Here is a 115,376-nt window from a genome sequence, read left to right as displayed (position 1 = left end):
GTCCTTGCTCGTCTTCTCCCACAAGAAGCTCTCGGACGCTGAAAGGTGAGGGCCAGCTAACATCAATGTCGACTAAAATAAATAAAATTCATCACTGAAATTGAATGCAACGGGCTAGTTGCATAGTTTTGAATTTCTTTTAATCATTTTCACAATATAAATCAACGAACCATCTTCACATACAAGACCATTTCAAATTCACCCTCATTTTCATACTACCCTATCTTCACATACAAAACCATGTCGAAGTGAAACAACCAAAACCAACAAAAACAAATTTGTATCAAAATGGTGCTAATGACATGTTTTAAAGCCTTCTGGACTTGCCTCCACCATCATCACCGGCGATGACGAGCTCAAATCCAATGGTCAATCTAGCACATCTCAATTCCCGCTCAACTACATGTCATCGCGATCGCCGATGCCCCACTATGTAAACTTGTTTTCGACTTTGTTTTATAATCATGTCATTTACAACCCCAACGACACTATAAACAACCCAAACAACCAATGTTTTGAAAACAAGACCGGACACTGAACCGGTTTTCCAATATTTTACTGGTCTGACCGGTCGGATCGATTGGACCGTGGTCAAACTGGATATTATATATTATATGTTATATATTATATATATTTATTAGAATTTATAATATTGTAATGCATACATAATAAAAGTTTGTTAAGTTTTATAAATTTGATTTCAGTAAATTGCTTTGATCTCACGTAGCACTTCATAATTTATATTTAATTTTTATTTGTTTGTGAACTAAAAATATCTCATCCGATACATTGGCTTTCTTTAAATGTCTATTAAATTATTTATTTCTTTTCCAAGACATTACTCCAATCCTCCAATCACTCTCAATTCTCATTCCCTTTTCACACCTCTATTTCTCACAAACAGTAAGAAAGGTTCCGCACATCCATCGTCTACCGTAATCTACCGCTCAGATCCACCGTAACTGCTTCGTTTCTACCTGCAATCTACCGTACTCTACCACTTAGATCCACCGTCTATAACAAGTTTTTCGGCCAGATCCCCCACCAGCAACAAGTTCCGGCCAGATCCGCTATCACAAACAAGTTCTCCGACGTCGTTAAGCTTTCAGACACTGACAAAAATAAGCTTTGGCTGTTGTTGACCTAGTTCACAACGGTTTGTTACCGGTCCGATTTAGTCCTAACCGCCCGGTTTCTCCGGTTCTTTGCGGTTCACTTTCTGCTATCAAACCGGGATCAATCTGACCGGAAATCTAAAAAATCTCGGTCCAATCGCGGTCAAACGGATCGGACCGGCCGGTTTGAAAACATTGCAAACAACCTTTTGTTTTTGCAAAAATTTCAATCACAAATATATCAACCACCACGAGCGATGAGTCCACCAATCAATCTCGAAGATGAAATGGACAATCATGGCACGAGAACTAGTGTCGCTTCCACCACTCCCGTAGACGAGAATGAAGTACAACCCTCAAAACGTTTGACAAAAAAAGGAAAGGAAGTGGCAGAAAAAAGGGGTTTGGAGCGAATGGAAAGTGTATTGTTGGCAAGGTGTTGAGTGCATGCTTATGAGGACGTCGTTAACGAGAATGGTCAAACGGAACAAGTGTTTTGAATAAAAATTGAAAAGATATTTAACAAGGCAACAAAAGAAGGTCCCAGTAACATAAGTTAACTTCATAAAAAATGAAACAAAATCAAAAAAGGGTGTAAGAATTTTGAGGGTGTGTTTTAATGGTTTAGCAAGGAAGGTCGTCAAAGCGGCGCCAACGAGAAGCATACTTTTGGTGACATTTGTCACCTATCACATAGGATGGTGAGGGTTGTGTGTAGGCGGTAAAGATGAGCAAAAAACGCGTAAACCCGAACCCGACCCGACCCGACTCGACTGAAGCTCAAACGAGCCTTAATGCCAAACTTCAATTACATGGTTGTTCCTCTCAATTACATATGCAAATTCATAAATCTCAAATTTCAACGACCAATTACATATCGCAAAATATTTAATAAGACAAAAAGTAATGCAAAAAAATTAATAGTAATACCAAACACTAACAAAAATGAAGACATGTAATCACATGTCTAATTGTCTATATCCAAAGGGTAATGATATGTCCACTTATAATAGACTCGTAATAATTCTCCTAATAACAAGATCATTACATGTGGCAATATGAAGAGATCAAATTATGAAAGAAAATTAGTGGATTATATTTGTCAATAAATTATGAGAGTTTATCATTTTCCATTACAAAAATGTATCACTCTTTCAGTTGTTAAGAAATTAATGGCAATATCACACGAGTCTTATTTGTCTATTTATTTATAATAACATGTGTCTATCACATTCACTTGTGTCTATCTTTCATAACACTTTGCAAACTCAATATTCATTTTTCCTAAAACATACAACTTAAAACTTATACTTTTAAAATTAATTTTATAAACACATTATCCACTCTTGACTATATTTCTCTAAAAATTATGTACGGGTTATATTTTTTGTGCACCTATGGGTGTATATCATAAGTTTACCAAAAGGTTTTGTAAAACTAGTAAGTCTGGTGAATGTCAGGCATTCTCAAATGAATCAAAAGTATAGTTCCAACACTGAAGTTCAAATATGTGGCATTTTTCCCCATCCTCCAACCACCATATTTAATTCAACTACTAATATTAATGTTTTATTTCAATGTCAACTACTCGAATTCAACTGAAGACATAAATGCATGCAGGCCAATAACTAAGGTATGTAGACCAACTACTCACATTTATTAAGTGGTCTTGTGTTTGTCGGACAACACTTTTGTATATGTAAAAGCCCGAGGCTGAAGGTTCTTGCATTACTTTTTTAATAATATATATCACATTCACTAAAAGTTATTTCTCATTCTAACAAATAGATAACTTTTTCTTCATTTCCTATCGGCAGCAGGTACACAAGAAAACACCATTATTTTATCACAAAAACCACAATGAACAAACTTTATCTGAGCTACCAATTACAAGAACACAATGTTCTCACATCCATTCTTCCTTTCTTTCTCCTGATCTACAACCATCAAAACAAACTAAAACAAGGGGAAGAACTTTATAAAACTCATCAACATAACCTTGTAGTCACATCTCATCATCCTCTAGTACTCAAAATTGAAACCCAACAACTTATTACACACTTATACGGGTTCTAGGAGCTTCAACCAGTTCGCACAGCCTCAAAACGCAAGACCAACGGCCTCCAAATATTACTTTCCGACCTTTAACGAAACATGGACGAGTTTCTAAGTCGTTACGACTCGGAATAAGTCACTTAATATCCTCTCTACAAGTCACATGCTTTTTCGATTCATCCATCGAGTTTCTTTGTTTTCAAATTATTATTTTTAGCGCCAGTCAACTCGGACGCATACGAATATAACAACTATAAACCTTAGCCCATCAAAACCCAACTTATTATGTATTGCTCCATTTCTTATATCAATTCCCATTAAACCCAACTTATTAACCATAGCCAATATACACCTAGGTGTTTTTGCATTTATTAGAAGTAAGGTTTATTAACCTGTTTCGAGTCACATAAACTTACAATGTTGAACGAGAAGTATATATTTTAATGATGTAATGGAAGGTCTAGAACGGTTAAACGTATGACATTGCGAAAGGCCCTTTATAGGATAAAGAAAGATAAGCTTATTACCGACATCTAATATCAATCACATTCAGCAGCTGGGCAAAGGTACCATTATTATTTAAGATGATTTTGTGTCGTCCTAGAAAAATAAAACTAAGTACTTTAATATAAAGAATTTTGGTTGTGCTTCATTCTAAGGAAGATATGGCTTATAGTTACTATTTTTCATTAGAGGTGAATACTAGTCAAAAAGGTTCAAGAGTAAATTATTGGATTTGAAAATATGTATGAATGTGTGTGATTAAGGAGTCATCATTAATTCTAAGTAAAAAAAATGATTAGTGGAGCACATGTAAAAGTAGGGTATTATCGATCGATGGTTAAGTAAAAGTTTTAAAAGTCTCTCACTTCAGCTCCACGAGTTTGCTTAAAACCAGTCGATTCCTAAGCCATTTGTTATAAAACTTTGGATTTTACAAGTGAATCTTACCATAAGTCTTAACAGTTGTAAATTAAAACACATTAAACAAATTTTATTTATTATATAACTAACTAAAACAAAATTAAGGTTTTTCTTAATTGATACGTGTTACATTTTTTAAGCTATATGTATTCTCTTTAATCTAAATAAATTGAAACGAGTATAAATTCCTAATTATATAAAATATTTTTTTTGGGATGGATACTAATCTTTATTTAGTTTATCGTGCATATATATAGTAGATACATTATACGGGCATTAAAACATGTTTTATACAAACATGAAAGATTTAACTAGACAAGATAGATTTTGTCAAAAGTATTGTAAGAGTATGTATGTCGTTTATCCTTAACAAAGTAGACATTTTATGAGGATCTTGTACGTTTTGTGTTACATATATAAAAGGATAATTTCTATAAGAAAAACTTACCAAGTCAGCGCATATTTGGATACACCAAGAAGTGCAAAAAGCCTCACCAGTGTAGATCTTATCATAAGACTAAACTTTACCCTTTCAATGAGGGTAGAGATATAAAGTTTTATGTTTCATCGATTGTAACCTATGAGCATCATTTTCAAATAATCCTCAAAAGACGGTATACCTTGTTCTTTTTTATTTTAATTGGCCCTTCTTTATACTTAAGGAAGCAACATTCATAATACTCTTCTAGATTGGTTTTCAGCTTGGTTATTATCAACTTACGCATCAATGGGTAGTGTTCTTGAGCTCTACGGATGAGCTTAATGCCCGGTGTCGACAAAATCCATCACCAACCAATTTTAATCCTTTTATACCCAAGTCTGCTTATCTTACACCATTTATTAAAGGGTTTATTCCGAAAAAAGTAACATATTTACACGAAATTCCTATTAAAGGTAACCTATTTTGTTTTCGTCTATTTAAAGGATCCTATTTTCAAAAAATTCATAATAAAGAGTATATCGTTAGTTTTTGACAGACGGAACTCGTTAAGTGTCACGTCACCGATGTCACGTCATCAGTTTTGATGACATGGCACTTGACTTTGACTGGCCTAAATTCGATATATATATCATGTCATCAAAACTGATGACGTGACATCGGTGACGTGACACTTAACGAGTTCCGTCTGTCAAAAACTAACGATATACCCTTTATTAGGAATTTTTTGAAAATAAGATCCTTTAAATAGACGAAAACAAGATAGGTTACCTTTAATAGGAATTTATGTAAATAGGTTACCTTTTTATGAAATTTTCCTTTTATTAAAAGTAAAAATTTAAGTTAATTGACTATTAATAGCTGGTGTTGGATAAATAAATTTGGCAATAGAATGACTAAAATGGTTTTTGGCGGAATTCGTCAAAGCCGGACATTAAGCTTGGAATCCTTGGAGCTCAAGAACACCATGCCTTAATGCGCATAAGCTGATCATAATCTATCTGATCCAGATGAGTATAATGAGCATTGCTTCTATAAGTGTAATAAGGGGCCAGTAAGGAGCAATGTATATTGTGAGAATTTTCTTTTAGGATTACTTAAGGTTGTTTCTTGGGTTACAACTGGAGAATACATATAGCTTTCAATGTCTACCATCATTGTAAGAGTAATTAAGTTTAGTCTTATGATAAATTCTACATTTCTACACCATATTGTGAGTAATGCTTTTTGCGATTCTCAATGCATCCGAGTTTGTGCTGAACTGGAAAGTTCTGTTTTTGTGAATTATCCAACTTGATTAGTTACGCATTTGAGATCATATATTGAATAAAATTGTCATTTTAGAGTTTCGGTCGCATTCTTTTGCTTCAATGTTGCTCTTCGTGAAATTCAAATACACGACATTAAACAGACATTCAGATGGGGAAAAAAACCGACTTGATGTTGAACATAAAGATTCTTGAACAAAATCAGTTTGTTCCTTCTCCATCTAGATAGCTTAAGCTAATGATTTTTACCATACGTTATTTTCTTATAAATACTATATTATAAAGCAAAAATTCTCTGTCGAAATTTATGTTTCTACATTTACTTCTCTAAAATGCCCCCTATATATTATATATTTACCTAAAATAACTATATTACCTTTTCTCGAGCTCTGCTCAAATCTCAACCAATCATTTTTTCACTCTCTCCTCCATAAATCATTTATTTCCCCAATTCATTCAAAATATTTTATCTCAAAAACCGTACATCGATAAATCATAAAAATTATATAGGTGTTCTTAAAATTTCATTCTCTTTCATTAGAGATGTCATTCGATATACTTTCGACGAATTTTTAAATCTAAGTGCGGAGCCCGTACGGCTAAGGCATTTGGCTATTACACTTTATGACCTATCACCTTTTATGACCTATCACATTTTATGACCTATCACCCCACCATCTTACCGCCGCAGCGTGCGGATACTTGCTCTCGTTTTCTTATAATTAGGCAAAAATGATTGAATGAAAGTGCATAAAGTTTCTAGTTTTCTACTTATAACAAGAAATAAAATGTGTATATATATATATATATATATATAGGAGAGATCCTGGAAGAAGGTGTCTTAAGGAGAGAAGGAAGAGAATCTATTATGAACCAATCAGAACGCGACATGTGTCAAAATGAAAAAAATGCGCGATAGCATTTTGGTAAATAAATCAAACTTTTCTGAAGTGATCAGCCTGGGTTCCGATCAGCTTTGGTCTGGGTCAGCTTGGGTTCTGATCAGCTTGGTTGGTCAACTTAGTCAACTTGGTCAACCTGGGTTCTGATCAGCTTGGGTCTGTGTCAGATTGGTTGGTCAACATAATCAGTTTGGTCAGCTTGAGTCTGGGTCAGGTTGGGGTCTGTTCATGTTGGGTTAGCTTGACAAAATTTACACATAATCTACACAAATGTAGATTATGGGTTTTGGGTCAGCTTGGGTTCTGGGTTGGGTCAGTTTGGGTCAGGTTTGGGTCAGCTTGGGTTCTGATTAGCTTGGTTGGTCAGCATAATCAGTTTGGTCAGATTGGGGTCAGGGTCTGATTGGGTCAGCTTGGGGTTCGGTCAGCTTGGGGTTGGTTTGGGTCAGCTTGGGGTCTGGGTCAGGTTGGGTCAGCTTAGGTTGGGTCAGGTTGACACAATCTACACAAATGTAAATTAATCTACACAAATGTAGATTACGGGTTTTAGGTCAGCTTGGGGTCAAGTTGGGGTCTGGTTCATGTTGGGTCAGATTGGGTCAGCTTGGTTAGCTTGGGTTGGGTCAGCTTGACACAATCTACACAAATGTAGATAATGGGTTTTGGATCAGCTTGGGGCTGGGTGGGGTCAGCTTAGGGTCTGGGTCAGGTTGGGTCAGCTTGGTTAGCTTGGGTTGGGTCAGCTTGACACAAAACTACACATAATCTACACAAATGTTGATCCCAAGTTGACCCAGATTCGAGGATGACCAAGCTGACCCATAACCCAGGCTGACCAATCTGACCCAACCAAGCTGACCAAGCTGACTAACCAAGTTGATCAGAACCCAAGCTGACCCAGAACCCAAACTGACCAACTAAGCTGACCAAGCTTACCCAACCAAGCTGACAAACCAAGCTAACCCAGACCCAGGCTGATCCAGAACCAGGCTAACAAAAGTTTGATTTATTTACAAAAATGCCACCGCGTTTTTTTTTTAAATCCACATGTCACGTTCTGATTGGTTAATAAGACCTTCTCTCCTTAAGACACTTTCTTATTTGATCTCTCTCCTTTATGTATATTAGCTGTATCTTTTAATGCATCTTTTGACTTTAGTAAATTAGGAGTCGATCATAGAATCTGATTCTTTTTAAAATGTTTCAAACACGTACATCTTGTTAACGTCGAGTTTCAACTCCATAGTCCTTAGTATATATAAAGGTAGCTTCAGAGTCGATACAATTACCAATTAGGCGTTGCAAGAATCTGATTCTACCTGCAACTTGATATGACATGGTTGTTTCGCCTTATGTTCTATTTTAACACAAGAACAATACCATTAGGTAGCTAGTGGAATACAATCCGAAGAACTCAATATAAAAACGAGTTAGAAGTGTGATCAGAATCGCGCTAGGATGTCTTTAGGAAAAACTGCCAAACCTTTTTTGACATTTTTGATTTCTTCTTCGCTTGCTTGCTTGCAACCAAAGCATTATTTCAATCATTTTATTTTATTCTATGATAAATAAAACGTCCCATTCGCCTATTAAATGGCCACAAATCTTCCAAACACTTTAGAAAAAACATCACATGGCGAAAAACCAATCTTCCCAAAACCCATCAAGAACTACTACTTCTTGTGAAAGGATACGTAAAGCTACATTTGGTAGATTTCGACGAGTAGCAGGGACCTCAACGCCTCGTGTTTCTCACGCCCAACCAATGGCTCTTCGGGGACCTCTTTTGTCTAACGAGATCCCAATAGAGTCTGGTCCTCCCCCAGAGGTAAAATCTGTTAGAAACGTTCGTTTTTCTTCAGAGAATGTCATGAAAAACGATAATGGTAAAAGTACCAAAGGGTTGGCTGATCAGAAGACTTTTGGTGAGTTAAGGTTCGATAGCTTTATTGATCGAACCAAGATCAAACTGAGTGCTCCTTCGAATGTTGGTGGTGTGAAAAACATCAATAGGCACGATACTTTTAATGAAAAGGTGTCGAATTTTATTAATCGTGCAAAGCTTAAGCTGAGAGCTACATCTAGCATGGGTGCTAATGGGAAATCCATATCATTTGAGCGAAATTATTAATGGATCGAAAGTGAAGACCACCATGACAAGAAGCTGAAGGAGCATAAGGTCAAGTAATTAATCAACTATGGCGGGTATATATATATATATATATGTTGCATATCATGGTTTGAAATTAATAATATGTGTTCTTTGATTTCATTTGAAGTACTATTATTTATTAATGTTCATGTGTGTTTGTAATACGTACATATATAAACTCTAATGACGTGTTGTAAGTTATAATGCCCGGCCAGCCTTAAAAAGAACAATTTTTAAAAGAAATTCCCAGACTCGCGAATTTATGAAACAGAGAAAATTACAGTTACATTTGTTGACCCGCGAAACGTACTTAAGATATATAGAACTTAAGTTAATTAATTCTTGATGATGTTAATTTATATATTTATTTAGAATTAATGTATGTACGTAGTTATTCTGCGCTCAAGCTATATATAGGGATCGGATGACAATATTATATATCTTGTGGTGTGTTTAATAAGGTTATCGATCTAAAGTACGGAAGTAGGAGAATTTGGTGTTACAGAAAGTGTTTTGATCTTCTTGAAGTCTTGGTAAATTCCTGAAGGTCTAGCCAAAAAACATTGAAAATTTGGGGCTTCACATGCATGTGTTCATGGTGTTAAAACTATAACACCACAATACAAACGACCCGTCTGAAGCATTTGTGTTATTTTGCCTTTTGATTCGCTTGATCACTTGCATGCATCTTAATTGTTGTATGCAGTAACAAACGTTTAGGCTTGAAGATATGTATGTAAAGCAATATTATACTCGTAATTAATATTTTAATTTCATAATGTATACACTCAATCAAGGTTGGAGAACTCGTGACTTAAGATTGGATCGGATCGGTGATCAGTATTCGAGTCAGGAGTTTTCAGAAACTCGAATCGAAATTGGGGAACCCGGATTGAGTTTTTATATGAAAAATATTATAACTGTTGAAATTATATGTAACAAATTTTAACTTATTAATAAATTGTTTAGAAACATTAAATAATACTACAAAGTTCAAACTTAATTATTTATAAAGGTAAATTTAAACCAATTTTTACGATTTAGTTAAAAGATGTATTTAAAAAAATTGACTAAAATTGAACCGATTTTTTTTTTTTTTAAATATTCATATTTCTTAAAATGCTTTTGAAATAAACACCTACTCTTTTTTCCAAAAAAGTTCATGTAAACTAGTTATGCCGAAAGGTGACCCTATAGACTAGTTATATATAGTCTCGATCCAAACATGAAATTGAACTATTAAAAGATAAGATGGATCGATGAAGTTTTCGACTGATAAAATAATGTGTGATTTTCAGAGCATTTTATATGATTTTGAATAATTATGGCCAGATAATCTTCACGTTAGAGAACAGTGGCTATTAAACAAGACTGCTATTAGTCGACCATATCAACAGTTTAAGTTCACGGCTTAGTTGGTAAATTTAATCACATTGCGCCTTTGCCAGTTTGCCCTAAGTTTAAATTACTCTAGATGGAGAGAAAATACAATAACATATTTGCCTATAAGACGACAAATTTATTGAAATCATGCTTGTATGATGTATCAGTGATCCCTTAAAAGACATGGCTGTCTATCATAGGTTTAATCCTAACTAAACTAAGCCCAGTATAAAAACATTTAGCTATGTCAGAACTTACAAATACTAATCACTAGAAGTCAAAGCCCATAACAGAAATAATGATCTATCACCAGGCTATGGCCCATGACTCAAGCCCTTCACTTTAAAAAAATTGTAGAATGTTAATTTCACACTTTGGGAGAACTTTGTAAGCTATTAAACCGTTTAGAGATGGCTTAAGAGTACTATAGTAATAAGTGATTGTTTTAGACCCCTAAAAATCTAGAGCACCACTATTTTGAATAATAGATTTAATGTTTGGACGCCCCCAAAACTAACCTTGTTTAAATCCTTCAAAAACCTTAAGCCGGTACTAATCTCGGTAAAAAAAGAAAAGCCTATTGTCTAATTTGATCTGAGTAGTAATTAACCACATTACTTAACTATCATTTTGCAACAAAATTAAATACAGCAAATTAATTAGAAAATAATAATAAAGAATATGAAGTATTAATATTAACATCGGGGATCATCATTACAATCCGTAATATATAATTTTTTTTAAGATCCGAAAAAATTTCTCAACATGATTGTGCGGAATTTTTATATATAATTGTCAGATCATATATATGTAAAAATTAATCATAAAACTATATTATGTCATATACGGATGTGTTTTGGGCTTTTGGCTGTTAGATGGCAAAGGTTTGACTTAATAAATAATAAATCAAAATTGTTTGAGGTGTCAACACTTTTGTGTTAAATATTAAATAATTTGATTGATTTCAAATTTCTGTAATAGTTTATGTGGGATGCAGATTCCCTCAAGTTGTTTTCAATTTGAGAGGTCAAGTTAGAAGGAATTATAGCCCTTGAATTATAATCAACGGCCAAAATTCAAAATTGATAATTTTGAATCTTGACCTTTTATTTTAATTTAATGGTTAAAATTTTTTCAATTTGACTTAAGTTGGTATCCTAACTTGAGAGAATCCCCTCTCATTTATGTGATAGAATGATTATACCATAAACAATGCCATAAGGATAAAAAATTAAAAACCTTGTAAATCAAACATATTATAAAAATGAAAAGGACAAAAGGCAAGATACTTCTTTAATGTAGGTCAGGGTGGTGTGATGGAGGGCACATAAGGGCATGAGGCTCGAAGTCAATGCTTTCTTTGGCGTACCAAAGGCCAAATACATACCATTATCTTATTATGTCAAAAGAAATGTTATTTACACATTTTTTTACATGATAGATATTGTCGGTGCGTTACGGCGATAAATGGTGGAGGTGATAGGTCAAGTCATAAAGTATGATAGACAAATATCTTAGCCGTACGTGCTTCACCCTCAGATTTAAAAATTCATCGAAATTATATCGAATGACATCTCTAATGAAAAAACATGAAATTTAAAAAACACTCATACAATTATTATAATTTATCGATATACGGTTTTTGAGATAAAAATTTTTGAATGAATTAGAGAAATAAAATGATTTATGGAAGAGAGATAAAAAATGAGTGATTGAGATTTGAGGAGAGACGGAACAATGAATGGTTGAGATTTAATGATATTATAGGGTATATTAGGTAGAGATGTATATATTAGCGAATAAAGAAAAGGGGTAATTTAGGTAGTTCAATTACTTAATTAAGATTTAAAGAAAATGGCAAAATGATTTATAAGATAGTACTCCGTATTAGATATAGAGTTTTACAAAATAATATGAGACAAATTTAGTTAATAAGTTTTATTGTTATATGACTAACATAACTTTCATTTTCTTTTTTATGTCTTTTGTAATGAATTATTATGGTTATTCCAATATATATAGTGTATAACAATATATTCATATCATATTATACTAGCAATAACCTATATATAATTTAATTGGGGTTAAATGAACAAATCTTAAACGGTGTCCCTTCATTGGGTGTATCCAATTCCTCGTAAGTAAGGGTCAATGGCAAGTCAAATAACCCTTTCCTCTATTAAGTGATGGTTTACCATTGTAGATGAGTAGATGACTAGATGCCCTTTCTTCAGGTGGTTAGGCTTCTATTCGATCTTCAACATTAAAATATAATTAATGGTATTAAATATCCAAGTCTACAAAATAAAACATTTGGATGTAAAATTTTGATTATATGTTTAATTTATCTACATTTTTCTAAAACATCCTTATAGTAGTAGTTTAAGCTTATTTTGTATGTACATTAATGATTAATCGCATTTTTATTACATTGTATTTGGGTTGTCATATACACTATACAACAATTATATCATTAAGACAATTATACATCTATGTAATACGTAATATAATTGTGTATATTGTATATGACAAATGTTTATTGCAAATTTATCATTACTTTTGTACTATACTCATTGTTTTTCTTCAAACTAGGATTCCAGTACAAGTTTATACTCTTTCGTTTGAAATAATAATTTAAGATATTATATTGTTAGAAAAAAGAAAGAAAAGAAAAGATATTTAAAGTTTTAAACTACATAAGATATTTAAAGTTTTAAACTACATAGTCAATCAAGTCTCGTATATATATGGATTAAAAAATAAAAAATAAAAAAACTATAGAATAAGTAAGGATTGCTACTTTGCTAGGACCACATAGCCTAGACTGCCTAGTGACTGCGTTAAAAACTCGACTAAAATAATTAAGCACAATATTAGCTTAAATCATCTCATGGTTTGTAATTAACAACAATATTCATTGTTTACAATTTTTTCTAGGAAAATGACTAATCCTTCTAACAAAATAGCCTAAAAATCCTCCTAATACTATAGGAGGATGACATGTGGTATCCACTAATTCTCTTTCCTAATCTTGTCCCCTGATTTTTCCAAATGTCATAATCCAATAGTTAGGAGGATTTTTAAGCTATTTTGTTAAAAAGATTAATCATTTCCTTTTTTCTAAACTAAATAAACGTTCACAATTCTATCTATGTAAATTTTAAATGCATGTTTATTATCAAGTTTATTACCAATGAAAAGCGATCTGTTTTGAATTACCCAACTCAACATACAAGGGTGACACCGTGACACCACTTAATGTAGATTACCTATATTGTCTTAAGGGTGACATCTATGTTTCGTAATAAAAAAATAGTTCCATGTTGAAAGTTACATAAAATGTCTAAATTATCATACATAAAAAAACTATCATCTTTTCATTTATAGTCATTCACATACACGCAAGTCTTTCTCAATATCTCATGCTCTCTTTTTCTTTCATTTGCACTAATGGTAACCGCTGCAATGCGCGGATACCATGCTAGTGTTTGTCTATAAAAATATCTTTTTATCTATACTCCTTTATAAAAGAAACTGATATTCCCCTTATAAACTTGTAAGAACCTGATATGTCTAATTTACCCTTTATCTTAATATATACTTATTTCCATTCTATACATTGTGATTAAAGTACTCTTACAAAAATTTCCGACTCTATCCCTCCCTCATACACAAACACATAACAAAAACTCTAACTCATAATTTCTCCCACCCCTCGCTTCACATCCCACCTCGAACGTTATCTATTTTTGCCGCTGCAACGCGCAGACATTCATTTAGTATTGAAAATGTGTGTTCACTTTAATAATTTGAGCAAATTGTTTGATTGATAATGCTGACCATCTTGTATACAATTTTGGGTTTTAATCCTAATAGCTAAATTCTATAGATATTCTATCGTGAAGTTTTAGCTCATCAAAATAGACAAGGGTTATAAAAATAAGTGTTTAATTCTATTAATCATTTAATCTATATCTATAATACATATAAAATCATCAAATCCTTTTTTAAAATTTCAATTTAGGAATTGAAGTACTTGAAATACTTCTTTTCTTTATTTATTAATTTAAACATCTGTACCTAATATACCTATAATATCGTTAATGAAATAATGTACAACATAATCTCTCAATCTTTAAAATAAGTACACTAGCTTCTTTAATATCAATTACTTTTAGATTCACAGTCATTGCCACCCCACCACTCGTCACCACCACTGCCGCCACCTGTCACTACCGCCGCCACTACCACCCCGCACCACTACTACCATCGTGGTCGCATTGTGCGGGCATATGGCTCATATTACAAAGCAAATAAGGTTTTCAATATTTAACATTCAACTTTTAACAATGTACACATGATAATGCATGATATACAATACATCTAAACCACATTACAACAATAAACTACACTATTTCCCCCGTCGCCGCCGCTGCCACCACCACCATCGCCGCCACCTCCACCACCGGATGAGTATCTATACTATATATTAAATAGGGTTTTCAGCTTTCAACATTCAACTTTCAACAATGTACACAAGTTAATCCATGTTGTATAATACATATAAACCACATTATATCAATAACCTAAACTCAGTGGCGGATCTAGGAAAGAAAATCACGTGTTCCAACATTACTTTAGCCACAAAAAAAAATCCCCATATTCAATAACGGGTCGAGTTTTTATAAAACATCATATATATTAAATCGAAATTCATTCACAAAACGAGTTCTTTCATAAAGTATCTATTAACAATTAAACGAAATTCTCATAAGATTCTCTAGTTCTACATTGTCATATCATTAACTCAACTTCAATTCCGACCATTATCTTAACTTCGAGGAAATGAGATTTTATTATTGTACGATTCTTACTATATGAAATTATGAATTGATTCATGATAAATATTGTTTGATTCCTCCTTCTTCCTACACCACTTTTCATTATTACAAAATTAGTTGTTAGGGTATTATCTATACTATCTAATAAAATAAACCACCTTTTTTTTCCTTAAACTTTCTTCCTTTAAAAACCAAAAATAATCTTCTCCTTTATTCACTAATTTAAACATTTCTATCTAATATACTATAACACCTTTTAATAAAATAATGTAAGGTATAGAACCCCTAACAATTAAAATAACTACAATACCACATTTAATATCAGTTACTTTTACATTCACCACCATCGTCGATCTCATCACCATCCCTGTTGTCGCCCCCACCACCGTCACCACCACCACCTCCGCCATCACTACCCCCACCGCCGCTGCATTGCCCGGTAATAAGTCTAGTTATTATACAATAGGGCTACTAAATTGTTTTTGATAAGTTTAGTGCTTTAAATATTAAAGATTTTAAATTAGATTTGCAATAAGAGTGACTAAACTCAACAAGCTTGGTAGTATGCTATTAGGCCTTTTTATATAGGAACCCACATCTTTCCTAATTCTTCCACTATTAATTAGCTTTTCTTTCTCCTAAAATATTCCAAGAACACCCCCTCCTTATAACCCCTTATTCTTTCTTTATTATTCCATTATTTTATTATTCATTTGTTTTTATTCAAAATAAAAAACAAATTAATTTAGAAACATTTTATGAATAGTATTAACATACACTATACATATTTAAACAATATATATATATATATATATATATATATATATATATATAGAAAAGTGAGTATCAGGCTGTTATGCACCCAGTTTGGGTGAAAAATCCCTCACATATATACCAATATTTTAATATTTTGAATAAATGTTTGCCCCCCATATGTTTTATGGTTAAAAAAAAGGTATTTGAGGGGTTTTTCATCCAACTTAGGTGTCTAACAGCCTCATATTCCCTTCCCGCATACATATATATATATATATAAATTGAGAGTACAAAAGTGAACTTTTAAAACTATAGCTATTATTTCGTAAACTAATAAAAGTTGGGGGGTTAAAATGAACTTTAATATTAACTTGTCTTTCTTCTTCATATATATATCTCCACCGGACCAGCACCATAAAAACCACCACACACAGAGCCACACACCACCGTATATATACCTCTTTTATTCAAAAAAAAAAAATGTTTTTTTATAGTTTAAAATCCAATTAAACGAACTTGAGGCTCACAAACAAGCAAAGACGGGCGTCTAAGTTTGAATTAAACCCCCGGACTCCGGCCTTGAATGTCGCTCCTGCTAATTGCGTCTTCGAGCTAAGATGCGTCGGACGCGGAGAAGAAGCGCATATAAGGAGAGGCCTTAATGAACCATTGGGATTAGAAGAAACACCTATGTGTATTTTTAGATTGTTTTTTTTTATAACTAAAAAATCTAGGAATATAAAAATATGGGTATCTAATCATAATTTATTTACTTCAAACTTTATAATTTACCTAAGTCCAAACTCTTGGATAACATGTGTCCAATCATAATTTTTCTATATTCTTACTAAAAAAAATTCCGATCTAACGTAGGTCCGTGGACTTAGTTTACTAGTAAGTAGAACCGCCCTTGCCTACACTACTCGCCGCCACCTCAATCACCGCACGCTATCAGTACCGCATCACACAAGTACCATTCTAGTATGAATAAAGAGGCCAGTTTATCAAGGTATACATTTTACCATAGTTGTTAAAGTCTTACGAGTCGAGTCAATTTACACTCAAAACGAGACGACTCACAGGGGGACTCTTTTTTCTCTTAACTCTTACGAGTCGCGGAGTGAATTTAGAACGAGTCAATACGAGTCGCAAACTTATGATTGCTTTAGTTTGATAATATGGTTATATATATATATTATATATATGGGAAAAGTGAGTATGAGGCTGTTATGCACCCAACTTGGGTGAAAAAACCCTCACATACTAATACTTTAATATTTTAAATAAATACATGGCCTCCCATGATTTTTACCTTTTAAAAAAAGGTATGTGAGGGGTTTTTCACCCAACTTGGGTGCCTAACAGCCTCATATTCCCTTCCCCCTATATATATATATATATATAAGGTAATACTCCGGTGAGAACAGTCTTAAAATAAGAACGGTGAGAACACTTAAAAAACATCATTTTGATGCATTAAAAGTCTGTAAAACTAACATAGTGCATAACTAATTATCATTATTTAAGTGTTTAACAACACATTGATCCGTCAAAATCGAAAAATTTATGTTTTTTTGTGGATGTATCATTTTGAAGAATATGCATCCAAGATGGATGCACAAAACAAAAAACATGATTTTTTTTTTATTTTGACAGGTCAATGTGTTGTTATACACTTAAATAATGATAATTAGTTATGCACTATGTTAGTTTTATGGACTTTTAATGCATCAAGATGATGTTTTTTAAGTGTTCTCACCGTTCTTATTTTAAGACTGTTCTTATTTGATTGTCCCCTATATATATATATATATATATATGGTAACACTCCGGTGAAAACACTTTTAAAATAAGAACAGTGAGAATACTTAAAAACATCATTTTGATGCATTAAAAGTCCATAAAACTAACATAGTGCATAACTAATTATCATTATTTAAGTGTTTCACAACACATTGATTCGTCAAAATTGAAAAAATCACGTTTTTTTGTTTTGTTCATCCATCTTGGATGCATATTCATCAAAATGATGCATCCAACAAAAAACATAATTTTTTTGATTTTGACGGATCTATGCGTTGTTAAACACTTAAATGATAATAATTAGTTATGCAATATGTCAGTTTTATGGACTTTTAATGCATCAAAATGTAGTTTTTAAATGTTATCATTTGTTCTCATTTGATAGCCACCCATATACATACATACATACATACATACATATATATATATCATATTTATATCATATTTATGGTTATATTATTTTGGATGTTATATATGTATTTTTTATTCATTTAGTACGAATTTGAAGATAAACTATAATTTTATGACTCAAAAATATCGAATATGTAATATTTTGGTAATGTATTACGTCAACTTATATTTTGTTTATAAATACGTCACATATATGTATATATATAATTATACAATATTATGTAGTATATAAAATTGTCCCAACTTTTACGAGTCGAATCACGTTTCGAGTTATGAATCAAAAATCATTTTTTTAACTCGAATTAAAAATTACGAGTAAACAACTATGGCTTTTACCAACAAAAAATTTATATTAAAAGGCCATTAGGGAAACACTACATGTTTGGTCAGCAATCAGCATGATGAATGAGTACACACTTCACAGAGAGTCCCTTTTGTTATGCGGTGGATGCTTTGTAGATTTATTTTTATATTATTAATCTTGTAATGTAATGAATCCCACTTTATAGGCATTGGACGAGCATGGGTAATGACATCGAACTACCAAGTGACCTCACCAGCTTCATTGAATAATGAAAAAACAATGAAGAATTGCATATATCCCCAAGGACCCCCAACTAAACTATCAAAATTACAAATGTCCTTAACCAAAATTTAAAATTACAAATATCCCCAATTTTATCTTTTGGTGCTAATTAGACAAATATACCCTTTAACTAATACTATATGTTTTTAAGTTTCTTCATTTTCTTTTCTTTATTTTTAAATAAAGCTATTCTCTTTTAATTCCATTTATCAATATGATAATTTGTTGGTTACTGATATTGATTTTAGAAAGCATTTTCTGATATTGTTAGAAGTTTTCAAGGAGAAAGATGAAAGGCTGGTAAGTCAAAAATGATTTTCAGACTTTTTGTAAAATTCGTTGAAGACATACTGTATGTGAAGTTTTCAAAAGGTTACAAAGGTCTTAATATAAATTTTACTTAATAAAATTAATATAAATGGATATATTTGTAAATTTAATTGATAAGATTGAAGATATTTGTAATTTTAAGTTTTGGTTGGGGATATTTGTAATTTTGATGGTATGATTGGGGATATATGCAATTTTCTTAACAAAAATATATTAAGAGGGGTTTAGCCTATTCAACAATGTCTCAATTGGGTTATATGATGTTAGCTTTAGGTATGGGGTCTTATCGCAGTGCTTTATTTAATTTGATTATTCATGCTTATTCTAAAGCATTATTGTTCTTAAGATCGGGATCCGTTATTCATTCAATGGAAACTCTTGTTGGGTATTGTCCAAAAAAAGTCAGAATATGGTGCTTATGGGAGGTTTAACAAAACATGTACCAATTACAAAAAAATCTCTTTTATTAGGTACATTTTCTCTTTGCATTATTCCACCTCTTGCTTGTTTTTGGTCCAAAGATGAAATTCTTAATGATAGTTGGTCGTATTCACCTATTTTGCAATAATAGCTTGGTCTATGACGGGATTAACGGCATGTCAAAAGTGGATTGAATTCCTCTTCAAATAAAATTTTAAATAAGTTATTAATAAAGTTGGAAAGATCTTTATTATAGCATATGTTTTTTGCATTTCATCCTTCACTTCGAACACTGTTATTGAAGGCCTACAAATGTTGGAAGATGAAGAAGGTTGTGATGAACACATTTTCTGATTATTTTTTTTGTTTGAAGTTGAAGTTTAAAATGAAAATGTTTTCATTAAAAACTAGATAATTGTTGTTTAAAATAAAAGAAAATATATATTTTTTTAAATTAGCCGTTGGGGCCCTCCAAGCTTCGGCGGTCCTCTTCACTCACACAAGCCACACAGGGTTCGAACACCCATTTCTTTCCCACACCGCAATTATGGGAACGGTGACAGTGTTCGCTTGAGGGGCCGCACCCACCATATGCACCAACAATTCATCCGATAACAGCCTCATCATTTATTTAGACTTTTTCACTCTTTTAGCTTATACACAAGATTTTTAAAAAATTAAGTATGAGGGGACAATTTTCTTTACATTCCTATCATTGACTATTTGTTTTTCAACACAAAATAAATACATGAGGTAACATGATAATAAACATGACAATTATTGGACTTAATTCATCTACTTCATCAATTCATTCCGAAAAACATATTGAAATTGTAAAACTTTTAATTTATGATATAGACATTTACGTAAAGTAATATATTTCTATTGCGAAAGAATCACGTGTATTTCGAATCGTCAGTAGCGAGTTAACTACTTCGCTTGAGGGTTATATTTTTGGATCTTTTCAAAAATGCAAAGATATCATGGATAAAAAATGGAGTTAAATGAAAGTTAAGGAATGAAAGTAAAAACTAAAATCAATTGAAATTAGAGTTTAGAGTATACAGTATAAGGGGTGGGTTAAATTAGGGACTCCTTATTTTAAGGACTGTCAGGGACTCGATCTAGACCGTCCATTTTTATCAGATCTAAGCACCACTGATTATCTCCGGCGACATCTTCGGCCATATTCATCTCCGGCGAGACTTACACATGTGTAAGTTGAATAAAAATTATGATTCGGGGCGGGTTTCGCCCTTAAGGATATTCATAAACCAAAGTTGGTGGGGGTGATAGGTCATTGAGGGTGATAGGTCATAGTGTGATAGGTCATAGAGGGTGATCGGTGATGGGTGATCTACCTAAAAATAATTCTACTTAAAACATGTGTAAGTTACTTACACATGTGTAAGTCTCGCCGGAGATGGTCGTCGTCGCCGGAGGATCATGGTGGTGGTCGGAGATGATCATGGTGGTGGTGGAGGTGGTCAAAGATGATGGTGGTGGTGGCCGAAGAAGAAGGTAGAAGGAGTCCCTAACAGTCCCTAAAATAAGAAGTCTCTAATTTAACTTTTCCCTATTGTATAAAACTTAAAGATGGAGGGGAAAAGTAAACATCATTTTAGAGGAGAAATTCGAAAGTACAAGTAAGGACCAAAGGTTACGTTTTGGGGAATATCGAATATTGGCATTCTATATTAATCTGAGCTCAAGAATATGGCAAGATGAGATTAAGTCGAATCAAGCTCAAGCTTGAGCTATTAATTAAGTTTTTTTTATAAGTCGATATCGAAATGCACGCATTGTAAAGTTTGCGACACTAATTGAGCTTATGATCACAGATCACCTGTTACAATTTTTCTTTTTATGTATAAAGATTATCATTCAAGAAAGATATTGAAACTATCAGTGATGGAGCTACATATAGGCCAAGAATATTAATGAGGACCATAAGGTAAAATGTCTAAAATATCCTTAATAATTATATTACACTATCAGTCCTTAATCTTTTAGAATATCTTCAATATCCATTTACATCAATTAATTTTACATTAATTATCTACATCACTCGATGCCGTCGCTACCACCAACCGTCGTCTCCCATAACTACACCATCGTCACCACGAACACCGTCGCATTGCGCGAGTACCGTGATAGTAGTATGTATAAATATTTATATTTATAATTTTACTTTTATGTAATACGAGTAGTGTATTTTCAAAGCTAATTGGCTACCTAATATACAGTACTTATAATGTCAATTTAAAGTTAGCAGTCTACTTTATATGTTTGTTAGCATTTTGTAAACTTGTCCAATGTCCATCATTCAAGACCTAAAATCTTAAATTCACCGTATGAAACCAAAGCAAGCTGAAAAATGATCCAGTTGAACTAAATGAGGACAAGGTCAAAAGTATCGAGGACTCAGCAAAAGTTGGTGCCTATAAATGTTTCCGTAAGATCATTATTATGTTTTGCGTCCGAAGTTCACGCAACTCGAAAGCAAAAAAAGCTACGATAATATCTGTGTTCGAGAATATATTCAAGATTGCTTATAGATCTAGGACAGATCTAAAGACGCTTCACTTGCTACTATATATGTTCGTCTTCTACCGACTACAACAACGATATTTCTATAATAAAGCTACAAAATAAGTGGTTAAAAATTCTCAAGATAACAAAATTGACAAACAATGAATTGGTAGACACTATTTTTTATATTCTTCAGTTCAAACGAATCCCTTATCTTGTGGTGGTACGTGTTAAAGCAAGAAACGCTTACCTAGGAGTAAAATTCCTTTTAAATTTTCGAGCACAAAAGGGCTGCTTTTGCCATTTTTAGCTTTCTAGACACAACGAATAACCTTTTATTTTACATTTTTTTTAATTTTTTTTAATAACATTTGAAGAAAGTTTAGATATCTAGTCACTTTAGCATATGGACTTATTCGAATATATAGTGCATATATATGCTAAAATTTGATATCAATGATTGAGTATATCATTCGTCTATATTTATTAACCTTGAAAGAAATATTAACACGTCGATATCAAAGTTACTATATTCAAAGTTACTATATTCGAATTTTATCTACATCCTTAGTTGCTTGGGGGGAAAATAGATCCATTTTATAGAATATAGATGGTCATATATGAATTTTGAGAGTTGCATCTATTTATTTCAATATTCTTGACAAGAATTAGCGCACTATATTTAAATATTGTAGACATAATGATGAGTATATACCGGATGTTTAGCACATACGATTTTTGAAGGAAAAATTGTTTACCGCTCGCTACTCGTTATTTCCGATCAAGTCAAAAAACGGATTAACAAAGAGGAATTAGTACGTGTTCATGGCATAGGGAAAAAAATGTATCTTTGACTTTGATGTACGGCCCACTTAAACAATCGTTTGGATGTAGGCTATCAACCAAGCTAGCTTCTTGTGGACAAATGATTAATCCTTAAAAGACCTAATACGTGTATAAATTGTTCGTGAAATGTTGGTAATAAATATGGGTAAATAGATATGGATTCTTGTTCAAGCTATCCGAGAAAATTCGATGCTTTGGATCTGATGTAGGGGAGGGCCAACCGATAATACTTAAGCCGTTACTTGGACCCTTTTTTCAAGTCATTTCAAGATTTTTTTTTTTTCTTAAAGGGCATTAAAATTATATTAAAACAACACTAGTAAAAATCTTACCAATACAAAAGAAAATCAATAACATGACCAAGATTTTTATTAGGTAAGATACGAACACGAGTCTTTTCTAACACTTTCAAAATATCTACGACTATATCATCTTAAAATCTAAAATTTATAATTTAAGCATCAATTTTGAAAGTGTAAATCATACGATTGGGAATGAGCGAAGTGCTACCCACGTTCTTGATACTTTTACCATTCATCTAACATTATTCACTACATAGGGTCATAGGGATATATAGATCGAGCCGCATGGCCCAAAACGATAGGCTAAAACCTACTAACCCAAAATATCTAACCATAAATTGGACCTAGAGCATAAGACATTGCTAAAAACATATACCGTGACCCTCATTACTCATTTACACCTCACGCTTATGTAAGCTAAATAAATACTTTGATATCATCGATCAGGCTGGAAATTATTTTATAAATTTAGAATAAAATATTTTTTAAAAAGAATTACTCTTATATCTACACTAAAAATTTACAAACTTAACAATACATATATATATATATATATATATATATATATATATATCTTAGTTTATTTACTTTTTTCATTTCTTATATGTGAATCATTGAATTGTGGTTTTATCTTACGTGGTTCATTTTTTTATGATTCGAAACACTGGTTCCCAATAGAAGCAACGAAATGTACTTTTAATTAAAAACCCAATTTCAAATAAGTTTTAAAGTTTATTACGTTATAAAAACAACTATACATGATAGGCAAATAATGTAATTAACTCTAAAAAGGTTTTTTTTTTTTTTTTCATTGTATTATCAACTAATAGCAAAACAAATTATTAACAAGAACGAGATTCTTATGTAAGCATATAAGCCTTTTTATATATCACTTTTTAGGCTACACATACATTTATCAAAAGTCGTAATATTTACAAGAAATGAAAAAGCATACCAGCAAGAATATCAACTCCTTTATGGAACATTCTTTATTGTTTGCAGACAATAATTTACGCATAATTTAGACTGCAAAGTTTATTAAATTTACTACAAGGAATAATTAGGGAATTGAAACGAATAAAATAAAAATCCAATATAAATATATTTTAAAAAAGTGAATTTTTAACTATGTAAAATAAGATGAAGAATAAAAAAGGTAAATAATTAATGCAAGAAAAAATAGGAATTGGAGTGAAGTTTTGCGAACCATAGTAGGTGGGTGGGGTCATAGTGATATATCATGGTTCCATATTTTCCGACGGTCCAGATGCTTAGACTGCCGCTGACCGGACCCACTGGCGCCTCCACTACATTCTCCCGTCAACTCCCTACCCGTTATCATCTTCATTGTTTTCTAGACGAAATTTATCTTTAGTGATATATGATTTTATCCTTCATGACATACAAAAACATAAAACCACATTGTAACATTTTAATGGGAGATTGATAAATCAAATTTCTTTAAAGAAATCTATGAAAAAAATTGATATCTTATCGAAGGATAGTTTGAGAATCATCTACTTTTTGAACAAAATTTTGTTTCATAAGTAATACAGTAGTTTCTTAAGAAGTTAAATAGTTAACAAATTAGTGAAGTGACAAAATTAAAAAAAATTAAAAAGTGATCAAATATAAGGTTTTAATAGACTTTTTGTCATTAGAAATGCTCTTATTATCTCCACAATTTTTTAAATTAAGAACGCATATAACTTTTTACTTTCTTTTCGATTTTAATTTTTACTTTTAAACTCATGAATCCTATTTTTTATCTTTTTCCTATAATGTCCATTCCTCCCTTTTCTAATAAAACTTAAATTAGTATTTGATTTGTAATGCTTTGAAAATTCAAGATGTTTGATCATTTGTAGTTCCAAAATACCCTTGAAATGTATACAAAACCTTTTCCATTATTAACTTCACGGCCGACTTCCATCCATCTCTTGTTCTCTCTTGCTTAAACATTGATGTGCCTAAAATAACCACTTTTGGAAGAACTGGTTTAAGAAAACCAAAATACGACCCAAAAAGAAACGGTTTGTTTTTTGAAATTCCACCGATTTGGTTTTCGATTCCTAAGATTAGTTTTCTTTGCGGTTTCATATTGGTTCGCTTTCGGTTTGTGGGGAAAACCGAGAAAAAACTGATCAACTTTGACCAAACCGGTTTCAAACCAGTTCGGATTTGGTCAAAATCAGGTTTTTATCGCGTTGACCAAACCAATTTGGGCCAAAACCAACTTTTGTTTTGCACGTTACATACTTACCTAGCTTTATTTAACTATTAACTATACATCATATTCATAGTAATATAATTCTGTTGTAAAAAATACGGGAGAAAGGTACTCGTGCATTGCGACGGTGATGGAAGTGATGGCGGGGTGGTGATGTAATGGCGGTGGCAGTGATGGGGTTATCTACTTGACGGGTTCCACCCTTAGTTGTATGGGCCCCGCCTTCGGATTTAAAAATTTATCAAAAGTATATCGAATGACCACTCTAATGAAAGATCATGAAATTTTAAGAACACCCATATATTTTTTTATAATTTATCGATGTATGTTTTTTGAGATAAATTTTTTTGAATGAATTAGAGAAATAAAATGATTATGGAAGAAAAAGAAAAAAAAATTGGTTGAGATTTGAATAGAGAGAAAAGGTATTATAGTTATTTTAGGTAAATATAGAATAAATTGGAAGGACATTTTAGAGAAGTAAATATTGAAACGTAAAATTTAGACAGGGAGTATTTACTTTATCATATAGTATATATAAAATTATATGAGTGATCCTATAACAATTAGATCATATATATGATAGGAACTTAAACATAATCTAAACACATCTCAGTTAAGTTTTGTTATCACTTTTCTTATTTAGAAACATATTAGTGTATATACGTAGAATGTGAACTAAATTTGTACTTTTAAACTCACTTAAAGTTGGATTTTGATAGAAACGACAATTTACTTGGTTGTAAATGAGAGATAACTCTACAATTAAGAGTGTTCGGGTGGCAGTAATCCCATATAGGTGACTCTCTTGAGAAGTTTGTTTGAGCAACCAGAAACAAAGCAGTGAATTTGTAAGTAAAATTAAAATATTTTATTTTGGTAAGGTTGAGTGTTATAAATGGTATCAGAGTAACCCTGGGATTCTTAGGGTGTGTGGGGCACTTACATAACTTGTGTTGAGGGGTGTCAAAATACAAATCGCTGACATATAAGGGGAACATCAGATATAAGTAACATCAATGGTCTCACAAAACACAACATGTTTTAGGCATATTAGATGTAGATAAGAGAACTCTACATGTAAGAGTTTTAGGTGGCAGCAATGTCATATGGGAGAACTTCATGGAAGGTTTCCGAAGCAACCATAAAAAAAGTCGTGAATACGTGAGCAAAACAGGTAATACTTTGTTAAGTGGGGCTTTATTCTGTTTAGAGTGTAAACTAATGAATATACCATTTTTCTCATCCTAATACCCTCATTTTGGAAGAAAAAATTTTTGGATTAAAAACCATACATTTTTACTTTCCGTTCCTTTATAAATATAATTTAACAATGTTTTTATATGTTTTTATTTCTTCATCTCTTTGCCTTTCTTATTAAAAAAAACTCAAGAATAAACTTTAAGGATAAGGTTCATGAATAACAATGTATTTTCAATTTTGTTCTAAGATAATTAATATGCATTGTAACATGACAATATCAATATAAATAATTTTAGGTCTTTTCGGTACACATAAATTAGAGAAGACGAGTGTTTCACTTATGTAATTTTTATAGAGTATTTGTCAGGATTTTTTTCAAACTTATTTCCGATTAACCAATACGTTTACTTCATGAGAGTTGATTTTACAATATTTTATGAAAATATCAAAATGTCTGAACACCGTCGATGTTGAACATTTTTGACAAGAACTTATCAGGAGATTTAACTTTAAATTTAAATAATAAGTTTTTGTTATGTTAAAAACTTTGTTTAGATGCAATAAAATTGAACTTTTATTCAAAAAAGAAAGCTCCAAAATAAAAAGTTACTTGAAGTAGTATTTCGAGAGTTTCTAGTTATTACGTCTTTCATAATTTTTGGTTAAAGCTTTTAAGATGCACTTTTTTTTTATTCATTTTACACTTTTAAGTTGCAATTACAGCTATTATAACAAACACCTCTCAAAAAATCCGAGTTATGGCTAATAGTTTTGTTTAAAAGCTACAACTTTTTATCTCCAACTAAATATTACAGCTACATGTTATTAGCTAAAAAGATGTCATTATTAAAGGTAGTTGAAGTCAATAGGTGACAGGAGAAGGTGAATGGTTAAGAGGTTTAGGTGAAAAGGATGAATGATATGAGAAAATGAATGTGTTCACTTATTGTCGTAGAGTCCATCTCTTTGTTTTATATTGTGTTGTTATATTTTGATCGGATATTGTTGTGTATTATGGGTATAATGAGTCATTATATATTATTATATATATATATTGTCGGTAGAGCAGAAAGAAAAAAATAAACTTAACTTTTGATCTAGGCCATTGATATTAATAAACGAAAAGATCTGAGTTTTTGAAATTAAAATTCAAGATATGGTAACTAATAAATAAACTAAAAGTCAAGTTTGACTATTTTAGATATGGTAACTCTTTTTATTTAATTTAATTTATATATTTTTTTAATTATAGTAACTATTTAATACTGAGCACATGGTAATTATTTTTAAAATGACTTGTATGTTTTAGCCATTAATCATGATAATTATATACTGTATGGTAATGGTAATTACTTTCAAATTACTTGCATATTTTATGCACGATCTAAACATTAACGTTTATTTGAGTAACTCCACCATTCAATTATTAGAACATCAAAGTTGATTATTAGAACATTAGATTTTAGGCTCGTATTTAATACATAAGGATTACGACATCATCAATATTAGATGTTAATTTATTATAGTTTAAAATTTAAATTATTATTTTTATTAATAAACATTGATCTATATATTAAAACTTTAAGTATCATAATGAAATATTTTTAAAAAATATACTCATCGAAATTGTTATATGTATCCAAACAACTATACTTTCCATATTAATAATGGTAAATATCCAAACATTTTCAAATTAAAAATGAGATTTCAAAAAACAAGTTACTTGAAGTAAACATTTTTTAAAAGACTTTTTTTTACTTGAATTAAACATAGTCTACAGATTCAAACATTTGAATTTTATTACTGTAACATGAAGCCAATTTTTTTAACATACCACAATGCTATTTAATTTGGAAATCATTATCTTATGTCATAAAAAGTAATACTATTTCAAATATAATGTCTAGATTTTTTTTTTGACCGTATGTTTTTGCTTTAATTTAGTTTTTAAAATTTTACTTTCCATATTTAATATTCTGTATTTTTACATTTTGCCTCTTTAATATATAAACACCAATAATTTTTTTTATTATATATATATAAATCCCACGACGTGCCGACGACATTGTGGTGGTGGCGCGACAACCAATGGTGGTGGTGGTTGCACCAGTGAGTAGTGCCGGTACTTTATTTGAAAGTAAGCGCATTATAAGGGGTAGTGTATGCATTTCAACAGTTAAGTGATAGGTATTATAAACATATAGGGAAAAAATAGTAATAGAGATATTTAAATTAATAAATAAAGATGAGTGGTAATTTAGAGAGCAAACATGTAACTTGAGGAAGGGGCAAAAATAGTTTATAAGAGAACATATATATATTACTCGGAATATAAAGAGAAGAAAAATGACGACACAAATCATCAAATCCATTTACATAAATCACTACATGTTATTTAAGTAAAGCAAAAATATGCCAAGACGTTGCAATTCCATATTGTTTGAGTTGGCGGGTGGCAAGTTGACAAATTAGAATTAACCAACCCATAGGCACCCCATATTATCATGGTGTTAAAAACTCAATGACGCGTTAAATAGGTTGGTTGATTTCGGGTCACATGGGTTGGTGAGTTGGCGTATTAAACAGGTTGATGAGTTGATAGGTTAACGGATTGATTTCAATTCAAATTAGTGTGTTGTCGGATCAAATAAATTGGCGGGTCGACTTATTAAAAAACATTATAAATTTATATATTTTCGGGTTAACGGGGTGACCTAATAACGCAAAACGTCAACCCGACCCCGACAAAAAAAAAACAAGTTGGCGGATTACCGAGTTGAGATGTTACGAAACTAACCCAGTTTTCCGTATTAGTTCGAGGCTTGGGTAACATATTAACACGCTGGCAAAAGTGACGTACTACAAGTAGCCACGTCAGCAATCGTGTCCCCACAGACGGACTTGCCAATTACGGTCATCACAAACCAAACCCTCGCTTTCATCAAATTTAATTTTGTTTTTTCCTTTAATTTTTCCAGCCACCTATATATATATATATATACACACCTTCCATCTACATACACATCGTCCCTGTATACATACATTTCTATACCTCATTATTTTCAAAATTTGAACTTCCGAATTGTAATCACCTAATTAACGATCAAAACGTCGTTTTATTGCAAACACAATTTCGAGGAATTCATCCATTTTCACGAAAGTAAGTGATCGACTAGTATGGCGCCGGCAGCCGGCGTAGCTGATCGATTACCGGCGGCGATGATGATGCCAGCAACGGTGATGTCAGATGCATACGCAAAAGACGCGATAATTTCATGGTTTCGCGGCGAATTCGCAGCCGCAAACGCGATAATTGATGCGTTATGTGGACATTTATCGGAAACAGAAAGCGGTAGGCGTGAATACGAAGCGGTTTTCGGCGAAATTCATCGGAGACGGATGAATTGGATTCCGATTCTTCAGATGCAAAAGTATTTTTCGATTGCGGATGTCACTTTGGAGCTTAAGAAAGTTTCAGAGGCTAAGAAAAAATTATCATTATGTGATGATCATAATATTGTTTGTAAGCCGGAGGTTATCGAACCTCCGGCTTTCGAGACGGAGAAGATCAGAGCTGTTGATTCAAATGGTGATGGAAATTCTTGTGTTGATGATAATATTTCCCCCAAGAGTAGTACTGTGGTAAATACTGCAGGTAACTAAATGCATGTTATTATAATATCTTTGTTTTCTTTCTTTTAACGTCGCCAAATAATTTTAAGATTATTACTTATGTAAATAATTTAACTTCAAATCTCTACCAAATAAGCTAACCCCATAAATAAATATATTAATAACTACACTTTTTTTCAAAAAACTTTAACGTTATTTTTCAACTTTGAATTATAAAATTAATATACAAAACAGTTATAAAACCCGTGATCAATCGGTTTGATTTAGTTTGAGGAACCTTTTTTTTTTTTTTTTAAAGTTATTTATTTGTTGGTAGTTAATATGTTATTTTAGTGCAGTTATAATTAAGGACTGAATTTTTTTTTGTGACAGTAGTATACGTATTAATTTGATTATTTGTTTATTATGTCAAATTGCGTAGAGTTGAAGATTTCCAGATCTCTGTTTTTATAATCATACAGTAGTATACGTATTAATTTTTTTTTATTTTTTTTATCTGTTCATAATTTCATATGATCATGTCTCTCCATTATGGACACTTTACAGAATTGATTTGGAACTTTTTTGAATTCAATAATTATACACAACAAAAATTCAACAGTCATTATATTTTTTAGCTAGGACCCTAATTATAATACTAATATATTATTTTGATACACATGTACATTTGTGTGGAATTCTTTTGATTTTTTAAAAGTATTTCCAAAGACTTTATTTAGAAAAAAAATTTAAAAAAAAAGAGTTTGGCTTCAAAGGAAATTTCCAACCTTTTTGTGTATTTGGAAGTCACTTTTTGTTTTTCTAGAAGGAGGTTTTGGGTTGGTGGCTTTTAACGGTCCCTTAAATTGGACTGAAATTATATGACTTTGAAAAATGAGAATTCTCATCTTCCTTCGTTGATATTCTCTTTTTGGAGCTTGAGATTATTGAATTATTATGAGTGTCAGTAAAAGCTAAAATTCAATTGTTTCTAGTCCCAAGGATGTTGGTATTCTCGAGGTGTCATTTCCACCAAAAGTGTCTTCTTTTCCAAAAGTAATACACAATATATATAGAGAAATAAAAACACGATAAAATTGAATATAAGTTAATACAAATATAAAAAAATTTATTTAAAGAAAATTGATAATAAACACTAGAGTTCACAGAATTATTGTCCATATCTACAAAATATTTCCGGTAAAACGAACATAACCTTCTAGTCTTGTTTTGTTTGTCGGGTTTTTTATTTAAAGAAAATTGATATAAACACTAGAGTTCACAAAAGCTAAAGGATACCATTCAATGGAAGCTAATTTGTTAAACATGAATGTTGTTTTTCTTAAGTGTAGGATACATTTGGTCATTGGATTCTAACAATTGGGGTGATGTGGATTCCTTCATATAGATCTGTTTGTTCACTTGTTGTGTCCTCCGTCCATTTCAATGGACCTAGCCAGCCAACTATCTAATTGTTTTTCCTTTTTCTCTTTGGTCATGCTAATTACAATAACTTTGGAGTAGGTTACAATAATCATGGAATCTTAAGTTGGCTTTTTTAACAAGATTCTAACACAAACTAGCTGTTAGCCGGTTACTACATTAACTTTCTAATTAAGTTATTAACTTTATAATTAAGTTAATGAAACAACCAGAACCAACCATTATAGTATGACTTCCCTATTGGCGATTTTTGTTTCGACTTCTACTACCCACATTTGCTAGATTTAAAAAATAAAATAAAAAAGGTTACTTGATATGTATTGTTAGGCGACTAATTCAATTTATCACAACTATTTCATCACGGATTTGCTAATAATACTTTTTTTTTAATGATAAATTTGAGTCTGACAGCATTGTCCTATCGCACTAGGATTTAGACTCAATACCTCTAAGTATCAAGCTCTCACAGGTACCAATCCATCTATTGATGGTTGGTATTACCACAAATTTGTTAAGTACGGTTAAACTCACAACCTTTTGGTTGATTAGTCAGCTCGATAAGTAATGGAGATGCAACTAGACTATTAAGGCGAACCAAGTAACTAGTGTTCGTTATGCATAAACCACGCAAAGAAACTATAAAAAGGGAAATGGACTAAAGGATAGAATCAATGATGCCCACTAAGACTTCGATGGATGTGGGATACATAGTGGAGAAAGAATATGGGACTAGGTATCCTATAGTAAGTTGCTACTACTATGTGTTAGTGCCATACTGTTATATTTGCTTTTATACCTTTGTCATATTATGTTAGTGGAATGGAGGTAATGCTTGGTGCTTGGAAATAGTGATATAGTGCCTATAAAGCCTTGTTTTTACTTGAAAAAGCTACAATGTTGTTTTAGAAGGGATAGAATAGAACGAACTAAATGGGTCATGGACCATAGTGGGGTCAAATTCTGCATTTTGGGCGGTTGGTGATTTTTTGGTTAGGTCCTGTATAGAATGTCAGAGTGGCATTTTGGTTTGTTGTCATAGAAATGATTGATAACTAATTATATTGTCAAACACTCAACGCTGGTGAAATTGTTTATCGACACATAAAAGTGAACTACTCTGCATTTGTACCATGTATTACTTTCAAAAAATCAGCAGTACTGACCTGACTTAAAAAAGAAGTTGTTTTTATCTTTTATACGAGTATAAGCTAAAAACACAATTAATAGGCAAACACTTAAAACGGTGTTTTGCCTAAAAAAAACTAAAGCTATGCACATCTTAACTATGCAACAATGCCTTCTTAATTAAAACGTTCTAATAAATGAAGAAGATACAATACTGGAAATGTAAATATGACTTGTTAGGGAACTACATTATTGATAAACTACGTATGGTTATGATAATGTTGTATGTTAATACTCTAATTATCGATCTGTGTTGTAATTTATTGTTAATATATTTGTCATGCCCGTTTGAACCGTAGGATCTCAGGAAGTCCATTCAGCGCCGGTAAGTGTTGAAGTAAGCTCAAACCAAGAAGATTGGGAGGCACGACGTGCTGAAATCAAAATGACGAAAGGGTTTGTGGCAAAGGAGTCTGTAAAAGGGCATATGGTAAGTCCTTTCTTCCACATTTGTTTATTTGTTCTTTAACACATGTTCAAATTGTTAGAGAAAATGATAAATCAATTTGTGACTGCAGGTGAATGTTGTTAGAGGCTTGAAGATGTATGAGGAGATACTCCAAACCACCGAGCTATCCAAGTTGACGGACTATGTAACTGAACTCCGAGTTGCTGGCCAAAATGGAGAACTCTCAGGTGGATCCTGTGATTCGTGATGCTTTTGTAGTTAACCCTGTTCTTTCCTTTTGGGGTTGAAGTTATTGAGATAGTAAGGGATTGAACAGGTTTGGCATAATTTTCATTTCAGTTAATTATAGCTTTGCAAGTATTTGTAGAACACAACGTTACTAATAGATGTTCATGACCTTATTAGACCATTTTTATAGATAGAAGGAAAAGGTTCTCAATATTACCATAGGGATTCTGCATTCTGCCATAACCTTTAGTTATATACAAATTCTTCATGTATATCGTAACCTCTTTGTAAATCTTGAAGATAATAGTACCGTTTAAGTTACGTGATTTTATAATCCTATTTCTTTGACGTGGATGATTAGGTGAGACATTTATCATGTACAACCAGCAGTCCAAAACGATCAAGAGAGAGCTTCTTCAATTTGGAGCTCCCATTTTTGGACAGATAAAAGATGAAGCTACAAATAAGCCCCAAGATAGTAAGCATTTACTGACACGAATCTTTTGAAAATGGTAATTTTGTAGATTTGATCAACATTTAACATCACGACTATGTTTTAAACTTTTACAGGCAAAATCGAGCCAATTCCTGCTCCTCTTGAAGCTGTCATTGACCTTCTAATTCAGTTTCACCTGATATCTGAAAACAGACGACCAAATAGCTGCATAATTAACTTCTTTGATGAGGTATATTATACTTTTGCGCTCCTTAATCAATTTTTCAATTGAGTTTGTGTTACTGAGCCTAAATCCGCTATGCAGGGAGAATTCTCACAGCCTTTCTTGAAGCCACCTCATCTAGAGCAACCTATTTCTACGCTTCTTCTATCTGAATCGACAATGGCTTTTGGACGTACTCTAGTTTGTGATAACGATGGAAACTACAAAGGACCACTGATGCTTTCTCTCAAAGAGGGGTTAGTCTAAATTCTTATAGAACAAGATGATCATTATATTCAAAAATATGACACTAATTGTTATTTAGTAATTATTATATTGCACCATTTGATGTTGATTTTTGAAACTCGACAGGTCACTCTTAGTGATGAGAGGAAACAGTGCTGACATGGCACGCCACGCCATGTGTCAATCTCCAACTAAACGAATCAGTGTCACGTTTTTCAAAGTCCGAATAGAAACCTACGACAAAAATCAATCCCCAAAAGATCCTATGAATGGAGCTATGACTCTATGGCAGCCCAATGTTCCAACCCCACTGATCACACCAAATGGAACACTAGACGGATACAACTCAATCCATGTTATACCAAAATGGGACTCAATCCGGGCCCCACAACTACTAATGCTAGCCCCAGTGCGCCCAATGGTGATGACTCCTAGAAGGTTGCCACGTGGTGGGACGGGTGTGTTCTTGCCATGGAACGGTGGGTCAAGAAAGCCCGCAAAACATCTACCTCCACGTGCTCAAAGAGGCCGTCTTCTTGCCCTTCCAGCCTCTAATGAACCACACAAAATGGACCGAACTCCTGATTCCGGCATTAGTGTTGCGTGAGAAGAAATGTGGCATGGTGAATGAGAGCTGTTTGTAGTTTGTGTTTCTGGTTGTTTGGATTTAACTTAGTGTACAACAAGGCATTGGCGATTGAAAAATGAGTTTTATTTTTATTATTACTTTATTTTTACTTACGGCTCAAGAGGGAAATTAAATAGGTTTTAGTGATGGTGATTAAACCACATCTGTTTTTCATTGTCAATCACCTTAGAGTTTTAGAGGCAACACTTAAAATCTTAAGTTAAAAAAGTGTGAATTGTTGTTATTGTTTGCCTTTACACAAGTTAACTTTGTTTTTCATTTCTTTTATCGATTTGTTTTACATCTTTATTAAGTTTACCTTCTCGTCACATAGATTTTTCTGTACTTGTCAAAGGGACTTGGCTTGAACTTTTATCGACTTTCTCAACACATATATACCATATTTATTTGTATCTATACTTAATTATAAAGCATTTGTTTCATTCAATTTTTCAACCTAATAACCCCAAAATACTTTTTTTTCCACTAATTTAAACATTTATATTTAAGATATATATAATACCCTTAATGAAAATTTTTTACAACATGCACCCCTCAACTTTTAAAAATAACTATAACACTCTTTTTTTACATCAGTCACTTTTACATTAATACCCACATTGCTACCACCACCAACCCTGCCACTACACCACCACCTGTTGCCACAACCACTGCTACCGTCGCCGCATCGTACGGACATTTGTATAGTGTGTATATATATATATATATATATATGAAAAAGGGAATATAAGGTTGTCTGATACCTAAGCTTAGGTGTGGAACCCCTCACATACTAATATTTTATTCTTTATTGTTTAATGAATAAATGTCTGGACCCCCATAATTTTAATGGTTTAAAAAATTAATATGTGAATGTCCGAAATATAAGCTTAGGTACCTAATAACCTTATATTCCCATCCCCATATATATATATTATATATAAGGAGGTTGGGTATTGTAAAACAAGTATTAAAGTAAAACAAATAAGACAAGATCTTGACCCTTAGATCATAGTTAAATTGATGCACGAAGATTCACGAATCAATTGATACACGATGATTTTCATGATGCACGGTGATATTCAGTGAAGAGAAACCTATTGTTTTATTTGTTTTACTTTAATACTTGTTTTATTTTACCTAAAACCTATATATAAGATGAGAAAAGTGAGTATGGGGCTGTTATGCACCCAACTTAGGTGAAAAACCTCTCACATACCAATATTTTAATATTTTGAATAAATGTTTGGCCCCCATGATTTTTATGGTTTAAAAAAAGGTATGTGAGAGGTTTTTCACCCAACTTAGTTGCCTAACAGCCTCATATTCCCTTCCCCATATAAGATATACTATACAAGTGCTCATACATAAATCAAGCTATTTGATCTAAAAATTGCCAAAGTCGAACTATGTCAAGCTCTAGAAATTTGAACGAATCTTACTTAATGTGTATTGTTTCAAATGAATGATCTTTCGGATGTGTGTATTCATTTTATTTATATTTCGGCTTCCGGTTAAATCCTTTTGAGCTAGATATTCCTTATTTACAAAATTTGCTGTTTAATTAACCTCTCCCGGAAAGGATTAATTGGACATTTGGACCCATCTAGATATAGGCTACATATATAGTAAGAATATTCGTTGCATATATATATGTTTGTTAAAATATGTGTTTAAATGTCCTTTAGATATGTGTCACACACTATGGGCCGGGTTTTCAAAGCATTAATAATGCTGACAATACCAACTTGTATACGCCACTTTTTTCAAATCATCTATTTGAAGTCTCATCACATTTTTGGGGAAATGACAACTATATGTTGAATAAGCATTCCACGTTGTTCTTCTTATGAAAATTAATCATATGTTGATTAAGCATTCCACGTTTTGTAATATAATTGAATTTTTTAAACTAATTTCTTACCAATTTTTTAGGTATTAGGACATCGAAATTACAACTCAATTGCGACAATTGCAACTCAGTTCTAGAATTCGCAACACAAGGACACAAAATTGCATCACTGATTTTCAAAATTCGCAACGCGACAAAGTTACACAGTTTTATTTTTTTATTTTTCATTTTGATCTGAAATCCGAACTCAATAAAGATAGTTATCTTAAGATTTTTATTTTTAAGTTAATTAAGGCGTTCATTTAATCTTTGTAGTTAATGTTCTTTTTGTTGTTTGTGTTCACGATCTTTAAAAACAAAAACTATAGTTGAGTTGCAATTTTGCGTTATCGCGTCACCCTTTCACTATTGCGTTGTGATTTCCGAAACTGTTTTGCAATTTCGTACTCTCGCGTCCTTGGTTATTTTTACCAACTCCAAAAAAGTTGGTTAAAATTGTGTATTCGTGTGTTTTTCTTTTGAACCGTACGTACTCTAGATTACGAGATGTAGACCATAAGCCGTTACAGGTAATTCATACGAGATGTAGACCATAAGCCGTTACCGGTAATTCAGGGAAAAAATTTACAGACTTGTCACTCCTAAAAGTCGAATCCAAAATCAATGAAAAAAACCAATGATGCATATGACAATTGAACAAGCTTCACTCGCTTATTCGTGTGTTAGAAAACATTTTTAGGGGTTATTTTCTCTTGATATTAATGGTTACATCCACATCACTATAAATGTTTTTTTTTTTCTAAACATCTAAATTGGGTACGGCACATGGAAGTTTCCCTTAGCAAGATGACGAAAAAAAGTAGACAAAGATTAAATTGGTAGGTCATTTCATGAATGAAAAGGGACATGAGTGGTTCAACTAAGTACCTTTTTCGTTCAAGTTAAAATGACTCACGTGTCACCAAATCACCTTTTGGTTTATAGTTTAATTACAAAATCTCTAAAAGCTATTGTTAATATGTTAATTTAATTGTGTTGGAAATAAAGAATAAGATTGGAAAGAAAATGGTAGTTCTGATTTTGGAAGAGAAATCGATATTTTCTTTTCGTGAAGATATATAACTATCAATTAACTTCAAGATATGTGTAACCGATATGAACTTTATAACTACCACATAACAATATTTGGATAAATGCCTTTAAGTGATTATTAGTTTTGCTTAGTTTGGATAGATTATTTGAATTTCTACATTTTCATTGATTTTGGTTGCTTCGTTTTGTAGTTGCATTAGTTTAGATTCGGCTTGTTGAGCATATTAATGTAATTTTAGCATCGGCGTAAGTTTATAGTCGTTTACATTAGAAGGGCCGTTTTAGTGTCATTGTAATTCATAGGAGTATTTAATAATAGAAGTTTGTTAAACATACCGTTTATTTATTTATCTTTTTGAACGGCAAATTTGGATCACTGACAGACCACTGGAGTATCATCGTGCCACCAGGGTACCACCCGATCATATCCCATTAAACAATATAATGCCAATACACCAATTCAGGAGGAAATTCGTTAAATATAAGAAAACCCCCTATATGAGTTTTGAACTTATGACCTTTAAGACTATGAATTAAGCAAAAGTAAAATGTTGTATATAATATATAATAATAATAATTTTTATGTACAGTAAGTTTCTATATGTAACAGGTTATTATATGTATAGGCGTATAGCTCTTAGAAATACCGATAGTAGAATCCTTAGTACTTTTACTACTTGTCAAATAAATTTATTAGGAAAGGACTTTTCAAATAATTAAATAAAATATAGTATTTTACATGATAAAAGTACATACATTGAATTATCAAATATTATACTGATGACGTAAAAGAAACAAAAACAAAACCCACAACCCCTGTAACGGGTCAAGAACTGTCTGTTACATACTCACATGGCATGAATGACGGGTATGTAATGTAATGTTTGTGTATCACGCCGGTAACAATGTGATCTAACACACCTTGGAAAACCACACAACATCCATTATTTATAAAATACATTTACATATAGTTTTTAAGTATACTAAAACAAGTATCAAAGGTAAACCAAATAAAACGATAAGTCATTATGCATCAATTAATATACATGTACTTTATGAATCTTCGTGAATCAATTTTATCATAATGTTAAAGTTTAAATTTTATCTTATTTGTTTCATCATAATACTTGTTTTATAAACCAACCCCTTTACATATATTTACATATATTCTTTTCTATCTATCTATTTATGATTTTATTCCCAGTTCTTGGTTAATGTTATGCTTGTTAATTTGAGGATTGAGTAGCAACTAGATAAATGTCGAAAAAGATATTTTTAAATAATTAAATAAGTACACATTGCATCTGAAAGAACAGTGCAACCAATTTGACAATGAAATCTTCTACATTTACATGTTTTGACAATGACCGCTTTTAGCAAGTCTCGGTTGGATTTTATCACCTGTAGTCCTGTAGATAGATTTACTATCAGACTAGAAAAAATAAAAATCTCTCGAGAAAGGCGTACAGTAATCATCTATTTTCATATACTAGTTTCTAAATATTGAATTGAGCATAATTAAAGGTCAAATAATCCAATATTTTTTTCCCTAATATGAATTTCTTCTTTCTATTATCAGGTAAATTAATCATTTGATATGAATTTCTTGTTTGCCCTTTTGTAAAAATTGACCAAGAAGTTTAAACCAGCACACATGTGCAAGAAGTGAAACAAAGCCATTTTTCTGGTTTGTACAGTTGTGAATAACCACAAGTTATCCAATGCCACGAGTATTGTCGCACAGAGATTGGAAATAAACTGTAGAACAATAAAGAGCCGATTACAAGCATGTTTGTATACATCGAGGTCAGCAATCACATTGCCACTAAATAAACCCCAACCTCAGGCCAAACAAATCATACATAAAAAAAAAATGTCATAACTTGAAGGAGCTTCTTCTCTAAATCATATTGCATTATTTGGCTAGAGATCCAGTCCAAGAACCCCAGACAAACTTCTGCCTTTAAAAAAAACAGAGGCCCAGACGAATATCCAGTATCCAGTACCTATCTTAAAAAGTCTGGCCATTATTCTGCCATCCAATTTAGCTTCTTCATGAATAAGTACCCATATGACTGCAGTCCGCGACCCCCCCCCCCCCCCCCCCCCCCCAAGGTCCTCACTGTTCGCTTCTTGAGTATTACCGGAATTGACTTGCTCCAGAACAGTGTACAACTAGCAGTATTAGCTAAACTGCATGTGAACCTTTAGTTCTTTAACTTCTCGAGAATCTTTGATGCAAAAAGACTTAAATTTTATAAGTATAGAATGAAAAGGTTAGGTTAATAGTTTGTACCCACAAGGAAATTATAAAGGTACATTGTTACGATCCTGTATTTCTGATCGAGTTAGAGGAGATTTAAGCATGAAACCAGTTTGACATTTCTGTGATTTTCTACCTTGACAACCTAATTTGATAAGATAGAAAAGAAGGCTCAACAGAGAGAACCCAACAATCTCATAAACACTAACGACTGACACTAAAATATCTAATCTCCGTCATTCAACTTCTGGTGCGTATATTTAAGAAACTGATATATAACTACTCCTACATAACCTCCTAAACAACAACATGATGATAGACATGCAATACTCTCACTTTTCTCCTAATGACAATAATAGGATAACACTCCCTATGTTAAAGCATTAGACTAATATTAATATAATAGCTAGATAAACTCCAGAATTGATCATTTTATTCCAGTAGGGCATACCATATACAAATGAACAAAAATAGATATTGCTTTCAACATAACATCTACCTTAATGATGTCTAAAAAGTAATTCAATTTCATAAATTGGCGTATATCTACTATCTAGGAAAGTGATAAACAATGCAACACCCCCGTGATTAAAGTATGCAATAAATATGGTATTCGTTTTTCATTTCATGAGTTCATGGCCTTACTTGGTAAGTCATATATCATTGAATGTATGTGTCTTGATTTAACAAACATGAACTTATGTGAAGAGTTATTGAGTTCTTAGCTTCTTCTACAAGATGTATAATGTATTGTTGTAACATTAACACTTATAGAATGACATCAATCGACATACTTTAGGAAAAATTGTATTCATTTACAGTATGGTGACATTTATTAATAGTTAATAAGGTGTAACAAATAGGCCTAAACTATCTTGACGGACTCATAATATTAAAATAGTAGCCAACAGAGTCGCGTAATACAAAATCATGTACTCACAATTGTAAAAAACATAATGCAAGTAAACTACTTAGCATAGTGGCAGCAAAGAAGAAACTTTAAACAAGAATTGATTGTAATTCGCATAAAAACGCCTGATTACTAAAATGACCGGTGATACATTTGACGGACAAAACTCAAAAGTAGAAACAATTACAACAAATCTATAACAGATAAACACAGCGCAGGACACCTTAAGTAATATAACATTTTGTTACCTATCACTTGGTACCTGCATTTTCAGGTTCGCCATCATCATCTTCAATATCCCAACTCAAATCCTCGTCGTCTGCAGCAGTACTCAACCGTTTACGTAACTCAACTTTGTCCGTAGTCTCACCATGAGAGACTTTCTTGTCATCATTATCCCCAAGATCTTCAATCTCATCCCACTCAAGATCCTCATCTTCCTGAAAAAAAGACCGGTCCGACTTAACCACAACTTTACTATCATCCACTTTATTATCAACCTTTTCATCCATATTCGAAACTTGTTCACCTTTCTCAGCACTAGTCACATTTCCACCACTCACATTCAACCCCTCCACATTACTATTCACCTCATTCCCCTCACCAACATTCTTCAAACTCTCACTTTTCAGTTTATCATCACGACTCTCCGTCTTTCCAACACTCTGCAAATCTTCGCCTCTCGATGTACTCAACTTCGCCTGACTACTTTGTTCTCCTTCCTCATCCACCTCGTCATCATCATCAACGTCCCAACTCAACTCCTCCTCATCATCAACCGACAACGACCTCTTCACCAACCTAGCTCGCACATCCTCTTGCATTCTAAGGTTATACACCTTATAAAAATACCTAAACCAAAACGTTCCATCGTCAACTTTATCCGGAACGACTCTCTCGTAAACTCCTCCGACTCCGCCCTTATCACTAACCAATCTCTCAATCTCATCTCTCATTTCTCCAACCACAAACCCTAACTTCCACTTTTTATATTCCTCTATATCCTCCGGCTCATCCAAATAAGTCCTCTCATCACTCCTTATCATACTCAATTGTACATCAAATCTACTATATCTATTTATATTATTTTTTTCATTATTTTTATAATTATATCTATCTCTATATCTATATCTATCGGAATCATCATCAGATGAAATAAGTAAAGCTTCCTTACCTTGCGAAATAATCTCCGACGTCGTTTTGATAACGGAAGTTCCGACGTCCGGCAGCTCCTTAACGGCGCGGCTAGCAACTTCACGGAACAAATCGGATTCCTTACGTAAACCGGATCCGAATTCCTTCAAATCTCGGCGGTAAGTTTCGAATACGGATTCGGATTTTGATGTTAATGTATTTACGATATCTCCGAAGCTCCATAAACCGCCGCCGGCGGTGGTGGTGGTGCTTCCGTCTTCCGATGAATTGACGTTTGAATTTGTATCGTCGTCGTCGTAATATTCTTCTTCTTCTTGTGTATCGGATTGTTGGTTATTGGATATGGATTCTGGATCATCCTCTGTTAGTATTGATCTGAAGAAATCCATAAAAGAACAAAAATTATTAATTAAATTGAATTGAATTGAATAGAATATTGATTTGAAATGAAATTATTTAGGATTTCTGAGGATATTATTTGTTCATAAGGTTACACCTGAGATGCAATATTAGTGTAAGCTGTTTTTTAAAATTCGGTTGGACTTTTGTTTTTGGATTTTTTTTTGCTAGATTAGGGTTATTAGTTAGCTCATTTAGGGGGACCTTTTTTTATCCCATGGCCCATGGTTTCAAATGTTTTGAGAAATCTTTTAAAACCGGACCGGATGTGAATCGGATTGATGTTCAACTGCTCCAACTGGTTGGATAAGACGCAACTTCTAAATTTTAATTTTAAGAAATTACAATTAATGTTTTGAAATTTTGAGAGATTCTCTTCAAATGTTTTGGTCACCGGTTCGAGTCTTGTTGCCACTTGAAAATCTTTTAATTAACCATTGAACAAGACCGGGCATAAAAAAAAAAAAAAAGAGACACCACCCCGGTTCCCAGTCCAAGTGGTTCAACCGACCAGTCCAGTCCACCTTTTGATAAGGGTGATGACTTTTCAACTGATAATTTTTATGCATACACTGAAGTTTTTACGAATACACTATTATGCCTTTAATTTCCATTTACTTACTCTCAAGTTTGACTAGAATAGCATCTAAAGTTAATAAGGCTATCTTCAAAAGGAGTGACTTTGGATGTCCTTGAATATCTTTTACTGTTGAAGTTTGTCCAAAACTAAAGATTATTTGAAGGATGTCCTTATTTGTACTTACCTAATATTTTTTTGTTTTTAGTTGGAAGTAAAATGATATGTATGAATATGTAAAAATGTTTGTGTGATTGGAGATAAAATTATATGATTTAAAGGATTTATAAAGATGTAGAAGAATTTGTAAAGATATGATATGACAGTTCAAAGACGTCTAAGGACGTCCTTAACATTGGAGATAGCCTAAGTGTATCCCTTCCATGGTCTCTCGTCTAACTACAAACTGATCACAGACCGACTCAGGACGAGTAATTATATCCCCATCATAAATGGAAAGGAAAAAAAATTATTGATGATTTTAAAGGTCTCGTAAACTTCCATTCATGGTGATAATGAGAAGGTATATAGAAGACCATCAACATATAATATTTTTGATTTGAATATATTTGCTCATATAAACCTACCTGTTGATCTTCATAATCTCAGTATTTTGTTATGTTAATTCCCATTGGATTGAAATCCAAGAGTTTGGAAAAGTTACAGATCCATGAATCTATATCTCGATCTATTAAAAAGAAAAGATAAATATGAAACTATTTGTTGAGGATGGGAATGTTGTTTCCTTCCTTCAATAGGGATACGAATTTCTTATTCAACCTCAAACAGAGATAAAACATTATCATATGATGACTGAGAATTTGAGATTGAAAATGTAAAAATATCTATGATACCTGCCTTCTGATAATAGTATGAAACTAGGGGATCACGCCATCCATTGAGCGACATCGGTTTGTACATGTTGTCACGGTTATCTATTTTTTTTAAAGGTTATTGTCACAATACTACAATCTTTTCAGTCATAAAAATGTTTTGTTATTGTTGTTGTGTACTTGTGTTAACTTAAAATTTTGACACGTTAAATATATTTATTTAAAAGAAATATTACAATGACATTCAAAAGCTTGTAATGTTAGTAGAAAAAAAAACACATGTTTTATTTAATTAAAAATCAGACTAACAAGCACCTGCGTAAAAAAAATAAAAAGGATTGCGACGTGATAAAAACCAAATAATAATACGGGGAAAATAAATGTAAAAGAACCATAAAAAACAATAATTTAATCTTGCTTAAAACTTTGTCATATTAAATACATAAATTATTTTTTAAAAGAATCTAAAACAAAGAAGAAAAAACAACCTTAAATAAAAGCCGTTTAAAAGTTTGACATATTAAATACCTACGATTGAAAAATAATTAGACTGACAAGCAGTTGCGTAAAAAAAACCAAAAAGGATTGCGACGTCGTAAAAACCGAACAATAATACGGGGTGAGGCGTAAAAAATAAAATGTAATAAAAAACCATAAAAAGCAATAAAATAATCTTGCTTAAAACTTTGTCATTTAAATACATAAATAAAAAACAAAGTAAAGAAAACCATTATAGAAAATATAGATGAGCCAAAAAAAAAAAAAATAAAATAAACGAAATCCAAATCAACCTTAAATATAAGCCGCTTAAAAGTTTGACATATTAAATATCTATGATTTATTTAGTTAAAAAAATAAGCGAGCATGTTGAAGTAGCTGATTTATTTAATTAAAAAAATAAATAGGCATACTGGATAAATTTTTCATGAATCTAAGTTTTAGTTATTAAAAAAATAAAATATCTAATCTTTATCAGTGTATATACATTCAGCTTCCCTCAAAATATCTTTGTTTTATTATCTTCCAACGTTGTTTTTTTGTAGTGTTTTATGACGACCTAAATTCGATTCCAACTTAGCTTGCCAACAATAATGATATTTCATATGTGTGTCTTTTCTCATGTAAGGGAATGCGTAGGAACATGTTTTTTATAAAGGAAAAAGTATGTAAGGTAGATTTAGAATTAGGATAGCTTTTCAGTGATAATAAATAAGTTTAAAATAAGAACAATAAGAATAGTTTTTGTCCATACAAAAAATTAAAGACTATAATCATTAAGATTATTTTTGAAATATTTAATGAAATCAATGTCAAAGATGTCTTTTTACATGTGTTTTAAAGGACAAAAAGGTAACTACAAAAGCATTTAAAAAAATTATAAAAAATAGGTACATATTTAACACGTTTTTGGCAGTTTAACAAAATAGTAGAGCACTAGAGCAGTTACTTTACACAAAGATTACATCCACGTTATAGAGGAGGAGTTGCACATCCAATATATAGAAAGGAATTTTGCATTCAATTTTACATTCAGTTACTTTATAAAGATTGCATCCACGTTAGAGAAGAGAAGTTGTGCATCCAATTTATAAAAATGAATTTTTGCATCCTAATAACGGTGATGTAGTCATCAGATATTTTGTATGTTTTCATGAGGCATGAGATATGCTTCGATCATATCAATCGCAATTAGATTTAAAGTCAACAACTTACATTCTTTAATATTATCTCGACACCCCATAAATAAATTATAAACTGTTGATGAATAATTGGATGTGCTAAAATCTGGAATTGTTATATAAAACGGTTAAATGAAATTTAGGAAACTATTTCAAATATAAAATTGAATTTGAAAATTCAATTAACCGATTAATCAATTAATTGTACTAAAATATATGTATTTTTTCAATTGTTTCTATTACTCTTTTTAATGATCGATGATTTTGAAGTGTCATGTTGGTTCTTACATGGTTTTTATTTTTAACTTGTTCTTATTGAGTGGTTTACCTTTAGAATTATACGAGTATGGTATCCACGCAATGCGGCGGCAGTAGTGGAGAAGACGGTCTGCTTTATTAGGGATTTTGGGTAGTTACGTAAAGAAAAAAAAACAAAAAAGTCCAAGGGAAAATAAGGTATTTTAAAAACAGAAATATTTAATAGGGGATGGATTTGCTTTATTAGGGGGTAGAAATAGAGATAAACATTTATACTTAACAAACATATACTACATCTTAATATTAATAATCACTAAAATTAATGCTTCTTCATTATACGAGTAATACGAATGTACTTCGTATGTATATGTATTAACACGATTTTAGACATGACACTGCATTTTTTTTAGTAAAATTTGGATTTAGCAACACATCAATGTAAAAGAGCTAAGTTAAATAAACAACTATATTTATATTAACCTCGTATTTTCGTGGTAATTTCCTACGAATATTAACTGTTAACTATTCAAGAATATAACCAAATTCAAGGAAAGTATCAGTTACGCCTCATAAAAAATTCTTAACCTATCAATGGCTAAGATTTATCCTCATCATACAAGCAAACACTTTGTCTTCAAGAGACTAAAAGAACCATATATCACCTTTTAAATCTTTTATTTACCTCATTTTTAAAGATTAGAATCATATACAAACTCTTAAATTCTTGTATGTTTTTGTGAAGTCTCAGGAAAAAAAATATGCAAGAAAAGGGTGGACATGATGATGGTTTTGGCCCGCTCAGCATTTGCCATAGGCTATTCAATTTTATCATGAATAGCTTCCTTACTCGAGGTAGAAGACGTGTTACGTTGGGTACGAGCAATGCATTGTTACTTCACGATGATGGCTTCCGGTCTTTTGAAAAGACCGAGGACCAAGAAAAGCTTATTCGGTCCGCTGATCATGAAATACTAGTTGAATTTAGGCACACCAACGGTTCAATGGTGAACCGAAGGAATAACAACACTTCGGGTCAAGTTTTGGTTGAAGAAAGTGGGAGGTCAACAAAAGCCAGTCAGAAAACGGGCTTAAAAGAACAAGGTAACAGTAATGGGGGTCAAGTTTTGGCCAAAGAAAATGGGAGGTCAACAAAAGCCAGTCAGAAAACGGGCTTAAAAGAACAAGGTAACAGCAACGGAGGTCGAGTTTTGCTCAAAGATAATGGGAATTCAACAAAGCCACTCAAGAGAACAGGTTTACAAGATCAAGTTAATAGCAACGGGGGTCGCATTTTGCTTAAAGAAAACGGGACCTCAACAAACACCCATCAGAAAACAGGTTCACAAGGTGACAGTAGTGGGCGTCGAGAAAAAGCGACAAAAATATCAAATGTGATGATTGTAGAAGGTGAAAGTCTGCCAGGAAGGAAACCTCATCTTCTGAATGTTACTTCAAATATAAATGAGAAAGCTGATGCATTTATAAGGAGCAGAAAGGAAGCCATGAAAGACTTTGAGCCTGAAACAGCCTAGTAATTTGTAATGATCATAATGGATGTCATAAAATAAGCAAATTTCCGGTTTGCATACATGTTTTCTTATATTACAAACAGGTTATTCATGAGATACCATAAGTCCATAACTATGAAATTATTATTATTTTCTACAACGATGGATACTTAAAAGAGGAAATTTTATGTTTAAACTTGTTTATGTGAGTCGGTTCAATCGTGTTATATCGTATTGCAAACAAGACAAATGGGTAAAATTTGTAAAATTTAGCCAATAAAAACACGTCGAACATGTCACTATTTAAACGCCGCTACCTACAGTTACAAAGCATGTACAATGCGAGGTTGGAAACCAACTAGGTTTGTTCGGTTTATGGTCTTTCTTGCCACATTTGTTTCAAATAAGTAAGCGATTCGTAATGAAAATGAAAGTCAATGGCTGAAGAATTTAGCTACTTGAATCAAACTTGCAGGGAAACAAATGAAACTGCTGTACAAAAGAGAGGGTTATGGGACTCCTAAAGAACTGACTAATCTAAAACAATGATTAAGGTACAAACATGGTAATGCTAAAACAATTTCTTCTAGATGTATTTTGTTTTAGTGTCAATAAACATATCGAGAAATCCAGAGAAATATCGACATAGTTGCTGTTTAGCTCACCTTCATCCTTCTGCCATTCACGTTTTTTGTTATCTCCATTGCGACAATTGTATGAATAGATGCCATTACATGACACGAAAAATCTAACAGTACACCCTCTCTCCTTCACCATAGCATCTCTGAATCAACCTAAAACGAAACGTGTTCTTGTTTTCTGGCGTAGAAATCAAAAATCTGCTAAATCATCTTGACCTTCCTTTTCTGTTTGATGAACATCTAAAACTCTATCATCCATCGAAAATAAGTTTCGATGAACGATATAGATCATACGGGGCCCATAAATGGTCTACGATGCAGGGTTTCCCCGAGTCAAGTCTTAACCATGGTTTGTCTTTACCACTCCAATGTAGCAGGCTAATTGGACCAGGGTGTAATGTCCTACATTTTCCTTCAATGTTGTCTCCACCTAAACCATGTTGGTTCCAACTATGATCAACTGCTTTTATATTACCAGCAAAAACAAGCAAAAAGGGTGGCAAAGAACCCAAATGATAAATCCTCTTTTGTTTTTGAACCACCATCCATTCTTCAACCTTATGTAAATACCCACCTGCCCTCCATTTTTCAACATCTAAAACCATAACCCCCGTGTTAAAATAACACGGGTCTTTACCCGAAAATATTTTTTGTAATTCGGGCTCATTCCAAAAATTGTCATTAAAGTATTGTGTGAAATTCGCGTGACAATATTCGGGTGCAGCTAGTACCTTGTCTTGCAGGTCAACTTTCCATAACTTCTCAATGTCATCTACGACAACAAGGTCCGAATCCAAATAAATAATCCGTTTAACATGAGACGGTATTATGTCAGGCAGATAGATTCGAGCATAGTTCAATGGTTCATCAAGTGCCACACGGATAGACTTTGATATTTTACCTTGAACCAAGCTTGAATCAAATCGGTATATATTGAAGTTGAGGTAGGGAAAGGTGGTTTTGATATTGGCTCTGATATCTTGATCAACCCGAAGCCATAAGAAATGGAAAACTATATTTTCAGGGCAGCCAGAGTTATGCAAAATGGATAAGATTGCAGCCATTGTCCCACGGAGGTAATTGGTATCAAGAGTCATTGCTAAATGAATAATGTCGTTAGGGGATGATCCACACGGTTGGCCATTGCGGAAGGCAGGTGCTTCACGAAAAAAGGGGACATTTTGGGAGAGTTTTCGGGGGAGGTTGAGGCGGTGACTGGTGGCTGCAATGGCGGGTAATGGTGGTTGGGAGAAAGACAGGAGGCCAATGAGGAGTAAAAGATGATTTAAGCTCCGAAAGGCCATCCTGCCGGCATTAAAAGGTGGTGAACAAGGATTATGAAGAGGGAAAAAAGTTAAACAGCCATTGCAGGCTGGGTTAAAAAAAAAAAGATTATGGTATTTGTGGAATCAAAATCTTTGTGGGAAAATTTTAAGGAAATTAGAGAGATTGATGGGTTTGAGAGGAAAAGAAGATTATGCGGAAGATATTGGTGTTTCCATATTTGGAAATTGAATCTTGTTATGTTGACTTTTGTATGAGGAAGTCAATGATTACCAAGACAAGTCACTACTGCTCGCTCACTTGTTACTTTGTTAGTTAACAGATTTTGGTAGTCAATTATACTCTAAATCATCTATACTAATGTTTAAGAACTTTTGACATATGAATATTATCTAGTTAAATGATGTATATGTAGCCTTGTAGGGGTGGAAACAAGAATTGAATGTGGCATTCTAATTCTAATTCTAAGTATAGGTACTTTGTTTTATTATTTCCATATTTATACTATTTTTGTATTAAATCTGATTAATAAGCTTTAGAGATGAATATTATACCAATAGATAATAAACACAATTTATATACATGTCCTACAATCCAAAGTCGGAGTCCACGGTCAGCTGTCACCTCTTGTGGGATGCCCTAAATGAAATTTACAGATATTTTAGACCACGCTATGTTTAACAACTAAATCTACAACATCAACATCAACATAAACAATGTTAACCATCGGGCTCATAACCTTGTAGTGACATATCTACCAAAATAAAAAGTAAAAACACATATGTTTATACTTTTACATATATGCGGATTGATATATATATATACATGTTTATATAGTAATGTTGTATCAGTAACAAACATTTTTAGTGAATGAAACGTGCAAGAATTTCATGTTCAAAAGGTGAAAAATACTTTCAAAATTTACCACGGTTACGAATGTCACTAGCTAAACTGACTTATGTTATTGCTGGACTACAAATGCGACAAGATTATATTTCAGCAACACTTAAGTTTGCAGAACTACTGAAATTGGGTTTCACGAACCAACAGAAGGATAAAAGACTAGGAACTGCTAAAATCGGTTTCATTACATTTGAAGTTTGTTTCGTGTTTCGCACTAACTACAGAACATCTCTCCATTGTAGAACTTACAAATGTGTTTGACTCGTAATCAATGAACTATGACATCTTGGCGCACTTTGAAATTGCCTATTGCACTGCTTGTTAATATAGGCCTAGTATTAAGTCTAAACATGCTCAAAGGTAATCCACTCGAGGGGTTTCAAATACATATTGAGTCACAAACAGCTAAGATAGATGTAGAAAGCCTAAGGAATTCCATCTTTAAGACTTGAATCTAGAAGCAAGGAACTATCTCTATATGTTACTACAAGAAAAGTGAAACGTATACTAACCTAACAAGAGAAACAAGTGGGGTATCAGTGTACTTCTGTAATTATATGACTGTGATGGCTAAAGCTCATCTTTTACAGATGTCTGGTAGCATTGTTCATCCCAATAATACGGGAATTTCAGTTTGGCTGCAGTATGTGGCATTAACCAATCCTCATACATGAATCTGCATAACAAGGGCCAAATGTATACAGCATAAATCGTAGACCTTAAGAACTAAGCAAATAAAAGCCAACATATTCACATCAAGAGATCCATTAGCTGCTGGTAGGTGTGTGTTTGGTTGACATTACCTGGGAGTTGATGATCATGATTCATGAACAATTGAAAAAGCATGGAAATGTGGTGATTTCGACTCATTTCTCATGAATGGGTCAATTCATTTATATACGGGTCAATAGGTTGAAGATCTTCCAAAATGTATTTTTATAATGCATAAAACCTCCCAAACCGTTTTATCAAAAAGATTAGGTTATCAGTGAAATAATAGAGCTTACTGATCATATATGATGACCCTTAACTGTTTATATAGGATCGAAACACTATCTACGGAAAGTGCTCAGGGGTCAACCCAATCTGACCGACAGTACCAATAAGTAGCCATTTTGACCTGTGACCTAGCCCGCCCATTTGCCACATCTAGATGGAAGTAATAACTTACATTTTCACTGGTGGGCGAGATATTACAACTAAAACTTGCAAATCTTCTCTCTCATTTGTATTCCACAACTGCAGAAAGGAAATGAATCAATTCACAGGTACAATATAAAGAATTTTAACAGGCTGAAATAAGTTAAATGGTTATGTCAGGCCACAGGTTCATTTATTAGCGAATTTACAGAGGAATAGAACATACGCGTCATGCTGTTTAGCATATAAGAGCCTGTCACATTACCATCACAATTGCCACATGACCTTTTAAGCAGAGGAAGCAATATCAATCCATTTGCATTACAATGGTTCAACTCGGGTTGAATTTTATTGAGACATGCCAAATGCATAATATGCTTAAAAATAACTAAAGAAGAAATGGGTTTGGCCGGTTTAAGAGTCACTTAAGCACCACAAACGTGTTAACTATCTCCTAAACTGCTATCTTCAAAAAAATTAGATAAACCCAACAAAAATAAACAAACATGTTGGCAGATCAACCCAATCAACATACACGGCATTTAGCCTTAGGGTGACTCATCAACCTAAAGGTTGTGGGTTCAAGTCTCGTTGGTGCAAATATTAGTTGGTCGTAGGTGTAAGACTTTACCTCTAAAAAAAACTCCAACCAGAATCAATCCATTTTGACCCTTCCTCATCATTTACCCATTTTGATCGGTAGCCAACCCTACTGACCACCCAATTTGACCTATACTATCTAGCATACCTGGGCCAATATAAAAAGTACAAAATTTAACTTTTCCCAACAATTTAAGTTAACATCCATAGTAGACAAGTTGGATCAAGATTGGCAGATTGGGACTATTACATTTCTCCTAATAAAGGGTTTCATGGAATAAATGGCACTATAATTCGCATCCAAACAAAAGGAAATACACACACACAAAAAAAAGGATTATCAATCGAACGGGATAAACATCATAATCATTTACCTGGTGAACATCATTAACAGGGACGTAAAGCGTGCTATTTGGAAAGATATTGATTTCTTGTGGCTTGCCAGGGGATTTCAAATGAGAACTCGGCGATATATAGAAAGTACCACTCCCTTTTAGGACTACAAAAACTTCCTCACACGAGTGCCTATGAATCGGTGTGCGTGCTCCTGGAGCAAACGTTTGAAGCCATATCTCAACCTGCTCATTACATAAATATTACAATATATATATATACACTTTTCATGATAACAAAAAAAATACTTATAAAAAAGTAGACTAAAAAGTAGTAATTTTCCACCTCTTTGAAGCCATGCATGAGTGAACCTGCCACAGTGATATGCGATAACCCGGGCCGTCCGTAGTTATCTTGTGGCAGCTTACTGATATCTCTCACTAATGGCAATCCTATATAAAATTTCATACAATAAGTTATGTTCAAAAACTAGAAAATAATGAAAAATGATTTTTTTTAATGACTACTATTTCAGTATTTCTACTCCTACTCCTAAACTGACTTGATAAATTCCTAAATACATAAAAAGCCTCAAACTAAAGGTGGAATGACAAATAATGAAAAATGATATGAATAACTATGGGAGGGGGAGAATATGAAATATGAAATATAAAGTATATAAAAATATAAAATAAAATGTGAAATGAGAGGAGACTACCGTTGGTTGAACATTGAGAGGCGGTGGTGGTTGATATGAAATAGATAGAAATTGTAAGCAGCATGTACAGAAACGCCATACTTTTTTATTTTTTATTTTTAATTCTGCGATGTCACCGGTGTATGAAATTGAAAGTGAAGCAGCCGAGTCTTCTTTGATGGATAAACACGAAGTAACTAGAATATGCAGGTGAGCTCTGGCCTATGGGGTCCAGGTACAAACTTGATTAATTTGGATTTTGATTTTTGTAGTTGTTAAGTTGGTTTAATTACATTTATTTTTATTACTCATATAAGGTTTTCCTAAGCTTAAACTTCAGTGTGGAATCCACAAATATAAATTTTTTAATATTTATTGAATTTTAATTAAATTATATAGGTCCCAATAAATTTTATGGATTAAAAAAATAATATGTGAGTCACCTAAGCTTAGATACCTAACAGCCTTATATTTACATCCCTTATTTATATCTATACTTCTATACTATTATATAAAAATTATACCTCTATGTTAAAAAGTTTACAATTTTAGGACATTCGAAATTACCATTTTACCCTTAAATAATTAACTTACACAATTATTTCATTATCTTTCAAAAGATATTCACTATCCTTAAAAATCAAATATCTTTGTCTCAATTACCTACACCACTTGACACCGACGCTACCATATCGCAACTAATGTCATCGCCGCCGCATTGTGCGGATATTATGCTCGTATACAATACAATGTTCCTCTTACCAATCTTAAAATTCAGATTAGCTATTTTACATGTGTAAAAAATTAATGTGACTGCATCATCATCATCATAATGTTAACATCATTTAATATTTTTTCTGTTATAAAAGAAAAACAAAAGCAAGAATCCATTTCTTAAAACAATATAGAGAAAATTCAAATGAAACTATATACAAATAACAAAAAAGAAAAGTATTGTTAACAAATTCTAAACTAATTTTGTCTTTTTATCTAAAAGTAACAATACAATCTTTACAACATCTTTTATAGAAATCTCCATAATCTCACGACCATATAACAAATTTTATCATTGTTATGTCTTTCTCGATGGTTATTGATCATGGTGGTGTTAATATCATGACCAAATGCCAAGTGTTATCATTGTTATACCAGTCTCGACGGTTGTGATGATGGTGGTGTTAATATCACGACTATATCTCAAGTGTTATCATTGTTATGTCACTGTCGACGGTTATGATGGTGGTGGTGGTTATAGTGCCGGAGCTATGTGGTGGCCACGAGTGGTCATGACAACCCCACAATATTTATAAAACTTTATATTTTTAGTATAACTTTTATGTATTTATATATTTAAAAGTAATTGGCAACCCCAGACTGGTATAATTTAATTTGATAGTACAACTTTTACGCTTGTTAATATCATAAAAACTATTCGGTGAGCCCATACTAGAAATCCTGGCTCCGCCACTAGGTGGTTGTGTGATATAACATTGTATATGGTGATAAAAGCGCATAAAACTATGAGGAAAAATGCTTCTTTTGGAAGCCCCAAATTTCTAATATTGTGACATGTGGACCCTAATCATTCAAAAAACTTTTCCACTTTTTTTGTTAGAGTAAGGTCTCATTTGGAAGCCCTTTAATGAACCATCGTATATAAATATAACTATATTATTATAAAACCTGTTTTAAAAATAATAATATAAAAAGTGCATGTGAGAGGAGTTTTGCGGTGGAAAAGTGTGGGGCCCATCATTTTAAACCTTTTGCAAGCGTTTTATTTTTAACGGGAGAAGAGTTTTTTGGACTAGAACACCTCTAGGGGCAATTTAGCTGGTTTTCTTCCCGACGTTTCCAACAAAAAGTGCACGGGGGACGTCTTGTTCCGTGTAGTGTAATGATTTTAGTTTGAGTAAAAGGAGATGACCAAATGATATAAGACCATGAGGAGTGAGGGGTTCTTGGAACCCCTCTTTTTCCTAATATTTTGACATGTGGAGTTCCCGGGGTTCGATTTAGAGTAAAGGGTTCCCCATAACCCCTAATTCATTGGTCTCACTTTGCCACCTGTGATCATATCAAGTCATGGCTTTAATTGCTTCTTGTGCTATAGTCAAAGGAAAAGTGAAAGTGAGGGGCATCCAAAGTCGAACGGGGTGGACAATTTTTTTGCCCGGAATGCCCCTGGGGGCAATGTAGCGGGCGTTCCACACTTTTTGGGCATCCTTTAGTTTAGGCAAAGAACGTTTTATTCCGCATAGCCTAAGGGCTGATTTTAGTTTTGTTGGTATATGATCACATTATAATAAATGAATGTTCGGAAGTCATTTAAGCCTACGGGATTACACAAAATGACACGTAAACTCTATGTAAGTAATTAATGTATTAAAGTAATATATTAATTAATTTGATATGTAATAATTAATAAACTATTAAATGATTAATAATGTTTATTAATTAAATAAAAGAGGAGGTGTAAAAGTGAAATTAGGAATTTGTATTGTTTCCTAATTCCACAAAGAGGGCCGAAAATTCTAGAGGCTTTTAGGCCTTAGGATTGCTTGTCCACCAAAGTAAAAAACCCTAACAATTAAGCATATATATATAAGGTTAATTCTAAGGGTTTTACACACAATTACACAAGACAATTAGATTTGTAATTCTCTCCTTTCTCTCCCTCTTTCTTGGTTCGGTCGAACAAAACAAGTATATCTATGTATGATTATTTTTTATTTTTTTGGGTAAAAAAAAACAAAATCATACATATGATTTTGTTTCACACATAGCTCACATATATAAATTAATTATACTCTTGCATTAATGGGGTGATGTTAAGAGATTTTAGTTTCGGCCGTAATCTTCAATCAAAAGCAATTTTGAGATTTGAAGTTTGACTTAAGGGTTTATACACAACGGGTTTGTGAGTTTATGATCGGGTACTAGCATACATTATAGAGGTGTCAAGTGTACAATCGTAAAGGGGTTTTACTTTAGAGCCTATTTAATAATAATAATTATTAATAGTATTATTGGAAGCTTTGCGGTACACATATTCTATTCATTACTTTGTTAATTAATAGTATTACATATACATTTCTATTCCACCGCGTACTCGTGATTTGTTATGTATTTATGTTCATTTGTTCCAACAAGTTTGAGTGAAAGGAGATGGACAAATGAAATAAGGGCGGACATGGTAAACATCTCCATGACTCCATCACTGTTGATGTCGTATCGAAGGGAACATGCTTTAAAATGATTTTTTAGATGAACTTTATTAGAGTATTTATCATGTAAAAATAAGAGAGTAATAGAAGGCCACGCAATTTGGTTTTGAGAAAAAATGACACACTGTTTTGTCAAATTTTTAGCTATAGTATTCTTCTTTTATCTTTTCTTTTAATTTTTAGGGCCTGTTTATAAAGTTACAAATATTATGTCGGGTCAAGTACAAATATTCTCCTTGTTTCGTTTGAGATATGCGGTGGTCAGAACCATAACTATGACGCATACTAACCACAAGACAACCGCGCCTTGTATCAGTAAACTCGTAGTGTTTTTGGAGGTTAAAGCTCATCTTTAACGGTTTTCTGGTAGCATTCTTCATCCCAGAAAAATGGGAACTTCAATTTGGCTGCAGTGTGTGGCATATGCCAATCATCATACATGAATCTGCATACACGTGAAGTAAACATATAATACAATTACAAGAATCACACATCAAGATATCAATCGGTAGCTAGGAATGTGTGTGTGAGAGTACTTGAGAGAGATTTATTTCAGATGTAGCACACAAAGCGACATTTTGTTCAGATATGTCAAACATTTGTATTATCAGGCGATGGGTCAAAGTCAAACAGACCATAAGTTGTCTAATGTTTAATTTTAATGCACAAGGCTTTGTAGATCAGTTTATTTCAGAAAAGGGTGGGATTGTTATTGAAATGATGTTATTGCTCATATACTGTAATCATATATGAGTGTTTTAACATTTGGACAAAAAGTGTTTTCGGTTGCTCAACTAACCGTCTTTCAATATAAGCAGCAGCATTAAACAACTATTGGTTTTGACCCGCTACCTGCCTTGCCCAGTTTTCCATCTCGCCGGCAAAGAAACCACTTACATTTTAATAGGTGGACGAGATATCACAACTAGAACTTGCAAATCTTCTTTTTCATTTGTGTTCCTGAAGAAAGGACATAATTAAGTCAATCAATGCAGACATGCAGTAAACTTATTTGTCTGCCAAGCATAAACCCAACAGAAACCCGATAACTATTAACAGAGTGAAATAAACTCATAGTGATGAAACACCACAGCAAGTTTTCTTGTCCTTAAATTAGCAGTTCAATAAAGAATAGAATCCACAACCTCCAACATCACCTCATAGTACGTATTATCATACAAGTCATGTCAGCAATTTCAGCACATCTACATAAAGGTCCATTTGGATGGCATATCACTGATACATGTCAAATGAGAAAAACCTTAATATACAAAATAGCTAAGAGGAAACAGATCAAGTGGTTTAAAAATCTCTCAACATACGTAAGTGTCAACAACTTAACGACCTCTTAAATTTCTATGCTCAAATAATATGAATAATACTATTAATTTAGGAGTTTGAAAGTAAATCGACAATCTGTGTTCTCAGATCAACCCAACCGGAACCAACCTGTATTGAATCTTAACTCTGAACATCAACAATGTTTAGTAACTGACAAAGTATGCACAATATGTGTGACCAATGTAACTAATGGAAATTCAAAATATTAGAGTTTCTAAGTCTGACAATAGAGCTTATCATCATTGGATCGAGACTGGCTCTGTTACCTTTTTGCTAGTAAAGAATTCAGGGAATAAATGATACATTAAAATATTAAATTGCACCCATACAACAAAAGAGGAAAAACAGCAGAACTATTTACCTGGTGAACATCATTAACGGGGACATGAAATGTACTATTCGAAAAGATACTGAATTCTTCTGGCTTGCCAGGGGACTTCGAATGAGAACTTGACGAAATATAAAGAGTACCACTCCCTTTTAAGACTACAAAAACTTCCTCACATGAGTGCCTATGAATGGGTGTGCGTGCTCCTGGAGCAAGCGTTTGAAGCCATATCTCCACCTGGTAAGAGCATGTGTAAATCAGCATACTTTGTGTGGCAAGATGATATGTGAAAGCTATAAACCAACACGAATCATGGCTGGTTATGTTAACGAACTATCCAATAAAAGTTTATGTACTGAAACATAATAAGAGGAGACAGAGTTGATGGTGCGTTTTTCACCTCTTTCAGTCCATGCATGACCGAACCTGCAATAGTAATGTGAGATAACCCGGGAATTCCAAAGTTATCTTGCCGTGACTCACTGATATCTCTCACCAGTGGTAATCCTATATTAACAGTATGATTGTATAAAATTTATGTCCAGAAACTAGAAAATAAAAACAATAAATTTTACAAACATGAAAACAACTTCTCTGAAGGGAAATATTCGCACATAATTATACACAGTTTTCCCAAGCAGGACTAGAACCACATCCTCAGGGTTTGTGGGACATGTTGATAGCCACTAAGCCAAGGCGCTGTATTATTCATGAAATATAATGCCAAACTTCAATGGTCTACTCTGATGACATACATTCTCTTTAAACTGTACTTGACTCTATGATAAAATATGTAGCCTCTAGTTATATTCACCTAAGTCACGATACTTAGCTAGGGATATTTGTTCCCAACTTCTTGTATACACCCGATTCTTATTGGCTCGTATAGTTTGTATCATAAACTGGTAGATCTAGTGATACTAAAACCACCACCAAGGTGGCCTAGTGGCCAGGCTCCCTGAATCCTAATGCCCTAATAAGAGGTATCAGGTCCGAACCTCACTAGGTTAACATCTTATGGTGGCCTGGGAAAATCTCTGAAAACGGTCACAGGAATGCCCAGGTTAGACCTCGTTCGTCTGAGTCAAATACTCATGTTGCTGGGTAACAAGTAAAACCTCATCCGGTTACCCGTTATATAAGTACTTAAAGTAATTGGAAAAAAAGCTAATTGTTAAGTGGGAAAGTCCATTAAATAGAAACTTACCTTACTTGTCCTCACAATGTACTTAGTAAAATATCACACTTATGTTACTTTGTACTGAAACAAAAACTTTAATCAGAAAGCAATCTCTCTACCCTCGGACACATGTATGACCGCCTTGGCGGGATTGGATATTGTTATTGTTGTTATAAAACAAATTTTAAAAGTTTAATACTTATAATAAGACTAAAAAATCATGATAATGTGACTTAATCAGTAACTGAACAACACAATTAGCAAAAAGCTTTTGTTATTTATGTCCCTTAGCTTTCCGATATAGTTGACACGCAGTAAAATATCGTACATAAAAAAAAAAGCCCCTAAAAATAATTTTCACCATTTAACTTCGAGTCAACCATAAGGCTATTATCAGCAAAATAGCAAACTAGTATGCAAAAAAGGGATCACAAGTAACTAACTAACTAATTAAGGGGAAGATTAAATGGAAAGTTAAGTTGAAAAAAAGAAGTAAAAAATCAAAGAAGAGACCGTTAATGGAACATTGAGAGGCAGTGACAGCGGTGGTTGATAGGAAGATAGAAATCGAAAGGAAGTAAACAATCATCATCAGCTTCATCATATTGATATTATAAATTTATAAATTCTGTTAGTCACTACTGAAAGTGAATTTGATCATATAGACGCCTCTAGAATAGAAGAGTGTTGTTTTTCGGAAAACTTTACAATCTTCTATCCTACTACTTTTTTTTAAAAAAAAGTTCATAATAGGAGTAGTACAACAACTAACTAGTCTTTATTTCACTTTTCCTAACTAACTCTTTTCTTATTTTATTACTTCTTTTCAACATTGTTATTTCAAAAGTCAAAACAAAAAGAAACTCCTTTCAATTGTTGTTTCACTGCAGGGTAACTATAATCTAAAAGCTTACTGAAAAAAAATAATTCTATTAATGATAAGTTAAGCAATAAATAATTAATAGTGTAATACTTTATTTGTTTCAAATTTATTGTGTACAATTAAAAATGACCATACTCCTTACAATTTCATCACTGTGCATTAAATTTGAGGCGTGACTATGTTTTTTTTTTTATGTTTTGTCCTGCCGCTTCAAACCATTTAAGTAAACTGTTAATAAAAAAGAAATTGAAGAAGCGAAAACAAATTGTCGATATGTCCGAGTGGTTAAGGAGACAGACTTGAAATCTGTTGGGCTTTGCCCGCGCAGGTTCGAACCCTGCTGTCGACGAAGCGATTTTTAAGTTTTTTTTTTAACATTTTGTTTTCTTGCCTGTGCTTTTATTTTGGAAAATTTTTAAGAAAAAACGATAAATTTTAACGCAACAGAAATTGGATGTTAACATAACACCTTTTTACTAAAACTAAGTACGAGTATATTGTGTCAATATGAGTATAACTTTATCATTTTATACAGAATTATTGTTTATACAATCTATATCTATATCTATATCTATATCTATAACCCTTATAAAGGTATTGAAATTAAGATTAAGCATTTTTTTTCATTCCGATACTACCTTTCACATTTACTTTATATTTTACTCATCATATTTCTAACTATCGAAATTACCCTTACAAATAAATTAAATCCACAAAAATAAACTGATATTTGTAACTAATTTAACAGTGATTTTTCTATATGGTTTTAAAACAATCGACAGAATCTCATAATCTTTTTGACACATTATGTAACTAATGTGTATATCTACAAAATTAGTTATAAAATTCTGTCACAACGCGCGAGTACTATGCTCGTTTTAATAAATAGGTGATAGGTGTCTCGTGATGATTATCATTGACCGGTAGACCTATCTTTTTGCGGGAGTCAAAAGGTCATAGAACACTCCAACCTTCACGCAGTTATAACGACTCTCTGTACAAATTTTGAAGTGACTAGAGGTTCCATATATTAAATTTCAATTTTCACGTTGCTTTTCTCTCTAATTGTTACATTACGTTATATTGATCGTAAAAAAATATTATTGATGTACCTTGATATATGTAACAAACATATAAATTGTACTTAAAGGTTCACTAAATACAATACAAGCTCGATTGAGTAATTCATTACGCGATATAAATGTTTTTGTATGGTTTATTAAACTAGATTTTAAACCCGTGTCCAACATTATGCACGTGGCTTATAATATTATTAATATTAGATTTTCATACATTTAACTCATACGTAATATTAGATATACATTTTCGTTATTAGCTGACACATACTTGATAGAATTGGTTGTCATCATCATTTCACAAGACACATGCTACTATAGTTCTTTTGTTATAAAAAATTTTTAATCAGTCATATACTTGTATGCATATAACTATGAAAGTTTATTAAGAATTAAAAAATAAACATACTTTCCTATACTTAACATTTAACGATATGTATTTGATAATGTTGCAGTCTCATAACACAAATAGATTTATTTTCACTCATTTGTTGTATGATATATGTTTTTTGGTTTGTAAGTTATGATAATGAATAGAGAAGTTTGTTTTACAATTAGAAACACTTATCAAAAATTGCATTCTTATCTATTGTGGGGTCATTGATCTGCGTTCAAATGGACATAATTCAAAATTAACACCAGTTCTTTCATAGGTAGAAATATAATATGACAAATGGTTCATAAAGTAGAATTTAGTGTTGGATTTGGGATAGGAATTTGTAGTTTTTATTGTGATTGAAATTTTTAGAGTTCATATTGTTTATTTTTTATATTAAATATAACATATTTATTTTTATAGTTTATAATTATCTAAATTATTAATATTGTACATTTGAATTTGAATGGGAATTGATTTATCTTAGATAAAAGTGAACAATATAGTCTAACATTAATAGCTATAAATTCTTAATACTTTTAATAACCTAATGTTTATCCAAGGATAAAGTAGTCGACATCTATATATATAAATATAGTATAAATATATTTATCTATATGATAAAACTCAAGAAAAGTCAAAATTAAAATTTTAAGTAAATTAAGAGTTGTGATTGGTCTATAAACTATTAAAACAACTGTGTTTTATTATAATAAAAGATTTGGAGACCCTAATCTCCATGATTAATCTCTTATATTAATAAAACTAACATTGTTTTCAAAAGTTATTTTTAAAAAAGAATGAATTGGCAAGCCTTCATCCTTTGCTAGCACATTTCTTAAAAAAATCTGACATCATAATTTTTGTATTTTTATTTTCTTATTTTTTTTACCCTAAACTCAATATTTATTTTGTTTAGCTATCTCAAACTCTCATCCCTTTTCTATCCTCGTATAAATAGTTTTTAACATATATATACAATGATAAATAAATAGTCATCAACATTAACATTAAACTTTTTCTTTTTTTGTTAAAATTTCAAAGTTTCCAAGGTTTTTTTTTTTCTAATATTGATCCAAAATTTTTTACGATAAATTAACGGAAAATGTTCGGGTTAAAACAAACTTAACTTTAAAAACCCAGGTTGAACCCGGGTTTGATTAACTAGTATTTAATATATAGAGTATAGGCATCAGTTTTTATTTTATTATTTTTATTTTTGTATGGGAGGAACATGACACTTGGATATAGCCATTGTGGTCTGTGGATATTGTGGCCCATTAAGTTGGACCAGTTGCTTCTTGCATGCCCATCCTTGGGTCTGTTACAGGCTTGCAATCTTTTAACTGTGGAACTAATTAAGGCCCGGTCTAATCTGATGGGAGTTTTTGCATTAATCACGTATCTCTAAATATGCGAAATAAAAACTCAAATACTTATTGAAAGCAATGACAATATAGATTCAATTATTCAAAGATCTTTGTCCTAATTCTCTATTAGATCATGTGTAACAGAGCCTGTGGTTGGGCAGCATCATGCTTAACGATAGTGGTTTTCCGATGCCGTCCAAGGTTGTTTGGTTCTTCGTCCTTGCAGTAAGCATACTGTCCAATTGAATGTTACAATGGTGTCTCGAATACTAATTATTAATTATTAACTCGTTTGTTCAAAAAAAAAAGTGAGTTTAACGAACTATGATTTATTTTCATTCACATAGATTAATGAGAAATGATCACAAATCGTCCCTGTGGTTTGCTCGATTCGCATTTTCATCCTTGTACTTTTTTTTTTATCATTAGGTGTCCCTGTACTTTTCATTTTCATTGCTAGTCGTCCCTGCCACTAACAACCGTTAGTTTTCAGCCATCAAAACCCTCATGTGCAATGCACATGAGGCATTTTCGTCCAGTTTGTAATCATAGGGACTATTTGTGATAAAAAATCTCCCCCACAAATTCCGGCAACCATCTGTGACCAGCCAGGGGCTCTGCCCCTTGGACCCCGCTCCCAGGGGCGCTGCCCCCGGACCCCCGTACCTTAGGGGCTTCGCCCCTAAGGTCATAATAAATTCAAATAGGCGTGCACTCCGCACTACCAATCCTATATAATGTATTATTACGACAATACTGATCAAACAAGTTAACCCAATTACACTAAAATATCCAACATATAAGACTACACTTTAACACATCACCAATTTATCATTGTTTTCAGCATAAATTACATCACAAATTTACAGCAATAAGGACTTCTTTATTAATTTAAAGATGATCTTAAAAGTAAACCATATAAGAATAACTTATAGTGCATGTGGTACGCATTTTTATTAAACTTTGGACATGTGGGTAAAGTATTTGTGGATAAGGCCTATGCCAAATTGCCAACGGACCTCATGGTTGCAACCGACGAGCTAGCATCGTTGGCATGGCCTCGTCGGTTGGGCCTTCGATCGGAGAAAGTAACGAGTTGGGTGGGTCCTTTGTGACCGCTGTATTGGATTAAGATATGTAAATATTGGATTAAGAAATGTGAAATGTGAATCATATATATAAAGATATGATATGATAGTTCCTACTTTATATATCTAACTAAGAAATATAATTTAATACCTAACCTAAAAATTAGTTCAAAACAATTTTGATTTATATACTCAGCTCGGTCGATAGTTACATGTACATGGAGGTTGGGTGTTGTAAAACAAATATTAAAGTCTAACAAATAAGACAAGATCTTAACCCTTAAATCATGGTTAAATTGATGCACGAAGATTCACGAAGCAATTGACGTATGATGATTTTCATGAGGCAAGGTGACTATCACTAAAGAAAAACCTATTGTTTTATTTGTTTTACTCTAATAGTCGTTTTATTTTACGTAAAACCTATATGTATATATATAAAGAAACATTACTTTTGGGCCTTAAAAATCTCGAGGCCTGATCTGACTTTACCCCGAGCCCAGTCTTTGGTTGTTTAGTTGTTGGTGGATTTTAAAAAAATACTTTAGCATACAACTGTTAATGTACCTCAACGTACACCATCTAAATCTATATCCACATACACCTTAAATCAGAAATTAAAAAGGGGGGAAAAATCCAGTGAAATTATTATGGCTTAGAACAAAAAACAAAAGCAAACAGTTTGTTCAAATAATTTAGTTGACAATACACAATTGTCCAAATTACTAATTATGTGAACGTATATTTTTAAGTTAATGATTAAAGTAAAGGGATGGAGGTGGGTATAATTGAGTTTGATTATGACAGAGGATACCATGCATGATATTCTTTCTTTCTGTGCGAAGAATCTTGACTCTTGTTTTCTACATTTCTGATTTTTTTTTTAGACATTTTATCTTGCATGTTTCCCTTTTAAAAAGGTACTAACTAAATATATCTTTATGGGGAATTAAAATGTTTGATGGGGGCGTTTGGTAGGAAGAAATCATAGATAATGGAAATGTAATAAAGAAAGGAAATGGTAAGAATGAGAATGAGTATTTGGAAAGAGAATATATTACATTGTTTGGTAATAACAGAGAATAAACATAAGAGAAACATAAAAAATAAACAAATTAATATGAAAATTTTTTTTTAACAAAAACTAATTATAATTTCATGATATAAATAATTAAAATTAATAGTTAAATAGATAACAAAAAAAAAAACAAACGTAACTTAATTCCATTCTCACCATTCTTCACTATTTTGGGAGGAATTATGAGAATGGAAATGATTCTCCCTTCTACCTCTTCATTTTCATTCTCTTATGTAACCAAACAAGGGAAATAATTCTTATTTCATTTTCACCCTTTCCATTCTATCCCACCAAACACCCAAAGTTGAGTGATCTAAACCCCTTTTTGATATTGGTTATTTAGGTTATTAGTTTGACAATGGGATAAATATCGATATTATGACCAATAGCCTTGGACCTTTTGTATCTTTGATTGCCCATTACGGAAATAAAAACAAAGAGGTTATCTTACGGAAATAAAAGCATAACGAAGTAGTTTCCTTTAATATGAGTTTTTCATGTATTTAAGACTTTACGTCTTGACCCGAAAAGGAAAAGGTTTTATTTTAAAAAAAAAAAAAAATCAGGAAAAGGGACATGTATATAGAACAATCAACAATATATTGGTGGTATTTCATTTAATTAGTGGCGGACTTGACATCAAATACTAATAACCTCCCAATTATATTCGGATCAAGTGTATTATTTATTTTTAGCCCTGGTCCATTTTACAAATATCTCAAATTAAGGTTTTATGAAGTTTATATTATTGAAAAAAATTTCATATGGTTTATGGGACATGGGTACCCTTGGACACAACCTACCGTGGGTCTGTATTTGACTTTATTTTAAATCATTATATATATACATATAAAATCTATTGTTTAACGAGAAATTAGACGTTAAATAACTCAAGAATTCACAGTGACCATCCAAAAACATGGATCGAGTAATATGCAAAATTCGAATTTACACTCTCACGCAACACTCATTACCAATTTTTAGATACCCCCAGAGTTATCACGAGAGGAAAAATCCTTAGAATGATCTCACTTACAAAAAACAACCCACCAACTACCACCCCATATGGAAGCAGATGACATATCTAAATCTTTATAAAGAGTATATATAGGACTATAGGTCTTTTCTTTAATTCCTTTGAGGCCTTTAACTTTAATAATTAAATTATCTTAAGACAATAAAAAAACCAACCATTTGATTATGTAACATATAAGAAGCAGTTAATAACCTGTATGTAATTAATCAATCGGAGCTAAGAAAATTTTCACTATAAAAATCACATAAAAATAAGTCTTAGAATATATCACTACATAAACTTTGTTATAATTTTAAATATACCTAAAAACTATCAGTTGAGTATAACATATAAGTTGTTCAAAAAAATGACGTGTGATGTCATTAAGACATGTCAAGAGTAAGCTATTTCAACTTTTAATAAACAAAATCGAATAAAGTATGTAGTGACAAGCAAAAGTACGTGTAAGTTTTTCTTTTCAATTTACCAAAGTCAATTAAAGGTGGTTTTTTCTTTTCGATTTTATTTTAAGATAATGAAAAAAAAAGAAAAAAAGTATAAGTTTAAAAAGGAAATAGCAATGAATGTATATGTAGTTAAATGAGGCAGTAGATAAGGTACCGGTGACAATGCATTGGAGAGGCTTACGCCGTATTTCAGGTGACGTGGCTTCCCGTGCAAGAATCCCATTGGTTTCTCACTTTTTCTTCCTTCAAACAATCTTAACTTTAAATCTAATTATGAAGTAATATAATTTAAAGACTAATAAAATTTAATGTAAGTTGGCTGAAGTTATGTTAAAAAAATAAAAGTTGGATAAACTTATATCAATATCTTTATTTATCGAATGAAGCTGTTAAATGGCTATTTCGTTAAATGTCGTACTTAGTAGGAAAATTAGTTTAGTATGACACTTATAGTAGACGTCGAGACAATAACTGATGTTAGTAGATATAAGATTTTTATTTATTTTCATATTACGATTTTCATACTTGTAGACGTTGTGAATGATTAAAACATGTAGATCACCTTCGGATATAATAACATCCCTGAATATCTTTGTTATCGACAATAAAATAATTAGATTAGATAATTTACTATAGCTTAGCCATTTTAATTAATTATTATTTGTATCAAAGAGATCAAATTAAATAAGTAGTTGTTCAACAGTGCATTATTATATCAGCTTGTTCAACTTTTTTAAAATGAGGGTGACTCAAGGACGGCATTGCCTAATTAATAAGTTTCGCTCTAATCACATAATTGTACTGCATAAATTATACAAGTGTCATTAAAAAAAAGCGGCTAGAAAATAAGAAAAATAATATCTAAATTGCCATATGGTTCATAATTTATTTTACCTTTTGTTTACATGAAAAATATAAAGTAACTTTCTCACTTTAAGTTTCAGCTGAAAACTTTATTCACGCACTTTAATTCCTTTGATAGATTGGGATTTACCATTTCTATTACAGTAATAGTACTTTAATTTGATAAAATTAAAGTGGATGTAAGTATATAATAACCATTGTTGTGTGGTCAATGGTCATAATTCATAAATATAAATGAATTTTTTTATAGTAAAAAAATATTTTTATTTAAACAAACAAGAAATAGTTTAAAACTAAAATTTCTTTTTATTATAATAACAAGTTATTCTACCCAAAACTAATATTATTCAAAATTTATAAGCTAGCATATAACCATTGTAAGTATATAACCATTATTATTAGCAGACTTTGTGATTTTTTTCTTCTTCTATAATAAAAGAAGTAATTTTTTTTCTTAAAAATGTCAAAATTGAAAATGAGACGTTTATGTTTCAACCTTGAATCAAGTCGATATTATATTTAGTTGTTGGATTTCACATTTTCCAATCAATATACTAATAAGAAAAAATGAATTAAGTTAAATATATAAATATCTTTCCGGGCTTCTTATTTCTTCTTCTCAAAGGAGCAGTTGGCATCTTCCTTTCTCTTTCTCAATCCAACACAAAGACAACAACAAGAATCTCATCCAACTAACTTTTTGCCAAGACATTATTATACTATTATATTATTATTATTATATTATATATAATAGATATCTATTTTGTTTCCATTTAAATTAGCATTAATTATTGTAGTTAGCGATTTGTTAACTAAATCAATTGGACATTAGTCAATAGTTATTCAAAGTCCAAGTTTCTTAAATTTTTCATAAACAGAATTAACGCCTGTTAAAAAGGATTAGAATACTCTAAAGTTGATCCAACTTCATATTATTAAAAGTGTATGTAATAGTAATTAAAACAAGGAAAAGGATTCCCTAAGGTTATCCCAACTTGACAAGTTAATTTTTATCACCTTGAACAAAATCATAATGTTTAAAAATAAAAAACTAATTAATCATATATATATATATATATTATCTATCTTAAAAAACTTAGACCTTATTGAATACATTAACTAATGCCTTGGAAACAGTAATTAATAAATCCCTCATAAATATTTATTGCATTTCTACCTATATAACCTCAATTATGTTTGTAATTATTACCCAATACAGTACTTAGCGTTATACGACTAAGAAATATGTAGATGATTACCTTGGAAATACTTCATCAACTTAGCGCAAACATTACTTATAACTCATTTATATATCGGTTGATATGGTTTACACGAAAATGAATAGGTGACTATGCGAGTATGACCCAGCAAATAACATCACCAAATTTAGTTTACAAATCTTATACGGTTGTAAGCAATATGAAGTATCGTACCAAATTACTTTATTAAATGACATGTGCTAATAGTGCTATTATGAAAGATTACTCCAATATGTGATGTTATCAAAAGGTGGAAGGATGTAAATATGTAATGATGTATCATGTATGCTTAAGCTTATTTGAACGCCTTATACAAATAATAACGATAATAATAGTCCCTTTTAAATTAAAAAAAAAAAATCTTAGAAAAATGTTCATTTAGCTCAATAAGCATTTTTCATCAATTTTCCGTATGAAAAGACCTAACAAGCTCTTATTTTTTCACATAAGCATAAGTTTTTTCAAATAAGCTATCACTCACTCGAAATACATCGTCCATATCTTACTTTTAGAGCTGCAAAAGAGTTTCAAGTCGTTTAGTTTTAAGATCTAAAGCACGAGCTCAACTTAAGTTCGACTCGTTTACTAAATGATGTTCAATCATAAATTTTTATTTTTGTATACATGTAAGTAAAAAGTTCGTGTAAGTTTGTTTAGACTCACGACTTTAATGATATTAGTATTGAAGCTCGAGCATGAGCTCATTTGTCAAATGATTTCTATGCAAAGCTTGAACTCATTTACTCGAATTTAACTTTCTACAAGTCAAGCTTGAAAACTTACAAATGGATAAGGATTAAATAATACTCAAAATTTTTTATTTTATTTTTACCTTTTTAGAACACCGAGGTAGTAATTATTAATTAGCATTCGAGACACCACAATAATATTCACTTAGGCAGTATGAGAAACTTAAACCACGCATATCTGAGATGAAACTCAAGACTCTCAGACCCCCCATCTTTTTGATTATTAACCCTTAATTTTATCCAAGAGTTAAAATGCTCCAACTAGACTTTTAATGTCGGTCCTAATAAAGCGTCTTCACCCGCGTCCGACCCAAGGAGGGGGAAAGACACCATTAGCACGAGCCACGTCTTCCATGGCGTCCAGGAGGTTCCTTCTAGCTTTAGACGCATATCTGAAGTGATGTGAGCGAAAGAATAAAGGGTTATAAGGAAGGAGGTGTTCTTACGTTTTTATTTCAACGGAAAAAACTCAAGCAAATCATTTTAATAATTTTAATTCTTTTACACAGTTTAACTCTTTTACATATATGTTATATCTTTATTTATTATGGAGGACCCTCTAAATTATTGCCAAATGTCGCCTGGATTGTTTTCCCATAAGGATTTAAGACTCTCTTTGTTGAAATGCACATATCACCAGTAACAAACAAACATAAAAACCAATTTGCTAAAATCCCACTTTAAACAAACTCATAAAGCCCCATCAAAATTAATCAGTTCTTGAATTCATATTTTCCAACCAAGATTTCTTTTTCCATGTTCATTAAAAAACAGCCCACAAACCAAAACTTCAAAAACTTTCAACTTTTTATTGATCACAAATTGCCCAAAAAAACAGAGGACAAAAACAGAGGAAGAAAACCCTGAAACAGGGCAAAGTTTCCTCTGTATAAAACATGCTGAATATATTCAATAAAAGTCTCCGGCGACTCTGTAACAAGTTCCGGTGGCCGGTGCGCCGCCGTGCAAAGTCAAAAGTGATCATAAAAAGATTTGGGAAAACAAATTCAAGAGGTCAAGATTCACTAAACACAAATGGGTCAGCTACAATTCATCCAAATAACCATTTGGGTCATTCCAAGCCCGAAAACCCAATTCGGATTGCAACGTTTAATGCTGCTTTATTCTCCATGGCACCTGCAGTTCCTGAGCAGACTGAAAAAGGGTCAAAGTTTGACTATGGTGAAGAAACTGATTATAATGATCAAGAGGTAAAAAAGTCTGTTTCCTCTGTTTCTTATAGTAGCCCAAGATCAAAATCAATGGTGGATAGGCCAAAAAGTATATTGAAACAATCACCATTGCATTCAAGTTCAATAAGTAGTAGTTCAGAAACATTAACAAAACAACAGAAATTTGCTAAATCAAAGCTTCGGGTTTCGATAAATTTACCCGATAACGAGATCTCTTTGAAACGAAGTGGGCAGTTGAGCTTTGTTATAGACGAAACCGAAACCGAAACCGACCCGAGTTCAAAAAGTAAGGGAATAAGTAAGATTTTGAAAGGAAAAGGTGTTTTAAGATCACAAAGTAGTTTTTCTTCATCTAGAGGGAATTATAGGTCAACAAAGACTGTTCTTGAGGTATTAAAAGAATTGGATGCTGATATTTTGGCTTTACAAGATGTTAAAGCTGAAGAAGAGAAAGAAATGAAGCCTTTATCTGATTTGGCTGCTGGTTTGGGTATGCATTATGTTTTTGCTGAGAGTTGGGCACCCGAATATGGTAATGCGGTCTTGTCTAAATGGCCGATTAAACGATCAAAGGTTCAGAAGATTTTTGACGATTCTGATTTCAGGTTTGCGTCTTACCCTTTTACCCATCATCGAAAATGGTTAAATGTGTTTTTTTTAACCTGATTATTTAGATGTGAGTATATATTAAATGTGAAATTAGTTGCAACAAAACTGATTATTCAACTTCTTATTAAAAAAAGGAAGTCATATGCATGGATTTGCTGGTCACGGACCAGAATCTATAACCTTTTGTAATAGTATCTTAATTTCTTTTTTTTAAAAGCGATAAATGGTTAGCACCCCAACTTTGGTGCGCTTCCGACAAGTTTAAATTCTGGCAATGCCCTAAAGGGTTTTCAGTCACATGTGCAGATGAGTATAACATTGACAAGACCTCTCACCACATTTGCATGTGAGAGAATTTGAATCAATGACCCCTTAGAAATAAACCACAAAGTGAAAAACTCCTTAACCACTAGGCTATCACTAATGACAATAGTATCTTATTTTACATTTGATTACATGATTCTGATTGTATTATATCTACTAAATTTCTTCTAAAAAAACATAGAAACACTATTTTGAGAAGAAAGATTGTTTTGATTATTGGATTTGTTCATGTTTGCACTGATGTTGTTTAACTTAATAATCTTGTCAATGTCATCTATTAATAGTCTTTAAAACAAGAAAGAGAAGATAATATTTTTGGGACAATCATGCCTTATATTGAGGAGGGCCATGACCCCATGACACCTCATTTTCCAAGAAGCAAATTGTATAAGAATTCCTTAAGGGACAGGGCACATATAGTACAATAGTATAGTTACTATGAAATGCTATAAATAGATCCTTATTAAAGCTCCAGTACAAAAATAAAAGTAATATTGTATGTTAAAAGATTTCATTCTTTTTTACATGAAAATGAATTAACTTAGATCTTTTAGCCATTTTGTGTTTTATTGGCACATCAAAATAACTATATGAGTCAAAGTTTTTACAACCTGTTTTGTTGTTTTATTGTGTCTTCATGAAATTCCGAATCATTATTAATGTAAGAGTAACATGCAATTAGAACATACAAATTAATTTTCATTTTTCACTCTACAATATTTTGTCTTAGGAGGGTAACATTTATACCATCTACCTTTTATTTAGTAGTGAGTATTGAGTAATACTTTTTTGGTTTTTGTACTTTTTGTGCAATTATAACAACATGAAATGGATGCATTTGGAGTGGAGGTGGGGTGGGGGTTGTTTTCTTAGTACTTGCAAAAGTTAGACACTAATCTTTCTAAATCACCAAACATTTTCATATTTCTCATAATCTATGTAACACAAATAACAAGTTGAATATTAGTGCTGTTTGGTATCATGTTTGAAAACAGCTGTATGGAAGAACAAAAAGTTTAACTACTACTATAAAAAAAAGCCTTTTCAAACATCATTTTAGGGGGATTTTTGGCATGTGATTGCATATTTTACATCTTTATTGCTACTGAAACTATAACTTTATATAGAACTTATCCATACTTTATTAATGTATTAATGTCATTTACTTCTTATCAGTTTGATGTAGAATATTGAACATTTTTAGTAATTAGTAATGACAGTTTTTATGGTGGCCCATGATTTGTCTTTATGTGGGCTGGAATTTCTTGGGCAGTTTAGTTCTCATGATTGTATGATAGTTAGTAAATCTGTTACTGTTATATTTCCTAATGGCACTAAGTTAGGTCCACTGTGATAGATGTACTTAACAATCTGTGAAGTTTAATTGGGAGTACCCTAGATAGTGACCACTTGCTAGATGTACATTGATCGAGACGTTTCTCAAAGGTTTTGTACGACATTATGTGTGTCACAGCAACTTTACTTCCTTTATCATACCAGGACGGATAAATGAAAGAAACAACAAGGAGAAAACCGTTTTGTAGGTGTTATTTAAGATGGCACAAGATTGGGAAACAATAGTTTTTTTTTTTGAAAGGTGGGAAACACTAGTTAATGGTTCTTAAACTGGATGCAGGAATGTTTTGAAGGCAACAATTGACGTTCCTCTAACAGGAGAGGTTGATTTCCATTGTACTCTTCTTGATCATCTTGATGAGAATTGGCGTATGAAGCAACTAAATGCAATAATCGAATCTAACGAGAGACCACATATCCTAGCCGGAGGCATCAACTCCCTTGATGAAACAGATTACTCACCTGAAAGATGGACAGACATTGTTAAGGTACTTTAATAATTAATCTTCCAATCATTAGACTAAGGAGTTCTAGATATGCCAATATGTACAGACTAGGCTGGTTAGGTAATGGGTCAATATGGGTAATCTTTTGTATGGGTCGCTTGACTGTTGACCCAAATGATTGTTCCCCTTTTAGCTAACTTTTTTCTAATTTGACCCGGATGAGATAAATTACAACTCTCATTAACCCATTCATAAGTAGATGGGTAGAAACCGAGACTACTAAAAATCAAGGAAACACATAAATACTAACACAACCAATGTGTCATTTCAGTACTATGAAGAAATGGGAAAGCCGACACCAAAAGTTGAAGTGATGAAGCACCTAAAGAACAAACAGTACACTGATGCTAAGGAATTTGCAGGCGAATGTGAATCCGTGGTCATTATAGCTAAAGGACAAAGTATGAACATTATTCTGTCTCTAATAATTTTACGCCTTTTGTTTCATTTAGGAATCTTGACTGTAATAACTTTAAACGATTGATTGCAGATGTGCAAGGTACGTGCAAGTATGGTACAAGAGTAGATTACATATTGGCGTCCCCGGACTCTCCTTACAAGTTTGTTCCCGGTTCATATATGGTTTATTCATCAAAAGGTACTTCTGACCATCATATAGTCAAAGTTGATGTAACGAAGGTAGAGGTATCTGGCCAACAACAGTATGTTAGGAAGCATCGACATCCTAAACAAAAGGTTGTGAAAATAACAAATTCTAATTCATCCAAAGGGGTATGGAAAATGCAAACATTAGATAGATAGTAGTAACACAGATAATGAAATTTTTCTATATATGTATACGTATACTGTTTTTATTCGGTCTTTTTGGTTGGAATGTGGTTTGTGTTTGTTTAGGAAAGAGGAAGAAGAGTATCTTACCCATGTAAAGTTTTATGAAATCTGTGTAGTTTATTGTATGTATATGTATGTCTTATGTTTTTTATTTCTTGAATTTTTTGTATATTAAAGGGAACATAGACGCTTCTTTAACATCTTCTTATTCTAAATTTATTTTAATCTGAGACCTATTAGCTATTGGGAAAATGTCATTCCTATGATGTGGGCATGTGGTATTTTGGTCTTCTTATCATTGGTTTTAGACTTTAGTCATTTACTATTACCTTAGAGATATTGAAAGAACCAAAACATGTTCCTTCATTTGCTAAACATTCACTTGCTATAATAGTTTCTAAACACAATCTGATCTGTATCTCGTAATTTTGAGAATAGGAAGGGAGAGTTCGGTTTGAAATACAGCACATTTTGCTTTCATTATTACCTTTTGGCATTTTCATTTACCACATCCCTTTTAAGTCTTGTTATGTTGCCATTTCTCAGCCTACAAATATGACATATTTTGCTTTCATGTCTACCTTTCTTAATACATATTGACCAATATTGCCTCTCAGCCCTCTCGTATCACCGTTTATTCATGATCAATGCTTACTTTCTTAGGTATGCCACTGGGGCTGTGGACTGGATCACACCCCTAAGGCCATACTAGATATGTTACGATGGGCGGGTTGGATTACATGTCAAGACGAGTGAGTTAGTTGGATCGGTTGAAATGGGGCAGGGCAGGCTGATGAACAAACACTTCTATTTTTCCATTATAAACATATAATACATGAACTATGGTCATTATTCAAAACACTTCTTTTTCAGATTTGCAGTTTTAGAAAAAACCGAAAATTGACCCATTCATAAGTAGATGGGCACTTACTCCCTAACACTTGTGTAATAACATGTTGGATATTTTAGTGTAATTGGGTTAACTTGTTTGATCAATAACGTCATAATAATAAATCATATAGGATTGGTGGTGCGGAGTGCACGCCTATTTGAATTTATTATGACCTTAGGGGCAAAGCCCCTAAGGTACGAGGGTCCGGGGGCAGCGCCCCTGGGAGCGGGGTCCAAGGGGCAGAGCCCCATAAATTTTTTTTTATTTCCGACATATTGCTATATTGAAAATCCCTCCGAAAATTAAATTTTCGGAACTTGAGGGACCAAATGTGGCAACTCGAAAAACCCATATTGTTAACTGCCGTTTATGCAGTTTTATGGGCCAACAGATATATATATATATATATATATCAATATATGTCCCGTATGGACAAGGTTCTGATCATTCTTTTCATTTTCTCTGGTTCTTCTCTCTCAAACACATCCACACAGAAAATTCTTAATCTTTGATTGTATCCGATTGAATAGTTTGGGTGAACCGCCAAATTGATTCAATCTGAAAGCGATCACGTGCCTTCAAAGATTGATTTGTATCCGGTTATCTGTTTGTTATCTCGAATTTCCCCAATATAACAGACTTGTATAGAAGAACATTTGTGTCACTAATGAGTAATGCCAGCTTGTATCTGTTCCAAAGTTTGTCTTTTCGTTTCCGGTACTAACTTGATCACAAACAGAATACAAGCTACATTTACTGCTGCATAAAGGAGGAAAGTACCTGAAATAACATAACACATTAATATTCATTTACCTAATAAACAAGCCATTCTTTACAAATTACACTTACCATAACAACTCCATGTAAATAGAAAATTGAAAGTGTATGAAACAGCCCATGCACCAGCCCAGTTTACTAGTGTCACGAGTCCACCAGCTGTGCGCTTGACGTCAATGGAGAATATCTGGGAACATCATATCCGTCCGATTAGTGATGCTAAAGGTTTCAAATACGAAGCTCGGTAATGGGTCAAAAATGGTAGTTTTCCTACATGTTGAAACGGGCTGGGTCAGATTTACCCAAAATAGGTATGTTAAAGGTTTATGCCAGGATTGGGTACAGTTGTTGCACTTGGTTTGTTAAAAAATTCTTACATATTCTGTTATAAGCTAATTTTCATATTTAATGAGTGATGGCTGAGCTTTCAAATTTTGAAAATGCAGTAGCCAAATTATGTATAAGTTTGGTATTGGGCAAGTTGGCCAAAACAGTTTTTGTCCAACAAATTTAGATAATTAGATTATTGTTATAATAATTTGGGTGAAAAGAGTGATAAAAAATTTTATACTTATTCAACAATAATCTAACTTTTTCAGAGTTTTAATACATCGAACAAACATTTTATGATGACTTTTGATCGATTTTCTATTGAAATAACACTTTTAAACTTTCTCCGTTTGAACCCTTAGAGATAAAGCACAGCCCGGATCAACACATTTTTTAACTAGATGGGTCAAAACTGGCACCGCTAAGGCTGCAAAATCGTATTGAAGTATATATATATATATATTTACCTCAGACATTATGACCCATGGAACTGCTCCCATCCCTAGCGAATATCCCACTATATACAACTGAACTTAGAGAAAAAATGTTTTCAGAATGCAGTTATATGTTTGAAAATTTAGTTTTGCAAGTGATTTAATATTTACCAGTATGCCAGTTACGGCTAGTGCAGGTGCTGCTGCAAGAGCTATTTGATACGTCTGGTGCATAAAACGATCACCAAACAATAAATTCTGTTAGGTACTAATAGATAATGAAGTTTTCCTTCTATTCCAAAATGAAAATATCGGTAACATTGATTTTCGTCCACTACATTCCTTTATCTTCAGATTTTATATTCAAAAACACAATGTAGTTTCTGATAATTACCTTAATGTAGAAAGATGCTGCCGCTAAGAGGCAGCCCAAAGCCATCCCTGTAGCAGAAACCTGAAATATGCATGTGATATAAAATCGGGCCTTTTAAGGAGGAATTGCCAGGTGATGTAATGTTTTGTTGGTATACAGTACCAAAAGTTTACCAGTAATAGTGGCTTTCTACCGGCTTTGTCTATAAATAGTGCATTTAAGGTGGTAACCACAACCTGCAAAAAAGAATGGCAAGGAACACTATGTAACTAGTATTGCATCATAGGAGAGTTCTAGACCCATGAATCTCAGAATGATGATAACCTGAAGAATGGCATATATTATGTTACCAATATCTGCGGAGAATCCTGAAAGTAATACAGTAAAATTGCAAAAGGTACATAAGCTTGGATATCAATTGTTGGTGTTCATACGGGCACATGGCTACTGTATTTTCTTCCCAGGGCTGTCAAAGGTGGCAGATCCCGGATTTTGAGTTAAAGAATTAGTACCATAACAAAAAGAAAATTTCAATATATGTACGTGTAAATTCGCATCTGCTAGTTTGGCTGTACTTGGTAGTAGCATGGTAAGGGTGGGTCAAACGTCAAAATGAGTGGTTTTCTATATGGGTCACAGACAATGTTAGATTGACCCGAATTTTTTTTTGTCAATGTCTATTTAACTTGAGTGTGAGTGAAATATGTTTGTAAAATTGTTTGGGGTTTTAACACGTTTATCAGTATTAAAAATACATATTGGGAACTTTCTAGTTTCTACCACGTTTTCTTTTGAACTAAAATTTTACAGTATCTATTTTATATCACATATTTGACCTGTTAGAAGAGAAAGAGACCCCAAATCAACACATATATATTGCAGAATTTGTAACTAAAAGGAGTTGTTATATTGCAGGTAAGAAACATAGAAGTAATTCAAGCTTCAAGATGCATACCTGCTGAAGCAAAAATACTGGTCGCATAAAAACAGATTCCATTTATTCCTCCGAATTGTTGAAAGATCATCAATCCAACACCTATCTTCTCATTAGAAATGGAGAAAAGAAAGAAGATCAGCATCAAACTTCGACATTCTAAGTAACATTTCTTGATGTCATCTACAAGATCTGGTAACAAGAATTCTTGGCAAGAATACAACTTACAATTACAGATCTCAAATATCTTCTCTGAAACAAATCAATTAGTCTGGCTTTTGGGAGCTCTTCTAGTGTTTCTATGTACTCCTGTCAAAAGTTAAAAGATTAGAGAACCCTCTCAAATTTTTGTAGATTCTATATGTGTATCAAAGTTGAGAGCTGCAAAATGCAAACCTTGATTTCATCCGCCGCCTCAGAAACATTTACATCCTTCCCACGAAGTTTCTGTAGTGCTAAATCAAACTCTACTTGGTTTCCTATCTTCGCCTGCATCCATGACAAAAAAATTCAAACCTTCACCATCTAGTACTTAACTTTTCCCTAAAGGTGATGAGATATGCGAGTCTGTAGGATTGCACAAGGAGTGAAAAGGATCCCTACTGAAACACATCATTTCAAGTACGGGTCGATATAGACCTGGCCAGTTGGGTTTCCCCAGAAAACACATCTTTCCATTTTCAAAATTTTTAATTAATTATGAAAACAACACAATGTTTCTACAATCATAATACGAATCTTTTGAATAAAATGATTTGGGAGTTATATATGCATTATAAATAAATTAAACACGTTCCAACCCATTTGACCCACTCAGCCTGTCGAAAGCAAACGCATCACAAATCGACCCTTTCGTAGATAAACGAATAAAAGATGCCTATACTTTAAACTTTCAGACCTTACCAGCCATCTAGGAGACTCTGGTATAAAAAAGAGACCAACTAGTAAAACAGCACACGGAATCAATCCTGCAACCAAAAAACTGGAATTCATCAACTGTAAGAGTTATAATATTCTTTTGTTAAGCTGACAAGTTTTTCTTTCCAACTTGCTAAAATGCAAAGAAAAAAAAATGGTATCAATAAGAAAACCTATCAAAGCCATGGTTCTCCAATGTAGCAGCGTTCCTATTACAAAGGAAACCGATGTTCCAGTAGCAATTAATAACTGCAAAGTAGGTGCCATTGGTTGAGAAATTTTCCGCTATTTAGAGCACAATGTCTGTATGCGCGTGGTTTTGGTACATAAAGTTTAAATACTAATAGGATTGTTACCTGATTTGCAGCTGTTAACAAACCTCGTAATTGTCTGGGTGCTATTTCAGCTATGAACACGGGTACCTTGTAATATTGAACATGTATATATACCAAATCTTTCAAAGTATATACTATGTAAACAAAAGTTCATAATCATAAAATACAGTTTCGAAAAATTAGGACTGATACGTCTAGCAGGGCAGCAGAGTGATGTACCACATATGAAAAGACTCCCATTCCATATCCTGTTGCTAGCCGTCCAGCGTCCAAAGGCACAGGTCCCTTTTTTCATACAAAAAAATTTATATAGTCATTTTGTTTCAAATTGGAGCAAATTTGAGTAAAACCTTGCATACCTGAGCAAGGTAAATTGCAAGCCACCCTCCAATGCAGAAAGCACTTGATATTCTCAATGCCTATTAAATAGTCAATTAATAACAAGATTTAGTTGCTTGAATTATAAAAGAATTACTGCTTGCTTTAAATATCGATGGCTAATGAAATCTAGACATCTAGTCTCTTTCTCAGCTTACCCCTTTACGGCCGAAGAAATCAGACATGGGTCCACTTGCAACGGCACCAATCATTGCGCCAAATGTCAATATTGAGCCAAACAAAGAATACTACAAAGACACAAAAACATATATGATATATACAATTCTTAAAATGTATTTGATTAGTATATATGTTTGCTTTGAGTTTATGTTTCAACAGAAAATATGATGCACTTGTGTCAAGTGCTGACCTGTGCTATCGTTAAATTTAAATCTTTCTTGATGGAGGCCTCGGTAGGAGACGAATAACCAACCTGAGAAGTAAAAGCCGATTAATCATGAAACAACAACAGGATTTTCACATGTTATATTTCTATAAGGTAGTATAAAATTCAAAACCGAATTTAGCACTTACACCTGTTCCAAATGAAAACGAACCACATACTGCAACAAATGTGCTGAGATAAACCATAAAATTGTTTTCTTTCCTTGTTTCATCTTGAGATATAAGTGGAACTCTATCATCTTGAACTCTGTCGTCTCGTTTCTCTATATCCCTTTCGTTAACCATACTTATTTTGATCCTGTTCCGCCTTAATATACTATATATATATCTGTTAAGTACGTACCCAAGAGGCCAGATTATATCTCGTAAGAACTCAACAATAGCTTACAAATAGATCAAACGTTGAAGTTAAAACATGACAAATTCAGATACTCATTAAAGCTGCAAGGATTCAGTATATGTGTGTGCATGTAATATTGATACTTTAACTTGTGGAACCTATTAACACATATATCACCAGTAGTACTTCGTGGATGGTAGACCCGACTGCTACGTGTGAGTGTAGTGTGTTGTAAATGATACTGGAAATCTTAAGAATGTTCATGTTACCTTTTTTTTTTTCATTCATATAGATAATTTTTCTTGAAATAAATGTCACAATCTCTACATCAATCTTACCCTTTTCTTTTAGTAGTTTAGGAGTATAGTAGAATTGTCGTTTAAAAAGAAACATATGACAGTCACATATATTTGCCATTTATTTATTTACTAGCTTAAGCACCCGGGTATCAACCCGGGTAATATTAAGTTAATTGGTTAACAATTATTTCGATTATTATGCAAATGTTAAACATGGAAAATACGCCAAACATAGCTCATTACGTAACAATCAGACATTTTCAATTACAAACACTAAAAGTTATTGCAATAGCCGTTAAAAAAAAATCATTGCAATAAATAAAAAACAAAAAATGTTAAATGCATCCCTTAATAGAACATGATAGAGTATCAAATCAAATTCAAAGTATAATCAAATAAATCAAAACATCCCGACATGATAAGGTCTCCAAATCTAATTTGAAGACCATCAATGCGTTTTCGTCATTGAATTACATTTTTTCTTTGAAATTGGCCAGATTTCCAAACATGGAAGCATGATTAGTATAAGACAATTCTTCCTTGCCGGATATGAAAGATCTAGGATGTACCATAATTTTTAAAACTCATAGGATACACCATAATTATTAAAACTCATATAACCCGAAATAGGAACACAACTAATAATTATGGTTATGAAAAATGCTTAAAGAAAGAATAACATTAAGTTTAATAATAAAAAACCAATGATAAATAGTTAATAAGTTGAATCTCTTTATATAACTAAGAGAGGATATAAAAAATCCTATGTGTCACTTTTATTTAGCTTACCAGTAAGATTTTTACTTAGTTGTCAATTGTTAGATAAATTGTAGTTTTTAAAAACTTAAATTAATCTTATATGGATACTTAGTTGGCATATTTATATAATAAATAAATGTAATATATGTGTACACATGAGCATCATATATCGACGTGGTTTTTTTTTTTTTTGATAAATATATATAATTAAATTATAGATGTTTATGAATATTTGGTAATAATTATACGAATAAGACTTATCTAATGGGTATGATTTTTAAAAATAAAAAATTCACATAAAATAGAATATCGCGTTTTATTTATATTTTGATTACATTATATTAGATATTAGATACAGATGTACATGTATGCATTATAATGAATTATGTGTTAGTGAAATTAAATGATATTTATTCATCATATACTATGTTGCACGAGTAAAAATTATAAAATGTTTTACCCTTTTAATTAAGCAATGTATTTTTCTGAGGTAATGATCGATAACTATATCTCTCCATATAACTAAAGAGAGAATAATTTAAGGCTAATGTAACATAAGTGTTTATACATTAATTCAATGATAATCATTAATATGATTGTTTATTATAATATATTTAATTAATAAATAATAAAATTACAATTTATAAATATTATGTTCATTGTTCATGATTTAACATATTTGACATATATGATATATAATAATCTCTTTATATAACTAAATTAAGTGAGAATATGTTTCTCCTATGTGACACTTTTAGTTTTTTGTTACAATGGATTTTCAGTTAGGTGTCATTTTCTCATTTAAATTATTAAATCTATGTTATCATATGTGATCATTATTAATCATCAATTTTAATCTTAATTATCAATCATAATCATGATCATTAATAACTTTTCTATTTTTTTATATAAGTATAATTGTATAAAGATGTTTATATGCATTATATTATGTTTTTTTAAACTAATTCAATAATAAAATTGCTTATTATATTATTTTTATTTCTTTGAAAAGTATTCATTATATCATATTTAATAATTATATAACAAAAGAAAGATTTTATGATTTATAAATGTTTATGTTTCATTAGTCATATTTCTACATATTTGACGTATATCACATATTGATAAACTATAATTTTATTGTTTGTAAGAGTCGAAATCTGACACAAAAGAAAGATTTTTATGATTCATAAATATTTATGTTTCATTAGATATAACTTTACATATTTAACGTATATCATATATTTCATAAAATATAATTTTATTGTTTGTATCAGTCGAATCTGACAGTTATTTATATTATCATAAACTATGAATAATATGTAACTATCAGTTATTTTTATTTATCTTCTCAGTTATCCCGCACAACGTGCGGGTTTAATCTAGTTGTGTATAAATGAAAAAAATTTTTATATAAAAATGATATCTCTATCATATATAACTTGAATGGATGGTCACCTTTTTAAATGAATGGTGATAACTCATAACTGTCAATGATTTAAATAATCATAACCAATTTTTTAAAATATGTTAGAAAAAGTTGGAGTACAAATAGGAGAAAAAATTTTATTTGAAAAAGAAATTATAGGAGAATAGGTTATAGTGGCTTCGAAATTGTTTAAATGAATTAATTCAATTTTATTAATAATAAGTATATTTATGACATCATAAATAGATTTTTTAAAAATAAATTAATGAATGAAAAAATTATAGCTATGCCAAATCAGATTTCTTTTAGCTATTATTTAGGCAAGGAATTTAGCTTTATATATAAAAAAGATGGTTTTTATTTGACATTGTCATTCGTTCTGGTAGTAAAATTGATATGAGATTGTTTATTCTCTAAGTAAACAACTAAAGACCGATTAGGAAATTTGCTTATTCTGGTGAGTTGCTTAGATACCCACAATTGCCTATAAGTCTATAACCCCCCTCTGTTATCCTCTGTGAACAAATTTTATGGCAGTTGAATTTGAGATCTGAATTCTCTTGATTTTGCAGTAATGTATGTAGTTAATTTAAAAATTTTTTTTTATAGAAATGACAAGAAAAAGTGTTTGTCTTTTTGACCCGATGCATTTCAACGCGTACAATAATGTGACATTTATCAATCCGAACCAGTTTTGACATGTAGCGCGCCAAACCTACCCATTTTGCCACGTCTAATAACTTTTGACCCTCTTTGCAGGGCCGTAACCGAAATTTTGGAGGCACTCCTGATTGTGGAAGTGAAATTTCAAAATAATAGGTTTCATCACTTGAAAAGATACAATGACCCTGAATTAAAATGAATGGTTTCATTTATTCAAAAAGATACAATAAATATAATTGTAGGGTTCACATTGATACAAACCAACATCTCTTCTATACCTGATCAATGTGGGATACAGTGTCATCCTTTTTAATCGCAGATTCTTCAATCAAATATATATGTAATCGATATTGTATATATGGTGTTGAAAACGCTTTTTACCCTATATATTTTTTTGGGGAGGCCCTGTGCAGTTATCCATCTTGCATACCACATCGACGACTCTGTATTTGAGAGAGCTGCCATGATGATACTTTGGGGTCACTAAGTATTAATAGCAGCTTGTATCTGCTCCAAAGTTCTTCCTTTCGTTTCAGGAACCATCACTATAATAAACATGATACCAGCTAGGTTTATTGCTGCGTATACAAGAAAGGTACCTGGAAAAGCGTATATATAAGATGTTAATCTTGATAATTGTTAAGTAAACTCGACATAGTGAAATGTTCATGAACAAATTAAATTCACCATAAGAACTCCAGCTCAAGAGAAAATTGAAAGTGAACGATACAGCCCATGCGCCAAACCAGTTAACTAGCGTTGCCAAGCTTCCAGCAGCGCCCTTGATGTTTATAGGGAAGATCTACATACAGAACATATCTCTCATTAGAAAAGGCACTACACTAGCTATTCGTGAAATTACAAAAAGACAAAACATGTTCGATGGGTTAATCCGGTCAGATCCCTTTTGACCAACCCTAAAAAACACATTTTGCTATGATCCAACCTGTTTTGACCCGTTACTCAACTGGCCTGACCACTGTACTGTACCTCATTTTATTGAAAAACTATTGGAGAACTATATCAGAAAACTGTCTTTTGATGTTGAGTTATGTACCTCAGACATGATAATCCATGGAACGGCTCCCATTCCTGCTGAGAAAGAACCTATATACAACTGCATTCATGATACTGTATAAGGACTTGTTACTTGTATATTTATATTTTGGTTTTGCGAATGGTGTATATTTACCAGTATGCCGGTTACTGCCAGCGCTGGTGCAGCCTGTAGTCCTATTTCATAAGTCTGGTGCACAAAATAATCATCAGAAGATAGACATTCAAAGATCCAAATATTGACCTATAGTAAAAACTACAGATTATACCTTCAAGTAGAACGAAATCGCTGTTAGTAAACATCCGATAACCAATCCAGCACCAGAAACCTTCAATAAATAAAATTCTTACGCTATAAAATTAAGAACCATAAAAAAGTAGATGATAAAGGATTCTGATATCAAATACTACACGTTACCAGTAACAATGGCTTTCTACCGGCTTTGTCAACAAAGAGCGCATTTAAGGCAGTCACGATGACCTGCAGAAGAAAATATAAGAACGGAAAGTTAACAATTTATAACAAGCAATCCGTCTGAAGCGAGAGTTATGCATTTGAGCATCTTTGATTTGAAGTCATATAACCTGAAGAATGGCATAGATTATAGTTCCAACATCAGCTGGAAATCCTGCAGACTCAAAAATACTGCTTGTGTAAAAACAGATTCCATTGATTCCTCCAAACTGTTGACAGACCATTAATCCAACTCCAATCTTCTCAATAGAAATGGCCAAAACAAGAAAGAGTAAGACTATAGTTTTTGTAGATTAAAAGAAGTCTTACCGGGTTGTGATTGGTAAGAACATAAACTTACAGTGACAGATCGCATGTATCTTTTCTGAAACAAATCGAAGACTTTGGCAGTCGGGAGTTTTTGCAGTGTTTCTATATAATCCTATCAACAATTACAGGACCTTATTAATGACCAACAAAATTCATATAGTTTAAGTTAGCGAGAGAAAACAAATCGAAGGTTTGAGTGCTTTGAAATGTAAACCTGGATTTCATCCGCCTCCTCAGATATATCGGCGTCCTTACCTCTAAGTTTTCTGAGGGAAAATTCAAACTCCTTATGTTTTCCTATCTTAGCCTGCACCCATGTGGTTTAGAATTTATTTACTTGAAAAGTAACCAACATAATGATACTTTATAAGTTTCAACTAAATCTTACAAGCCATCTAGGAGATTCTGGTACAAAAAACAGCCCTACTAGCAGAACAGCACATGGAATTAATCCTGCAGCCATATTGCTTGAATACGTCACTAATCAAGCTTTAAGTAAAAATTTTCTGAGTATTTCTTTTTCACAGGAGTTATGCTTTCCAAATGTTCGATAGGTTAAACTTATGTTCTTCTCATTCTATAGGTAAAGATTTTACTACCCATTTCCCCCACACTTTAGAGGAATGAGAACGTATAGTGTAACTATTATGTGCCATTTCACTGTTTATAACCAGGCCACTTGTGGACACCAATGCGCCTAGTGGCTAAAATACCATCTTGAGCTTATTACAAGGAGTAATCGATGTACATAGGTTAAAATGACTTTTTGAAACCTGTCAATGCCAATGTCCTCCATGTTAGCACGGTCCCTATTATAAAAGCGACGGATACTCCAGCACAGATCATGAGCTGCAAAACTGGAATAGTTCAGAAATACCTCAAACTTTTATTACTAACTTTTCAGTGTACAATTTTTAGGTTAAACAATGTTTGTATATAAAACCAATATAGTGATACGGTTGCAACCTGATTTGACGCTGTTAATGCACCTCTTAAATGTTTGGGTGCTATTTCAGCTATGAACACTGGTACCTTACAATACAAAACTTGTCAATGTCAGGCTACTCGGTAAAGTATAAGTTCAAGGAGAGAAAAAATATCATATGTTTAACAATATTGGACTTGATTGTAACGCAGACTAACATACCACATAGGAAAAGACTCCCATTCCGAATCCTGTTGCTAGTCTTCCGATGTCCAAAGGCAGAGGCCCCTTTCATAGTTAAACGATTTTCGTTTGATTCTTCGGTTTCAAAATGGAGCAAGATGGAGATAATGAACTCTAAAACTAAAGAGTTATGTACCTGAGCAAAGTAAATTGCTAGCCACCCGGCCGTACAGAAAGCAGTTGATATTCTCAATGCCTGTTCCCAATGCAAGTGAAGAACTTGGTTATTCAGCATCCACTGAATTAAAACGTGCACAATAAACGATGGTTGATAAAGCGGAAACTATTTATAGCTTTACCCCTTTGCGACCAAAGAAATCGGCCATTGGCCCACTTGCAATAGCCCCAATCATTGCCCCAAATGTCAATATTGATCCAAACAATGAATACTACAAATAAAGAAAGCAGAGGTTCAGCAGTCATTAAACCAAAACTAAAGAATGAGTTAAACAAAGAATATTAAGAAAAAAACAAACAATGTAGGTTCACCAACACTTGAAGAATTTACTTTCTTTAAATCTTGTCCATGTGCAAGTTTTGGTTTGTTTACTTAGCTCTGTTATCATGCTTTTATTTTAACAAAACTCCGTGTTGTTGTATGATATTCTTGAAAATGCCTTCATAGTAGTAAGGGAACGATAAGAAGAAAACTCTGGTGCTGATACGTGTCTAATGCACTTTTCTACATCTTGACACTAATATTTTACAGGAAAAGATGTACGATTGTGTGTTGGGCCAAGTGTGATACTTACCTCTGCTAGCGACAGATTAAGATCTTCTCTGATGGCAGACTGAGTTGGAGATGAGAAACCAGCCTAAAAAGAGGGAAAGTCAAGCAAATCCCTATTAACATCAACATAATTTCCATAATCCGAACCTACGTTTTGAATCATACTATATGTTAAAAATAATAATAATAATAATCTAAAACCAGCAGTACTTACGCATGATCCAAATGCAAAAGAACCGCAAACTGCAACAAATGTACTCAAGTAAACCATAAAGTTATTTTCTTTGCCTTTTCCATCTTGAGCTATCAATGGAGCTCTTGTCTCTTCTTGAGCTATGTTTTCGATTTTCTCCATTTACTATTCAATTACCATAACAACATAATCTATCAAACAAAACCAAATAAATTACATATCAACAGAACTTACAAAAACGCTTATCACATATACTAGTAACTACTCATCCAAGGCAGGGTATGCAACAGTCCAAAACCAAACCAGACCGAAACCAAGAACTTGATAATTAAACTATATATTGTTTCTATTTTATCATATCCTCACAATTCAACAAAAACTTGTCAAAAACTAATCTATCCATTTACAATTAATAACTTCAGGGGCCAAAATACATGCATACATATATATAAACAAAGTGCATGTAATCAGAATTTGCAGTAACATTTATATATCAAAATGGACATAATACATATATATAGAGATGTATATATGACAAGAAAACTAGCTATAGCAGATGAACATATAGTAGATGTTTTTTCTTTCTAGCTGAATGGAACATACCCACGTCACGTACGTACGTACGTTAATTTAGTTCCTCGTTGACAGTACTTAATTAGAAAGTGGAAAACAATTATAATATATTCTGGTATGTATGGAGAGTGAGTTTTGTGGTGCTTGTAAGGAATTAATGATGACAGGCACATAGATAGTGAAAGATCAAAGATGTCTGTTTTTTTTTCCCATCTCTTTGACAACTTGTCCTTGGATCTTTTTTATTATAAAATTGATCTTTTGTCCTACTTACTTTTTTCTTTTCTTTTATTACTGTACATTTTTATTTTTCTTTTCTATTTTACATATCTTTTTTTATTTTACATATTTTAACTAGATTTACACACATTTAAATTACAAATGTTTGGTCATATAACAAATTTGTACTGTATTTACCAATTCAATTGTGTTAAACCTCTATAAATTAATAGTGTTGGGACAACGATATTTTATTAATTTAGTGAGTTATTAATTTATCGAGTGTTGATTTTCACTAATCTCTTAAATAGGGTCTGGATAAATTATTAATTTTATCGAGTTATTAAATTATCAAGTATTAATTTATAGAGATTTGACTGTAGTTTGTTACATACCTCATACCTGTATGAAATGTAAGAAAATGTTTAATTTGTTTAAAATTTAAATATAAAGTTATGTCTAACAAAAAAGAATTGACACATGACAAAAATCAATAATAAAAGCTAAAAAAAAAATATTCATGTATCAAAAATCATATGAATTAAATATACTTTTAATCACATTTATCAGGCATATCCGTCGTTACTCGATTTCATCTTCGCTAGCCGCCAAGTCCATTTGTTTTTAAAAAAATTTCTTTCCATTCATCCTTCATTTTCTTTGAAAGCAATTAATATTAACAACTAATGGATTGGTATATAGTGTAACATGATACCCAGAGATCCAGGTTCAAATGGTGTGAGTAAAATGCTATCGGAAATGGAGATATGAGTTTTCTCAGTATGAATTTTCTTTGGAATTGGAGTTGAGTATATAAAAAGACATGCCATTGAGCCCAAATTTTACGGTTAAAAGAAAAAGAAAAAAACATAATGGTCGGTCTCGAAAGAATTGTCTATGAAACGGTGGGTTACAGGAATTTCAGTATTTAATAAAGTTACAAGGCTCAATTTTTTCCTGTCAAGGTTTGAATTCTTCATAAGAAAACCAATTGATGAACACTGAGTTCAGGAAAAAGGAATTTTCCGCTGCTTAATTAGTCTTTGAAAAGCATAATCAGTTGGCGCTGACTAATGTGGACAATGCTTAACAGCCTACGCGGGCATTTTCGAATTGAAAATGATTGACCAAATTGTTATATATGTAAAACGTAGTCGAGCCCATATCAACATATCTTGTTGGTCTGGAAGTTTTACATAGATCATCCTGAGTTACTTGAACTTGTTGAATTACAACTCCGAGGTAAAGTCGATCTTAAAAATTTTTTTTAGGATGGAAATTCCCATTGCCTTACAAGGGCACAAGGCAATAACGATAATATTGGAACAAACACCATCTTGAAATTGATGGAAGCAGTAGATAATTACATACTTGTTTCCAAAACTTTCTTGTTTCTTTTTATTGATTATTCAAGTTTGTTCTAGTCCATGCTTTATCTAGATGAATTCAAATACCAAGTTAGCTAACAAGTTATAAGCAAATCATGTTTCAAGCTTTAGCTTAGTAGAATCTAATTTAGAAAGTGTTGAGTCGGGCACTTGTTCCCCCTAAAACTTAAATTAAGCTCATTTTTTTTAACCGAGCTTAATAACTGAATATGGTTTCTCAAGAGTATTTTTATAGCTAAGTCAAGCCTGCTTGATGAACACTCGTCAACCTATTGAATCAAGTTGAAGCTTATAGCTTGTGACAGCATGTTTTGCAGCTCAATTCTCAACGAATAAACAAGATGGGGCCACAAGAAGATATAAACTTGAAGCGATTGTCAAAAACAATAACCATTAGAAGAGTGGATTTCTAAACAAATCCTACTGCAAAGTGCCGAGGGTGTGAACTAACATGAATAAAAAAACTAGCAAAATCATAATCATTACACAGTTCTAATCCTATCAACCTTCTCCATAAGCAGCTTCATCAGTACATTCGAGATCATGAACAAAAATTAACCCATAGAAACTTACAAATAGACTCGTACCAGTTCAGAATGTGGGTCTACTAGTTTACGCATCTCGCGCTATAGCCTCCAACGCCAGAAGGATCTTCTGTCTCGCACCCTACTGAAAGGTCCTTTAAACAGTTAAAGAAAGAAACGACGGAGGATAAGAGTTTCATATGGCTTCAATAAAGCTATTGTATTCACTAGGTATTATAACATAAAAAATGCATCAAGATATGACCATGGAAACAAATTCAAACAAGCTACATATACAACAACCCTCTCAGCTTTTGATACAAACTAGACACCTAAAAATGTCCCTTTCACCCCAAACACAGGTGACTTGTCCCTCACCCGCCCACCCATACACCTCTTAGTTTTCGTGTTGCAAACTTATAGTGCTCTATGTGCTGTTATACTATGTTGTTCTCCATTTTGTTCCTTAACTAACATCATCAATTAATACTTTTACTATACCATGCAGAATGAATGAATAAAAAGTTTGAGATAAATGCTTCAGAGGAACCGTCGGGGGTCATGTAAAATCTAAACCAACCTTTTCTTTGATTCCTATAGCTAATAGATCACGATCCTTCATAATTGGAACAAGAGACATGCCAATCTGAGAGAAAGAAGATGTGTGTTAGCTCAATACTAGTTATAACGCCAAAGTATAGAGGAAATTATTATTCAAGGTGCCTCATACTTCCTCTCTTTCAAATATACTGGAATACTCCTCAAGATCCAGCATCTTTAAGAAACTCTCCACGCCTAAAGCCTGCATAGAAGACATAATGTTAAGAAAAAGAACCAACGTTGTAGTAAAAAGAACAACGAAATATAAGCTATACTAAAAAAATGGGTAGATAATAAGAACAAAATAATAGATAGTCCCGGGCCGGGTCTTATTTCGGTTTCAAAAAGCTAAGCTAATTTAAACAAGTATAGATAGGTGGCTATACTTAGACGATATATATTTCTAAACACGTCATAAAAGTAAAAATAGCTAAAAAGGAAACAGGTCAAAAAAAGTAGTCAAACAGAAAACGGTTCAAAAGCGTAAGAGGGTATAACATGCAGGTCAAAAGTCACTTAAAAGGATTTTTAACACATAAAACATCATAAATCTACGTAAAAAATTCTATAACTTATGAAAACATATGTTTGGAGCTCTAACTCTTTATAAATATAGTTATACCATTTGGATACAAAGTGTTTCATGTCAACCCAGCCTGACATAACCCGCACCAAAGGTTTTCAATTTGACATGCCCATTCTTCACCTCTAACTAAACAATTATCTCAATCCAAATGAAGGTTTGAGCAAACAGCAATCTGGTAAAAAAGCACCGCTATGATGTCATGAACTTTACTAAGTTGCACTATTATCATATATAGAGAATTGAAGAAATTAATTATAACCAAATAACAGTTTAGTGTACATATCTATTAGTTTAAGTGTCAGAGAAACAAAAAGAGCTTTTATAGTACTAGAATCAACTCGATATGAAATAGAGACACAGAGGATAGCATTTTCAATGAAATGTAGACAGATTTTTTTTAATAAATTGAGAAGTAGCCAGTAACTTACCACTTGTGTCTTAGAAACAGTGCTATCAACCTTTTTAGTCTCTGCTACATGAGCTTCAGCTGCAGCACTTCTCCTAACAGGTTTACTCTTCTCTGCTACTGGCTTTGGCTTTGCTGAAGCAGATACCGCTGGCTGCGAAAGGGACATGCTGGATAGCTTTTCACGGAGATCTCTTTCTCCTCCTGACAAAGATCCAGTACCTGTACCATGGAGGTGAGCATTCAATTATGCTTTACAAAAATGAAAACAAATTCAAGCATAAAAATCTGACTCATACTTGAAACTTGGGGATCATATTGTTCATAAAGATTGTGTTCCCATTTGTCATCACTTTGACTTTGACTTTGCCTGCAGCAAGAAAGTAGCTGGTTCACATATAATAAACTTACAGGACAAAGGGCTAATCATTTAAACCACTACCTGACCAAAGTCATATACTGATATTATGCATATATAAAAACGACGATGCCTAATGAAGAATTAGCTTTAACTTCTAGATCTATTAAGCAGCCGAAACTCACGGAAATAACAGTGGCTTAAAAATTTATAAAGGTTACATATGCGTACAAGTAAACAAAAAATGCATAACACATACATCTAAAACACAAGAGACAGCTAATGTTTCTCTAACAGATTAAGTAAAAGGTTGTACCAACTCGAGGAATTCTAAGTCAATCTACACCAACACATTAGCAACCAAAACCCACTAGGCTTTCCAAGTTGGGGTAATGCTAGCAATAACATTCATAAGTTTGTCGTCTGCTAGTGTCGAACTGAAGCATGACCAGCCTACTTAAAATCTTAAATTATGAAAATGTATGTGAAAGAAATTGTTGATACTGTGTTACTCTATTATAAGCATGTTTTCTAAACGACCTACTTTGTTATCTTGTTGATATGATTTCTCTAAAGAGATGGGAAAAGTTCCCACCAAGTTGGAAAAATCCATTGAAGAACACAAACTCAGAATTGTCGATGAGAGCCCCATTATCTTCCAAAAATGACAACCCATTAGTTAGCTGTGAATTTCTAGATTTTAAAATCCTAGGTAGCCAGTTAAGTGGCCTTACCTAATCGAAGTGGGTAGCAACGACTTACATAGGAAATTATAAGAACACTAGTTTCCTGAAGGAAGACAAAACATTGGTGACTTGATCCAAGTCACACTTCCTTAGAGAGCTCATGACTTTATGCTTAGCTGACTGCTTATTATGTGTCGATAATTCATTTGAATGTAAAGAAAACTTATATTTCCAAAGCCATGGACTCGGGCAAAATGAATGTTAGTCACGCTATACAGATGATGTAAGTGAGACATCCAAGATGAAGTGAACATCAAAGATTTTTGATTTCCCCAAACTCTTAAAAAATAAAAGGGATTAGTTCCCTCAAATGTAAGAAACTTTGAACGAATGTCTATAGTAGGAAATAACTAAAGTTGTGTGTATTGTATGTAAACAACTTTGAAATAATGTTTATTGTATGTAAGAATTTCGTTTCAACCAATTACAATCTGACAAGTGGCACCTGTATATGGTTGCCACGTATGTTTTCTTACATACAATAAACATTTTTTCAAGTTGCTTACATACAATACACATAACTTTAGTTTTTTCCTACTATAGACATTCGGTCAAAGATAGTTACATTCCAGAAAACTAATCTCAAAATAAAAATCTCGCTTAAAGTAGTGGCTGGATAGCATAAACTATAAACGTAAAAAGATGGGACGTAAACAACGTACATACTTAAAAAACAAATATTACCGATCAAATGAATGAATGAAAAATGAGACTGTGTGGGGATCAAATGAATGAATGAAAAGAATGAGTAAAATTAAGGTTGAAATTTCGGGGAAAATAAAAGACTGTGTGGGGATTCGAATGTGTTTGAGTTTGGGTAAGCGAGCCCTCTTTGTTTATGGGTTTACATGGACGACTAGTCAAACTTATCAAATTCGGTTCGTTATTTTAGCGAAGCGCGTAACCCGACCAGGGGAAAAGTAGTAACCCGACCACCCACTATTAGCGGCGACGTCGCCGCAAATAGTGGGTCCCCCCACTACAGATCCATCATCGATATAAACAAGGCAGCCTCTTTGTTCTTCTTCTTCGTTCATCTTCTCCATTTTACTCCTCCGTAAAAAATTTTAATTTCTCCAAAAAAACCATTATTCTCCATTACTATAACTCACAAATCCGACCATCTATCCCCTCATCATCATTATCAACGTTCTTTTTTACACCACCTACGTTTTCCGGCCTCCCGGAGTCCATTTTCAGGCGTATTTTTAGCGGCGACATTTTTCCGGCGATTATATTTTCCGGCGTACCAGTTTTGCGGGGAACCTATTTTCCACCATTGATATACGGGAAAACAGATTTGAAACTTTTCCGGTTTATTCCGGCGATATTGTTTTCCGGCGACTAATATTTTTTCCGGCCAGCCATCCGTTATTTGTTCTACTATATTTTCCGGTAAACCATTTTTTAGACGAGGTAACACTCATTTACCTTTTTATATATAATAATGTTATCAAATTTTTATTTCTTATAGAAATTATTAGTTATAGAATTGTTGTATTTTTTTGTTAGAAAATATATGTTGAAAAAAAAAGTTAGAAAAAATATGTGTTATAAAATATTAGTTATATAAATGTTATAGTTTAATGTTATATAAAATATATGTTAGGAACAAGTGTTAGTAAATATATGTTAGAAAGTATTAGTTATAGAAATGTTATAGTTTTATAGTTAGGAAAGATTACTTATGTTATTATAGTTAGGAATGATATGATTTATAGAAATTCATAAATATTTAAGAAAACATTTGTAGTTATAATTATTGTTTATTATAGTTCAAAGTATGATTCTTAGTTAGAAAACATTTTTTAGTATGATTGTAATTGTTAATATAGTTGTTATTAGGTTAGTATTAATGTTATAAACGAAGGTTTGAAAAAAAGTTGCAAAAAAGTGATCATTTTAGGTATAATAATTTTGGAAAACAAATTTGTGTCCAAAATATGTTAATTTAGGTCGCACCTTTTTTATAACTTTTATGTTTGTTTATGTTATTTTATAAATTGGGATGGCTGATGTAGGTTAAAATGGCTGCACTTCACGGCGGAGATGGTGGCAACGACCCTCCAAACTGGGGGTGGAATCCCGAATGGGGTTGTAGGCGTACGGGTGGTAAGTATATATTAATGTACGATGCATATAAATATATGGTACATATGTGTATATATATATATATATATATGTAATTTTATTTTGTTTTGCAGGTATTAGCACAGGGAGAGCTGCTGCTGCTAACAACGATCTGGAGCGTCACGTATATATGGTCCCCCCACGTATATATATCATCAAGACCTGGATATGGGTGCAGGTTTCCGAAAATGTCAGGATTATCTTTGACACATTCTGATTCAGGGTGGAATTGATCGTCGAACAATTTTCGGTTTTCGGGATAACGACAGGACTGGGACGGCTCGTACGTACTGTGTCTGGTGGGATGCGCAGGTGGGGGTTTATTCAAATCTGGCACCTTATATTCCCCTGGTCGACTGGACTTGGATTTTCGTAGCCCAGGTGGGTTGGTGTTGAGATCCGGCACCTAGACCATTAGTAAGAATCAGTTTCCTTAACTGAGGTAGTTATATATAATGTATTTATTGAATAAGACAAATATTTTTTTAGATGTATTATGAATACCTTTGGCGGCTTTTGTTTCGAGCCGACTGGTCTTCCGCGTGTGGTCTTTTGAACAAGAGGATCTTTCACTTGTGTCTTACCAGGCTTAAACATATCTTTAATTTTTGACAACCAATGTTTCTTTTGAGCTTTGGGTTGCTGATCCAAGAAATTCGTAAGACCATCAACGACTTCATGGACATCGTCTTCTTCGTCTTCGTCTTCTACGCATGTCCACGGTGTTAAGTCAAGCTTTTTCCAAAAAGGGTCTATGACATGAGGCTGTATACGAGTCCCTGCATTTATTTTATATAAATAAGTCAACGAAATTATGTCCTTTTGATGAAAAAATACAAGTAATAAATCGTACTAACCGCGCTGCATGTACTCGGCAATCTTACAGGCACATGGTAGCCCGCAACTGGACTGAACCTTGCACCCACATTTGTTAACCTGTCTTTTAAGGACTTTGTCTAAGCGTAAAATTTCATCAGCCATGATGTCCAAAGCTTTAAGTGAAACCTTTCCCAACAGGTCCTTCATACAGTTGTAATTATGTTTCCCCTTCCGGGTCCCGTTGCTATACCCCAGTTGGCCCCTTATTTCTGCTTCTTGACTTATCAAGACAGAATCAACATATTGGAGGATTCTAGTAAATGTGCATTTCCCCCTCAATTCTTCCTTCAGTAAATGGTGCTCGGCCTCCACTCTGTTTGTGGTGTGGTTTTGGTAGTTGAGGTGTTCATCGACCCAACAGGACACAAACTGCTCTCGGTATGGGGACAACCAATTATCGGTCACGTACTTGTAGACGCCTGGAAAACCCGCAAGTTTTTCCTTTAACTCCTTCTCATTTGACTTAAACTCGTCAAAAGTCCGAGACTGATAGACTTTTTTCCACCAAAAGTTAAGCCTGTCAATGCTAACATCTTTTTTCATCCGCAATGCCGGTTCGCAGTGCTTGATTATGTTTTGCCATATATGGTACCTACACAGCAGATGTTTCGCTTCCGGCATAACAACCTTCAAAGCTCTCATCAGCGCTAGCTCCCTGTCAGTAAGAACGACACGAACGGCAAAGCTATCAGCAAGGGTGGACCGAAGACATCGTAAAACCCATTGATAATTTGCCTCCCGCTCGTTTACGATAAACGAAGGTCTTCCCCGTTGAAGTCACGCGGACGATCTCAACTAGCGGCATGTTGTAGATGTTAGTTTTGTACGTGGAGTCTATTTCAATAACCCAGGGAAATGCGCGCCATAGGGTCATTGATGTTGGATGAATGAAAAAAAGGTTCTCCAAGCGTCCATTTTTGTTATTTGTGGTGAACTGGTAAAAGTACCTTTTCTCTTGCAACAGTGAAAACATAACCTAGTAAATAAGTCAATTCCAACAACGTAGTAGAATAGAATATTTAATGTTTGTACCTGCATTGGAGTACGCCCTGCTTGCCCCGACCTTCTTCTCGCTTTTAAGAAGTTCGTAATGTCTCCTTTGCGAGTCAAGTTTCCTGGAAATTCAAGTTTGAGGTTTACCAGGATCTGATGTGGGTACAAACCGCGATCCGATTGGGTCCCCACAAATTCCTTTTCTTCATCCGTCATCCGTCTGGCGTATGCATTCCCTTGCAGATTGGTAGTTGGATCATGATTGTGTCTCCAATCCTTGACAGTTAACCTCCAACCACCATCACGCCCAGGGCGGCCTATTAAAGTGAAGGGACAACCTATCTTACTGGACCGTTTGGGTGGGCCAATTAACCTTGCATCGCGCGCTCCACCGTGGTGACATATAAGTGTCACTTTATTCACCACCTCTTTTGAGTTTTTGTTCGTCCGCCGTATAACTAGAACATAACCCAAATCCATTGCTGTTCTTTGAGCCCACTCCGTTAATTCTTCAAAGGAACCGAACACCTCATCAGTTTCAAAGTCCCCAGCTTCGCATTCATATTCACCGTCTGCATCAGGTTGCTCAAACACATTATCCGGCACTTCAATACGTACGTTTTCTGGGTCTGCCCAAATATCCTCCAAACTATCCATCTGAAACAATTCAAGTAAACATCAACCTCATTAACTATTAATGGTGTCCATACTCTATATATATTAACAAAACGCTTGAAAAAGAAAGATACACAATACCATCAACTACAAATACTGTTAAAATATATATCTTGAAACGCTTGAAACAATACGCTTGAAAAAATAAATATCTATACTGAAGAAATTTTTTTCAGAAACTTGTATTGTTTCAATATAGTTCCGTAGTACCATATATAGTATCTAAAAATATGGGGTACCATCGTTTTATCCAATGAAAGTATGGCAAATTTTCATTACCAAGGTCGACAAAGTATGACATGCATCACTGTTACTACATGACGACTAATTTTATCCAATGGCAAATTTTCATTACCAAAGGTCGAACAAATATGGCATATCACTGTTACTAATACGTTTGAAAAAATAAATATCTATACTGAAGAAATTTTTTTCAGTTATATTCTTTCAATATAGTTCCGTAGTACCATATATAGTATCTAAAAATATGGGGTACCATCGTTTTATCCAATGAAAGTATGGCAAATTTTCATTACCAAACTCGACAAAGTATGGCATGCATCACAAAGTATGGCATGCATCAGTGTTACTACATGACCGTTTTATCCAATGAAAGTATGGCAAATTTACATTACCAAGGTCGACAAAGTATGGCATGCATCACAAAGTATGGCATGCATCACTGTTACTACATGACGAATAATTTTATCCAATGGCAAAGGTCGAAAAAGTATGGCATATCACTGTTACAACACACTTACTGACTAAGATAGTGGTTGATGAAAACGAGGTGACACGTCACCGCATTAGCGGCGACGTGCGACGTCGCCGCTAATGCGGTGACGTGTCACCTCGTTTTCATCAACCGCTATCTTAGTCAGTAAGTGTGTTGTCAGCCTGGTTGGGACCCACTATTAGCGGCGACGTCGCCGCTAATAATCTGGTCGGTTTGACCGTTGACCTGGTGGTGTTACCCAATGCCAAATAAAACGAAGTTTTATTTTTGAACTAATTAACATATACATAAGTTCTCTGATACGAGCAAGTTATATAGCTGTGTCATGTTATATTCTATTGTTTTATTTTATTATGTTATTTTCTATTTATGTTAGTTATGCATTAGTGGTCAAAGAAGTGGACGTGAGTAGCTTCATAGTTCACATGTTTTCCTATTTTGTTGCTAGTTTAATTCTTATGTTGTAAGGCTATAAATATAGCCCGTATGTGTTTTCTAGAATTATGAATGAATGAAATTATAAAAGTTTATTTTGTTTTTTTTTTTTTTATTCTTGGAGTCTCATTCACTCTACGAGTTTTATAAGTGAAAGTTGCATCAAAAGTTAACCAAAAAGATGAGACTAAAGCCAAATATTTTAGGCCCCAAGGTGTATCCTGAATATCCTAAACCAAGTTACAATAGTCAACCTCTAATCTTTGACTCCTTTTTGCTTGTTTCTGAAAGCTGGTTCATCATTTTAGATCATAAATTCCTATAAACAATTAGCAGCTAGCCTACATGTACATTGTTTAGCCTCTTAATTCCTTAGCTTCATTAACCATTTTATTTATAGGACCAAATCAAGCACAACCCATTTCAAAGGTGTACATACGTATGTATATGTATAATTAACCTCAAAATCAATAACCAAATTTGCATATATAAATTTCTAACTGTAACTTAGACATGATCATTTTTACAAACTATGTAAAGGATAAGATAACCAAATCAATCCAAAATTGATATATACCCTCCCACCGACACACAAGGATCGGTCACACAAAGGAAAGTGATCATCCGTAACGAAGGATCCTGCTGAAGTTAATAATTAGAGATAATAACTGCTTTCCTATATAATCAGGATTTGCTCTTATCACAAGAGACCGGTAGTTATGGAAATGATATTCCTGGCCCCAAATCAAGGAAACCCTAAAAGATGCGAAGCGTCCTCTCCAAGATGGATTCCTCGTATAAAAGTAGGATCAAAAGACCTAAAAGACATTCATGATTCGACCATACCCACTAGCACTACAATAGGCTCCGTCAAACTGATCGGAGCATTTATCAATCACGATCAATCAGATCCAATACTTATTCAATAGCACGATCATAATCGGCCATAGATTACATACATATGATTGGCATAAAGAGGCTAAGCCCCGCTAACAAATAACCAAAAACACCTATCATCCCATTTCTAAACCTAACCTTAGTTTGGTGTACAATCAAAAATCTTCACATACTATAATATACATGACTCAAATCGTAATTTTCTATGATCATTTTAGTTATATCCTATATATAACTAAAACATTCCATTTATATATGTTAGATACAACAAGAAATAATAATAATAATAATAATAATAATAATAATAATAATAACCAATTTGTTTAAATTTTATGTATTTAAATTGAACTTCTTTTATGTGTTTATATATTAAAAACTACATATTATATAAAATTATTACTTCAATAATTAACTATAAATATGTATATATTGTCGTTGATAATACAATATATTGTTACCTCATATTCTAAATTATAGTAAAATTATTAGTTCAATAATTAACTACAAATATGTATATATTGTCGTTGATGATACAATATATTGTTACCTCATATTTTAATTTTGATAGATATATTTTTTATTTGTATGACTATATAATGTGAGTCGTCCATCTATAATATTTATCATAACTAATTATCTTACCATAACGTATGATTACTATAATGTATGATTACCATATAATGGTAGCATAATTGTTTAAACAATATTTAAACAACACATGAGTTTTTTATTTGAAGATATTTTCCAAACTTCAAAACTATTATCCAGTGTTGTGAAACTCGGACGATACAGCCGAGTCAGATCGTGTATCGGCCGACTGACGATACGAGTTTGTCATACTCGTTTGAAAATCGGTCAAGATTTTAGACTCGGGTCAACTTGATAAAAAACTGAAAAACTCAGCTTGATTTGAGTATTACAAAAAAGCAAAGGATTAAGGTGAATATTACTTTTATAGTCGTATTAACCTCAGAGCCTTTTTAGTTGTCGCCCAAACGTTTAGAAGAATCAAAGGGCACAAGAATTTGCGCCGAGGAGGCGAGGACACGATAATAACTTGGGCTAAAGAGTTAAAAAAGAATAAAAAAACGAAATCAGTTGTACTTGTATAGTTGTATACTTGTATACATGGTTGTAAAACTCCCCCGAGTTGGCCGAGAACCCAAAATAAACTCCTGACTCCCCACCTTGCCAAGTACAGTCTGAGTCACAAGTTCCCTTACCTCGATACACACAAAATGATGATGAAACGTGATTCTTCAACTAATCATACGATTAATTTTCAAGTTTTGAATAATTATGTTACCATTTTTAAACAATTATGCTAAAATTTGAAGTTTGGAAAATATCTTTAAAGTTCTATTACATATAATTTCACAAATACTTATGTTTGTATGTAAAATTACAATCCGAGTTCTCCCCCAGTCGAGTCTGAGTCTCTAAAAACTACCGACTCTCCTCTCGCCAAGTCAAGTCCGAGTCACGAGTTCTCCGACCTTACTTGAATATACACTACTCCTCCATCACTATATTAAACCCGCACCACAAAAATTTACCGAAAGATAAAATTAAAAGAAAAGGTAAAAACTTATTTCATCCAAACACACCCATCGACCCACATATCCATCCACCATCCGATCGAAAAAATCAAAATGAAAATCAATCCAACCCAAAAATCATAATTAACCCAAGTCATAGTTTAGTTGTAGTTTTTTTCTGATTGTTTCTTCGTTCAGATCACCCTTCTCCAGCAACGGTGCCGTGGTGGTGTACTTGTCTCAAACATTACAAGCCTAATCAAGAATGGCACTAGTTGAACCCGTCGCATTCTTACAAATCAAAATCGACGACGAGGTGATAGGTTTTCTAGACATTAAACTTAACATAAATGTGACACCAAAAACCGTTACAAATTTTCTCAAGCTTTGTAGTGGCGAAGTTGAGTATAAATACTACCATGATTCCTACCATTGCTATAAAAACTCAATTTTCCACAGGATTACCCGTAGCTTTTGCCAGGGAGGCGATTATGAATTCGGAACCGCGATAGGAGGTCATGCGCCAGAAGGGAACTTTAAAAACGAAAACTACGACTTGAAACATGTCAGTCGCGGCGTGGTAGCCATGGCGAATAGAGATCCGAAAAAAGTCAAGTCTCAATTTTATATCACATTTCGGGTTTGTGACTGGTTGGATGGAAAACATGTGGTGTTTGGACATGTTACTGAGGAGTCGATGGGAGTTCTGAAAAGAATTGAGGAAGCTGCATCCGATGATGGGGAGCCTATCAAAAACGTTGTTGTAGTTGGGTGTGGGGAAGTGATCAATGGATATCGGGTTTTCGCAGCGAACGAGTACACGAGAGGTATTAAAATCTTTTTTTTTTTGTATATATATATTTATTATCTGAATATGAATAATTTGCTTCTATTTTTCTTATGTTTTTCTTATTTGTTTGTAGATTTTAGTAATTTGATAGTGTATGTTTGCATTAAAATTTACAACTTAATTAGATTTTGAATTTGTAATGTGGCTATGTTGTTTACCTTTTGTAGTGGTTGTAGATATTGTTTGTGAGTTGTGACTTTGGGTGGTATGTGTATGTAATGTCAAATATATAGTTGGTTTTAGCAATAGTTCGTGTCGTATGTGGTATGTTTGATAATGATGAAAAGAATGATTATGATCTAACCTATTTAGTTTAAGCCAACCCGTGTTATTAACATTAGTGGACATAAAATAACCTGATTTGGACTTTCAGTTGAGGATTTTTTATGTAGTAATTGTGTTTCTAATCATTGCTCCAAATTACAGGACATGGGAGGTGAAAGCTGAAGTGACTCGAAGAAGCTCGATTGCTGTCTAATTTAGGAGTAATAGTGTGTCTTCAAAAAAAACAAGGATATAAGTGTTCTTTTGACTGTTGTTGGTAGGTTAACCTCACTGATGTTGTACTTCTGGTAACAAGAATATAAGTGTTTGTTTGTGTGTTGTTTATCCTTTTTATATACTTTAGTGCCTTAGCTTGACTTGATTCTAAGTAAGGTTATCTTGCTGTTAGTTGCTCTAATTAATTAGTACCTTACTTCGCTTGTTTTCGACTAGATCCAGTCTTTTCGTATGTTTACATGATTCTAGCCCGGTCTAATCCTTAGTCTTGTTTAAGGATGGTATCCGCGGGTAACTAGTGTGAAATCCTCTTTTTCATTACTATGCTCACGGGTTTTTCTTGATTCCTTTAATTTGCGGGTGTCTACCAACGGGTTGAATATGTTATCCATGTCCAGGGTCGGCCCTAAAAATTTATAGGTGTTGGCCGAACGTAAAAAAAAGGCTCATATGCTAAGTGCAACAAATTATGTCTATACATATTCAGGGCTGGCCCTGGCCATGGGCAGGCTGGGCGACAACCCTGAGCAACAAGTATTTAAGGGACATAAATTTTATAAGTCCATCAAAACCAGATCTAGACATGTTTGTGTTTTAATGGAGTTTACTGGAATTTTCCTGAAGAAGAAGAAGTAGAAGTACAGTGCATTTGTTTCCTTTTTAATTTATAAGCCCTTATAATAGTTAAAAGTTCTATAGTAGTCCCTAAAGTATATGGGTTTTTTTTGTTAGAAGGAAAATTATACGGCTCTTAAATAAACCAAATTCTAATTTTTTAGGTTATATGGGAGTTTATCTTGGTGTATGTATTTTTTGATTGTGTGTAAGTATTGGAAAAAAGGTTCTGATACGTATATATAACTGTTAGTCATTTTACATGTTGAATAAGTTATAATTAAAAAATTTAGATGTACATCTTCAAAAAGTTAAATATTGTGTATGAAATATTAACTTTTATTGTTAATTAATACAAATACATATTGTATGACTATTTGGATAGTAATCTATTTTGTAATAAATTAATAATTATAAACTTTTTGAACTAAGACTATGGTTAGCTTAGTTTTATATTTTTAATTTTAACAACGGTTTTTGTAGCATATTCAAAATTATTCAAAAGATAAATGAGTCTTTAAATTTGGTAATGTTATAAGTCTTTTTGTCAAGATTTTGATCTCGACCTGAGCATTAAATAACTCAGGATCGGCCCTGTACATATTTTTTGAACGAGTTTATATTATATAAGCTAATCTTTAAAAACGATAATAAATGTTATATTAATAAACATAGCAAAAGTTATTCTTCAAAAAACTAAAAAAAATGTAAAATCATAAAATAAAAGTTTGCAATTAATCGTTATCTACATAAAGTAAAAACAAAAAGAGAAAAGTATCACTTGCAAATTAAAAGAAATATGGGGACAAGGACAATTTGTGATCACATTCACAGAATGAGAGCACCACTTGATTTCAATTATTATGAATGCTTAGACTTTTTTTTTTCTTTTTATAAGGCGGTAAAAGTTTTAATTTTATATTATATATATAGGGGTTATGTATTGTAAAACAAGTATTAAAGTAAAGATCTTGACCTTTAGATCATGATTAGATTGATGTACGAAGATTCACGAAGCAATTGATCATGCACGGGGATTTTCATTATCTACGATGATTTTGAGTGAAAAGAAACATATTGTTTTATCAGTTTTACTTTAATACTTGTTTATTTTACCTAAAACATATATATATAACATTAAAAAAAATCGGCCCCCCTCAAAAAACGGAAACGGTACCCAATCCCGGCATAAGCCAGGGTACGGGGGAGGTATGATGTAGAAAGACCTTACCCCTAAATAAAGTAGAGAGATTGCTTTCAAATCCACCGAAATGGGAGGGACCTCCGGCCCAAAGAGGGTAAAAAATAGGGTTAGATCCACCGGAGTAAAAACTTTAACCGGATGTGAATAATCTCGATCTTAAACTTTCAATCTCAAATACACGATCTGAATCTCGAAATCATAGGCTCAATCTCCGATCCAAGATCCAGGAGAAAGAGCCGTTAGAGGTGAGAGAGCAAAGGGTGGAGAGAGAAACCCAGTAAGATGAAGGCGGTGGTCAATTTGTGAAGAAAAAAAAAACATGAAATAAATGGGTACTAAAGATTATAAGCAGCTAATAAGTGGGCTTCAAATTTGTTCAAAGTCAGTACCCAAAGCCTAAGGTTACTGATACAATGATACTAGTACCAAAAATTTCATGCTCCATTTAAATGCGTCGGTGAGCATTTTTAATTATCTTCCATTCTTGCAAGTTCCCATCTAATTCATTTTTTATTTACAAGTCTTGCTATAAAATTCATAAGATTTTATATTGTTATGGTCTATTTTTATTTTATGTATAAGTTATAAGTTATGGTATACACCTTATTTAATATACTTGAATATAAGACTTTAATTATTTTTCTAACAACCATTCAAATATGTAACAATTGTGCACATTTTATTTTTTCACAATGAAAGCTAAAAGAACTATGTCAATCAAAATTTTAGTTATGTAACAGTTTATTTAGATCTTATGATCATCGCTTTTGACACAACTAAGGGTATGGAAGGCCCTAATGCCGTATATCTGAATTGGTGCACTTAAACCTTTGGAAAACATTGTTTCTCTCTTCAAAACTGTGTTTGTTTAGTAAAAGGCTTTTAGCTCGGGAGAGCTCAAAAGTCCTAAACTTTTATTATAAGACATTTTCAAAATAGTAGCCCTGGTTGGACATCTACTTACAATAAAAATCCCAACTATAGAAAGCTCTTAAAAGTCTTAAAAAATCATTAAAATAAAAGTCTGTGAAAAAATGGTTGAAATAGAAGTCCAGATCCTAGCCCTGACTCGAAGTTTTTATGCCAAACATACCCTTTATTTCTTTAAAAACCTAAAATATCTTTAACTTGCAATACTTTCTCAACTCACATATTACGTTTACCTAAAATACTCTCAAAATATTTTTCAACTCAATATAACCAAACCACCCTCTTCTTAATTACCAACTTAAATATTTCACTTAATATACTTATATTATGTTTAATGAAATTGTTTACAACACACATGTATCAAATCTTAAAATATAACTACATATCTCATTTTATATTAATAACCACAGCTTGATTGTCACCACCACCATCGGTCATGACTCCACCATTGCTACCCGTCGTCGCTATCTCCAACATCGTATTGCGTAGGTACCCCTCTGGTATCACACTACTTATAACTCATGACTTTTAAAACTTCTTTAATTCACCCAAAAATGTAAGCAATATGACTAAGCCTGAGAATCAAAAACTTTAACAATTTACCACCATCTCTCTCTCTCTCACACACACACACATATAATCTCCACCAAATGGTCTAACGGCGAGGAGACATTTTTCTCACAAGATATTTCAGGTTCAAGTCTTACCATATGCATATATGAGGGCATACACAAATATTTAATTTCCATATACTGTGGGTTTGTGTGAGTTTATCCCTTCTAGATCTCTAGATGATAGAGATTCTAATCGAGAGGGTTAAATTAGACATCTATTTTGGAATTTTTTAAAATAGTCTTGGTTAAAACAACATATGTTAAACATGTCATTGCTAGAAATTCATGTATTTAAAAAAAAAATATTTCACCTGTGGATAATACACATTGTAGAATTTCACAAGTTATATAAAATACTTTCAAAGATAAACATGATCTTTAACGCCATTCATGCTTCATTTGAATGCGTCGGTGAATATTTTTTAGTTAACATTCATTCTTACAAGTTTCCCTCTAATTCATTTTTATATATAAGTCTTACTACAAAATTTCGTAAGATTTTATATTGTTATGGTCTAAATTTTAGATTATATTAGTTATGGTATACAACTTGGATATAAGGCTTCAATTGTTTTTCTAACAACCATTAATATTTGACACTTTTGCTACACATTTAAAGTTTTCATAATTAAGAAAATAATAATTCAGTAAGCTCCTAGCGGCCAAATAGGTACAATAATCTAGATTACAACAAATGATACAAAGCTGTATTTATATATATCGAGAATAATAACCCGCGACAAACTAAGAAAAAGAACCAGTTTTGAATCTCATCAAGAACCACAAAAAAAACATATAATAACGACTTATTGAAGTATAGAAGTCCCCTAATCAGTTTTGGCTTAAAATATAGTTAAGTTTTCGCTCTTCCATAAGCCACCACTAAATAGCAATGATGTCATCTAACAAGAGTCTATGTCTCGTTGAGCATTGAAAGGATTTGATCCATTCGAACATAAATAACATCACATACTAATTTTTATTTATTTATAGAATAAATAATTAGGCTCTTATATTTTTATGGACTAAATATTAAGATGAAAGAATTTCATACCTAAGTTTAAGTATAGGACTGTTTATCGCATATTCTCATTTATCTCTCTTTTTATATGTATGTATGTAGAGAGAGAAAAACTAAGCATCCTTAAATTAAGGAGAGAAAAGAGTCAAAGTTGGTTTCATTTTTTTTACCTTGTTTTTTTTTTTTTTTTTTAATTTTTAATTTTCTTAACAAAAACTCATTTCAAAAAATAAAATATTTAAAAAAAGTTAATAAAAAAAACCTTACACAACTTACACATGTATAGACATTTACAGATGTTTAAGGTATACAAACTTACACAAATTTTTTTTTTTTATAAATATTTTTGGAATAAGTTTTTATTGAAAAAAATAACATAAAAAATAAAATAAAATTATTAAAGTATTGCTTCCGAAAAACTTAGGTCATTTTTGAAAGGAGCAAGACAACTTAACCAATGGTTATTATTTTACTATTATGTGTTGGAGTTAAGTTTTTTTTACTTTTATTAATTAATTAATCAAAGTCTTCATTAAGTATTATACAAACACAAAGGGCTAAATCCAAACTCTGAAAACTATAAATATAAGAGAGTCCCAAAAGCTTGATTATGTAGTTGAGTAGTACAATATGCAGAATGATGAAATTGTTTCACGGGATTTTGTTACAAAAGATCTTCAAACTCTTGGCTTAAGTGAGCAAAATACTAATCAAGGTAGAAACTCGATTCATATTATTAAGTGTCATTACACATTTATTTTGTTTCTTGCATATTTGTTGCATGTATTCATATAACATGTCCTAATTTTTTTTCATATGAGTCGTTATTTGTTAATTAATAAGTTGCCTGGTTTCTGATACACTGATTATGTGTAAGTTTTTCTTTAACCATCCCGCTATGATGACATGGTGGTAGATGTTTTAGTATAACATCTTTACAAGAGATATTGTGATCACGTACATTTACAAGTATTTAATTAATGAAAATGCTTATTACATATATAATCGTTTTTAAAGTGCATAATTTTTATATCAAAAGTTATATCTTAAATTTTATGAAAAAAAGTACAACTATTCTATATATGTTAATGATCTTAATATATACTATAAGACAGTTGAACTAATGACTTATTAACCAATTACATCGTTTGATTTCATCAAATTGACTTTTAATGATGTCATTATTTAGATAAACTACAAATTAAAAATCTTAATAATCATTATCCAAATATATTATTATATTAATACTTATATTAATTTGTTAGAAAAAGTTTCATTATTTACACTTTTTTGTTTTCCATCAATAATTTACACTTTTTAACCATGACTACTTAATTTATATTTATTTTTAGCCATCAATTTGAGAGAATTTTTTAAAATTTACAATCATTTAATTAAATAAAACTTTTTTTAACATATCAAATATTTTCTACAAAAATTTATTTCAAAACCTAATGACTTATTTACAAATATTAGATTAGATTTTTATAATTATAAATATTAATATTTAGTTTAATATTAGATATAAATACAATGTTAACTTTAGATACATATCCCAAACATAATAACTGATAACGATATACAACATCATTGTCCTAAACACAATAGGAATCACAGGATATGGGACGATCATAGTTACAAACACGATTTACAACAGAGGGTTACTTGAATCCTAAATCCAACTCAATATAAACTCCATTCAAGATTCATTATATCTCTTAATCAACAAGGTACATAATTTTATCCTTTTTTGTATATTAGTTTTGCATTTTAATGTTTAAAGTTACAGTTGTCACTCAAATCAAGAGTCCTAATTGTTATCAAGGAATATAAAAACAATCCTAATTGTTATCATATTATCATAGAACAAAGTGATTGAAAATAAACCTATGCGTGTTATGGACGTGCATCATGATTAAATACATATACCTAAATGTCAAATACAAGATCACAAATATGTTTATATTTTTATTCTTAATTATCTTTCATAATAATATCACATTATGAGTACATCTGGTTTCAAAATATTCTATAATGGAGAAATTATTATATATAGCATGTGCCTTGTAAAATGACTACAGCAAAGAATTCCATCAATATGTCTAGGCTAATAATGACAGTGACGAACCTATGATTATTGTACCACAACTTGTAAAATATAACACTTAAAACCGTATTTTTTTCAAAATTATAAGCTTTTATGACTTAAATGTATGAAGATCTAATATTGATAATATCGTAAATCCCGTGTCCAGTGTTGGACACGGGTCTAATATCTAGTATCATCTATATATAGGTAAAAAGCTATCATTAACAAGACCTTTTAATTTATATGAGTATATAAGTTCTTTGGTTTGTGTGCAATTGGTAAAAATATATAGATTAACAGTACATTTTTGCAATATACAGTATGTTTTGTACAGTTATATAGTATGTAACCAGATTTTAGATTCGTGTACAACACTGGACACGAGTTTACGATATTAACAATATTAGATGTTCATACAATTAAATCATAAAAGCTTATAATTTTGAAGATATAAGGTTTTAAGTGTTATATTTTGCAAGTTTTAGTGCAATAATAATAGGTTCGTTACTGCCATTATTAGTCAAGACACATTGATGAAACTGTTTGGCATAGTCATTCCACAAGGCACATGTTATAATAATTTCTTTTTGTAATAGAATATTTTGAACCAAGTTGTACTCATAATCTGGTATTATTATAAAAGATAATTAAGAATTAAAAGATAAACATAATTATAATCATGTACTTGACATTCATGTATATGTATTTGATCATGATGCGGACCCATAACACGCATAGTTTATTTTCAATTACCTGTCTTATGATAATTAGATAACAATTAGGATTGTTAATATATTCTTTGATAATATTTAGGACTCTTTATTTGAGTGACAACTGCAACTTTAAACATTATTATGCAAAATTAATATATAAAAAAGAGAAATTATGTACCTTTTTGATTAGAGATTGAATGAAGTTCATATTGATTTGGATTTAGTATTCAAGTAACCATCTGTTGTAAATCGTGTTTTGTTTTGTGATCGTCTCATATTTTGTGATAACTAAATATTAAAATTTATTAGTCGTTCTAAAAAATAAAAAGATATATTAAAATTTATAATTTATAAAAATCTAATCTAATATTTGTTAATAAGTCCTTAGGTTTTGAAATAAATTTATATAGACAATATTTCATGTGTTGAAACTTTTTTAATTAATTAAATAATTGTAACTTTTAAAAAATTGTCTCATGGCTAAAAATAAATATAAATTAAGTATTCAGGGCTAAAAAATATAAATTATTGATGGAAAAAAAAAGTGTAAATAAATGAAACTTTTTATACAAATTAATAAAATACTAATATAATAATATATTTGGATAATGATTATTATGATTTTTAATTTGTAGTTAATTTAAATGATAACATAAGCGAAAATCAATTTAATGAAATTGAACTATTTGATTGGTTAATAAGTCATTAGTTCAACTGTTTTATAATATATATATATATATATATCTACATAGTAAAACAATAGTTATCCTGACTTTCTAAAGCCATCCACATCAAATTAAAATTATTTCTAAACATGCCACATAGGATTTATCCTACGTGGCACCTCCATATTTTTTCACACTAATAGATTTTCATTAAATAATATAATATAATTATACATATATTTTAAATATGGCATATAGAAAAAGTATATATATATAATATATAATTTATATTTATATGAATCAAACATATATAAAAAATCACGACTAACATTGCATGACATTTTTTAACTTTTTTATTTTAACTATAAACACTTCATAATTTATGACTCATAATCCATGATATTTTATTACTTTTTCTTTCTTTTTTTTTTCATTTTCTATTTACATAATAAAACAATAGTTATCCTAGCTTTCTAAAGTCATCCACATCAAATTAAAATTATCTCTAAACATGCCACATAGGATTTATCCTACGTGGCACCTCCATATTTTTTTCACACTAATAGATTTTTATTAAATAATATAATATAATTATACATATATTTTAAATATGGCATATAGAAAAAACATATATATATATATAATATAATTTATATTTGTATGAATCAAACATATATAAAAAATCACGACTAACATTGCATGACATTTTTTAACTTTTTTATTTTAACTATAAACACTTTATAATTCATGACTCATAATCCATGATATTTTATTACCTTTTCTTTCTTTTTTTTTTCATTTTCTATTTACTATATACACTTCCTAATCAAACTATATATATTACGTTCAACACGTACACCTCAAATTACATAGCCCTTTATAATAATCTATCTATACATATATTATATTTCACAGTTTTCTTCGTTGTTAATTTATCATAATCATGAAATATTTTTCAATTGGTTTTTAATTTATAAAGTTATTCTTCTACCGTATACCAATCTATATATATATAATTTTAATTTGAGAAAGCCAGGATAACCATTGTTTATTATGTAGATAGATATTAAAACAGTAAAAATCCTAGCCTTTTAAACCCTTCTTTCAACCTAAAGCTAGCTTTAAACATTGCCACATAGGATTGTATCCTACGTGGCATCTCCATACATTTTTTACAGTATTTATCTTATAACCTTTATTTATTCTCAAACCAATGTATTGATTTTATTAAATATAACATCAAATATTAAATCAAAACTATATACACAAAATTAAAAAAAAAATCAAAACCCAAATTAAGATATAAGAAGACGTCCAATACATTTATTAATTTGGCAATGATATTTGACATAAATAATATTATTTATTAAAATATATACAACTTTGAAGACTATATCAAATTTTAAAATTTATTTAAAAATATTATTAGGTTATACACGACCAAACAATTTTGTTGTTTCTCCTTCGTTCTCTTGGCCGAAACCTTAACCAAAATTGGTCACTCTAGCCACAAAAAAATGTCTATTTTATAATGATAATAGTAGTTATTTTGAGTTTGACGAATGAATTTCTTGATTATTGGAGATAAAAATACTTTATTTCCTAATTGTGTTTAGGATTATTTTTTCCCGTCACTACATAAGGTATTTTTTCTATCTTTTCGGCATAACTGAAAGCAAAAACTATAATGATTTTCTCTTATTTATCTTATTAGTTTTTTACTTATTCGTATTGTATTTATGTGTATTTTATATGATTAATATTTTGTCATGTTTAGTTTTTTTACTTTGTATATGTTATTTCGTTTGATGAATATATAGATATCATGCTATATTATCGATTTACGTTTGATTTGTTGATGATATCAAAATATCTTAGGTTAAATGTTGGTGTGTAATCACTATAGTAGGTTTAGTGACTGTGATATCGACATGTCAGAAAAGACAAAAGATGACCATAGTAATCCAGGAATTAACCATTAACTATAACATAATCAATTTCAACATAATAAGCCTATAGAATAGCTATTTATTAATGCATAAAATAACCTTTTTAACTAGGCACGCATCGCGCGGGGTAAAATATCTAGTGTGTATATATATATATATATATATTAAGATACTAGTAATAAACTTGTATTTGCTGTATATGGCAAGGTTTGTTGTAAATTAATTATCACTACCCATCTAACAAACTATTTTATTATTTTTTTCATAATTTTAAAATTATTAATGTGTATAAAGTTTTATCAATATGTTACATTTAAAAACGTATACAAGGGATACACTTTTTAAGCGAACAAATCAAAAAGTTATTGTAATTTGTGCACTTGATATAACAAAACGATTTCTGCACTTATAAATACGTAGAGCAAATTTTTTTTTTCTAAACAAAGCTTTAAAGGTTTTCACCAAGATATATTAAATCATTGTACATTTACTATACTATAAAATTTAGTAGGTGAACTTTTGATATGAAAATATATAATTTTTTTCTTTACATTAAATAGGACTTCATTTAATATTTTCTTAAATTTTATTCACAATTAAAATTTAATTAAAAAACAATCATACACACCCAATTTTAAGCATTTTTCTTGTGGATAAAAATTGAGTGTGTAAAACTGTTTCGATACTTATAAATGTGTACGTACATACATAACATTTTTGTACACTAAAAGTGAAAACAATTCTTTTTTTTTTTTTTCAAAAGCATAGTGTATTCTTTTTAAAGAAATTATATATTCAGTTCACTGGTACTCATTATGTAAACTGTTTTGTTGAATACTTTTTCACGAGTAATCGTATATTCGTATATGATTACCAGCCACCAACGTTTAACTTAGATGCATCAAGCAATATGTATTCAACGAGCTAGAGCTACACGTACTTCCAGTAAATGCTAATGTGTGTATTCATTTCTTACAAAAACGAGATGGTACTCGCGCAATGCGGGGCGGTGACGGCAACGGGTGGTGATAGTGGCGGTGGTGGTAACTATGTGGTTATTAATCTAAAATCAATTGACGTAAATGGTAGTGTAGTTATTTTATGGTTAGGAGATGTATCTTTTGTAAATAACTTTATTAAGAATATTATAGAGATATTATGTATAAATATTTAAATTAGTTAATAAAGAAGATAGATAGTTTGGATAAATATGGGATTTTAGGGATATATTGTGGTAGAATTAGTGTGTAAGTTAGGAATGTGTTAAAAATTAAGAATATTTTGGGTATTTTAAAGGTAGAGAGTTGAAAATAAGGGATTGTAGTTTGTTTATTAATATAGTATAGATATAGATATTGATAACCAATTATTACCTTGCTATTTTTTTTTCTTTTAAACTGTTTGTATATTATAGACCGACTGAAATAAAAAATACTACTCCTTTCGTCCCACTAAATGTGTCTTAGTTTGAATATTCAAAGTCTTACTTTATAAACTTTGACCTTATATAATTTGATTTGTTTCATATAATATTTGATAAAAATTATAAAAATAAAAAGTAGATTTAAAACTCAATCAATTAATATAACTTTTATCAAATATCATATAACACAAATCAAAATATTTAAGGTCAAAGTTAACAATAAAAACTTTGAATATTCAAAATATGACACATTTAGTGAGATGGAATGAGTAGTTTTTAGTGATAGCATGTATCACTTATAAAAAATAAATTAAGCATTGAATAATCGTGATATGCACTAGATGTTTTTTAAAGCTAGATAAAAAGGATAAAATTTGCCAAAATGAATGGGTGACTCATTAGTGATTAAGGTCTTAAACTTTGGAGATATTCATTATGGTTTGAATTTTACTTTCTTATGTTGGGAATATTTTACTTGTTTTATTAGCTTAATACTTTTATGTTAATACACGTACGTCTGGAATACACGTACGTCTGGACAAACTTTGTTGTGTTTGACGGGTACACGTACATCTTAATTAAAAATGGTTTTTGTTTGTATCCAGTCACTTTGTCTGATCGATGGCTAATATACAAAAAATGATTTTTTTTATATGTATGTGTTAATATATATACTATTGGGTGGTGTTTTGGAAATTTGGAATATACTCGTTGGTTAGTAGCTTTTTTAGATAGGAGTTTGGCCATATTTGGCCTAACTTAGCTAAAAGTCTAGAAGTCAAATTGCATACACGTCCAAGTTTGACCGATTAATCGGTGCTAGTTTAAGACCAGTGAATCATGACGGCTAATCCATATATATTACTCATATCTCAATCTCAATGTCTCAAATTTTATTTTAGATACAATAATTTCATTGTATTATAGCTGAGTCAATACACATTACAATATTACATAATGTTATTGAATAGTTGATCATCAAGTGTTCTAATAAGAAAAAGTTTTATATCTTCACAAAATGTATCAAATAAATTCTATTGCAAGCAAATAACTTAGACTCAGAGGGAAATGATTTGTATTGACCACAATAGAAAAAAATAAAGCTCAGTTAAGCTAAGCTGCTACGTACATCCGAATCTAAAAATTGTTCATCATTTTAAAGTAGTCCGAATAAAAAAAACCTTTTCCGATTTAATTGTAACCGTTAACTAAACAGAGGCTCTGTTTGTTTATTTTTAACCATTAAGTGACTGAATTGATAAAATAATTGTACGGATAAACAATATTTGTATAGATTAATTTAATACAGTTGTTTTTTGGTTATTAAGTTAAAAAAAAACAAGCACTTTCAATGACGTTTTTAATAACTTAATGTATTAAATATTTTTTGATAAATTCACGACTTTTTATTTAAAAGACTAAACAAACATTAACTTAATATATATTTTAGACTAGTATGTTTTATTACATGTTACACGTACATGGTTACATCTAGTCAACATTTAAATCAACTGGAATGTCCAACTCATTCTGGCAATCAATTACGTGACATTAGTTTGCTTTTGTCAAACGTACGTGTCTTGTAAGTGTACGTGACATAATAATTAGAGAGTGATATTCACTCCACATATCGTAACTCCAGATCATGTTTCTTGCTTAATTATTAAAAAGACATCTTTGAAACTTGTAATTGCTTTTTAATTCAGTAATCACGACACTTTTTTCTTTACATTTCATATTCTTTGATGATTATATATTATGATTACCTTTTTATATGGAAGACAGCTTCTAATGAGTTTAATTAAATAA

The 115,376-nt window shown here is 32.0% G+C and overlaps 10 protein-coding genes, 1 long non-coding RNA gene and 1 other non-coding gene across 13 annotated transcripts; 5 read left to right on the top strand and 7 right to left on the bottom strand.

Moving 5' to 3' along the window:
* The first annotated feature begins 29,534 nt into the window (after positions 1 to 29,534).
* Positions 29,535 to 35,021, top strand: LOC122581799 (RNA demethylase ALKBH10B-like). The gene is made up of 7 exons (XM_043754079.1): positions 29,535 to 30,153; positions 33,038 to 33,168; positions 33,257 to 33,374; positions 33,737 to 33,853; positions 33,946 to 34,061; positions 34,137 to 34,291; positions 34,407 to 35,021. The coding sequence occupies exons 1-7, from the start codon at positions 29,676 to 29,678 to the stop codon at positions 34,885 to 34,887; spliced, it is 1,596 nt and encodes a 531-aa protein (XP_043610014.1). The 5' UTR covers positions 29,535 to 29,675; the 3' UTR covers positions 34,888 to 35,021.
* Positions 35,022 to 41,109: 6,088 nt separating this feature from the next.
* On the bottom strand, positions 41,110 to 42,756 carry LOC122582810 (protein DOS2-like). The gene has a single exon (XM_043755245.1). The coding sequence runs from the start codon at positions 42,567 to 42,569 to the stop codon at positions 41,277 to 41,279; it is 1,293 nt and encodes a 430-aa protein (XP_043611180.1). The 5' UTR covers positions 42,570 to 42,756; the 3' UTR covers positions 41,110 to 41,276.
* A 5,122-nt stretch (positions 42,757 to 47,878) lies between these two features.
* LOC122582732 (probable galacturonosyltransferase-like 4) lies at positions 47,879 to 49,433 on the bottom strand. The gene has a single exon (XM_043755154.1). The coding sequence runs from the start codon at positions 49,377 to 49,379 to the stop codon at positions 48,327 to 48,329; it is 1,053 nt and encodes a 350-aa protein (XP_043611089.1). The 5' UTR covers positions 49,380 to 49,433; the 3' UTR covers positions 47,879 to 48,326.
* Positions 49,434 to 50,429: 996 nt separating this feature from the next.
* LOC122582899 (auxin-binding protein T85-like) lies at positions 50,430 to 53,254 on the bottom strand. Its single transcript, XM_043755327.1, has 5 exons — positions 53,054 to 53,254; positions 52,681 to 52,787; positions 52,377 to 52,580; positions 51,434 to 51,501; positions 50,430 to 50,938 (listed from the first exon to the last, which is right to left on the bottom strand). Exons 1-5 carry the CDS (start codon positions 53,130 to 53,132, stop codon positions 50,833 to 50,835), a joined length of 564 nt encoding a protein of 187 aa, XP_043611262.1. The 5' UTR covers positions 53,133 to 53,254; the 3' UTR covers positions 50,430 to 50,832.
* A 3,132-nt stretch (positions 53,255 to 56,386) lies between these two features.
* Positions 56,387 to 59,805, bottom strand: LOC122582723 (auxin-binding protein T85-like). Its single transcript, XM_043755146.1, has 5 exons — positions 59,622 to 59,805; positions 58,329 to 58,435; positions 57,961 to 58,165; positions 57,157 to 57,223; positions 56,387 to 56,704 (listed from the first exon to the last, which is right to left on the bottom strand). The coding sequence occupies exons 1-5, from the start codon at positions 59,710 to 59,712 to the stop codon at positions 56,599 to 56,601; spliced, it is 576 nt and encodes a 191-aa protein (XP_043611081.1). The 5' UTR covers positions 59,713 to 59,805; the 3' UTR covers positions 56,387 to 56,598.
* Positions 59,806 to 60,258: 453 nt separating this feature from the next.
* TRNAS-UGA lies at positions 60,259 to 60,340 on the top strand. The gene has a single exon. It is a non-coding gene; the product is annotated as a tRNA-Ser (tRNA).
* A 9,640-nt stretch (positions 60,341 to 69,980) lies between these two features.
* Positions 69,981 to 74,311, top strand: LOC122582017. Its single transcript, XM_043754361.1, has 4 exons — positions 69,981 to 71,131; positions 73,096 to 73,303; positions 73,593 to 73,722; positions 73,812 to 74,311. Exons 1-4 carry the CDS (start codon positions 70,230 to 70,232, stop codon positions 74,081 to 74,083), a joined length of 1,512 nt encoding a protein of 503 aa, XP_043610296.1. The 5' UTR covers positions 69,981 to 70,229; the 3' UTR covers positions 74,084 to 74,311.
* Positions 74,312 to 75,669: 1,358 nt separating this feature from the next.
* LOC122583135 (sugar transporter ERD6-like 7) lies at positions 75,670 to 80,174 on the bottom strand. The gene is made up of 18 exons (XM_043755568.1): positions 80,019 to 80,174; positions 79,855 to 79,917; positions 79,643 to 79,732; positions 79,466 to 79,525; positions 79,326 to 79,391; positions 79,128 to 79,193; positions 78,945 to 79,020; positions 78,757 to 78,821; positions 78,250 to 78,342; positions 78,082 to 78,162; positions 77,875 to 77,959; positions 77,244 to 77,287; positions 77,093 to 77,155; positions 76,941 to 77,000; positions 76,718 to 76,771; positions 76,580 to 76,639; positions 75,855 to 75,969; positions 75,670 to 75,785 (listed from the first exon to the last, which is right to left on the bottom strand). Exons 1-18 carry the CDS (start codon positions 80,172 to 80,174, stop codon positions 75,670 to 75,672), a joined length of 1,413 nt encoding a protein of 470 aa, XP_043611503.1.
* A 3,391-nt stretch (positions 80,175 to 83,565) lies between these two features.
* Positions 83,566 to 88,056, bottom strand: LOC122581134 (sugar transporter ERD6-like 7). 2 transcript variants are annotated; one of them, XM_043753291.1, is made up of 18 exons: positions 87,914 to 88,056; positions 87,332 to 87,501; positions 87,140 to 87,202; positions 86,687 to 86,776; positions 86,524 to 86,583; positions 86,367 to 86,432; positions 86,186 to 86,251; positions 85,993 to 86,068; positions 85,608 to 85,672; positions 85,434 to 85,526; positions 85,251 to 85,331; positions 85,021 to 85,149; positions 84,854 to 84,916; positions 84,705 to 84,764; positions 84,572 to 84,625; positions 84,437 to 84,496; positions 84,067 to 84,181; positions 83,566 to 83,978 (listed from the first exon to the last, which is right to left on the bottom strand). In XM_043753291.1, exons 2-18 carry the CDS (start codon positions 87,470 to 87,472, stop codon positions 83,863 to 83,865), a joined length of 1,398 nt encoding a protein of 465 aa, XP_043609226.1. In that variant the 5' UTR covers positions 87,473 to 87,501; positions 87,914 to 88,056; the 3' UTR covers positions 83,566 to 83,862. The 2 variants fall into 2 exon arrangements, with proteins under 2 accessions (XP_043609226.1, XP_043609225.1); XM_043753290.1 differs by having other exon boundaries at positions 87,332 to 87,475.
* Positions 88,057 to 90,573: 2,517 nt separating this feature from the next.
* Positions 90,574 to 92,062, bottom strand: LOC122583134. The gene is made up of 5 exons (XM_043755567.1): positions 92,049 to 92,062; positions 91,906 to 91,976; positions 91,629 to 91,828; positions 90,745 to 90,816; positions 90,574 to 90,660 (listed from the first exon to the last, which is right to left on the bottom strand). The coding sequence occupies exons 1-5, from the start codon at positions 92,060 to 92,062 to the stop codon at positions 90,574 to 90,576; spliced, it is 444 nt and encodes a 147-aa protein (XP_043611502.1).
* Positions 92,063 to 94,108: 2,046 nt separating this feature from the next.
* Positions 94,109 to 94,960, top strand: LOC122580931. The gene is made up of 3 exons (XR_006320923.1): positions 94,109 to 94,126; positions 94,732 to 94,822; positions 94,915 to 94,960. It is a non-coding gene; the product is annotated as an uncharacterized LOC122580931 (long non-coding RNA).
* Positions 94,961 to 101,088: 6,128 nt separating this feature from the next.
* Positions 101,089 to 102,495, top strand: LOC122583888 (peptidyl-prolyl cis-trans isomerase-like). Its single transcript, XM_043756260.1, has 2 exons — positions 101,089 to 101,820; positions 102,270 to 102,495. Exons 1-2 carry the CDS (start codon positions 101,259 to 101,261, stop codon positions 102,281 to 102,283), a joined length of 576 nt encoding a protein of 191 aa, XP_043612195.1. The 5' UTR covers positions 101,089 to 101,258; the 3' UTR covers positions 102,284 to 102,495.
* The last annotated feature ends 12,881 nt before the right edge of the window (positions 102,496 to 115,376 follow it).

The sequence above is a fragment of the Erigeron canadensis genome, chromosome 9 (genome assembly GCF_010389155.1).
Source record: "Erigeron canadensis isolate Cc75 chromosome 9, C_canadensis_v1, whole genome shotgun sequence".
Lineage (NCBI taxonomy): Eukaryota > Viridiplantae > Streptophyta > Magnoliopsida > Asterales > Asteraceae > Erigeron > Erigeron canadensis.
This window is presented reverse-complemented; position numbering and strand designations above follow the sequence as displayed.

What these genes read in the sequence shown, in the direction of transcription:
- LOC122583135 (XM_043755568.1), bottom strand. Translation starts at nt 80,174, where the DNA reads ATGGTTAACGAAAGGGATATAGAGAAACGAGACGACAGAGTTCAAGAT. An exon ending in TAAATTTAACGATAGCACAG is followed by an intron (nt 79,733 to 79,854) that starts GTCAGCACTTGA and finishes GTGTCTTTGTAG; the next exon opens with TATTCTTTGTTTGGCTCAAT. An exon ending in AGGCGGCGGATGAAATCAAG is followed by an intron (nt 78,163 to 78,249) that starts GTTTGCATTTTG and finishes AACTTTTGACAG; the next exon opens with GAGTACATAGAAACACTAGA.
- LOC122581799 (XM_043754079.1), top strand. Translation starts at nt 29,676, where the DNA reads ATGGCGCCGGCAGCCGGCGTAGCTGATCGATTACCGGCGGCGATGATG. An exon ending in AGTCTGTAAAAGGGCATATG is followed by an intron (nt 33,169 to 33,256) that starts GTAAGTCCTTTC and finishes TTGTGACTGCAG; the next exon opens with GTGAATGTTGTTAGAGGCTT. An exon ending in ATGCTTTCTCTCAAAGAGGG is followed by an intron (nt 34,292 to 34,406) that starts GTTAGTCTAAAT and finishes GAAACTCGACAG; the next exon opens with GTCACTCTTAGTGATGAGAG.
- LOC122582723 (XM_043755146.1), bottom strand. Translation starts at nt 59,712, where the DNA reads ATGATGAAGCTGATGATGATTGTTTACTTCCTTTCGATTTCTATCTTC. An exon ending in CGTTAATGATGTTCACCAGG is followed by an intron (nt 57,224 to 57,960) that starts TAAATAGTTCTG and finishes TATGTCCTTTCT; the next exon opens with TCAGGAACACAAATGAAAAA. An exon ending in TCTCGTCCACCTATTAAAAT is followed by an intron (nt 56,705 to 57,156) that starts GTAAGTGGTTTC and finishes ACGTGTATGCAG; the next exon opens with ATTCATGTATGATGATTGGC.
- LOC122583888 (XM_043756260.1), top strand. Translation starts at nt 101,259, where the DNA reads ATGGCACTAGTTGAACCCGTCGCATTCTTACAAATCAAAATCGACGAC.
- LOC122582732 (XM_043755154.1), bottom strand. Translation starts at nt 49,379, where the DNA reads ATGGCCTTTCGGAGCTTAAATCATCTTTTACTCCTCATTGGCCTCCTG.
- LOC122582810 (XM_043755245.1), bottom strand. Translation starts at nt 42,569, where the DNA reads ATGGATTTCTTCAGATCAATACTAACAGAGGATGATCCAGAATCCATA.
- LOC122581134 (XM_043753291.1), bottom strand. Translation starts at nt 87,472, where the DNA reads ATGGAGAAAATCGAAAACATAGCTCAAGAAGAGACAAGAGCTCCATTG. An exon ending in TAGCAATTTACTTTGCTCAG is followed by an intron (nt 86,433 to 86,523) that starts GTACATAACTCT and finishes TAACTATGAAAG; the next exon opens with GGGCCTCTGCCTTTGGACAT. An exon ending in CGATTTCGTTCTACTTGAAG is followed by an intron (nt 84,626 to 84,704) that starts GTATAATCTGTA and finishes TTTGTGCACCAG; the next exon opens with ACTTATGAAATAGGACTACA.
- LOC122582899 (XM_043755327.1), bottom strand. Translation starts at nt 53,132, where the DNA reads ATGGCGTTTCTGTACATGCTGCTTACAATTTCTATCTATTTCATATCA. An exon ending in CTCTCAATGTTCAACCAACG is followed by an intron (nt 52,788 to 53,053) that starts GTAGTCTCCTCT and finishes AATTTTATATAG; the next exon opens with GATTGCCATTAGTGAGAGAT. An exon ending in CTGTTAATGATGTTCACCAG is followed by an intron (nt 51,502 to 52,376) that starts GTAAATGATTAT and finishes TCCTTTCTGCAG; the next exon opens with TTGTGGAATACAAATGAGAG.
- LOC122583134 (XM_043755567.1), bottom strand. An exon ending in CTGTTTCTAAGACACAAGTG is followed by an intron (nt 90,817 to 91,628) that starts GTAAGTTACTGG and finishes TCTTCTATGCAG; the next exon opens with GCTTTAGGCGTGGAGAGTTT. An exon ending in GTATATTTGAAAGAGAGGAA is followed by an intron (nt 90,661 to 90,744) that starts GTATGAGGCACC and finishes TCTTTCTCTCAG; the next exon opens with ATTGGCATGTCTCTTGTTCC.
- LOC122582017 (XM_043754361.1), top strand. Translation starts at nt 70,230, where the DNA reads ATGCTGAATATATTCAATAAAAGTCTCCGGCGACTCTGTAACAAGTTC. An exon ending in TTTGACGATTCTGATTTCAG is followed by an intron (nt 71,132 to 73,095) that starts GTTTGCGTCTTA and finishes AACTGGATGCAG; the next exon opens with GAATGTTTTGAAGGCAACAA. An exon ending in GATGGACAGACATTGTTAAG is followed by an intron (nt 73,304 to 73,592) that starts GTACTTTAATAA and finishes GTGTCATTTCAG; the next exon opens with TACTATGAAGAAATGGGAAA.